This window comes from Calypte anna, chromosome 7, assembly GCF_003957555.1.
Source record: "Calypte anna isolate BGI_N300 chromosome 7, bCalAnn1_v1.p, whole genome shotgun sequence".
Lineage (NCBI taxonomy): Eukaryota > Metazoa > Chordata > Aves > Apodiformes > Trochilidae > Calypte > Calypte anna.
Window position 1 is genome coordinate 18569589 of NC_044253.1, and position 109994 is coordinate 18679582.

The following is a 109994-nucleotide window of genomic DNA, read 5'->3' on the forward strand; positions in this document are numbered from 1 at the left end:
ACAGTATGTTTTAGGACGTGTGCCTTAACATTTTCCTGAACCCACTGAAGGAGTCCTCACGCACGCACAAGCCAAAATTTAAACTCCAGAGAAATATTTTTCTGACATAGAAGTAATACAGTTTTCATTTTCAGCTGAGTCATGGATGATTTTGCAGGACATTTTATTTTCAATGAAACGAAGGAGTTCTTGTCTCTCATTCTCTGATATGCTAAGAGCAGAATTGCAAGTCCAAGTTCATTAACAATTTTTTGTATTATACAGAAACTGGCAAACATACCTGGAATTTTACAGTGTCAGATGAATGACTGGATTTGCTCATTGTTTGGGAACAGTCATCTTCTTACACAACTGCACAGACTAGGCCATTGTTTTTTTTCAAAATTGATTCACTGTATAAAAAAATGTGATATGTTAAACCTCACATCAAAATAATAGAAGGAAGGACAACTGCTCAAGGTAGAAAACTTCCGTCAGCAAGAGAGAAGAACCTTCAAGTGGCAATTTTAAGCTGATACCACTTATTTTAAAAGTTCAGCCAGGAAAAGAATGTTTTGACTTTTCACTCAGTCTGTGCAACCTGTTCCGTAGTTACAACCTTACATACATTGTACGTTTTTTTGTCTTTGGCTTAGTCATGTAATTGTTTTAAAATGGCAGGCAAATAAGAAACATTATCAGAAGGAACATTAGCAAATAAATACGTGTTTCAGAATAACTTTGCTAGGATTCTAATGAATCATGACAGCAAAAAATACCACTTTAGAAAAGATCTATTATAATTTCACTTGAATATAGTAATTTGAGAAACAAATTGACTGCGGATGACCTAAACCATTCATTCTGCGATTAATTTTTTTTTTCTACTTCTCATAGTCTGTTCAGATGCTTACTACTTTCAGTGCTTTCTGTGGGAATGGGACTGGATGAGAAAATAGTCACTGGAAAACCAATGCACATGATTGTTCCAGAGTAGCATTGAAAAGGTTGCATACATGAGAATGTGAAACTAAAAGTTTTCTTGACTTACTGTCTCTACTTGCAAACCACTTTAAGGATAAAAATCACTGCCTGAATAACTGGCTAAAGATATATGAAAGCCTTTGATTCTGTTCAAGTATAACTTTTTTTAACTCTGGACAAGTACAAACACAGTAACCTCTGGACAATATCTGATATTAAAGGCTAGCAGATTTCTCCTAAGTCCTGACACCAAAATATTTATTGAGCTGTGTGACTTGCCTTCCTTTTTATCAGGAGTATATGCAAGCTGCTATTGCAATGCTTCTGCAGCACAGCAGGCCTTGTTCCAAGATACTAGTTTCCTTAGAACTAGATTTCCAGGCAGTCTTTAATCCTGAATCCAGTAGTTTTGTTTTCTCTTTTAATTTAATCTTTGTTAGCCCTAAAATCAGGTCCAGATATTTATCAAGTAAAATTAAAAATATATATTAGAGAGAAAACCTAATGGATTCAAGCTATTAAGTATGCACCTCACTTGCAGAAAATCAAGCTCTCCAGTTCTCAAAAGCCTGTGCACCATTTAGAACCACAGCACTTGATTAATGTCACAAAATTATGCCTTTAATTAGAGTAAACTTTCAAAGTTATTACTGACAAAGTAAGGCTTAAAAAATCCAAACTGTCTGTGATTATCTCTGAAAACTGTATAGTTCTTTCAGTTTTATTTTTGTATTTCACCCTTCCATGCATTCCTCCCTGCTCCTATTAAGATATTTTCAGTGTGGTTTTATATGTATAATGGCTTCACCATAAAAAGCTTCACTCTAATTTCTTAAAGATGGTTACACTAAGAGAACTATAATCATACCTTTACACCATCTTCTGTCATCGCTGCAGTAGCAGGGAAGAGAATTAACTCTACTGAAGTACTAGATTGAGGCCATAAGAGTAGGTAATTTTTCCATTGCAAAGCTATAAGTAGGTCTAAGTCTTGTCTCCTAGTACCATGTTTTCTCTACGAGCACCCCAATCTACATCCAATGTAATGATACAGAGAATCACCTTAAGAAAAAGAAATAAATTGTCTAGTAAAAAAGGCATGCCCCAAGATATGACTGAATTTGTGATTTGTGTGCATTTATTATCTCAATGTAATACGTTGAACATATATTGCGAACCTGATACAACAAGCCCTGCATTCTTGCTCATCCTTCAGTATTTCAAAAGCTCTTATTTAACTTGAAAAACTGGCCTGTCTGTTTGGGCAGTATTTCATGAGAGCCAAATTTATCCAACAAGCACAAGTAAAGATATCATTTGCAAACTTCTTGGCAGTAATACATAACTCTTTGAAAATTATCTGTGGTTGCATGTTTTGTGAGGAGTCTTGCTACTATTATACCCCACACTGAATCTTTGGTTTTGAATTACTGTTAAAATGTGTATCTTTTACTGCAGATAACAAGAAGGTTCCAAGGATTAAATGAGTATTGCCAGCCACAGTCACTTCCAGAAGCTGCTTTTCAACTTCATCTGAAACTTCCTCTGTGAGCACTTACACAATCCACAGCATGGTAATACTCTGGTATTTCCCCTGCCTTGATTTTCTTTTGCTGCTCTTACTGTCAAGTAGTAGATTTGCAGTATGCTTTCTGTTGTTGGTTGGGTTGAGCTTTGGATTTTTTACATATTGAAAAGCATGAATAGTTTAGCATACTTTACAAGAAAATTGTGTGGAAAGATGGATTTAATTCCTAGCTTTGACTGTTTGCTATTTCAATAGCAAGTCCTGTGATTCTCTGTGACAGCTTTGTCCTTAGCCTGGAACATCCCCCTGCTGCAATTTTGTCTTGAACTGTAACGCAAGACAGAATTAAATTTTGTGCAGAATTTTGAGAGTAAGAATGATACCCTTTAACTCCATCAAATCAAATGAAATCAAGAGCTTATGATTTCTGAAAGGTAGCTAACAACAAATAATTAGGTTCAGCGTCAAGTTGACTGGGTAGCAGGTAGGGCCTGTGAGATGCAGGTCAGCCAACATGACATTGGCTTCTGCTCCCTCTCACAAAAGCTGCATGAAATCAGTAATTCAGCAGCATCTATAATAAACTATATATTAGGTGATGTGATGTGCACTGGCCAACCTTGAACTTCTATAAGGCATGAAGTTCCTCCTTACAGAGAAGTGTCATAGTCCAGGGTGAATATTACATATGTATGGATCACAGTGGTTAGGTCTTCATCTAATGGGTCTAAATCTACTGGACTAGATGTAATCTGGGTAGTTATGGGTGACTGAACTGCATAATATACTGCTGCTGTTATTTGTGTGAGTGAATTGACAAGTCTCAGGGAACTGATTTAGCAGTGCCAAAGATGTGTAATGGTAGTATTGTAATTGAAGAAACATATTTTCTTTTAATACATTTCTATGTTCTTATTAATACCTTGTAATTATTCGTGATAATTAATGCTTTATTAGTTCCTCTAAAATAACTACTGTGAAGAGTGGACAACTTTAAATATAAGTAAGAAAATATTTAGAGAAATTAAACAGGCAATGCTTCACAACAGCGAAGTATTGCTGATACTTTTTACAACCCTTTTTCCAGACCCTCACCTTACACAAAGAACAAACTTCTGACCTTTTATATACCTTCAGAACACTGCACACAACTATGCAATTATTATGGAGGGAAGGCTGCAGCTGCCTATGCAGGTGACTATCTGGTACTCCTTGTGTTTACCCAGCATATGGAAGTTCAGTTTGTGTAATGTTGGGAAATCCAATTCAAAACCCTTTAACACTGGTCATTTTGTAGAGTCGGAAACAAAATACAAACATTTTTAAAAAGTGACAAACCAGCAACAAATATATAGTTAAAATACCTTTCTACAAACAACCACAGCACTTGAAAGTCTCGGCCATTTCTGAGCTGCTGCAAAAGGACACTGAAGCAATAGTACCAGATGAAGCACAGTCAGAGCCTCCAGGCATATGCAAAGAGGAAGGGAGATGTGAAGTTATTTAGGGAAAAAGAAACAACCTACCTGGTCAGACTCAAGATAGGCAGCATTCCACTTTTCCTATCAGTCCAAGATTGATAAATGAAATTTAAAGACAAATTTAATTCTGCATTTTGAGAAATTTGTGTATTTAGATTTTTTTTTTGCCTAAATGCAGGCATCTAATACCAACTTATATATCTATTCTACCATACCCTAAGAAGGCATGGGTTTTCTGCCACTTGTAGCAGCCTATTATGGATGTTTCAGATATCTTTGGACATTAAATATGGCATCAGACACTTGTATTTAGATGCCTGAGTTTCACTTGTAATATTTCTTTTCTACTTCTGTAACATGCAACTCACAATGACTATCCATGACTTCAAGAAACAAAATTAAAGTCTGGTAATTTCAGAAATATTGCACTGTGAAAATGGGTTTTGGAAGCTTTCATTAGACCTAAGGAGATTTTTCTCTAATTCTGGCAGTATTAAGAAATCTAAATTGTAGAATATCTAAATCTAAAATATCTGCATACATGTGAGGGAGAAAGGAATTTTTCTTTTACAAAATCACTAGACTAACGTGGCCCAGATTTCCATCCCCAAATTTGCACCAGCCCTGAGCAAGCATAGTATTTTCCAGGTCGGTCTACCTGTGCATGTGGTATTTAGAATGCCTTGAAAATGGGCTCTGACATGGAAGGGGCTGCTGAACCTTAATGATGGAGTGATTACATTTCTTCCAAAGGACAGAAAGTGAAAAAAAACATGCAAATGCTTATCTGGCCAGCTGGAATTCCTATGGTAGTGCCACTCTATGATAATACATCTGTCACCATTTTTGTATATCACCTGGTAAGACATCTAGTCTGCTTCAGAATTAATTAAACCTACAGGGTTTACACAGAGAAGAGGCATTTGCTCTTTCTCAAGAGTTTCTCCAAGAAATCTATATTCAAGGAATGAGGTATCCAGTAAACCTTTGAAAAACAAACCTACCACTCATGTTTTAAAAGCATCGTGCTGACTACTTTGAAGTTATTATATTAAAAGGTTATTAATGCAAATGCCTGCAATTCAGGAACCCTATCTAACAATGACAATCTCAGCACTTATTAAGAGCCTAATTATCACAACATCACTGCACCTAACATTTTGATGTATTTATTCCTTTCCTACGGATGAGTAAATCTTTGCATGTTAATGTGCCTGAACATGTTTAAAAATTAACCCTACTTGGGTGTGCAGAGTACCCGACTTAAGACACTGTATCATGTTAGGCATTTAACACAGAGGCAATGAATTTCCATGGAGAGAAACAGAAGTGTCCACAGGTCAACTAAAACATACTTAGGGAGTTTTGCACTGACAGCCATCCCAGAGTAACTTTTTGTTTCCTCTGACTACATGGGAAACCTAGGAAGAACTGTCTTCTGACTTAAGCATCTTGGTTAGCTGTTGAAAATTAGTTGATCCTATTTATTTGCTGAGTAATTTTCTCAAGATCTAGTGAAATCTGAGGCTGAGAAAGGAATGCAAACTCTAAGTTCAAAATTAGTACTCTAACAATCAGGCCATCCTTCTTCATAGCTATAATGAAGGTTTCTTGTTTCTAAAAATAAAAAGGTAAAATGTATTAATGCTTCAGCACTCTTGACAGTAAGTCAACTTCAAATCCAGTCCAAAAGGTGATTTTTCTTTGAGCTGGAGAAGAAAAGAACCTTCTCCTTTGATTTCATGTTTACAGAAGCTGTACTCTAGAGTTGTTTAGCAGCTACTACATTTTAAAAGTAGTTTTTTTCCAGTAGTCCTAATTTTGCCATGACAAATTAAGCAATTTTATAACACTGAACATAAGCAATTTTTTGGTTGACTTTTGTGTATTTACAAAGGAGACATTACAAAATACACAAATACAAACACACGAAAGCATTCCAAACAATTGTGCACACAGTGTAAATTGTACTTAAAAGTCAAAAAGTCTTACAAAACTTTCCCTTGAGTTAGGAGGGGAAATGAGAAAAATTATGGCTACTAAACAAGTTCATAATTTGCACCTGACTTCAAAGAAACTGAACATCTTGCATATTTGTAGCATTTGGAAGGAGGAGAACAAACTGAGATCCTATCTAAGTCTAGGAAAATTGTTACAGCTACTGAGTTTTTAAATTCACCTTTTAGCATTCACCCATTGAAAACCTCTGAACAAACTTGAACTAAGAAGTTGAGTTTGAGGATTCTCCTTCATGTGACAAATATTGAAGACCTGAAGCCCATTTTATTATGTTGCCAAACCGTGTCCTCAGAGACAATGCAATGGCTCTGATCAAGAAATCATATTCACACCAGGGTGTTACTGAAGGTGATACATGAAATCTCCTAACTGATAAGTTGTACTTCATGCAAGTGTTAGATGGTGCCTCTACTAAATTCCAGTTTAAGTTCTGTGAGCCTGCATGGTTTCAGTTGGAAAAGTTAATTTTCAGTGCAGCTGGAGGTAGCCCATTGAATAGTGCATTCAGTCCAAATATAATTGACATTTATCTATGGATGAAGAGAGTTAATTGTTGCACAGGCTAAGCTTTATTTCAGTTGGATCCAGGTGAAAATGGATGTACAGTTTTAATAATGTTTTGAATTTCTGTGGGGAATGAGAGGCCACCAAGGTTTCCAAATATTCTACTTTCTAAGTGGCTTCAAAAGAAAGATATATTCCAATCTATTTTATTAGCACAGTCCCTTCAGAACATTCCTCTTATTGTTTATTTGAAGGAAAATCTACCATTAAGTGATTTGCTAAGACATTAAAAACCCAATCTATTTTCTACAGATAGTTTGGCTGGCTTTCAAGCAAGAACGTAGGCTTCTATTGTAACATATTGGGAGCTTTTAGAACCAAAGCAATTCATAATAAATTTATTCAAATTGACACATTTCTGGTTACAATGTCTTCATTATTTCTTCAGAGTTATGAAACATGAATTATATCACTGTAACCACAACACTAGTCAAGGAAATCTAATTTGCCATGAAGTCTGTTTGTACAGTCATCACGTAGCTCAAGGCATACATTCAATTATTTTCTTGTACTGTTTCTTATATTGGTGTTATTCCAAAGGCTACAGTGGTATTGCAACCTCATTACATCTAATTTTAAAAAACATTCCTACATGTCAGGCTCTAAAAATATATAGCTACATAACAAATTAGAAATAATTACACCACTAAAATCTATTAGGCATACACTGAAGAGAAGTGTATTTCAGATTATATATTTCAAATACTTTCCGTTTAACCAGTACATGCATTTTATCATCATAGCCAGCAAGCTAGTCAGTGTTTTATTCGATTTATATTAAAGCTGAATTAAATTAACAAAGCATAGAATTCCTGAATCATGAGAATAGAATCATTTAAATAATCAACATAGACCGAAACCTGACTTTTTAAAGCAAAATTAAAGGGTTCTCCATAAGTATCTTTTCTCTCTTGATATGTTAAATTCTTCCAAGAAAGAAGTGAATTATAATTAAAAAAAAGAAGCTGATAGCCTCTTTTACAGCTGCTTAAGATGGAAAGATTTTTTTCTCTCTCACTTTACTGTCAGAAATGAAAGCCTGAGCTGCAATTATTAAAGGTCTGAATTTGCATTTTTCAGCAATCCAGAGAAATGAGAGCAGCTATTGTTATGATCATTATCATTATAAAGTTCTTCGTCTGTAGATCTTCTAACAAAGTTGTTGGTCAGCTGTTTGTTAGATGCCTTCCCAGTTATCAAATAATCTCCTAGTAAATCAGAAAGAACAGCAAATTAAAATGATAGCTTTGTATACTTACAGATGGTAAAGCCTCTATAAATTAAAGCAACTGGATGCAGTAACTAGTGCTAGAAGCCAACACAGGAAATTTGCAGAGCTAAAAATGTAGTGATGGATTTGTTTGTAAATAGCTGATAGGATTCTGTCTCCAAACCTGGGTCCCTTTCCCCCATTCCTTCTTGTTGAGACAGCTAGACTAGAAAGTCTCTAAGAACTAAAAACTCAACTAAGCCAAGACCTCTTGAGCTTACTGTATTTTAAACAGCTATTTGAAGAAGAATGTTAAAGACAAAAATACTCTTGATAAGACCTTGTTGGCCTGAACTACCAGGGAGGAGGTCCAACTTGAGAGAATAGAGAGTGTAAGATCCCTTCTGGAGTAGTGGAAAAGGGTATTTTCTCCTCTAAAAGTCAAACCTAAGTTCAGATATCTGTTTAGGTAACCGAGCTGATTGAATAAAATACACAACCCCAGTCTTATTCCATTAATGAATCTCTAGAGACCTGCCTTGGAACATGTCCAAAGCCAGCTCAAACTGACACCCACTGAAACAGTGTGTTGGGTACTTATCTGCTACAAGTACCTGATAGAAAAAAGTAAAAGCCAAAAGTTCCTAGGGAGGTTTGAAGTATGCATATTTTATTTCCAGTTTTTCCTTACAAACTGTATTTGCTTGTACTATTTCTCACTGTGATCAGATATCTATATGCATATCCCTAGTCTTTGTGTGAGGCCAGTCTGTAAAGATGCCCTTTGGTATTTCTCTGCCCCGTTTCACACATTCTTTTGCTGCAGCAGTTACTGTGGAAGACTTCATTGGAGGGCTATGGCTACAGCTACGGGCAGCACTCTTGCCACTGGCAGCACGATAACTCTTCAAGAGCTCTTGATCCACTTTGCTGTGCTATATATGCACTGCAAGTGAGTCATGGATGTGCTAGGAAGACTTGCCAAACACATGAAAGGCAGCGTGGCACCAAAATGAGGCTGGCATTGTGGAGAACTCAGAGCCTGGTGCATAGGTGTGAGGAAGGTAGTCTGACTTGAAAAGCTCTGAACTCCTTGGCAGCAGTCATAGAGAGCAGCTGAGGTATTTCCACTCTGTTTACAGAGTTCTGGGAATTAATGCATTTCCAGTGTCTGGCTGCTGCATAACTAAGGGAACAGAAATAATTTAACAGGTACTTCAAATTTTTTTATACCAGGATTCCATTTTTCAGGGAGTAATAGTGAGAATATATCAAATTGTTGACCCTTTGCAAACAGGCTTCAACATAAATTAATTGCTTTGTAAAAAACTGAATTTAATGTTTACAGTGCAATTTATCACTGAAGTGGAGGCTCAATTAGAATTTCAGTGATTTACTAAAGACATTTTAAGCATAATGTCCAAACAATGCTATATAAATTAAACATGATGTAATTGAGTGTAACACTAAGTGGCTCATCACTGTTGATTCATGTGGAAATCACAGAAATTTTACTGATCATTATGCATTCATTCAGTATTAATGTAGATACCATACGTACTTCCATAGGGATTCTACTGTTACTCAGCATTCATTAAGTTTTAATGTACCATTAAAAAGGCATCAAAAGATTAATCTAAAAATACTGCTAAAAAGGTAGTTCATTTAAAGAGTGTTAAAAAACGTGTTTCACTTTAACATGGCAATTGAAAGTAAGTTAATAATCAATCAGCAGAAATAGTTGAGGAGAAACAGTAACCTTCAGCATAGTGAATGACTGTAGAGAAAATATGGTTTTTAAAAAGGGGAAGAGGGAATATGAATTCTGGGAATATTGCCTACTGCATTCAGTTTGGTAGATGGGGATAGAAGTGGGATAGAAAAACCACAGGAAAATTAGTAACCTGCCTACTGCTTCCTGATTTTCCTGCTAGGCCTGGTGTGCATCCTCTTACAAAATGTTTTTCTAGGAGTGAACTCTAGGACTTCAAGTATTGCATTGCTGTAGTTTCTTCCACTCAGAGGCATACTTTCCATCAGAGCCAGGTACCAGGGCTCCCTTTACTTGTGGGTTCCATTATGCTCTAAAGCTGGGACAGAGTAAGGCTTGAAGATGCAATGATTAATCACTTGCCCTGGTGTAGCAACTTTTTTGTGTTGAAACATGGCTATGTCACCAATCAGTCTTCCATTTTTTTTACACCAAAGCAATCTCATTCCTTTAATCTTTCTTGGCATGTTTTCTAAAGGTCTTATAACTCTTATTTTATTCCCTCTCTTGTCTAAATTGCCTTCCTCCTTTAGATTATAAATTTAAAGAGTCAGAATTCTATCTGAAGTATCTGCTGCTTTTAACTGCTTTTGTTTTAACTTTATGAGATAAAATGGTTCCTGTAGGTTGCAGCTTGATTTCAGCTATGTTGCTTTCCCCACTAACAATCAGGTGACTTCCCATTTCACATTCTCACCAAATTATATTTTAAATGCAATAGTTACACAAGAAAAGACTTACCTTCTTTTTTTTCCTGACAATATGGTCCAGCAGACCCCCTTCCTTGCCTCTCTTATGAGCCTTTTATCTTTAGTGGACACCAAAGAATATGCCTTATACATCAATGTAATTCTTAAACACACCTGACAGCCTAGAATATTTCATTATATTTTTCATTTTGAAAATTCTAATTAAAAAAAAAAAAAGCAAAAAAGCATTAATTGCAGACACAGTTTGAATAATTTAAAAAAAAAAAAAATCTGCTATTTCCAGTTAGAGCCTTGAAGCCCACTTCTCCAAACGTCCTTCTCTCAGGGTCCCTTATCCTGATGGGCCAGCCCTGGGTGAACTCAGAGAATACCGCTCATTCCTCTGTCTCCTGACAGCTTCTGGTCGAGCTCTCTTACACAGCTGTGTGTGAGTTTTCATTCAATTATCAGCAGCTACACCAACTCTAATGCTCTCCCCTCCCCACTCCTCAGACATCTCGATAAAGGGAGACCCAGGTGAATAGTGTTTCTATAGGAGACCTTACTGATTTCAGCACTCTGGAGATGGCTCAAACATGGCAGTCTGAGAGCTGGGGCCACCAGCAACTTGACTGCTTGTTGACTGTCTCTCAGCAGGCCTGCTGACCATTCAAGAATTAACCCTAGTTGTACCTCAGCTTTTAGTGACTTAACAGTATGCTAATCCTTGTAAGTGAGGCACCTATCTGTGCAGCTGCCTGAGTCTCCATCTTTCTCCCAGTCCTCTATAATTTCAAACTGAATTAATCTGCAATACACTTTTTCAGCCCTCATCTCTTTATATCACTTAGGTTTAGAATTGCAGCATCTTGGCATACACACCACAAGGATTTGCTTAGTACATGCACTTTGTAGCCGTAGGTGTCCCCTAATGTGATCCACACTTGCATGGCCAAATACACTTCAGTATACAGAATGGAAGTTTTTAATTAGCATTTGAAGAAACGGAATAGTGTCTGGTGATGGAACCAATCATGCTGTTTAACCAATGTGATCAACCACAGCTCTCTCCACATTCTTTCCCCTGTCTCCCTGTTTAATCAAGTGTTTCATCTAGAAAATTGCAATCAGCTTAACTATTTGAAAGATGATTTTCACTGTATTTTAGATAAATACTTAAGCAACTGTGAAATAAATTAGTCTCTGCTTTACCACTTGAGATTAAGTGCTAATGTAGTCATCATGTCTGAGACTTCAGCATCACAGAGGGGAAGAGACCAGACACCCGTATAGCTGGGAGGAAAGTATGAAACTGAGTCAAAAAATAGTTTTTTTATTATTTTTTCAACTATAAATATATTAACCATTAGTAGGTAAACACTAGTGGTTAATGAACAGCAGCACTAGTACACTAAGTACACTTGTTAATAGCCACTACTGGCTGTTGCAGCTTCAAGTTCTGTGGATTTATTTGTCCCCCTGCGCTGAGCTGACGGAATGCTTCAGCTCCTTTATTCCTCTGGATGTTCACTGCCATGTATGCAAGCCGACTCTATAATATTTCTATTCTTTTAACTATTCTGTCACTTTGAAAATTTTCCTTTATGTACTGAACTCTAGCATGTTCTTGTTGCTCTGTCTATGATGTTATAAAATACCAAAGGGTAAGCAAGGTCAGTGCTGCTTAGTACTCAGAGGAAAGACTAAACAACTCACTGTGTGAGCATTAATTGAGGCTGGTTGGTTTGCCTTTTGACTTACTGCATTGCAGATTGTTAAACAGTATTAGAAAACTCTGCTGCATTTAAAATTTGCCTATTTACAAAAAATGGGATGCAAAAGGACTAAAAGCTCTGCTCAGTTACTAGACATGACGAAGTTCTGTAGAGCTCTCCAGTTCTAAGTAACTACATTCTCTGTACCTAAATTTGCTTTGACATTTGCAAAAGACTGTTCTACAGCACTCTAATGCTACTCTGCACTTGACTGATAAATACAAAACAATTATAGAAAAATTTCAGTTGCAGCATTTCAAATTATTCCAATCCCTGTTTGAACAAAAAACTGCCACCTGGCTTTGAAGTACTCACATAACCTTAGGTTTTGTCTTCTCAGTTAAACCTCACTATTTATAATACATTACTATATTTTATGTTGTCCCCTCATTGCTTTGGCATCAGCTTACTTCAAAATAAACATTTTCTGATATGAATTTTGATGGAGTACACTCTTCTTCGAATATTACCTGTAGTAATTCAGGTATGTGATACTCATATGAAAATATGGTACCACTGTGATCACCTAAACCTGTGCAGTCGTAATACTACATAAGCCTCATGCAGTAATTTCTGCATCAAGATTATAGTTTGTGATCCCTTAAATCTCAGTTCATATACAGAATGGGAGTATATAGAGTGTATTCTTTAGAAATACCTAGTCATCCACTCTGATCAACTGAGTTTTCTTGATCCTCTTCGTCTCTTTTACAAATACTCTGAGGAGTGTTCTAATGATTAAAGAAAAAAACCTTAGAATTAGTTTCCTACCTTACCTGCAAACTGATCTAAGCATTGTTTGGGACTGCCCAACTAAAGGAATCATTCTTCAGAAACTGCCAAGCAAATTTGTAGTGAAATGAGGCAATCAGGTGTTGCTAATTACAAGGCCTTTTATTGGTCGCCCAATCCTGCTCATGTGCAGCTGGGGCAGCCCTAATTGGGCACAGGTGGGTTTAACACAAGCTCATGCCTCCCACCTTGTAATTAGCAGCACCTGATCGCCTCATTTCACTACACAGATTGTTTGTTGATACAGAAGACAGTTGTTCTTCATATGCAGCAGCTGATATAAAAACAAACAAACCTACAAAAATATACAGTTATACAATCCCCAAACTGATACCTAGTAAATGTCACTGGCATTTGTGAATAATCACATTGTCTGTAGTATGTTACTGGCACAAGACCATTCTCAAAGTTTGAAAAGTTCACAGAGGAAATAGCAACTTACATTGAAATCCAGCTTTTAGAGTCTTCTTGGCACTGGAGTTGTATCTACTTCTACTGGAATGGAAATAGCCCTTGTTATGTCCAGGCCCTAAGTTACACATGCGTAGCCTCTCTGAAATGACAAAGAAGTTCTAGGGTCCTTCTCATAATGATATCTCCCTTTCCCAATGCTAGGAGTTTTTATTTCATTACTACATTAGAAAATATGGAATAATGCCTGTCCTGCACAGGACTGCATTTTCAATACAGCATTTATAGAACCCTGAAGCCTAAACAGAAAACAAAAAATATGAAAGATGGGGGCAGGAGCAGCACTTCCTATTGTAAGGCCCTGCTGAAGAATACTAAACGCATTCAACATCTTCCACTGAGGAGCAGATGAAATCATTCCTGAAGTGATAATTTGCCTGTAGAAGATTACTATTTTGTGCATTAAATGGGCAAGGAACAGAAATATCCTTCTGCCAGTCCTCACAGAAATGGGGATGCTCCAGATCAAGGTGAGCAGAACTACTCTTTTAGCTGCCTCTTCCCTTTGTCCTTCCTCCTCCTGTTAGTTTTATTCTCTTAAGTGTTTTGAATAATTTAGAAATAACTAAGACACTCTAATGGTCTTTCCAGGGTGATGGAGGGAGGAGGAAGAAAAGTGTTCATCTACTCCTCTTTCACTTAAACACCAGCTGTTTTATTGTTATGTGCCTGTGAGGTTTAATACAGCTAAAGGAGAAAACTACATCTCTTCCAAATCTGCTCCTTGAATACATATATACACCAGAAATATTAAGGTGTTAAGTGCTTTTGCTAAAGAGCAGGAATAGCTGACAAAAAATAATACAACTTTATGTACAATAATTATGATAGACTCTTTACAAATAGCTTCTGTGGTAGCTACCATGTCATACAGTTCTTGAAAGGAAGACAAAGCAAAATTAAGTGTTTTTTAAAAGTGTACCTGTTACTTGCATATTTTATGTCATTTTAACAAGGACACTTTCCCTCTCACAAAGGAACCCAATAAGAAATTGCAAAGACAAAAAAAAATCCATCTTACCTGTAGTTTTCAATTGTATTGTATAAAATAATATACATAGAAAACACAATTTTCAGTTAAGAGCTGTGAACCATTTCCACTGGTATTGCTAGAGCTCTGCTTAATCATGGAAACAAACTTTGCAAGACATTTGCATACAAGTGATGTTTCAGATTCATCTGTCCAGTCAGCAGCTAAACTGAACAGAACATTGCAGCTTCAGAAACTCAGACCATTCACAGTACCCAGAAGCAGGTGAGCCTCTGAAGATGACAACCCTGATCAAAACACACTATTTTAACTTCAGCCTCACACTCTGTTAGCATAGACACGAACAATTAAATTAAGGCATATTTTCCCTTCTGCAAAGAGCTCTCTTTATTTGGCTTCTGACCCATCAACTTAGTAATCTACAGTTACTGTTCAGTCTAGTTGTAATTATCCAACAGATGATAGATGCATTCTGGCCAAGTGTTAGATACACGGCTGTACACCCCACTGCTCAACAGCATCTTGTCTGTTTCTGTTTAACATAATTCTTTTGACCTCTTCTGCAGCTCTTAAAAGGTTTGCTTTGGCTGAAAACAGGTGCCTGTACAAACTTAAAATTAAAAGCATTAGTTGCTCCCGTGTCATATTCTCATCCTTTACCTAGTATGTGTGATCCTGTGCCTCTTGATCCATATCCATGTCCTTTTAATGTCTTCCTTGTGCTCATAGATGTTCATGTTGCATGCTACAATAATGCTAGGGCACAAATCAGAGTAGCTGGAAAAAATAGGGCACTGAGTACTAGATATACTTCCCCAAAATGTAGACATCCAATGGTTTAACATCTTTCAGCTGCAAATATGAGAGCTCTTGATTTGGCCTCCAAATCTCTAGTCACAACAATATTTCCAAATACTCTCTGGTGATGCTCTCCCAGCAAAAGTGCTCCATTCTTCAAGTATATCTGAAGTCTTAATTATAAGACTGTGGAAGAATCCACAGAAGAAATAAAAATAATATCATCCATAATAACCAAAGAGATCATTCCTACAATCTCTCCTTTTCCTAGCCCTTTTTTACTTAAAAAGTCCTGGAGTCTGAGACAGACCTATATTCCACCAGGCTACATGTGCTACTTCTTTAAAGAAGATCATAGCTCACTTTTACTCGGGTCTGCTATTTTCTCTGCACACTTGCACTGGCATTCATTTCCTGCAATATCAGGACTAAAACATATTGACTGCCATGCAAGAGCAGCAATGGGATTATAAGTAGTATGACATAAAGTATCTGCTTTCTGTTGGAAGACATCTCTAATACAGGTTGCCCAAACTGTACATATTCTTGTCCTGAAAACAGTCTGTTTTCCCTCATGTAAGGGAAATTTACTGCTGTCTAACTCAGGCATGCAGCTGCAAGAAGCACTCATTACTTGAGTAGAAATGTTTTCTTGTTTGAACAATGAATAAACATGTTAGGTTCATTAACAAGCATCCTTCTGTTGTATTTAATACAAGAGTATAAGAAAAACATAGCATCTAGATATACAATATCAAGATTTTAAATTGTCATATATATACACCAGAAGAAGGGGGAAAGAAAGTTTTGCTAAACAGTATTGCTAGCTAGTAACAGAAAATCACACTAGGAGAGTTTCAAAGTACTATTGTGTGCAGACATTGCAATTAATTATCAAGCAAGTTCAGATGCAAAGACAAGAAATGCCAAAATTCAAGCCAGGTGGTTTTAGTTTTAATTTCTTTTACATAAGAGGTTCTTTGCCTTCAGGAGTTCATATAAAAGGGCAATGTACTTTCAACATGTGGGACTAAGGAACGTGCAACCAGAGTTGTTCTGTTGTCAAAATCAAAGACAACAAGAACAAAGCAAGGTTATTTGATCTTCTCCCCTAATCAGAATAATTGGTCTCCACCGATTTGGTTGAAATAGTGCAATGTCAAGCAGATCTTTATTACCACAGGTGGAGATTAAATTAGTCCTATAAAATAATTTTAGTCACCTTGGCAGAGACTAAAAAGGTTTGAGGAAAAACAAGTAACCCCCTAGCACCCAAAGTACAAACAAGGAGATTCCTCTTGCAGTGCAGCTTCTTTGTGGCAGTTATTGATCCTCATGTTGTATAGGAATGCTTAAAACATGCTCAAATATTGCAATGGACACAGACACTGGAGTCCTGGGAGAGTTACAATTTTCAAGTCTGTCCCTCAAGACACAGTCAAATCTAGAATGTAAGCTCCAGTTAGAAACTAGAAAAAAATCCTATCTCTTCTATCTCACTATTTTTAAGTGAATGATGAAGTGTTATTTTGCAGTAAGACTCTGAAACAGATATTGTGAACCCCATGTGGGTTCCCCCCACTCTTGGATTTAGCTCGTGCTGGGAGGCAAGAACAGAATGGAGTTGGAAGTGGTTATGTACGTTGGCAGGGGACTAAGATACAAGAGAGAAAACATTAGAGAACGGCAGTGAACAAATGTTCATCAGTTCTCTTTATGAATTTTTATTTACCAAAACATTCCTTGAAGGGTTTCAGCATTAAGTTAACACTGTTATTTGTAATCAATAATTGACTCTGTTCTAGAAAAGTAATGAAACCTCTGAGATTATTGCACAAAAACCTGGCAGCAAACCATTAATAACCCCTTGAAATGCTCATATAGATCAGTTTCTGAAACTGAATTACAGAATGTCTCTAAAGTACAAAATAAATATATTGTTAAAGAATAGAAACTAAATACAATTATTTGATTTCAATCAAGTCCAGCAAGAAAATATTTTAATATGGCAAATAACCCAGCAATTATTGCATGCATCCATTATTTAGCTATTCCATCATGAGTGTGGTCATATTTCTACCCCTCTCCCCAGAATGTATAACCTTGATAAGAATTATAGAAAATAGATAAAATATAAAATGAATTTTTTTTAATATATATATATTCCCATCTTGGTATTTAATGCATTGGTATTTAATGCTTAATCTATAAATAGACACAAGAATGTTGTGTAAATGTGTTATTGTGCTATTTTGAGATTAAAATATTTTACATTAATTGGTCCAAAGCAGTTCATTCTTTACTCATACTTCCAGTGAAAAGAGATTTCTTCTGTTTCATTAAGTATCAAAACTGGAATTTGCGTATTATCAGTAAGTGACTATATGCTGATGACTACTTTAAAATATATCTAGTTCACAAAAAGTATTGCTTATTCAAGTGCTAGGTAAATACTATATACATGTAGTCAAAGAATAGATGAGAAACATCATGTAGTGCTACAGTTAAGAAATAAGCTTTTAAGTAGTACAAAAATTTCCAATAATTTATGTCCTGGGTTCTTGGGGTTTTTGTGTGCTACCAGGAAAAAATTAAAGGAGATTAAAAAATTGAAAATATCTATCCCAACTACTCTCAGCTGAAGAAAAAAAACCATCCAATTTTTAAAGAGAAACAAAGCATTACATATCGTTAAGATCTTCTACTAATAACAAATTTAATTTAACAAAGTAATATCGAGGCAGCATGTGATAGATTTCAGTTCAGATCCATTAATGTAATACAGAACTGGAAATTAATGATCAAAAATTCTTAGATTGCTTTAAATCTGTAATTTCAGCATAGTGCTACATACATATTTTTCACTCTTGAAGGCTAAAATTAAGAATATTTGAATCTCCTTCTAACATAAGCAAAGCTCATCTGCACCTCCTCTTAAATCTTTTTAGCAGCATAGTCAGCTTTATAAAGAGAAAAAGGCAAAATATTACTATAATTTACACATTCTAATAATATTTCCAAGGCATCAAAAGACCCAGCTTGAAATTCCTAAAACAATTGTCAACAATATATTAACATATACTTGCATTTACACATTCAAAAAACCTGTAGTTAGTATTAAGTCGGCCTATGAAGCAGTAGTAAAGTGCGAAATATTTAGTATAATATCTAGTGATTAGTTTTTGCTTCTGTGGAATACAAAGGACTAAGCCTGGCTCTTCCATTGACAGATATGGTGTTTGATGGAGGACCGACCTGCAGGTAGGGGGGGAAGAAAAAAGGAGAAAAAAAAAGATAGAATATTAACCTAACTTTAAATACTCTTGTCTCTGTAGTTTGTTACACAGTATTACTTCAAAGCAACAGAAAAACTGTTACTCCAGTTAGCATTTTTCTCATCACAATGAAAGACCTCCTCTGTGATTTCTGAACAAAACACATACACTGCAGAAGCAGAAATGTAAGATACCACTGAAAAATGTATTTTATCCTATCTAAAAATTCCGTGTATAACTATTGAAGACATGCATAATTTTTAGTCCTTCTCTAGACCTGCTTGCAAAGAAATGCTTGAAAGCACATAACTAAACCAAACAGTTTTTATTAAACAAAGCTGATTTCTAGCAAAATCTTCTGACACTCCTTTATACCATAGATACATTTCTTTTATCAGGAGCAAGTTACAGCTTCTTGGATAGATAGCAGAGACGGGATTTTCAGGGGAACTGCATAAACCAACTACTCCAGCTGGAGTTAATAGGAGCTGTGGATGCTCCACAGCCATGCAAACCACATACCACAGCTTACAGTTTTCTGAACACAACAAGAACATTCTGAAGAGAAAAATTATTCAAAAGAAACTTCACTTGACCCATTTTAGGTTACTAATTACTGAGGTCCCTATTGAATAGAAAAGACCAGCAACACAAAAGTCCACAGATCTCAACACTGCATACTCACAACATATTGAGTAAACCAGGGTGGGGGTGGGGGGAGATAAAGAATTTGGCTAGTGGTCCCAGCATTTTTTTGTTAATGATTCCCTCACAGAACCAAAACAAGGGAAATTATGGTGAGAGGTAAAAAGAGAAGCAAGCACCTGACAAACCTCATTGACAATTTAAATATATCAGGTTATTTCACCTTTTACTGAGTTCAGCTAATAACCTATTGCTGCAAAATGCCTAATTTCTATGGGTTTTTTTACTACTGCCAGTTCTCCATCTTAAACATAAAATTACATAATTGTATGTGTGTTTTAGGGGGTTTTTAAAGCCTGTTTCATATTTCTATGTTGCAGAATGGTTTTCTTTGTGTTTACAGTATCTTCATTATTAGAACTTCTCTTTAAAAGTATAACCCTGCCCTCACGAACAACCATGCCTATTCATATTTCCCATAGTATCATGAAACAAAGTTCACACACTATGCAAAATAATTAAAGTTCAGTATTAGTCAGAAGGTACTTAGGCATTGAAGGAAATTTGAGGAATTGGAGGAAAAATAAACCCTTAATGAAAATAGATGCAAGCAAAATCCAAACAATATTTGTGGTAGAAAGACAGATTTGACGTCCAAGTGACGTTGAACACTACAGCGTTTACTTAATCTTAACCTGTTTTTAAAATGGCTGTGGCTAGAAGTAATACTGCAGTGCCTTACATACTACTTTTACTGACTAGAGGTCAAAACCTACTTGAGCATGGTTGTAACCTTCCCAAGAAACTGAAAGTATAGAAAAGTTGGGAGAACTACAAGTTGAAGAGAGGCCATTACAGTGCTACACTGAAACAAAACCCTAAGTATAAAATGTATTGTTCTAATATCTAACCATCCGCTGAGTATGAAAGATTTCCATAAAACAAAACAAAAAACCCAAAAAACTACCTCACATTCACCTACCACACATAATTCATTTCTTTCAAGTTAGAAAGGGAAGAGAAAGAGAAACTACTTAATTTCTTTAACATTTTGCAATGATACATTATTCTTCTATACTGAATACAAAATACTAATGATGGGTGAAGAAAGCTTTGGGTGAGAAATTGTCTGGTTACAAATTTAAAACTATACAGATTTTTAAAGTGTGCAGTGGAGAGAAATATAGGTGAATTTTAGGAGAAAGAAAGGAAAGACTAATCCATAGTTCTAACCTGCAGGGGAGGTAAAAGATGGTCCTACCAAGCCTGTTGACAAAACATTAAGAATTACCTTACTACTGATACAAAAGAGCAGCAGGAGGCTTGAGGTACATTTAAGAAGAATTAAGGGGCTGATAAGAATCTTGTAAATAGAAAAATTTACTCTTCAGAACTTCTGTGTGTTATCTGCCTGCAAAAGATTGCATCTCCTTTGGGTCTAGGGTGAAGCTGCTTGTCAAGTGTCTAAAACCATACCGCTTCAAACCATATAAATGCAATCAAATAATTGAATATCATAGAATCATAGAATAGTTTGGGTTGAAAGGGACTTTTAAAAGTCACCTAATCCAACCCCCCTGCAATACATAGGGACTTCTTCAACTGGATAAGACTGCCCAGAGCCCCATCCAACCTGACCTTGAATATTTCTTCCAGGAATCAGGCAACTGCCTGTTACAGTGTTTCATCACCCTCATTGTAAACATTTGTTCTTTATATCTAGTCTGAATCTATCCTGTTTTTGTTTAAAAACATTGTCCCTTGTCCTATTGCTACAGGCCTTGCTAAAAAACTTGCCCCCTATTTTTTATAGGCCTTCTTTAAGTATTGTATGGCCACAAAAAGGGCACCCTGAAGCCTTCTCTTCTCCAGGCTGATGTTCCCCAACTCTCTCAAGTCTTTCTTTATAGGAGAGGTGTTCCAACCATCTGATCATTTTTGTGGCCTTTCTCTGGACCTCCTGCAACAGATCCATGTTTTTCCTGTGGTATGTTCCTGATTTTATTAAAGAGATACTTAAATGACAAGTTTGAGATTTACAATTAATTTCAGAAAGATTTTTGGTTGGATTTGTACTGTTTGAAAATACGGATGTGAAGCTTTGTATCTGCATTCACCAGCTTATTCTGCAAAACTGAACTAACTCTCTTCCTCTCCTTCCTTCCCACTGTTAAGGGAGCTCCTGGCAGCACTTTTTCCTTGTAGTGTCAGGCATCAGCATGGTAATTTTGAAGGAACTACCAGGAATTCATTGTTATGGATGCAATGATGAAAACTCACCCTTTTCAATTTGGCAGCAGCTTCTCCAGAGCGGATTGCAGCCATCAAGCTCTGATGGATCTGTTCTGGGTCAGAGTGCTGAAACGTCATTGCAGTTGGTCTTTTAGTGATAGACGGTGGGTGGTCACTGGAAGCACCTGATTGCACCTGACTCTTTTGCTCACTATTCACATTCCTGGCTTCCTGGAAGGGAAAAAGTGGGAGGAAAACCAAAACAAAAATCTTTAATCTGAATTAGTCATAAATGGAAAACTAAGTCAACCTGGCACAAGGTTGCATATCCAACTGCCACCATTCTAGTGTTTACTTCATTAGAGATTTCAGAGATCAGACACATTTCCACTACAGCACATAATTCTCCCTTAGATAACTATGCCATCAAAATTCTATAGCCCTGTCCAAGTATGTTTGTGTCGTGATCACTTGAAGACAAATTGATCACACTACTCAGAATTAAATTTAAGAAATCAGCACGCAGAGCCATAAAGAAGAAATTATACATATTCCAAACATAAAAATAGGTATCAAAAGTGTGAATTATTCTATTTAATTTACTGTTCTCCAAAGGAGGGGTGACTAACTATGGCAAGAAATAATAATTTCCAGTAATCTGAATGCAGTAGTTCTCACTTCAACATTCCCAGTACTTCACTACGATGTGGTGCTACTGTTGGACACCACAAAGGGTTTACAATGTATGAATACAAATCGGGACAGTTCAGAGACCAGCCTCTACACTAGTCACACAAGATGACAGCGGATCAACAGCAAACCAATATTAGAAATACAATTTACCTTATCCATTAGACTATTTTGTGCCCCTCCTGTTACAGTTTGTAAGGAAGGGCTTTTCACTTGAGGCATGGAGGTAGCCAAGGAAGATTCAGCTGCTGAAGTGGCAGAGGAGAGTTCAACAGGAGATTCCTCTCTCCGTGCTGGGCTAGTGATTGCACGGGTCTTACTGAATGACTGTGACCTTTTGACTGCAGATGAGACAGCAAGAGCAAAAGGGGATGGTCTTGAACTGGAGTACGGCTTTGGAACTGCAAAAGTTCTTAAAGTTTTTAGGTTCACCAGTGCTGGTGGACAGGAGGGGACACTTGAAGGTTTATTGCTTTTAACAGGTGAAATGGGGGATTCAAATTTTTTTTCATCATCAACTTCTCCTTCATCTGCTGGAGGAAAAGAAGCACTTGCTTTATGTAGAGACAAAGAGGTTGAATCAGGTGATGAGACTCTTTTTCCCATCTCTGTATTTTTAACTTCATTTTGAATGGAATTAGGAGCAGCAACAGTACTTCGGGCAACTGCAGATGTCACATAATGACCTGAAGCTCTTCGTTGCATCTGCAGATAAAAAGAACTAGGCTTTGATGTAGGACTTAGTACATTTGACTTGTCCTGAGCCTCAGAAGATGCATTTGTATTATCCAAGCTTAGTGGTGCGACACGCTGTTTGGAAGACACTATTTCCAACCGGTTGCTGTCAGAAGTAATCTCAGCTCCAGACACCAAAATATGTTCAGAAAGGCTGTTCACTCTGTGCAGCAGATTATTTGCTGCTGCAGGTTCATTTGATGAATCAGTCTGTAAATGACCCACACTTTTTGGAAGATGAGAAACTTCAGCTTGCACTGCGAGTCCTTTAGGATCTTCATGCTTCAGAGAGTTTTCCAAGGGAGATACCTCTTGATCCTTATAATCTGATGGACTTTCTGATTCCCAGCTCTTCATTATTTCTAAGGATTTTGGAGGCACTATCTTGTAAGTAGTCATTCCAATTTTTGGTATGTAATCTCTTGTAATTTCATTAGCGGGCTTGGGTTTAGGTTTGGCATCATGTCTATAAAAAGGGTGTCCTCTTACAGGAGAGCCGTCTGGAGTCTTTGCAGTTGTGTCTGGTGGAGCAAAATTACTTCCATTCATACAAAGGTGACTCTGATCTTTTATGGGAATTACTTTTTCATAGGTTGCTTCTTGTATCTCAAGATTTTGTTCTGTTGAAGTATCTTTATCCTCTTGTACTCCATGCCTCACCTGAAGTGGGCTGTTTGTATCTGTGCTGTATTGAGTGGTCAGTCCTCTGAATGTGGGTGATTCATAACCTTGAGGAATGATAATTTCTTTCTGTTTAGTCCTTCCCAAATTGCTATCTGATGGACCTGTCTGAATTGCAACATCCTGAGTTTTCACTATGTCCAAGCTGTTTTGCTTTTCTGGAACCAGTTGAGGATAATTCGGAGGACTTACAGATACGTCATTTTTACATGCTTGGCAGTTTGATAGTCTGTCAACTTCAAGCTTGTTATTTTCTCTAAAATCTACTGTTTTAATTTCAGCTGTCTGAAGTTCTTTCCCTTCTTCTGTTGTTGGAAGGAGTTTTGTATCACCGTGATCTTTAAGTTAAAGAGATATTCCAAATTTAATAAAAATGCCAAAAAGATTCAGCCTTCCCCCTCACATCACAAAGCCCCACATCCACTGTATTTAACTATAGGGACTGGCTCCTCACCCATAGAAAAATTTTCCTTGGAAAGGCAATTTAAAGATATACTTGTCTGTGAATAACATTGCCAAATAATAGCATTCTTACTCAGGTATTCTTCCTTAATTAACATACTACTGGTGCCATGCATCAACTTAATAGAAAAAGCTATTCTAGAGTAATTTAAGAAGTGCTTATGCTTTTCCATTGATTATATAGGCTCAAGAACTTAAGGACTATTCAGTATTAAGCTAGATGGAATTTTGATGTAGTTCCATACTTTTGTTGCTTCTATTCTTTAGTTTTCACATTACAAATGTTGTCCACTATACCTTATGTATTTGTAAAAGGGAGCAATAGGAAAACATGTACAAAAGGAATTTTTCAAATTGTTCAGTTTAGCAAGTCTGATAATTCAGTTTTCTACCCATGGACTAAACACACATAGTCCTCTCCAAAACACAGGAATACTTGGGTCAATTTTTAAAAAATACAATATTAGGAAAATTTAAACTATTTAAGAATAACCATTTAGGGTGGTATTTTGCAAGAAAAAGTCTATCCTCATATGTTATAAAATGACAGTTAAAACTTATGCCACATCTAAACAGGACAGTATGTTGTTTGATTTATAAAAGAAGTGTACTGAATGCAAAAGACTATGGAAGGCCTAATACATAAAACTGAAAATCTGTGTCTCAAAAAGGTTAAAAAATAGTATCAAGTCGGTTCACTTAATCTACAGCAAAAAAATGTGATCCTTTAGATGCACAGGATGTCATAATATCGTAATTTCTTTTCAAATCATCATGTTAGTCTGTTCTATTTGTGTTTAAAAATATTTTCATTTTCATTCAGAAAACTCATGCTAACTTCCTAAGCAAGGAACAATCATTGGCCTCTCCTTCCCCACTGTGTTCTGGTGCCCAAGTCACAGCATGTGGCTGGATAGTCTCAGTGCTCAGCCTCCCCCTTCTCAGCACCGCTCCACCCATACTGTCCTACAACAGCACAATGCAACTTTCACTACTGCTGTAGAAAGTAATCTTAAAAAATTAAAAAACCCCATGAAACTGCAGTCAATTCTTGTCACCTCATCTCAAAAAGGATACACCAGAGCTAGAGAAAGCACAAAGAAAACATGATGGTAGAAATTCAAGACCTGTATTGTAATTTTTTTCAAAGGAGTAGAGTAGTTCTCTTCAGCACTGTTTTGAAGTATTAAAAAGAGTGGGAAGTACTCACCATTGCTTCTATGTTGATCCAAAATTCTAAGCTTCCTGTCTATTTCAAATGCATCTTGCTCACTGCTTAGCTTAGTCTGTAGTCCTCTGCAAAGCACACAATACATAATATATGCTGGTATCGTTCATTTCAGTAAAACACAAGAAACGATGCAAGAGAACTGGCAATACTTTCCAAACACAGATGGACAAAATAGAATCACTCTGCCAAACACTGGAGTACTCAACAGGATAGATTATATTCTATCAAAAAAAAAAAAAAAAAAGAAAAAAAAAGAAAAAACCACAAAAAGACCAACAAAAGAAAAAACCCAAACCAAAAAACCAAACCAAACCAACCAAACAAAAAAAAACCCAAGAGAAAATGAGGAAATGATGCTATGATATTTTACCAAAATGACATGCAGCTTCGTTCTCTTCTGAGTAATCAGATGATCAGCTTCCCTTCCCTTCCCTTCCCTCTTCTCCTTTTTACTCTTTCAGTTTGAACAAGCCCCTTTCCAGTAAAAACTCAGTTTCAATTAAGCCACAAAGGTGATAGTTTATCATTCGTATAAGTGTTCTTAGTGAGAAGGCTTCTGACATCCCCAACATGTAAAACATATCCTTGATTTTGTCCCTAATATGACATGCATGAAGCTGTAGGAAACACTGAGTGCATATGAACACAGGAACTCTTCACTATGGACTTTTCAAAATACTAACAAAAAATGCTCTGCCCCTTTCAAGAAATACTTTGAGAACAAGAGAGATAAGCACCAAATATGTGGCTTGTTGCATATGCATATAATTTCTATCTTCAGACCATGGTGGACAAAGAAATGCTGCAAAAACTCCTCTTTTCGATGGGAATATTAAGTATTTGACTTTAAATGTACATAAAAAGGCTCAAAAATCTTGAAATTTATCTTTAAAAATTATTAAACTTCAGACTTATATCCCTGTTTAAGACACTTACTGGCTATAGTTACAAATTATGAACATTCCAAGTAATTTGTCATATCAAAGATACTAGTTGTCAGGAACCAGTGCCTTAAACTGAAACATCTACTTGGAATTATTTGAAATCATAAATTTCCCCATAACCTTCCATCCTAATGTTTCTTGTACAGTCCAAAATATACTGCAAATGTTCAACAAGGACGTTTTGGGAGCATATGCTCTCAAAATTACAGTTGGAAAAAACTTAAAACTCAGTTCTGCACTGCCTCGTCTTGCATATCTCCATTCTGTACATATCTTGAGCACAGCTGAGGGACTCAACTACAAGTATTCACAACAAGCTGAACTGTTTAAAGAAAAGCAAAACCCTAGAGTCACAGAACAGCACAGAGTATCGTTACAGAAATCAGTGGTTTTGACTGGAATATTACACATATCCCTGGTTTGATTAAAAAGGAGCTCTTCAAAGTAGCTAGATCTTTTATAAAAGATCAGAATTATTAAAAGGTTCCAGAAATATAATGTCAGAGAAACTTTAGTCCCCCTTCTGAAATCCCTCTGGTAACTCTGGAAAGAAGGGATTGCCAAAGAGTGTAGTGCATCCTAGATGATACTCACCAGAATTATAGGCCCTGAAACCTATTGCAAGTTAGTGGAGCAAAAAAAGAAACAACCCCAGGATAATTGGCTATACTGGTCCAATAGCACAGGTCTGATAATTCACAAGTGCAAGACGATGTAGAAATAGCATTTGTCTGGTTCTCCTCCTCCTCATAGATCCCCATAGAGCAGAAACACCCACACACCTGGCACAGTATTTCTCAAGACTGAGCACTAAAGATTTTTCTGAAACCTCACTTGGCCCTAGACTGACAAAACACCCTTGATATGCAAGTCAAAGCTCTCTGTGATGCCTTGAAAGTTTTTGGCTACTGGAGCATTCACACATTTTGGCTTCCGTACAATAACTGAAATAGTTCTTTCCATTTAAATTGGGAACAGTAGCCAGTTTAGTTGCCCCAGGGAACAGAGAAACAGTGAATTACATTAACACAATGGGACTTCTCTGAACAATGCAACATTTATTTCATGCAGGCACAACTCATGTTGGAAACCTGCTGAGTCAGGTAGTTTAACAAACATGCTGAAGGGCAGAGGTACATCATCACCAGAAGGAAAAAAAGGGCAGTTAAGAAATCTCAAGTGTTTATTCTTCAAAAAAGAAGAATTAACTTGCTTTCCTGACAGCAGATGGACCCAGACAGGTCAAGACAACTGGCTGACATATAAGGAAAAGACAAAAGAAAAATTAAAGCCAAAACAAATGTGCAAGCAATAGATAACTGTGGAAGAACAGAAATGGCCAATCTATTTGGTTTTCCCCAATTCTAGAAATGAATTTTTAAATTCTTATTTGACTAATCAATCAACTTTTTTTTTTCAGCACACTGCCCTATTAAATATACTGATTATTTGAAATTTTTCTGGGGTCCAGCTGTTTGAGTAGTAAGGAAAGGAAGGCTTAAACAGAACAGCCTGCAGAACACTTCTGTCATTTCGTTGAAAAGCTACATGAATTACTGGGCACAGAAGAATGTTACAATGAAAGTTAAGCATATTAAGCTCGTTCCTCTTTGACAGTTCACTATTCTGTGCTCCACTATGAAACAGCACTCTACGTTTTATTTGCCTCCCCCATTCCTTCCCCAATTCTCCTTTCTTTGTCACAAAACGTACTTACTTGCCATCTGTGCTCATATTTTCTTGTTTTTCTTCCTTGAAGCTTTGTGAGCTGTCTACAGAAACACTGCTGGGAACTGAAGCTGATGAAGCAGGATCATTTTTTTCCATTTCCAGTGGTACCTCAGCAGAGCTGAAGGCTGCAGTAATCTCTCCTGTCCCAAGAGAGTTATTTGTGCTTTCACTGTCCTCTCTCTGTTGCACACTCATCTCTTCCCTTTCATCAATTTCTCCCAGGCTGTATTCTGAGCTCTTTACACCTACCCTCACAGAAAGAAAACAAACAGATGAACAACCAACCCATACAAAACAACAAAACAAAAAAATTAAACAACCCACAACTCTCAGTGCAGGGTGTAGATACAAAGGTTCTGCTGAAATCAGCCTAAGGAGTTTGAAGAAGGAAAATGGACATTTACCTTCATACTTCAGGTTAAAAAAAACCAAACAAAAAACCAAACCCCACCTCATTCGTATTTTTAACTTCACACTATTTAGTTTCTAGTTCTAATTATCTCATTTTACACACGAGAATATACTCATTACCATGCTACTGTCCATCTGCTTCTGTATATGAAATTGCCATGTAATATTTTCCTTTTTTAACCCAAGTACCCGATTAGGATAGGTCAAAATATATTTAACAATATCACAATACCAGTTTTCATGAAGGTAAACTGTTTATTTTACCCAGACTTCTTAATATGTCTATTAGCTCTCCAATGAGGTTTAAAATAGACAGTTTCTTTATATTAGAGTAGGTATGTTACAGAACTAAAAAGCAACCCAAATCTCAGTTTTGCTCATAGTTTGAGCCAGTATGCTCACCACTATCAAAATTTTTACAGAACTACCCTAAATGTATGAAAACATAAAAGTGTCTTGTGAAGTGCCCTCTGTTACAGTAGAAATACACAAAAATAATGTTCACAGAAAAATGTTAATCCATAAAAAATTATGTTTTCAGATAGAGCATAGTTACACTGAAATGCTTAATTACTGGATTAGGACACACATGAGTCAATCTACCTGTAATTAAACTATTAAATCCACCTATTTTGATTTCCAGAGGAACTAAAGATCTCAAGTTTCACTTTCCTGAAAGCCATCTTCCAAAAAAAAGTTGATGACTCACATCTTTAAAATATTAGCAAATAGACCATACAATTAACCTCTTGGCTTTGCAACTTGCAATCTATAACATAAACCAAATAACAATTCCATCTCTATAGTGGTAGCATGGAAGGCTGCTGGCCACAAGGGAGCCTTGCAAGCAGTGTCTATCCCTGACCTCACCAGGGTATTTCCATCAGTTCTTCCAGCACCAATACCTTCTAGATACAGGTCTTGCACCTGGACAGTTAGATTTCAGACTTTTCTAAGTTGTATCAGCAAATTTCCAAGTGCATACCAAGCCTAACAATTGTGACAAAATACTGGCTTAAAGCAAGTAATGCCAGAAAACAGCAGATCTCTGAGTGTGAAAAATTGACTTTTTCTGTACAGACATTGTTATCCTACAGTGCTTCCAGTACTTCTCTAAGAATACATTGTTATGTATGTGTAGAGAGCTATCTATATTGGAGAAAGTCTCAGTACACAAATTTTGATTTTTCCAGTAGAGTCATTAGTTAAGAGGTCAGTAGTACCAAAGTTACCCATTCACAGTTACAGAGCAACTATAAAAGCCAAATAGTTTACTATTTAATTTTTTTGGGGGGTGGAGAGGGTGGGTATTGCACTCTTGCAATAATACTTTGTAGTTACACATCAAGCAATGTGATCAATGTGTCATGCCCGTGAATGCAGAGGTGGTTTAGATCCCCAGAGAGAGGAGCAAAATGGCAAAGTGGTACAGGTGAGATCCTTCCATACCAATATGCCAAACTAGTATTAAAGTGACTCTTTAAGAATTTACTATTCGTCAGAGCCTTATCTTCCTTTCTCTCCCTGCCAAAGCCTTTCATTTCCATCCAGAGAAAAGACATAACTGCAGCCTAATACTGTGGGGGATGATCTTAGTGACAGAAGTATAAATTTAGGTGTGCAGAGATAAATACTTACGGCACAAGGCACCAACAAAACATAAAAGAATTTGGGCAAACATCAAACATGCTGAGACTATTCCATAGCCCATAACGAGCCCTCAAGAACACTGTCTCCTTCACTGATTAGAACTATTATACCAGGGGCCTGAGCTATCAACAGCCACAGGAACAAAGACTAAGACCTTCAGTCTAGATGATCCGTGGAAACCTAAATTATAAACCAAAGCACAGCCAGGACTTCTGATAAGACAAATGGAAGCATTCTGGAGTTGCTATGGCTTCATGCCCAGCCACTGCTGTCATCTCTTGCTTTTCCTCTGGAGAGAAGTATAACAAAGGCTGAGTTGTATCTATCTTGATGAGATGGCAATTTAACATGGGTTGGTAGGAGAAATTGCTGACATTCCTGCTATGTGGAAGTCTAGGAACACTTTCAAGCTTTGGAGTGGAATAACCTGACCTAGAAATGTGTAATACCAAATAAAAACAACCCTCACTTTTTCCAAAGCTCTCTACCTAATTTGTCAGCGTAACTTCAGCCTCGCTTGGAGTTAATTTCAACTTGTGGCTTTCTGTCTGTTACTGGATCTCATCCCAGACCTTGGCCACCACTGCTGTGGCAGAATAAAGTCTGAATGCAATTGATACATAAACTATACTTAACAGCCATCCTTCACATGCATCATGTAGTTACCTCCCCAGAGGAACAGTTCAGATTTTATTACTTGTTTTCAAACGTTCAGTTTAGAGTTTTTATATGCAATATATTGCTAGAATGTAATTATGGCAATACTGGCTAAATACTGTTGTCTTATTGCTTATCTACTCTAATGTAGGTATATACATAAATTGCATTTTTGTCTGTGTATAATTTCTTCTCTATGAACATTAGTCACTGAGTTTTAATTAGTCCTCAGAGAATATTGTTAAAATCTACAGGATGACATAGTGTAGACATACTTGATAAGATGACTGACATACTAACTGCAAGTCTCCCTTGAGCCAGTCAGAACCTTCTGCACAATAGCAAACAGTGCTTGTAAGCACCAAAGCTGGAAAGCCTGACTACATCATGAAAATCAGCCAGTGTTTTTGCTCTTCACAATACAGTTCTTAAAATGGTTCTTAGGAGATACTGTAACCAAGATTATATCAAGGGACTTGTCTGATGAGAAGTCTTTGGGAAGGGGAATGAAAATCGTAATATGGAAAAAAAAAATGTTTATTATCCCAGACGTTCAAATTAATTCTCTCAATATTTATTCTAGTAGATGTATCCTTTTAAAATACTTCTTATGAAGGTCTAGTCTGTTTTTACACTATGAGAAAACTGTACTTTCACAATAGAAATGTTGCCTATTTGAAATTATATAGCATACTCCCACTACTTAAGCACTACTTAAGACACCAAATAACATTTACTGAATATTTGCAATGGTTCATTACAGGGAAAGAGGAATCACTGTATTGGCTAGCATAGCAGAACTCCCTGGGGAATGCCAGTCACAGCTCAACAAAAGCTTGACCAGTAAAGCAGTATTAAATGGAAGGAGCTACTACTGAGTTTATGTAAAGTTAAAATCACGTCCAATTCAACAATTAAGAGATATTGAACCATTTCATCTATTTTAAACAATAGCCAAATGTGCATAATTTGCAGACTAGGAACAGGACCCCATGTACTGTAACTCATTTTGCTGCATGTGAATATTGATTCTCATAGTATGATGGGTTTTGCTAAAAGGACCTTTTATAAACAGGCCTTGGGACAGTTTCAGAGATGCCACCAGAGAGCAGCAGTATCTCATGAGAAAAAAAAAAAAAAAAGGGGGGGGGAAAAAAAAGGGAATAAAGGAAGGAAAGAAGAAAGGGGGGGGGAAAGGGGGGGAAAGGGGGGGGAAAAGGGGGGGAAAAGGGGGGGGAAAAGGGGGGAAAAGGGGGGGAAAAGGGGGGGAAAAGGGGGGGGAAAGGGGGGGGGGAAAGGGGGGGGAAAGGGGGGGGAAAGGGGGGAAAGGGGGGGAAAAGGGGGGGAAAAGGGGGGGGAAAAGGGGGGGGAAAGGGGGGGAAAAGGGGGGGGAAAAGGGGGGGGGAAAAGGGGGGGGGAAAAGGGGGGGGGGAAAAGGGGGGGGGAAAAGGGGGGGGGGAAAAGGGGGGGAAAAGGGGGGGGAAAAGGGGGGAAAAGGAGAAAAGGAAAAAAAAGGAAAAAAAGGCAATGAAACTGTGCTACCTGATTTGACTTTATGTTTATAAAAAAGTATTGCATTAAGTCTTCAACAGAGATCAGCAGCAGAAGAAAGAAGCCTCTCGCAAGCTGCAGAGGTAAATCTCAGAGCTCAACACAGACTGTTTTAAGCCCAGGGAAAACAATGACATTTTTCTATTTCATTCCATTACATCTTAAATTAAAATAGTTAATTAAAAACCTCAGAGATTCCTAAATCTATGGAAAAGCAAGCAAACCATTTCTATGAAGTTCACAGCAGCTAATTTATGCATTACTTGGACTTGACAGCAATGAGAAATGCAGACATTCTAGCATGGATTGACAATCCTAAAATAGAAATAAGACCCAAGAAACAAAAAATATAAAACAAAACCATTCACTATGGTATGGCAATTTTGATCATCATCTTAGAGCTATCACATGTAGCTAAACAGAGCTTTCTACACAGAAAATTAAGTATTAATAAAGATAATTAAGAGCCAGTCACTTAGAAGTGACTATCCTCCTTCATCTGCTACAACTCAGAAAAAGAAAGGTTAGAGCTTCATTACGTCTTTAGCCTCAGACTGCAGTGTAGGTTCAAACATCCCACTTATTAAGTTAGGTTATTTCTATTAAAGTTAGTTATTTCTATTAAAGGTCTTCTCTCACATAAATTGCTCTAGACACACACCAAGCCCAAATTTACTGATGACTGTTTTTATTATTTCCCACAGTTTGCAAGAGACATAGAGAGGCAGATGCCTTTTTCAACCCTTGTGGTACATTTGTGCTTTACTGCTCAAACCAATTTGCTTTACTTCCTGTAAAATAGCAGAGAAACTGAGGGCTTAGCCTTACATAATGCCAGGGACACTCCACATGCTTAGTGTTTATATATTTCATTCTTAGTCAAACACATAGAAAAGTGATTTGTACCAGACTGTACTGATTATTCTAAAAAGCTTTTCCACATTTTAGAAGGCTTCTAGATGCTCTGTCTTGTATCTGAACCCTACAATCTGATGCTTACAAACAACAGTACTTAACAGGACAAACTGAATTAATTAAAGTGTATTAAGTTCAGCAACTAAAGAGTTGTATTGTAAACAGCTATACTTGTGTATCATATTTTTTCCCTAGTACCCCAAATGGTTTACTGCACAACTATTTATGTATGTAGTTTATATTTGCTACTTGTGTTTTCAAAGACTGTTCAGATACAAACCAAGAGCAGGCACAGGTTTGCTCCTACCCCTATGTTAGGCAGATCAAGGGCAGTACAAGGCAGAGCTCTGAAAACAAGATTGGGCTTTAGCTTTTGAAAGGCTTGTTTTGAGGTATACAAAAATCAAGAAAGTTTTGGCATGTCTGCAACTTGTGGGTGAGGAGGGAAAACAGGGATAATGTTTTGTTTATTAAACATAAAGTACTAAGACTAGAACAAAATATATTCTATGTGCTTCTGTAGACAGTAAACTTTACATCTTTATTTTAGAAAGCCATATTTGTACTTCAAAGGAAAAGTTAATTGATCTGAAGCATTAAAATGAATTCTATGTTTAGAACACATGTATACAGTAGTAATTTACTAATATGAATTTTCATACCTGGCTATGAAGTTGATTTTATCAATGCATTAAGGAAAAGAACCAACCTGTTTCAGACTGCATTTCAGTGGATCCTTCTTCCACTTTAGGAGGAGCTGATTCTGTTGGCACTGTTACTACAAAAAAATCAAGTTACAAATTCATTGGGTCTCAATTTCTGTGCCAACAAAAGTTCTAGATAAAATGTTAAATTGTGTCCATCAAGAAATGTACCTTGCCTAAAGTAACCAGTGCTCAATGTCACATTTCCCAGATATTTTAATCTCAACTCTCAGGTGTTTTTGAACCAGAGAACTGAATTTTTGTTCTAACAGCATAATTACATAAGAACAATACAAAACTTTCACTCAACTTCTTCTTGGTCTATTTCCTATTAAATCTTCTCTCCATAGAAGCTAATCTTTTCTCCCTACCCAGTCTGTCTATCTGATTAACACAAACACAATTGCTATAGTTAACTATAATTAGTTTGGCACGTGCTTTTTTTTTTTTTCCAATCTGCATGCTCTAAAACCTGCCTGCTTTCTCACACTACATGAGCCAATCTCCTGAAGTAGTATTATTGCTCCTTACATGAAGATGTTTGGCACTCATATTTTTACTTGAAGTTCTTACAAGGAGGTATTTCTTTTATATTTAGCCAAATTGCCATACTTTTTGTTGACTCCCAATTAAACAGCATAAAACAATTACCAGTCTGATTGCTGCTTTCACTTTGATGTTCTGGTGCTCTAGAGGGTGGTGAGGGTGCTTTGCGCTTCATCCTCCGTAGAGAGGAGTTGACAGAAGCGGTGTCACTGAGCGGCAGGGAACCTTTCCGTACTAATCCTGGAGGGGCCTATGAAAGGAGATAGGGGAGGAAGATTATTAGGATGATAAGCAGCAAAATGGCTCTAATAATTATTCTCCAAAAGTACCTATATCATATATTTGGAAAAGAGAGCGTATGCACCTATTTGCAAACTTATTATGTTGCTCCTCTTAATACCTCCAAGAAGTAGTTAAAAACCAAACAAACAAAACAAACCAACCAAAAAAACTGAGTAATGTATTCACAGAGGTACAAGATACAGCAGTAGAAAAAAAAATTAAAAATCAGTTGTTACATATAATATAAAAGAAACTTGAATTATTTTATGCTCAAAGGCTATGCTTCAAACTACAAATAATTCTTTTCTAAAAGCAACTAAAAATCATTGTGCAAAAAAGCTTCAAGTATATCCCACTGCAATAACGTGAGACGCTGTCTTCTCCATTTCTTCAACACTAATTGGGATGCACGCATTATTATTAGGATTTTGTTTCTCTACTTGGAGTCCTTGAACTTTTATAGAAACTTTTTGAATGTCAGCTTTCAAAACTTACCTTGTAAAGTACAACTGTCTCATAATGATAGTATTTACTGCAGTTAAATTGTAATAAATTGTAATAACAATTATAGTATCTACTGATGTTAAATTGTAATAGTCTTCACTATTGTAATCAAAAATAAACAAAAAAACCCAAAAAATCTTAGCTCATAAATAATCAAAACCAATTTTAAAAATGGGCAAAGTCTACCTACTGAAGATTTTGTATTATGATATAGCAGTCCAATTGCAATTCAGATGTGTTTTAAAATATATCCTGTGTCTCAAAAAGAGAGTACCTATAAATTTGCCTGTCACTCTTAACTGCAGTTTGCCTTATGCTATAGAAACCTTTTATTTCCACATCTATTAGAATGATAACAATCAGGATCTCAGCAATAAAGGAGTGCATTCTGGCATTAGACACAGCTGTCTATTTCTGTAGTAATTGTGATCCCTATTATTTGTCTGCTCAACAATGTAATAAAATCCAGCAGTGACATTCATTTCTGGCTTGCAGGATCCACACAGCAACTAATGTTGCCCACTTGACAAAGCAGAATAGTAGGGAAGATAGATGACATAAATACACATACAAATTCTTGTTTCACTGACAATCCTTTCAAAAATATCACTCACAAGCGAATTGTTGACTGTGTCAATATCCATGCAATAAGATGTTTATCATGTAGAAAGCTACCACTGAACAAATACACATCTAGTAAAGACCACAAGCTAGAATTTCTGGTAGCACACAACCAAAACTATAGACAATTACAATCAAGATAAAAGGTACTGGCAGAAGATGTCCATGAGTGTCATGAGTGTTAGATCTCAACTGAATATATGAATTTATGAATTGGGGTAGCAAAAACCATCCCCTGAGATGCCCTGGGCATACTCAGGCATCCACTTTGATGTCAAGTATGACGTCAGACCCCTTAGATACTTTACTGCACTGTAAGGTTTAATGCCAAAGCAAGCAAGCTGACAGTTCTACAGCAAAGAAGTACTCAGGGTTTTAAGAAGAAAAAACAAAGCACAAGGTGAAATGTTCTTTTAAGAACAGCAGAGGATTTGAACATAGTACTCCACTCCTATAAAAATATTTGCATGTTTGAATAGTTTTTAAACAACTCAGTTTCTAGATTGAAATGTCATACAACAGTTCCCACATATTTCTTTAAAAACATGTAAATAGTAATTAGCATCTGAATTTATGCAGGAGGGGATGTCAAATATAATATTATTTCCTTAAATGAGGCTTTTTAAAAATTAATTCATTTTCATCCTTGAGCTTAGGCAGTTCTATTTTTCCTCTCCTTGGTAGCTGCTCTCCAGGCTGCAGCCCCTCTCCCCTCTGTTCTGCACACAAACAGTTTCTCTGTTCAGAGGTCTGCACCCTCATCTGCTTTGCATGGGCTCCTTCAGCTGACTCGGTTGGCACGGAGTTCTGTGCATACTCACTCAACTAAACAGATGTCACCAGAGTTCCCTATGTGTATAGGGGGGAAATAATGTTCTCGCCTAAGAACACAAATGCTACTAGAAGATTTTTATAAGCCTTTCTACTGCCCTTTGCATCCAAAGAAACAAATGATTTGCAAAGAGAGATTTTGAGAAAGTACTAAATGTTCCAGTTAAGGTTCAAGTGTTGAACATATTTTCTCAGGAATTATTCAACATATGAATATTAAGAGCTTTCAAATCCTAACAAAGGCTATAATGTGAAAATAGTACTTTAAACAGATGGAAAAAAAATAATACTATTAAGATATATCTGACAAAGTTTGGAATATACATCTGTGCGTTCATGTGTCACGTCAACTGCTAATAATAACCACTGCTTTAGTTACGCTTAAATTAAAAATCATGTTAGAATCACTAAACTGAGCTTGAGCAGAAACACCAGTGAACTCTGACATAACTTCCACAGCATATGCAGGAATTTCACTTTTAAAACAGTACACTCTCTTCATCCTGGAACGAGCAAGGGTAGGTATGAAGCTTCTTAAGCTCAGATGTGTACAGAGAAACAAGGCACCAGATCTTACATCACCCCAAGCAGACAGCTGTAGAGGACAGTGCTTCCCAGGTTCCAGCTTCTGTAAGCAGTGGCAGACCTGCTGCCTGGCCCTTCTTATTTCAGAAAGCTAAGGAAAGCTAATTATGCCACAGCTGCTTTACAGCTGTATTAGAAGGGGGGAAAAACATTACTTGGCAAAGAATGTAGTGATAGTGGAGTGTTTCAGTATGCTGGAAAGCATACCTCACAGCACAGCTCACTACACACACATTTTTATGCCGCTAAGACCTACTTCTTTTGCTCCCTATATAACTGCATTTAACAGAAGATATACAGGTGACTGGGATATCAAAACACATTGCTAGCCATATTCCTAGTGTTTCTTTCTTGACTTTGGAAAAGTATGCCATCAAACTTATGTCCAAGGAGCAACAGGGAAAAAATGCATTTGCTCCTACAAAAATTAATGCACTCAGTTTCTTTTAAATGACTTAATCTTTCCAAAAGACTTAAGCATACCCAAAGTACTACAAAGTAATGTACTTCTGACCTATCAGAAAGAAAGGTCAGACAGACTTAATTTGGAGAAACTCAGCTGGAAAAACAAACACCCAATAGTACTATTTTTTCCTATGATTTATCTACATAATTGCTGATGTAGAGTTAAATACGAGAAGGGGACAAGTTTATGCACTTGGTATACACTAAAAAGCAGATGCCTGCAGTTTTCACCACCAATTCTTAATAATGTCAGAGTAATATCAAAATTATCTTCCTGCAAACTTCAGCAAGAGCAAACAGGTAGCCTTGAGCATTGCCTTCTCCCAGGAAGCAATGGTTCTATACCAGACCTCCTTGATGTTCTTAGTGCTTTCTGCATCATTGCCCAACTTCTCTGCTAAAGGGCTGACCACCAAGCTTCAGGCAATTGAGCCTTTGATGTAACTTAAACATGGAGATTATCCCTCCTAGAAACCTTAACTAAGCTGTTTCATGACAGCTACTAATATTTTCATAAATGCTTCTCCCATTCACCCATTTTCTCTTTCCTTTCTAAGGACTAGACTGGAAGTATATATTTCTTTAGGAGTTTCGGTTGTGTAAATAAAAGCAAGTTATATTGCTACAGCTGAGAAGATCTATCCATCATTTAAGACTGTAAATGTTTTGACTAAAAATCTCCTACATAATTGTTTCTGCACAGAGTTTATGTATGATCCTTTACAATGACTGAAAACAGTGTAAGGACACAAACATTCATGGGATAAAATAAAAATACCAAAGTCTACCTTTTAAAAACAAAGCAGTAAGAGAAAAAAAATCAACATGGCATTTTGGGCATAATAAAATGCTTTCCTTTGAGAACAAATTTTCTTTTAAAGATATGTTATAATAGGAAATTACATCCACTTTTATGAAAACTGTGAAGATATACATACTGCATTATAAAACAGCACTTTGAAAAAACCTTGAGAGCCCCTCCCTACTTGCTAATGTATTTAAACTTCCTAGTTCTAAACATACTTCTGCTGAGAGCCATCTTGACCAAAAAAACAATTGCTCATTTCCAATATGATTTAACACAGAAATTTGCTAGGCAAACATTAACTATTTAAGCCATACTAGTCATCTTCTAAGTCTTGTAATGAATTAGCACACCAAGTTAATAATAACTAGTAAAAGCTACCCTTACATCAGTTGTGCTAATGTCTCCCCTAAAAATAGGACCATATCTCCAAAACTTAGCTCTCTTATTACTCTAAAATTGAGGCAGAAAAAATTCCAACCCCCATACCAGAATATAACTGCTCATATAAAAAGAAAGCAGTTTCTTTTTTATGGAGTAAGAAATAGAGAAGCTGTAGGAGGTAAACATGAAAACCCTTTTTCATACTGTGAGAAATTGGACTACAATACACTGTGAATTTGAAGAAAGACAACACTGAGAATACTGTTCCCTTAAAGTTGGCTCATTTCACTGTTGTCTGATGTTACTCCTTTGGCATGTTTTTATCAAAACCAGGCAAACAGTTTATCCAGGCAAACCTGACATTTCACTTTGTCTTCCTTTTGGATGTTACAAGACAGATTTGTCCATAATAAGGTGCATGCAGAAGGTCATCCTGGTCCACAGAAGAAATACAGTATGCATCTAGCCTGCTAAATCAACAGAAAAGCACGCTTCAAAACCCAGACATTCTTCAAAGCAGTAAGATTTGCAAGAAAATGTTTCTTATGAAGAAAAACAGATACGAAGTACCCCTTAAGGAAGAAAAAAAAAGAAAAAAAAAAAAAAAAGCCCTAGTTTTGTAAATTAATTTAATGGGACACTGCAATAACAGTGAAACTCCCAGACATACTAAACAATGCAGCAAATGTACCAATCAGCCTGGCAAGCAACCCAGAAAAGACCTGAAATCCCAGCAGGATGCCCATTTTCAACAGTAGGGAATATGAGAGACCAAATTCTTATATTGCTACAATGAAATGATTGTGGACTAGTATGACTATTGTACTTGTTTCAATAGTGAAAGCTGACATGGATTAGAGTATAAAGTGGTCACTTGGGGTTGAGAAAACATTAATGCACATGATACAGAAGAAGAAGTGCTGTGCAAACATCAAAACTGACTTTATTCTGCAATGCTTATACATTTCATTTCAAATTCCATATTTAGGATGTCAGTCCTTGAAATAAAGACTAATTCTTGCTATTTATTTAAGTAGTATCCAATCTCACTTATGAAGCTTCAAATCTTGTAAATAACATTTTTATCTCAACAACATTATTTTACATTGTCCCTCACCTAATACCTTATGTTTTAAGGGCAATGTTTTTTATTTTATATTTAAGTGAAACCATAAATCTCAAGAGCTAGAGATATTTTTTTTGTTGTTTATTTTAGAGACTTCAGTGGAAGCTCTGTGAAACAAGATTTGAAATCTCCCCCTTGCCAGCATTACATAAGTAGCGCTTGATCTCACAACAAATATTTGTTGGCTTTTCTTAGTGATGGAGCTCTATTACATTTTTTCTGTTCTCCTACTGATGTGCATACAGCTTTGAAAATCACGAGTCTGATACAAAAGTTGAAGTTGGAAGGGCCCTTTAGAAACCATTTGGTTCAACACAAGGTCTTAGCTTACTGCAGGAGCCTGTCAAGTCGCATCTCGAATGTTTCTGGTGAGGGAGCTTCTACCACTTCTAGAGTCACCTATTCCAGTGTTTTCAAAATTATTAGTTTTCTTTTTGATTCCAAATGCAATTTCTCCTGAAGCAACTGCTGCCCACTGGTTCTCATCGTATCACTATGCACCCCTGTGAAGAATATATCTCTGCTTTCCCTGCAACAACTTCTAGCTATCAGAAGGATGCAATTAGATCCTATCTGAGCCTGCTTTTCACTAGAATACTTATGTTCTCCAGCCTTTAAATATCCTTTAAAACCTCCATTGGATGCAACCTTGCCTGTTATTAATCTCTATGTTAAATTGCAGAAACCAAAACTGGACATTGTAGCACAGATATGGCCTAAAAATCATTGAATACACTGGAATCAAGCTGAACCACATAGTCAGACCCCAGCCTGTACTAATTCTTGGGACTACTCCATTTCAGACAGAGAATTTCACGTGCTTCTTTTAAACTCATGCAGTTCCAGGCTTTGACTCCCTGGATAGTAGCCCTTCTGGTGTACCTGCACGTCCTGCCATTTTCGTGTCAAAGTTTGCTGAGGGTGCATTCAATTCCACCATCTAGGATGCTTATAAAGATATTGAACAGTATTGGCCATACTACCAGCTCCTTAGGAACTCCATCTAACAACCAGTCTGACTTTGAGCCACTAACCACCACCCTTTGAGCTGTTTAGCCAGGGTTTGCCCTAATTTGTGGTTCATCTCTATAGTCCATTCTTTGCTGTTTTCTCAAAAGAAAAGGATGCAGTAGACTGTGACAAATACCTTGCTCAGGTAAAGGTAAGTAACCTCACCCTTCATCCTTGGACTTCCACTTACCATTAACTTAGAAAATCCTTTCTTGTTACTCCTGACATGTCCTCCCACTTCAATCCAGACTTTGCTTTGCATTTCTAAATGCATCTCTACATGCCCAAAAAGTATCTCTGTATTTCTTTTTAGGAATTGCTGTCCCCTTTCCATTCCTCACATACCTATTTTTGCACTTGAGCTCTCTCAGTTGCACATTTAAACTGCAATGTTTATTTTTATGCCTACTCCTTTTCTAGCTTAGAGGTATGGACCACTCTTGTGCTGCAAGAAGGCTGTCTCTGAAAATATCTCAGTACTCTTCCAATGAACATCTTTAACCTCCAAGGAAGCCTCTCATAGAATCCTTCCTAAGAGTTCCCTGATCAAGCTGAGCAATGTGGACTGTGCTGTCCAGATCCATTCATTAGATTATATTTATAGGAAAGCAGATATTAAAACGACAAAACATTTTACAGGAATGAATAAAATTCAAAGCACAGTGCAAATACTTGCCCACATTTAAGTCCAAAGCTCTTTATTATCTGATAAATCACTGAGCAATTGAATCAGAATGACACACAAGTCATCCTAAAAAACACATGCCAAAGGCTTCTAGGTTCTAAGGGAAAATACACAGAGAAATATAACTTAATCTGGACTTCTGTTCTTTCTTTGAGAGCTATTCAACCGCAGTCAGATCACTTCAGATGAATAAGAGAAGTCAGTACAAAATAATAAATTTAAGAAATTTTGTTGAGTGACAGATCATAGCCCAGCAGTCATACATTACTGTAAGACATAATAGGATATTAACCATGTTGACATTATTAAATTTAAAAAAAAAAAAAAAAAAAAAAAAGAATCCAATTAAAAGACAAACATGAGGTAAAAAAATGATTCTCCTCCCAAAGTTCCTTTTATTAAAAAAGAGAAAGAAACCTTTGTCTTCTTCAAATGATAAAGCTTTTCCGCAGGACACAATACACAAATTCAGAACTTCTGTTAAACAGTGCTCTCTTGTGGTTTTGTGTATCAATGAAAGAGTAAATCATTGTATAAAGATAGTCACAGTCTGAAATTTCTTGTCTCCAAATCTAAAACAAAAGTAATCCCTCAGTCTTGTATTTCATTTAGTGCTGATTTTATTTTTCTAGCCTGCAATAACTTTTATAAATGAACACCGCATTTAGATAGTGCATTCAAAGCAAAGAATGAAAAAAAAAAAAACACCAAAAAACCCCAAAAAACCCACCAGACCACTTTAACTTACTAGGAGCACAAGAATGTTAAGATTGCTTCCCATGATCTCCACCTTTTATAAGTAATGTAAAGAACAAACTACGCTTTGTCACACATAATTAAATCATTAATATATCCAACATAAATTATTAGATATGATAAAGTGAGACAATGTTCTCACATTTAAATATATAAATTACTAACTGAAAAGAAAAAAGTGTTCACAACAGCAACTTAAAATGAGACAGGGTTTTTTGCCCTTTCAAGATACAGCAGCTACCTTGGAAGGAGTATAGAAAGTTTAAAAGGAACATTTCTTTCAATTTCTGTAGCTATTTTCAAACTGAAATTCTTAAAAGAGAGTACTACATTTTTATTTCCCTTTCATTTCAAGCCTCAGTGGAAATTAACAGTATCATCAAGGTTATTCCGTCTAAATTTCTTCAGTTAGGAGAAGAGGAGCCAACATAACTAACCTGTTCATTCCTGTCAAGGCTGTTAGATTTCACAGTTTCAGATGCTGGTCTGACCTGGGCTTGTGCAAGTTCCTGGGGAGCACTCTGAGAATGCGGCATAGGCGGTAAGGGAGCTCTGCGTTTCTTTGGCATTTCAGATGGCAAAGTGTTTGAATCATACTGCTTGCTGATGGTGTTAGATCTCATGATAAATGTTGGCCTTGGTTTGCTCATCAACGGAGTTGCTGGGGCACTGGCAGCCTTGGGGTACACAAGGGAGAGGAAAAAAAAAAAGAATTACTTACAATTTATGGAAAACAATCAACAGTATTGTTTGCTCCGTATGAGTGTGTTTCTAGAAGTTTTTTTTAATACAAAATTACATCTTACTTGTTCTCTTTTCTTCTTGCTTCGTTGAAAAAAGCTGAAAAATCCTTTGTTTTCTTTCTCCTTCAGCACATCTAGATTTTCAGATTGGTAGGAGTCTAAGATAGAAAACAGTTGTTCTAGATGTTATTTATTTCACACATAGAATGCAAGAAAAATGTCATTCTTACTATTTCACTGTCTGTCATAAGCCTCCTAGAAAGACATACACACTACAGGTTACCTATATGAATACTTTTTCTAAACACTGAAAACCAAATAGGTTTCCAACTATCCATATTCTTCCAGCCTTTTTCAGAACTCAGAATAGGTAAGTTTCAGACGCTATCAATACCCCCAGCAATTAACCCAGTCCATCCCACTTGTCACATGTTATGGTTCATATTACAAAATCTATAAAAGGGAAAAAGAGCACCAGCCTCCCCAGCTCTCAGTTCCTAACTTTAAGTTCATGGTAAGTGTGAAGTGGGACAAGTGAGGCACAAATCTGCAAGGTTTGCAGATCCTACGGAGAAGGATCACTGAAAAACCTGGTAGGTGATGCACATGTAACTGCATGGCTGTCATTGTAAAGACAGCCTATCTTGCAGAATTTATCCTCCTTACATTTTCTTATTCATAGAGATGATTTGTAAATCTAAAAGTTTTTAATTTTTACTTTCAAGATTGACTTTCTTAAAATTCCTTTGAGTGCAAAAGTAAGAAACAACAGCAATACACAAGTCCACTATGAGCTCCTGGTACAAGTACTGGTACATGTAAAAATGAGTATAAATTTAATCAGTCTAGGGTAAAAAAAAATAGATAAATGCTTTATATATATAGCTGGCTATATCCACTTCTATATTATCTTTTTTAAAATGTATTTATGATAGGATAGAGATAATTACTCATGCAACAGTTCAGCAGATGGTATCATTGAAGTGCATGGTAATGCCTCTAAATGCCTCTACAGTTTCACCACCTATTTCAGTAAATCATACCTTGCAAAGACGGTAAATTTAAATCAACTGGTGATGTGGCTACAGAAAGACAAAAAGAAAGACAGAAAATGTGAATCTGAATCAAGGATGAAGTTATAAGCTACAAAGACAGAAAGCCAAGCTGAATCTTCAGTATTGGGAAAAAAGAAACTACATACTTCCCTGAAGGAAAAGGATGTGTATCTTTACTATGTAATGCCATATATTATTTAAAATCCTCAGCCTATAGACATGCAACATAGACTGAAATCTTGTAGAAAAGGAGAGAAGGTCCACAAATATTTCTGAAGGAATGAGGAAAAATAGTATATATAGAACAGTTTGTTCTGTAAGTTATGCATTGTCAGGCAGTCCAAACTTGGAAAATAAAGAGGAATGCATAATTAAAATATAATCTGAATAAAATAAGGTTTGAATTTAAATTCTACTAAGTAAAGGTACACCTCACAATTTATGCAGAAGGATGAAAATTCAGAGCTTTGGAGTTCTCTGCAAAACCGAAATGCTGACTACTACTTTGTGTCAAGAGAAATGAAGTATATCTCAATTTCCTTACAGGGCGTTGCTTTGAACAAAGTGTGTGTGCCCTTGTATTCTCTTCTAAGGATTTTTGGCTGTTGATTCAGAGGAAGTACATGTCCTACTATGGAAAAGGCAGCTCTGCCAGACAGCAGATGAAAGCAGTAGCCAGACAACAAAAAACAGTGCAAATAGTCAAATAGCATGGTTAGGCAAGTATAAGTAAGTTGTTTTCAAGTGAAGAAGAGAAAGATACTAAATATTTGTTTCCTCCATGGGAAAAGGACCTATTTTCCAAATCTTTCATATCCTCAAGATAACTGGACTTTGAGAAGTAATTGAGAGAACTCTTGAAACTGTAACAAATGTAAATGTAAATGTTTTGTAAAAACAAAACAACACCCATGTAAAAAAATGTGACAAAAAATACTTAGAGGAGGAGAAAAGAAACAAACAAACAAAAAAAACCAAAAGTCCAACAAAACTCCCCAGGTTTTAGAGCAGAAAGAAACACAAGGAAATAGAACAGTGGTCAAGACAAGGAGTGGACCATTATTACCGCATTCTATATTGGTGTAAAATTTACTGTGAGAAATGTCTGAAACAGAACAAAGTACAGTGCATAGAATTTTTAATTCATAAAAAAGACAGGCTTACAGCTAGAGCTAAACCAGGCACAGGAATGGCTGTACGAATACAAGGAAGTTAGTTCAGAGTGCCACTGTTGGACCACAATTGAAAACAGATCTGTTATTCCTTTACAATCTACAAAATCAACAAACAGGACTCAGAAAGATACATAAACACCGTCATTATCTAACACTGTTTAAATTTCAAATAAGTTTAAAACTAAACAATTTTTATAATTCTTATGTTCTTTTCAGATTATCTTTGTTCTATGTCTTTTCTATGAGCTGTGGGAAATAGTGTTGTTGAGCATTTTGGGGAACGGATGGGGAATGGGTTACCCTAAGGGATGGTTTCTACTTACTCACCTTTGTTGGTATCTAACACTTTCTTAGAAAACAAAATGTTTATATAGCACTTCTCAAAGTAGGTACAGGCAAACGTGTCCTACTTTCAGTTTTATAGACTAATGAAATATATACTGACCTGCTAGAAATTAATGTCTTTGTAAGTAAATACAAAATACCAAAGCAAAGCAACAAAGGAAATGCATAACTGAATTACTAAGTAATTTTCTTTTCTGCAACTGCAATTTACAAAAGTTATCTTACCTCGACTGATATCCATGGCATATAATTCTCTTAGACCAAGGTCATTAAGAGATTTTGTCACATCGAGGGGTTCTTGAGATTGGTAATTCTTCAACAGCAGGGTGTGTGAAGGATCAAACTCACATTTACTACAGATGGTTGGTATGAGTTCTTGAAGGGGTGAATGAGGACTTACTCTTACTACTGTCTTCTGTGTCTTCTTGTAGTTTATCACTACCCTTACTGTTTGCTAAAGAGAAGAAAATTCCAATAAATTACATCACAATTCTGAAACAAGCAGCATTTTTATAATAGCCTTATAGTAATGACAAGAATTCTCCTTAAAGGCAACTCCACCAATGTTATAGATTCAGAAACATTACAAGAGAAACTAAGAATTTTTTTGTGATTCCCTTCTTCTCAAGAAAAGGACACATGAAACAGTCTGCTTCTCCTCCAGCATCTGTCATTTCCGTGTCCAGCAGGGTACATGCCTGGAGCAAGATGCCCCTCTAGGTTACATGAGGTGGATGCAGAAGTCAGCCAGTGAGCCATGAGCACGCGTGTGTGTGGGATGAAGGTAAAAGGGCAGCAGAAGAGCTTCTCTGGCTCTGCGTAAGTGCTTTATATAACTTTAGAAACAGTGTTCTTCTAAACAGCAGAAGGACAGATGTAGAAGGAAAGACTTAGGCAACACACAAAAGTTGCTTTATTCTAAAAGTTCATAACATCTTAAGGTTATATAAAAAAAGCTGAGTAACAAAAAAGTAGTACGGTATGTATTAAAGGAAAAAGAACATACAATCAGAAGGGCATATATATCACAGCATAACAGATGGTACAAGTTGTTGATTTTCAGTTTGTGGAAGGCTGTATTCAGCCACACTTCATCTGCAGAATTTATCAAAAGGACAGTAAAGCGTGGGATTTCAAATAATAGGGCAACGTTTCCTTCTTCCGTCAGTAAAGATGTTTGATGCAACAGAGATATATTTTACCTAAGTGGATGTTATCAAGAACTGGGAGACAATCATTTCACAGAGATTCATGGTAAGAGGAGGAGAGACAAAAGAAAAAGCTATGAGGCTGAGCTCTAGCTAGACTTGCTTAATACAATAGTGATTCTAATTTCTCAGTACACTTTATTTTTAGTTCTTACCTCTGGTATAACAGGAGCAGGTTTCTTCTTATCCATTTGTTTTGGCTTTACAATCACCTTTTCCACTTCAAGCATTCCCACTGGTGTGTTGGGCTTAAATTTTATCTGGCTATTTTCTGCTGATACCAACTCTATAGTATAACTTGATGGATTTAAATGATACTGTGCACAGAGAAAGATCAGTAAGTCCATCATGGGTTTCCTGTAAAAGACAAATGAACTGTTACAACAGATGACAGTTTTATAATAAAACATGCTGCTAAACATCTAGCCCAAGTCATTCTTTCCCTTTCATGTTTAAAAAATTACTGCCAAGCACCTACTTTAACAATTTTAAACATAAAAAAAAAAAACCAAAACAGCCAAAAATCACTACTAAAAAGAAAATTAAACCAGCTTGCACAAAAGTATGCCAGTTTCTTAAGTGCTTGAGCAAAGGGGAAAATATTTTGCTTTTGAGTGATGTCTTTGCTGAGGCCAGCAGGAAGCTGTGGATTAGTCACTTCGTTTGACATTTGATGTAAACTGCAGCAGTGGTGATAAATGTCCTGCCATTCATTAACAGAAGTGTCCTTCTGGAATCTGAAATTTTTATATCCATTCTAAGGTTGTGAGGCACTTGATTTTCAGAAATCCTGGGCATGAGCCATTTGGAGGAAGAAGAAGAAATGAAGTTTGAGGAAGTCACCTTTTAAGTACATCTTCCATTAGGGATTCCAAAATGAGAGCCAGGTGTTCAATACAGAGAGAGAAAAAGAAGCTAAATGTCAATATAGTACTTGAATGCCATTTCTTGAGAAGCTCTGTGTGAACCAAGAAATTTCCTTTTCACAATAAAGTATCTCAAACTGAATTTTTCACATGTAGTCACTAAGTGCAACCCTTGTTCTCTCAGCGCTCAGTGAAGAACATGCAGAGCAGCGTATTAAGATAAGCTGAACATTCCCAGTTCTTACTGGAATAAATATATTAAAGATGTACTCTAAACAGAAGTGTCACAGGAATTTAAACAGACGAAGGGTAAGGAGAGTAGCCTCACTTTCCATGTTCCCGCAACTGACTGAGGTTATAGTACTACAGACTCACTGGAACTGGTCATTCCTAGATCATTTTTAGAGCTGGGTCATCTTCTGTAAGAAGCATTTTATTTTGACACCTTCTGCATCTCTCAGTTACAGATTCGAGCAAGGAGATTATCACCTGCTCTGTCTCATGAGGATATTATAAAGACAATTTAAAAGACTGTGACACAGTAACATGCTGTGTTGAAAAAAACACAAGCATCTCAGAGAAAATCAGTCGAGTTTGGCTGGTGTAGCTTTGTCAGAAATCTTAAATTGCAATCTTGTAACAGATGCAGGTATTCTGGCAGCATAGCTAAATGTGAGGATAGCTTCTACAAAGAACCATCAAAAGTAGAATTCTAGATAATATAAATAATTCTAGATAATATAAAGATGGTGAATACATTTATTCCATAAGAAGTTAATACACACTTTTTATATGATAGAATTCTGTAAAAAGAACTAAGACCAACTCAGTGTTAGAAACTACTGTGAACACTCTTGTCTCCCCCTCCTTTAATTAACCTTAGAATATAAATCCTGTTTTCATTTGGTCTGAAAAAAACGAATGTTCCTTAAGCAAGCTGTTCTCTGATTTCTAAAAGCAGAGCCAGACTCTGGTGCACATGCAGCACTTTCATAAGATGGAAACAATCTGAAAGCTGACAGATACTGCTACTGCAGACCCATTGGTTTTTTTATTTTCCTCAGAGGAAAGTTTCTGCCTGTTAACTGGCAGGAGAATACTTGTCTCAAGAGACAAAAGCAAGAGGAACAATAAAAGAAAAAAACACCAAGAAATGATGCTCCAAGGTGTAAAAAAACCAACCATCTGACGAGGTCTAGAAGAATACAATATACTCCATACCTTTATTTAAATGATCTCTATCAGCCTGTTGAATACCATGACAAATGCACTGAGCACTGCAGAAAAATAACCATTCCCACCTGTCCACATAGTAGAGGGAGTTTATTTCAATCCTCCTCTCACATATATCACAACCTGTTCTGATTAGAAGAAGGAATTACTCTATTTCTTGTACTTTTAAACCATTCTAGGGAAAGTACAACCATCTCACCCTAATAAGAAAGGAGGCGAAAGTACAAATCAAGTGATTTCCTAATTTCACTGCAGGAAGGGGAAGGGGGAGCCAGAGGAGACAGCAGGTACTGCTTCTGTACTGACCTTTCTAGTTATCAGCATAACCAGTAAGTTACCCATTAATTTTTTGTTCTGGTGCATTTTTATACACTTCCTGGCTTTAAAAGTTGGCTGTCATCTGCCATTCTGTTGGGGAAACAGTTCAGAAATATACAGGTTGTGAGCAATCCTGACTTAACTTCAACTTAGGCTACATTGGGTTAATACTTATTGAGGCCTAGTTAGAGGCTTTCTGAGAATAAGCTAATGGGAAAGAGATAACTAATTGGCAACAGGAGAGGAAAATAATTATGTGAGAAGAAGGTTCCGTGAGAATGGTATGTGTGGTTGGAGTACAAGGCCACCTGCATGATAAGATGGTGTAAACAAGGCTTCTCTATATAAAGTGAGTGCAAGTTGCGAATAAACGATTTTCCTGCCATCATATTGATGCGTACATGGAATCCTTAAGCCTCCGCAGACTGTTTTCCCACACCATTCTGTTACTGGAGACTGTTAAGAACATCAAAGATGACCAGAACAAGAATTCACAGGGAAAGATTGTTGAAAACCAAGTCCTCACAGTGATCAGTCACATGAAGTGACAGAATGATAAGTGAGAAACATAGCTCCTCACAAACAACAGACAGGTACATTTAAATCACTACATAAAAACTGACTTGGTGCAAATTTGCTTTCTACTGGTACTTCCAGAAATAACCTCCTTAACTGGAGTAAGCTAGACTTTAAGTCTCGCCCTTCGACAGGAAGCAAAGACACCTTCAACTACTGTTTTAGACAGATATTCCTACACTGATGAAAAAAGCCACATTTTTTTCTAATCACATCCACCAGACATTGTAAAGCTATATTTTGATATAGCCTTCAAGAACTGCAGTCAGAAGACTGCATATATCAGAGTTAATTTAACATTTTCCATAAAAAATATTCAGTAAAACTTCAAGAAGTGGCCATCAGTTGCCTCAGAGGAAATTATTTTGATTTGTCCTTTTTGATTGTAACTTTATTTTAACTTCTTTACCTTCATTACATTATTTGGTTTTCTGGAAATCTCTGACCATAAATTTATTTAGGTACAACTGCACCTCCTCATTGTTCATCTACTTTCCTCTCGATATTCCTACCTGACTAAATACAACTAAACATAGCTAATAGCAGCCTGTCCTTACATCACATAATTGAAGTTAAAGGATAACCTTCAACTAGAATCTAACAAACCATGTTATATATAAACAGTGAAATGTGTCAGGTCAAATATGGGATCAAGTGTTTAAAGAAAAAAATGCAATATCTGCCCAAAACTCCTCTACAAAAATGAGGGCTAATAAAACTTGCTAATAAAACTGTTGAGGTTCTTACATTATCAGACTTCAGGAACAAGGTCTTCCCCTCATGAGACTTAGAGTAACCACCACTGAACAAACAAAATTCTGTCAGTAAGCACTAAAAGTATTCCTAGGTAGAGATGGAATTTTAAAAAGGAGGGAGGAGGAGATAGGAAAGGGTGATAGGGGAAAAGGAAAGGAGGTGGGGGGCCAAAAGGGAAAAAGGGAGGGGAGGAGAGGGAAGAAGGGAGGGGAGGATAACTTACATGCAGTCACACTTTGGCTTTCTATAAGTCTCTGATTACTTTAACCTATGGCTCCACAGCATTCCTTGCAAAAATATTTACTATTGTTATTCTCTAAACAAAAATAGACATCTGTTTTCATGAACAGAAAAAAACCAAACACCCAGCGTTTGTTACTAACCAATATAAGTACAGCAAGTTTTAAAAAGTAGGGCAACACCACAAAGCTTGTTATTCACTAGCTAGCTATAAAGAGTGAAACAGCAATTTATTAAGAATACCCTAATGAGTGAAAATACTCAAGAAGGGGTCAAACTGAAACTCACAAAGGACTCTTAGGAAAGTCAGCAAAGGTAAGGTCTCTCTGAAAGGCATCAGATTGAAGCCTTAAGTATGCTACTACGACACCATTTCCAAATAAAGCCCACGTCACTATCATATCAGCCCTTGAAGCCTCTACGTTAGTTTATCAATGCATGTAACTGAATCTAATTATTCAGTTTCAAAAAAATTTTCTCACACTCTGCATTTCTTCTTTGTGGGAAAACAAACATACAAAACCTATAAAATTATTATGCTGCTAAATAAACAAGCTCTTCAAGATTCTGGCTTTTTTCCCTTGGCTACAGAAAACTCCTCAGTCCTATGCTGTATTTAGAATGAAAGGAGAAGATTCAGAAACTCCACTCTGAAAAATATTCCAATTAAAAAAAATTAAATAAAATAAATGCCAGCAAAGTGAAAAGCTCCACACATACCTTCCTCCAAACATTGCACCTTCAAGTGGACCTTGACTGCCATCAGTACGAGGAATGATCTATTTCAGTTCTTCGTTTTCTAAGTCACGCTTTTAAGCTTATACACAACTTCAGGATCAAAAATTATTCTCACTTGTAATCTTTTCCTCTGAAAGCTCTCAGATTTCATTCTATTCCCCTTCTGTCTACTTCTCCTCTCTTAGGATATCTTAGGATATCCAATGCAACATCTTGCATTGTTTTACATAGCTCTTGTTATCCACTGTGTTATCCAAAGCAGGGAGAAACCAATCCAACTTCATCTCAGAACAGTAGAGAAGTTCCTTTGAGGGAACAATGACATTTGAGCACATATTGTACACAGTTTTGCTCTTCTTTTATGAGATTTTAAAAGGTATTCTCTCCTCGGAAGCTGTGCAACTGCTCATCTCTGTTTATCAACAGAAGAGAGACAAATCAGCAATTTATCTGTTAGTGTTACTTCTAGAGGATCTTGCCTATTTGTCCACAAAATATGACTATCAAGACAGAGCAAAACTAAAACAAAAGATAGATTGCAGTATGCTCCACAGTACTTTGCAGGTTCTGCACAGCATCCTCCCTCATTCTGAGTGAGCCTAGGAGTCTCAATATAGCTTCTTTTTTGCAACAGAGACATTTATGAAATCAATCACATTCCATATCTTGATTGAAAGAAATGCAATAAGATAATGAAACAGATGAGGAAATGTGTACATTTCCTGATAAGCCTGTGAGACCTGTCTTGAACACTGAGTAATGATACACAATGTCATTTGTCTGACTAAAAGTTTTGAACATTCCTTTCTTTCTTCTGAGCAAAGCAATACAGAGGGGCACACAGTATTCATAAGTGTGAAAAGAAGTCTCAGCTATAAGAAATTTTAAAAACAGAGTAAGATGTTGTATTTACAGACAGCAATATCCCTTGCTATAAACACACTAGCAAGAACACCATAGTGCATCATGGCACCCAACAATTATTTCAGGAAATTTCTTCTGAGTAATATAACCCCAGATTTAAGTTACCTACATGGAGTCTAGGGAGGAGGAAGAAAAAGATAATAAAGAACTGAAATCACAGAAGTTCATCTATTGCAGCTCTGGTGAACAAGTTAGTATTTGATGCTTAGGCAGCAACCTTAAGAATTCTAGCAAATGATAAAGTGTGCAAACAGACTAGAGTCACAAAAGTCTTTGTCTCTCATAGAAGTAAAGTAGATGTAACTACATATTTATATTGTCTGGTTTAAATCAGTGTGGTTGCTTTCAGTAGCAAAGACACAATACACAAATAAGTTTATTTCAGCATAGGAAAGTAACAAACTGGCATTCAAATAGTTCTGATCCATACTTGGCTTTGCATATGACTCTTTTTAGTAGACCTGCTATGATAATTAATGTAACATTTTAAGCCCCAGGATGTGTGATTTCAACTTAACAGTCAATGTCCAGGCCTTTCTCAGCTAAAGGTGACTTGAGAGTTACACGGATCATCGATACTACCAATTAGCAGACTGAAATATGTGTTTTGGATTAAAACCAGCTTAAACAAAATATATTTGATTCCCAAAAAGATTTTCCATAGCTGTAACTACAAACTATTTCTTTGAAGCATTATAGATTTTGTCTGAAGCGATGACACACTTTTAGGACAGCTAGTAGTGTATACGTTGCAGTGCTGTGCAGGTGTTGAGCACATGACTTTGTATGCAAATAGGATGCAGGAACTCATCTTTGGGTCTAACAAGAAAAACTTTTGTGAGAAAATTCAGTGACTCATAGAAACCAGTATTTTTCTAGAGATTTGCAAAGACCAGAAAGAACAGGAATGGCTATGCATCCTGATACAGAATTTCTGAATGTCAAAAAATTGTTTTACCAAAAGGTAAGTAAATGTTTAAAGTACATGTTTCTTTCCACATCTATCCCAAAACATTCAGGCTTATATAGCTTTTCTTTTACTGAGTGATTAAAGCCTGCATGAAGGCCGCAGTAAACTGGAGTGAGGAAAAAAATAAACAAAAATCTTATTTTTCTCACCTCCCATTTACTGTAGTATACTTGATCACGTCTCCTGGCAGAACTACTGATAGTTCAATATCTTTATCAATTACATTCTCTTTCTGTTCCATGACGGGGTTGGCTGATTCTGTGTCATCAAATGTAGAAACAGCAATGAATTTTGTTTCAGATGGAGGAGGTGGTGCTTTAGATTTTTTTCTGAAATACATGGAAAAAAAAATGAAAAGTTAGTTATCAGTGTATGATTCCATAGAGCCAAACTAACTTGGAACAGAAATGAAGCACACTTAATTCTGTCCACTCACACTGTGCAACGTTGATTCTTTGATACGTACAAGGAAAGCATAAGGGAATATTTTAACATGAGTGGTGACAGAAGATACAACAGACTAAGGTATCAATTATATTTACAAACAAACAAAACAAGAAAAACCCCACAACACACAATAAGTATCAAGCCCAAAACAAAAACTTTTTTTTTAATATACATTAAAAGTAGTAAATTGATTTTTTTTTCTTTCCCTCAGGTTATGCAAGAACCCTATTTTTTGTGTTCTCCAAACGGATTTACTGGATTAGTATAATAAACAGGAATATTGTGCTAGGCAGTATGAAGGCAAATTACACTGACAGTATGTTTAACACATAAGATAGATAGGCAATGGAATATTCATATTTTTTCTTCCCAAATTTTTCTTTTGATTATCAAAATCATTCAAACAAATCCTACCAGACCTAGTTTATTTGCTTCTATACACTAATAAAAAATCAGTCCTACTGTGTTGCAATATTTCTTGACATTTCAATATGCTTCCATATTTCCCCCTCGCCTATGATGATTTCCCATTTTAATTTTCTTGCCATCCTTTCCCATCTTTGTGAGACCCAGTGTACTCTTATATGCAAAGAGTATTCATTAAATAAGTTTCACTTATTTCACTTAAAAAATATATATACATAAAAGGGTACAAAAGAAAAACTCTCTATATCTCTTGATGTATTTATGACACAGTAAATTCTGAGGGCAGGACTCAGGTGTCCTACAACATTTAATGTAGAATCCCCTTTTATTCAAGTAACTTTCCACAATTCAACAACACTGTCACAACTAAAAAACAGTATTATTAAGAATTTCACCACAGAAACAAACCAGAACACATAGCGGAGACTCATTGCCCCATAAGAACTTGTTTAATTTCCTCCAAACATTCTTTTACAAAATCTTGAATGGAGACATATTCACAGAAAGATAAAACACATTGGAAACATAATACACGAAGGATTTAAAAATCCGCTTGCAATGGAGATTCTGAAGCTGTACCAAAGTTTGTTTACTTTCAACATAAACAAAAAAATTAACTTCTGTAATTGTCCAACAGAAATAAAGCAAAGGATTTCATGCTCAGCAATTACAAACACACACCTTTCTTGAAAAAGCAAAGTTTAGAGTCACTCACAACAAGAAGCAAACAAGGTCCAGAGCAGTGTTGCAAAAGACGAATGTGTAATGAGACTTCACATGACCAATCTGTTCTGAAAGTGCTTAGAGTTTTGAACTTCAGAACTTCATGCTGAATAATTAACTATTCAGAGCCCTTGTAGCTAATCAGGAGTACATACAGACTTCCAAACATGCTCAACGAGGATTTGCCATCAAAATTTATACTTCCTCTCTGTTAATGTTTTAGATTAGTTTTAGTGCACTCCACATTCAATTTGAGCAAATTTAACTTCAGCATCTACAGCAGTTTGGCTGGGCTGTTTCTGGCTTATGTGAACATCACAAAATAAATGAATCTACAATTTTTTTTTTACTCTTCCCTCATTTGTTGGTTTTTGCTGGTTTTTTTGGCATGACAGTTAGCTTTAATATAACCTCTCAAAACGAAATTATTAGCCAATACAGAACATCAATACAATTGTTTAATAATAAAAAAACAACACAACAAAAACATCACCCTATGATGTTATTAATACAAAAGAAAATCCAAAGCCAAAGTCAAGCAGTACTGCTTTTCCCCGTCTATACTCAATCTTAGATCTTTAAGTGACTTTGACCCTTAAATGATATTTATCACAACTGAACTCAGAATTTAATCCTTGGAGACTACACGCCACAGAAAGATTTGTTTAGAAGTACAGATGAGCTCTCTTTTCCATTAAGCAGATGAATGTTATTTCATTGCTGGAACTCTGCTATCACAGTGCTTAATCACACACAGCAATAAATGCATGATTCACATCAGTAAAATGTGGTGGTATTTATACAGTATCCTACACAGCAGAGCGCCAGAACTGCTAAAATACTCTTGTCAAACCTTGTGTGCAAAGGCTACAGAAATGAAGCTCCACGGCACAAGCACACACACTCAAGGGGGTCAGGCAGCCTAACAGAGCCAGCTGATTCTCCACTTGCATCACTGCCTTACCAATGTTCAGCACATCTTCACTTACTGTATGGTGAGCTATGCTTACATTTGCCACCCCACAGAAAGGCAGAAAAATCTCCAAGTGTACTGTCTCAGAATTATGCTGAGCTTTTGGCAACTTCTTATTAAACAGTTAAGGATACTCATACTTGCATTTTATGTTTCAAGATGCTATGTCTCTTTTGTCTTTTTTTCTTCCTTTTTCATCAAGTTTCTCATCCTTAGCTCAAAGTATTTGCATTTGGTCTTACAATTTTTCTTTTCTTGAGTTTCTCTCTTGCCTCTTTACCTCCACCAGTCATTTAGCAAACTGGTAGAGCTGCTGTTTTTTAATGAATTTGATAAAGCACAGAGAGCATTTTAGGTAGTTTCTTCTGAAAAGAAAAACCTCCTGATTTTTAGGAAAAAAAAATACAACCACAATGAAGAGGATAAATTCTAAAATATAAACCAAACATCTTAGGTCAGAAAACAGGTGTTCAGTAAATGGTCTAACTCACAGTGCCTTTCATGTTCAGATAGCTTCCAGATATGCTTGGAGCTAAGGCTACTATAGAACTAAATGGAAGCTGTGGGAAGAATCAAAGCACAGCTTATTAGCTATGGCATGGAGCTGAGAAAGAAATTTTAACCAAATAAGGTCACAACTCATAATAAAAACTCCTCTGCAAATTGTGCTGCACAAGGTAGGTCCTCACTCCTTCCTTATCTCAGTAGGTCCGTAGGATCCACTGACTTCCCTACACCAGACCTGAAAACTGCCATTCATAACTCACCTCAAGGGATGTGTTCCCTACTGTCTATCACTGGATAAACAATTTCAGCTACCCATTATGCTGCAACAAGTTGAATGTCATCTTCTGGTTTATCAATTAACTAATTAATTTCTCAATTAAGACAAAGTAGAAAAATAATAATAATCTGTCTTTGACAATTCTTCTTAGTCCTGGAAAAGGCAGGCAGAGGGACACCCACAGCACCCTCACAAGGTCCTACAAACAGTCTCATGCAGCCTGGGCAGAGTTTGTATTTCTCTTGTTACCAGTGCACTTGGAGCTCACAGATTTTCCCAAGTCTTTTCGCTAGGCCTTGTGTTGTGAGATTATATTGTTCCAAAGAGAATTTGTTTGTATCTCTTTTAGCAATTCAAATTTCTGAAGCCTCATCTCCAATTCCCACCAGACTTTGTGACAGAATACAACTCCTGTAAAAACAGTAAAGAATTCCTTCCACCAAATGCAGACAGAAGATTTCACAACTTTGTTAGGAAAAACAACCCATTTGTTAAAATCAAGTGCAAGGCCATGAAGTCAAGGTTTTATGTGTTTCAGATCCCTCTTCCACAAAATGAAGTCTCATTACTGTACTTCAATGTATTTTCTTTTTGCTAAATAAACTAAGTGTCAATGATCTGAATGTGCAGAAGCCCTTCAAAAGTAAAGAAAATAAATAAATCATCTAATTATTAGATGTTAACCTTTTTAAAAAACAACAAGTTTTCAGTTCCTATTAGAAAGGTATAAGCACTATATTTTTAACTCTGAGTAACTAGAGAATAGCACTCAAAACGATTAGAAATACTTGAACTTACAGTGACCTAGGTCACTATATCACCTGTTATCACCAGCATTTCCTCTCAATAAGGATCACTTCCCTCAAAAAAAGTGGGGATACCTATCTGTTATATGTGTGCATCACCACAGGCTGCAGTATAAACAATCCACTTCTTCAAATCTTGATATCAAGGAATATTAATGTTTATACCACTTCTTGTCTTGAACACAATTACACGATTCACTATACAAAGACAGCTTGACAGCCAGAAATCACTCAAATTATTCTGGATCTAACCTCCAACATCAGAACCATTTCTCAAGTTTTCTATAGCTATGCCTTAAGACAGGAAAGGTCACAAGGGACCTCACCTGCACTTCAGGCACTGAAAAGGTTCATTAAATATAGCATGATAAAAAAATTCTACTGCACAACAGATAGGATTAAGTTTGTTAATTTTCACTTACGGCACCATGAAGAACACTGCTTTACATGAAAACCAACTACATGCTTTTTTATATCAAACCTAAAAAAAATTACAAGCAGCCCTTCATTTTATTCTCAAAGTCAGAAAAGGATCTTACACTATTAAGATCATATGAATAGAGGAAAAAGGCCATTACAATAAAGTTTCTTCTAGAGCTTTCTTTTCTGAGCTCTCACTCCAAGCAATTATTATAATCCCCTCAATTATTAAAATAACATTGCTCCAGTAGTACACCATACTAGCAGGCAGCTGAAACCTTGCACATCATCTGCTCAGTCAAGGAACATTTGAGCAGGAGTTCAGGCCTACATTAAGAATATTAATTTGTTTTGTTTAGAATGATACAGCAGCTTTGGCCAACAGGTATACTAAAATATTTAAGGCCCTAATACTGGCTACAAGCATTCCCAGCCCAATACTCATCTTTAACACATCCAGAACAAATTTGTTTCCTACACTAGGCAAAGATCATGAAAGTACCAACTTTCCTCCTGTTTATTCAGCTTCCACTTTGGCCATTATGGTTTCATGACATTACCACTGCACATCTTCAACATCAAACAATGCTTGTTAGGAAGAAGCTTGGAGACAACTGCAGCATTACTATCTGATCAGCTCATCATACTCCAGACTGCAAGTATCAAAGCAAGTCACTCAAAAAATCCACTGTGTTTTAGGGTCCGGAGGGGAAGCATTTCATAAGACATAAGTTTTAAGTTAATTTGCAAGTAAGAGTTCCCATACTGAGACTTGATAATTACATAATCAAACACATGAGATGTGGAATATTTTACAATAGTGTCTATTGTTTACAGGCCAGTCAAAGGCTGGTTTCATTTGCAGTATAATTATGGATAATATTTTTGTTTGCTTTTCTTTAATGAAATACAGCTTGATTTTCATTTTTGTTGTTCTTCATAGGAATACTATCAATGGCACTGATGTATCTATTCCACATGGAGTACTTTTCTTTTAGCCTGAGAACTGAAATACACCACTTTTCTTGTTGTAGTAGCTACGAAGATTTGTAAAGCCACTCTGCGGAATAAAATAAAAATACTCAAGAAATAGGACCATTACTCTTCCCACCCCTACCCTGCCCACCAGCACAGCAAAATAGTCTATATATGAGCACAGGATTTATGTTCTGCTCATGTGAAGGTTTTTTTTTCCTGTCAGAGGTAGGATGTTTTACATCTAGTCTCTTAAAGAAAAAAAAGCATCTTTAGGAGGTAATGAAAACACGGAATTAACAATGAATAATGTGTAATAAGGTATATATTTTCATTACTGTTCATCTATTAAAAAAAAAAACTTACTTCACAGCTAACATCCTATGATATGAGTTTCTATTTTTCTGTGTGTTATTAACAGAGGGCAGGAAATTTCCCAAGTCCCTAGATTATCTGTTCATCATTACACAAAAACATTGCACGAAATTCAAGTTAACAGTGAGGCATTACATATATCCACAACAGAAAAGGCTGTTTTGTTCATAAACTTCTAGAGATTCTTCCCCTTGATGACCATTACATGAAGAAAATGGAAGTGAGAACTATTTACACTGCCTCTAACCCACCTTTCAGTGCTGCTTGCTGCATCCTACCTGACCCCTACAGACACATTTCTAACAAACTGCTTGAAAGAAATTCTAGGATTTTTCCAAACACTTAAATTTGTAGATGAAGTCAAAAGTTACTCTGCAGTTGTATCAAAACACACTCTGTGCAGCTGTATTGTTCTTGTGATTTAGCAACTGAATTTAATATTAACTTGTACCAGCAAAAATCTACAAATCTTCATGTTTGGCAAGGACATGGAATTTATAAAATACTCCATCCAGAGAAAGTACAGTTGCTTCTATATAACACATTTTCAGGTATGGCACAGTCAATAGCACCCATGGCACACAAATTACAATTCACTGCTTAGATTTACTGGATCAGGGCTTAGAATGAGAAGGAACTAACTTTAGAGTTGCATTTTCCCAGTTTTAGCTCTAATACTCCTCCAAATAAGACTGTAAGCCATCAGTCAAATTTAACAGAGAACAGTGATTGCAGAAGAGTATGCTTTTAGGAGTATCTCCAGATAAAAGAAAACCTTTGAGATTAAAACTAGAAAAGAAAGCATTCAGAAACTAATATAACACCTCAGCTCCTCCTTCTATTTTCTTCAGAGTCACTCTGCCAGTTTCAGATGTTCAGTTTGCCATAACTTCAAGAGAAGTTATGCCATAATTTCAACAGAATCTACCTCTACTGAAGGTTTTTAAAATTTAGTGAGCCTACTGATTTTTACACCGGTTCAAAAGATCAAAATTTAGATGGAATTTATTGCCCTATGGCTCCTGAAAATAACCAGGTTTTTAATATCAGAGCTAATTCAATGTATGACAAGGTAACCTTTAAAGTCATGCTCAAAGAACAGCTTGCTGTTACTTATGAACAGCACCTCTCTTTTTGGTGGAACTTGAAACAATAATTTTTAACTGGACTTTAGCTATCCTATTCATCTTGACCAAGCTATTAACAGGCACACAGGTTTCTGCACAGAATCTGGGTTGCCATAAATGCTGAAAAAAGTTACTTTTAAGTCAGCTTTAACATACTATTGTGTTCCATTATTTTTCGTTAACATTAGGCATTATTAAATATTTGCTGTACCAGCCTCACAGCATCCCTATTACATGTCTATCAGTCTTGATACCAGGCTTTAATCTCTAGATCAATATCACTCTTTGGTACACAGTCTCTCTCTTTATTTCTGCTTTAAAAGCGCCAGATGGTTGTTAAGATTAAGGTATGAATCAATAAGAGTCAGGCACTGTCCATTCTTAGGTTATCCCTTCAAGCCAGGTTTATGATATATGTAGGACAAAACAAAGGAAAAATATTTGCTGTACCTGCTCCATACAGAAATATGAGCTTTCAGTTTCTAAACTCATCTGACTGGTTATTTTGGGAATATTCTGAAGTTATATTGTATGGATATTGTGTCTAGAAGATAGCTCAATAGGTACTAAACCCCCTAAAGTTCAGAAATATGTTTTAAATTCAGTTTCAACAAACGTGAATAATGTGTGTAAATCTTCTGTGACAAAAGGGTATTTCACACTGCACTTGTCTATACAGTTTCCCAAGGCTGAAAGGCAAGTAATATTGCAAATGATATTTAAAAAGGATTACATAAGGACGATACTAGAAATGAGGCACTGAGTAAATAGCTCTCCCAACACAAAAACATATTGTGAAACTGATCCACCAGCTGACATGCCAGTAGTAATACTATGGGTGAGGAGATTATCAATACACTGATCTTTGAAGATTACCCCTATGGGTTTACTCACTGAGGTTCCATCAAGTAACAAATCATCTGCAGATGTTCTCTTCGTATTCAGATGACTGCTACAATGAAAGCAAAAAATGTGAGACACCTATGTTTCTATTCTATTTCCATAAATAAATTGGATCAAGAAAATGAGGTATGCCTAGAATTAAGACATGTTTTCAAAGCTTTTGCTAGAGAAAGTTTTCCCTAGTCAATGGGATGTGTGAAATATCCCCCTACCTAGTCTTATAGTACTGAGGAAAATATATTAAAAGGAAAAAAAAAAAAAAGACTTATTCTAGAGAGAAATAAATCACAGGACTAGGATGGTAACCATGACAGTAAGGTGAAAGCTTAATAGAATCTTCAGCCATCTGATTCATACTAAAAGCAAGAAAGCAGCAAATGAATCCTTCAGTTCCCTCCAGACCATTTGGAACAGACACTTGCCTGTCTGATCGTCAGTCCCCATGGCAGTAGCAGTCTTGAAAACAGAAGAGACTGTATTTGAGCCATAATTCATGCAATGTTTTCTCTTATTACAAGAAGAAAGGGGCGATTCAGAGACAACGTAATGAAAAATCTCTATGGTACGGGCACTTTTTAAATTGTGCCTCTCTTAGCATTATAAGGCCACCAAATCCAGTGTAAACTTATGTAACATAATTAAGCCAAGAATTGATTTAAAACTTTTCCGTAAAAAATATTTATTCCTTGCCCTACAAAGCAGAATTGTAACTATTATTATGACAGCCTTTTCAAGGTACCTTTAGGGACATGAAAGATGATCAGCTCCTCAGCACAGATAGCCAGTGACCTTGTGTTTTCCTACACCACCCAGCACAACATAGTTTGCTTCTCTCTAGGCCTAAGAATCGTCTCGCTGTTCAGATGGAATCCAAGAGCTCCGAATCCTAGCAGGCAACACTGGATAAAAATACTTTAAGCTATAATTAGCATAAAGTATATTATTGTTACTAAGGAATTACAGAAATATGTTCCAATACAAAAGTTCCTTTGCAGCACATTCTGTTGTGCTAGAAGTAGCATTTCTTTTTCTTCTAAAAAAACCCTCAACAAATAAAGAAAAAACAGGTGTAGTGGAAAATTAGTTCCACAGACAGTACACCTAAAGAAGTTAAATACTTAGACTTCTGAAGTAAGTAGGGCTAGGACAAAATACAAATACAAAAGTGACATCTTGATGTGCAACATACCACTGTAGTAAGCAGATACTTATATCTATTTTCAAACTTTTCACAAGGTATTAAATACAAAAAATAACTTGGATTTACTACCAGAAGAAAGTACAAAAAACTTGAATGACATTCAAATATATTAGAACTTCATACAACTCACATAGTACTTATTATAGTTACGAAAATGGCCTGACAGAAAGTAGGGAGAGCAGGGAAGAGAAAGCAGTAAATCTGTAACAGTAATTGGGTAATACATAACTGGCTGAATAAACAGGAAAAGAAAACAAAGAGCAGCTTGAACTGAAAGGGGGAGCTTAACCTTTGATACACTAATAAACCTAACAAATGCTTAAAACTCAAGCGAAAGTATGTTACATCCACTAGGAAAAAACCCTCAAAACCTTTTTTTCCCAAGAAGTGCTATAAAAGGATGCTCATACAGTGTTTTTCTCCCATGACCAAAGTTCAATTAAGGGCTTTCAAATAGAGCAAAACCTGATTCTGCCCTTTTGGCCATTATTTCTTAGACATGAAAGCAGATATAACATCAGTCTTTTCAAAGCCTGCAGATGAAACAACTGGCTCTGCTCATGGCTTTTTCAGCCACTATTATGAACATCAATAGAGGTAAGAACTGTCAGTTTATCTGAGCTTTTCTGCTGCTACTTTTCTCTCCTGTTCAAAATCACGCCTTGAAACTAACACTGCAGGCAGGCAGTAGATGTGTTTAGAGATTGGGAAAGGTAAGGAAAAGAAAAGCATCACCACACAGTATCACAGTAGCCAGTAAAGAGGCTAATACAGACCTTTCCCTTTTTCGTCACATACACACATGCCCCCAACATAGGTACAGGGGTGTAGGTGTGCAATGAATAAAACCATGCAGGACTGCAGCTAGGAGGCTCTGCAGTAACAACAGAGAAGACAAGCTTTACTCCCTTTTCCTTTTAGCCGCTATAGAAGGTTGGATTTAACTTTGACAGTCCCATTTCCCAGTTCAGATGAAGGAAGAATAATTGAGCCAAGTCCAACAATGCAACCTTGGAAAGCACTGCAGCTGATTTGTGGGTTTTATGCAGGTGTTCAGAACAGAACAAGCTTTCTCCCTTGCAGAAATCTCTTCAGCCACCAGAAGCCTTCTCTTAACAGTTATGTCCTTTAGCTAAATAAATCTGGTAAAACTTAAAAATGTTTTGTACATTTGCATAACCAAGAAATAAGAGGGTTTAGTAAACTGAAGAACTGACATGACCAAGCATTGGAAGAGAAGGGGAAGCAGGGGAAGCCTCCTATCCTGAGTAAGAAGCTTTAAAAAAAAGCCAACCACACACATCCTAGTTTGTTACAGGAAAGAAAACTAAAAGGGAAAAAAAAAAGTTTATCTCAGGCTTAAGAAACTTGAGTATCAAATTGAGTGTTTTCTTTACTAGATTACAAAAGAGGCATCTTGGCAATTAATATCCTGAAAACTAGGATGTAATAAGGAGGTTTCCCCCGAAGTATGAACAAGGGACTATCTCTGGCTAACAGTCCTTGCAAAACTAAGCAGAAATGCTTTGAATACCTACCTGCCACCAGATTCTTCTGCTCATCTTTCACAGCCTTTTCTTCAAGGCTCACTTCCCTCCCCGTGTCCTCCTCAGAAAGCAAAGTGGGAAACAGGACAAATGTCAGTGCGGCTGCTGAAGCCCAAGCCTGATCTCCTATGCACAATGTGTGAGGAGATGATTGGTATAAAGCCCAGCCAGAAGCCCTGTCACAGGTCTCTTCATAGCATGAGGCTGAGTAGCAGTTTTCACAGCCACCTTTGCTTCTGCTGACAGCAGAAGCTCCCTCCCCTTTGCCCTATTTAAACTAAAATTCCCTCATTGGTTGGCAATTCAGAGCCCCAGAAGAATGCTGTTATTTTCTCCCCCCAAACTCATCCCCATCTACCACAAGAGCTGTCATAAGGCCCCCTTCCCATCTTTCTTCTGCACCTTCAGAATCCCATGGATCTATTTCTTACTGGATTCTTGCAACAGGCAAGGAAGGAAGAAGATATTTCTTCAAAGAAATCTGGTGATGGTGGTAACACCAAAGCTGGTTTGGATGACATTACTTCTCTTAGAAAGCCTCTTCTCTTTCTGAAAAAGGGTACAGGGCTTCAACATCAACTATAAAGTAGGAAAAAACTCTTTAGGAAAGGGAGAAGCGTACTTCTTAGTAACTTTAATAATGTTTTTAACCAGCAGCAGCAACCTGCTCTGCGCATTGCAGACAAACTTTCCTGTCCAACTACTCTGATGAATATTTTTCTGTAACTGAGCTTAACTCCTGTATTTACCCCCTCACCCTTTGTAACTTTCACTAACACAGGTTCACTGTGTTTATCTCTGCTGAGTTTTTAACTTATTAATATATGATTCAGTGCCAGAAGCATCCCAATTTTTACAAGAAGTTCAACTGAACAAGATTTCTTAAATTTTTTCTTTGTTGCTGTAAGTAAAGTGCATCTTGGCATTGTGAAGTTATTTAGATACTTAGCCTATTTAGGTATTACAATATTGCTTCAATGCTTCCCATAAAAAAGTTACATACATACAATAATCAAAGAGAATACGCAGCAAGGACTCTACTGTATTCAATATTAAGAACATTGACTTTTACAAGTTAGAACAAACAACAAGTGTGCTTCTTCAAAAAAAAAATTAGAATCATATGAAAGACAAAGTCAGAGAAGTCTTACAGTCTGCATAAAATAACAACATCCCTCATTTAAAATAATCTCAATAATGGCACTTGAACTTCTAAGGCCCCACTCATAAAATTAAAATAACATATTTAACAGCTTCCATACCAAGAAATGCATTACTTAAATTTCACCAGTCCATCCAAATGGACAAATTTACAGGCCTCACATTTGAGCCAGAAGCAGGATTATAAAAAAAGGCTTTGGTAACTTGGACTAGAAGAATAACACACCTTCTCTGAAAACAAGGCAATTTATATACTTCCCTACACCTAGATTCTACTTTCTCTCAAAGAGAATGACTTGAAAAGCTTCTGCAGATATGCAATTACTGGTAAATATTTTTCTTCACAGCAGGTGTTAGGACAAGTTCAACCAAACAAGCAAGGAAATAGTGTCTAAATATGAACATCCGCATCTTTAGTCTGGCAAAATATGTGTCCTTAACATCAAACATTTCCAGAACTCCCAGTTACCAACCAGAACATTTTGTGAGTCAAAGTTTTAGCCATGTATAGCAAACAAAATTGTCAGTATGACATTCCCCAGTATGATAACTGAAGTCATTCTGCTTATCAGCTAAACAAGGAGAGGGAGGCTAAAATTGAAAGTTATTTTTCTGCTTACCTCTAAAATAACACAGCATTTTCTTCTCCATTAATATCAAGTGAATTTCTTTCAATTGCATATGTAGGTAGAAGGGACAGAGTGTGTGTGTGCATGACAAGCTGTTGTTCCTGGGACAACTGTAAGCCTACCTATTTATAATCCCACCACCTGACCAAGAAGCCTGCAGAGTACATCTGGAGATTTGTATAGCCATTAATCCTGGCATATCTACTTCAGCCCGTTCAAAAGAGAGTATTAAGTAGCTTTATGATGTCTTCTGTGGCTTTATACCATAATAAGAATCCGGTCCTGTTTTCTGAACCCCTTTTATTTTTTGCAAGACAAGTTTAGTAGGAAGTTTTAGACTTAGGACTCTCTTTCATTCATGCTGCCTAGCCTTCCCTATTTCCCTATCTGTAAGACAACAGACTAAAAAGTTCAGGTGAGGAAATTTTAGTGATCAGTGGAATACTTAGGCAGCAGAGGCAAATATGCATTCACATCCAGTTAATCACTGCTACCTACAAAATTATCAAACCTTAGGATATTAACGAATCAGTTTCACAAAAGTACAATATTAACGCTATCAGGAAACAGTGTTTGTAGTAGAATGATTTACAGAAGTTTGACCTCATCAGTTAAAACCAGAAGTTGCTTAAAAGCAATTCTCCATTCAGTTACCTCTTCCCTATGTCAAACCTAATGCATACAACCACATGAGAGCTGCTTACAGTACAGTCTGCCAGGAAAGGAATGAGGTCACCAAACCCTTTTGGGCAAGGCTATCATCAACAGCAACATCCTGCAAGTTCCTTTCATTGACAAATGTTGTTTCTAGATCTGTATCAGACCACAGAGTGTTTCAAAGTGGCTTATGTGCCACTTCACTGGAAGGGTAACAACTGTGGGAGTGAAAGTGTATGAGTGAACAACATTACTGAGAATTCCTTATCCAGCCTCTCTTATCTGAGAAGTCCCGTAACCATCATCCACCTCCCATTATATCACTCAAAACATAAAACTAACTTAGTTTTACCTATTGCATGTAAGGATGCATGAAAGTTAGATGAATCGCTGGTTGTGTTCCGTATCAACTGCACTCTGCAACCAAACTTCAGGAAACAACAATATAAAGAATAGAAATCCCTGAAGCAATGTTAATTGCTTCAAAAGCTGGGGACAGCAATACTGCAGACAACAGCCAAACCTGACCTACAGTAGTAAAAAGTTTCAGTGTAAACAACGTATAAATGTTGCCTAAAATACCAACACATTACCTATGGCCAGTGTGTCCTACACAGCACAAAACATTTGGGAATTCCCCTTAAAAGCCTTAATTACTATCCAGGCCTAAGAGTTGTTGCTAGAAATATTCAAATACTATTCATAATATTAAAATATCTACTGGTATCTTGTGCTATTAAATTCTGCATGCTGTTTATTTAGCTATTCCCTTCTGACGGCTTTCACATATCAAGCACTAAATTTATCACTGCTGAAAAGTCATGGTTTTCCTCCAGAGAGTCACCAACAGAATTTAGTCCCATTGACCATGACAAGCAGGTGCCCAACATTTCAGATAACCTGCAAGAGAAGAAATGAAAGCTTTTTCATTTCTATAAGTATGCGTCTGGGTACTTCCCCTGCATCTCAGAGAGGTTACTTGTACTTTTTCCCCACCAATATCACCCAACATAGGCTACTAGCATTGTGGGGTTTTTTTCTAAGTTCCAATAACACTTGTTGAGAATTTTAAAAGATGGAGTAAGAGGAGAGCTTAAATGGGGATTTAGAAAAAAAAAAAAACACCAACATCTAAAAAAATGGAATTAAATGTTCTAGTATCAGCAATAAAAGGGAAAACATGTGAATGGATGATAAACATGGAATGTCTTTTCTTTCTTCTATGTATGATTTAAAATAAGTAAGCAATCTCATTTTGCTAAATACAATGATACTATAGTGCTTAATACAAAACACTTTCTAAAGAGGTCGCCACATAGGTAATTTTTTGTACAGATGTGCAGATCATTTAATTCACATAATTGTTTCCAGAACAAAAAGAATAGGAAGACTTGCATAGACTAGTGAGGGCAGTAAAACAAAAACTTACCAATACTCATTTTTAGATGTTTAACACTTTCAGATTCACTTTTCTGTCATTACCCAGAACACTGAGAATTTCTGCATTGAGAAAAACAAATGAAAAAACTCCAACAGCCCAATGGACTGTTAGAACTCAATGCATGGGTATCATCAATCATCTTGCATATGAAAAGCTAGTCAGAACTATCTGTTTTTTTAAAAATCCCCAGCAGTAACATATTTGTGAAGCTGGCAGCTCCTTCAACCTATTGTCTCTATTGTTATAAACAAAAGACTGTTTTCTAAAACTATCTGATACTTCTATCTAACCCTGAAATAATAAGGATTATTTTTTTTAAATAATATCCATGAGAAACTGGAGTCTGAAAGCATTAAGAATTGCAGGAAACCTGGATTACTAGGCTAAGAATAGGCATTCTTCCAGATTAAATTCCTGCTTTATTAAGTACTCTATTTCTTTAGTTGCTTTGTACCTACTGAGATGGCATTTCATTTGTGATGGATCAACACAGCCAAGTCTCCAGGGAAAGGCAAATAGTTTTGTTCTGTCAGAAAGAACTAGAGAAGAGAGCACAGACAAGTAGCTTCCAAATGGCCTGGAAACAGACCAAGAACTTGTTTTCTTATGCAAGTCACACATCAACTAAGTTGATTATAGATTGTAAAACAACTCAGCATTAGAGGGGACTTAATTATTTTTCCATTATTAACATTTGGTTTAAGGATCTTACACAGCATCATTAGACATTTGCATTGCATGTTCTCTTTGCACTTATTTGGAACAGTTAGAATGCAACAAATTGGTACATGTACAAATAGTAAACATAATAACATGTGAGCTGAGGCCATGGCACTGTGACCCTTATATGAAAGCCTTATCATGATTCTGGACATCCCTGTAAGTCCTCACTGAACCCTATCCTATGGAGATGAGACCAGAACTGTGCACTGTGTTGTCATAGATTTATACAGTGGCAAAATCATTTTTTCTCTTCTCTATTCATTTACGCATGGCAAACTGATTTGTATTACATTTATCTAAAGTGAATGTAATCTCATTTTATTATCTTTTTTTTCCCTGTAAAATCCTTCTGCAAGTCTTCAGTTATGTCTCCTCTCATTACTATGAATAATAATTTTAACTGTCACCAAACTGCCACCTCACTATTCAGACATTTCTCTACATTGTTAACAACATTTTAAACTGTGAGTTCTAGCACAGATGCCTCTGGAATTCCAAGGTGGCCTCCCTTTCTCTTCATAGTAGACCATTTCTTATACCTTTGTTCTTACTTTTGAGCAATTTATTTATACATGCAGGGTCTACTGTCTTATGCCACGTTTGTTTAGTTTTCCTAACAGGTTTTAGGTTAGAGACCAGGAAAAGTCTTTTGAAGGACCGAAAAGACTGCATCAGCTGCCTTTTTCTCATCCACTTGCTCAACCCAGCATATAGAGACTTTTTATCTTTTTCAAGCATTAAAACATTAAAATTGTAAATATACTGCTACATTGAAGAGTTACTAATTTTATTCTAATTATGGTTGTTGCATTGTAGTCTGCAGAGAAATAGATTTTGCTTGTATGTTTAGGCATTAAATTTGCAGTTGGTCTTGAATACTAAGGCAGTATTTAAGAGCCCTCACCACAGCTGTGCTGGTTGCTGTGTAAATTCAGCAGAAAAAGAGAGTGCCTACTCAGAAAACTTTGGGGGACGAAAGGACAAGCCCATATTTTGGGCTGCCTGTCCTCAGCATAACCTCCCTTAAACTGCTGCATGACCATTCCACCTCTCTATCTCAATTACAACCTTTTTTCCTCATTTTTGCATCATAGATCACTCCCCTCCTCGGAACAAAAGGTAATATACAAATGTTAGCACATTTTATGGCCTTAATGATTCATGTTTCATCTCACCTGCTAAGGATCTGCCTCACTACTCCACAGTTGTTTTAGTGTTTTCTTCTTTGCCAATTATCTTCCCAAAAGCAATTTTTAAAATTTTTCCCATGGGACCACCACCTTCTTGCTTAACGTTCTACCTCAAATACACCTATAAACACCTGACAATTAAGAATTCATTCTTGGTAAGTGTCTAGTAATACATTACAATCTCCCTCCTTTTTAAGGTCAGAGGGAACCACAAAACAAGCGACTTGGGAAATTTTCTATGGATCAAGCTCTATAGAGAAGAAATAGTGAAGAAAAAGAACCCATCAAAAAAAGAGTATAGAAGGGCTAGCATAGAAGAAGTAGCAAAAATCTCACCATCTGCTGAGAGCAAGATGTTTCAATTCATATTCAGTAGTGAGAGAAAGAATACTGATAAATGTTATTGAGAATTGTTCACTTACTTAAAACCAAAAAGAAACATAAATTGCAATACAATCCAAGCTTCTGGGTTTGGTAATTCAGACATGCTTAACATAACACTGAAACCGAGGCATCGTTAACTGCCCAGAAATTACCATTTCAGAAAGTGCACACCTCTAGCTCCCCAAATATTCAAGTTATAATATAGAAATTGTAAACTAAGCAAAATACATCATTTAAGGCATGTGACACATTACAACAGTAATGGCAGTGTCATGGCACCAGTGATTGCCACAAATAAACGATGAGAAATAAGACACAAGTAGGCATGTAAATCAGGGGGATGTTTTCTCTAATATTTTTCACATCAGCTTGATATGGCTAGGTAACAGATGGTATATTATGTTTTTCCTACACTGACACAATTTAAAAACAAGCTACAGATGGCTATAATGAAATTCTCATTAACACACTTAGATTTTCACAGTTTAGTACAGCAATAATGAAACTTTCAGGTCTGGAATTTCCTGTTGGTTAATTAGTGGTTAGGTTAACAGCCTGAGGAAGTGCACAACCCAGAAGGCTTACTTATTGTTTAATCATATAATTACTATATTCATATTTCTGGAAAAGCTCTCAAGACAGATTTAATGTCACAGTAAAGCCACCTTTATAACTCTCCCTCTGTTTGTGAAACAACTATTTTATGCAGCACAGTGTGTAGGCAGGAAAGTCAGGAGCATGCCTAATTCAGCTTCCTCTGGGAAATTTCAGCTTGCTGTTTTAGAGATACCAACTTACACTTACCAAATTCTTCAAATACACATTACACCAAAAACTACATAAAAGCTAGGATCAAGAAGTCTTGGTCCAATGCTACAATGTTACCATAAGATAATTAATTAATACTTAAATACTTCCTTTTTAAATCCCAGTTTATAACCCACAAAAGCTTGAAATAAAACATATGCTTAGAAGAACATTAAGATATCACTAAAAAGAATCACTGCAATCTTGCACTCAGGTTATTTCCACAAATTAAGATTCTGCTGTAAGACAAACAGACATAACACTAACTGCAAGTTAAATAATATGATGAAAATAGTAGTGAAGGATATGGTACTCACAGCTAAAAGCCCTTTGGGGTTAGTAATCCACACATCAGTCAATAATGACACTGAACATTTCTTGCTGTGCTGTTTATGCTATAAGATTAAAGCTGCTCTGAGTAGCCGTACCCACGCCCCAGCCATGCCTTCACTGGGTGGTACAGGCCCATCCCCAGATAACCAATCCTTGCCCTGGTACTATGGCACAAGAACACAGGTAACCTGGCAGAACCAGCTCCCAAAATATTACTGAATGTGGGTGTTGGGATTTTTTCTGCCTGCCATCAAAAAAAATATATATTGAGAAAAGTGCAGCACTCTTGTACAAGCAGTAACATAGTGAGTTACCAGGCAAAGACCAATGGAAACAACAGTACCACTTTTTGAAGTGCCTGAGGTTTATAAGAGGATAGCATCATGAAAAAACAATGTGGAAAACTTCACTTGTGACTACGTCATTAAAAACAGACAGTATCCAACTATTTAAAAGTTGCAATGCTAAAAATCTCTTTTAAACCCCCAAACTCACTTATGACAGAAAACCACAGGGAAAGAGAATTTGGATTTTCTAACAAACGCTTTATTTAACAAACACATTCTTATTTTGACTATTCTGCAAGACTCTGGAGCCCTCCCATTTCTTCACAATTTATTTAGACAACATTAAGGAGAACTGAAACAGTAGCTGTTTATGTTTATCTTATTTAAACAGCATGAGCAGGAGCCCCACACAACAAAGACTCTCTAGAACACTAAATTGTGAATATAGGATTCAACTATCAAATGTACCACAAACCAAACAAATAAAAAAAATGCACCATGTTGGGGTTTTTTTTTGAGATCTGAGGATTACAGCTCCAGAGTTACTGCGCTTCCTTAAGTCACTTCATGAGGGGCAGGGGGGACAGACTGATGGAAGGTGGGAGGGGGGGGGAGCGTGCAGTGGGGAGGCATCAAAAGTTAATCAAAAAAATGACAGACATAACAAAGCTCCCACAGGGGTTTTCTTCTGGAAGATCTCATGTTTTAATGCACAAGCTTTCAGATTCAGTTTCATATACAAGTTTTCATAATCATATCCATTCCTTGATGAAATAGTCAGCACTTCCATAGATGTTTTTGTGGCACTGTTGTTGTCAAGAATTTAGATGTAGCTTTAAAAAGAAGTTGAACAGGTTTCTTGTTCTGAAAGTTTATATATAGTATATAATGCTGTTTTTAAAAACCTGTACTTCTGGTCAAGCTTAGTAATACTCATTCCTCTCTTTCCAAAACAAAAAGTTAAAAATAATTGCAAATGTTTCAATGCTAAACAGCTTGTGAAGCAAGAATACTTGTGTTTACTTCATTTCTTCAGAACTGGTTGTCTAATGCTGTTGTCTTAATCTTTTGAGTTCCTATGCTTATCAGATGATAAATTGGAAAGAAAATTAAAAGAAAAAAAAAAACCCAAACATTATACTAAGGTTAGAAACTTTGTCATGCAAGTTTCAAGTACTTCCTCAAGGTGGAGTAAACATGAGACAATGGAAAAATTATACAGGTAATATCACTGGGATCAATACTAAAATCTTTCACAAAAGGCTGCCCTTTTTTAATGGTGATAAAATAATTCAAACAGGAGGGGTTTTTTAGCAGCAGCTGAAACTGATTTACAGGAGGGCCTTCATTCCACAGGGTTAAGAAACCTCGTGGGGAGCAAAAGACCACGGTTGCAAAGATGGCATGTGAGATGGAACATGTCCCAGGCTCCCTGATACCTGTAAGACATGAATGAGGAAGAAAATACAATGTTTTTTCTTATTTAATATGTGCACACACAAGCTCCTTAATTCAGATAAGCAAGTATCTCTGGAATCAGCAGCATGGACAACTAAACTGGGAGCGTACCACACTTAGGGTACAACTGTCTGGAAGGGACAACTAGCCATGCTTGGCAATTCTCTCCAGCATTTAAAAGAAGAAAGCTCAGATAAACAAAGCTGGGGGAAAAAAAAAAAAAAAAAAAGCAAAGCTATGCCTTGCAAAATACAAGGCTTATTCTAGATATATCAGAAATGGTATGGTGCCACTAACAAAAGAGTTTAAAATATCTCCAAGAAGATCAAACATAACAGATTAGTATGCTGAAAGTGCTATTTGCATCATTAAGACTTAAATTTTTAAAAAATGTTTATATTTGGCTTTTTTTTTCTATGAACCAAAATTTCAGAGTTTTAATATTTTGCTGGAAAGCCCACCAAAATGTAGAAAGCTTCCTTGCACTACCTTAGCAGCTCAAAGGCTCCTTGCAATTGCTACTAGATAAACCAGATATTCTAGAAACTAGGAGCAACACCCTGCACAGCATGGGTGTACAGCTCACTACCCAGTGTGAAACCACTGGTACAAACTGTCTTCTCTTCAATAGTAAAGACCAGATGCTTAGCAAAATTTTGTATGTTACAACATTCCTATTTCTTATAAAATCTTCATAGAGCAGACCTGCCAACTTGATTTTCTACCTAGTCAGAAAAGATTTTTTTTAAAAAAAGAGGTGGTACAAGTATTCAAAGACTTCTTTTTGTATGGAATACAAATACTGAAATCCTATCAAATAGAAAAACTGACAAAGAACACCATCAAAGAAAGTGGAAGGAAAGAAGAAAAGGAAACAATACAGTTAGATGAATCTGAGTTCTGATGGAAATAAAACAAAGAAAAAACCACACCACCAAAAAACCCACAAAACCCAGAAAAAATAAAACCACTCCTCCTCTATAAGGCCTCCTAAATAATGTTCATAAATGTTTTGCTGCTGAAAGAAAATATACTGTAGGATGATATATCAGCCACAGGTTGGTTTACCTGGTTTATCTGCACTTAAACTTAGATCAACAACACATCAAGTTTTTATAAGTGTTCTACTCTATTAATGTAAACTTAGCAAGCCTTCAAAGGAAAGGTAAATAATTATGGTAGGTGGCTATTTTTGGCAACTTTTTTTCTATCAAACAGCCCAGGCTTGACACAGTGTATCACAGAACTGAAGGAACAGCAAGTACAAATACTGGTTTGTTGTGGTGTTGGCTTTTTCCTTGTGGACTGCTTCCAAAAACTAAAAAGCTTTTTTTTTTTTTTTCATAAAGGTTCATAAAGACAGAAAGTCTTATAGCTCAGCTCACGCTATAATTTTTTATATGTTTAAGTTAAAAGCTATTTTTTAAAAGTACCTGTTAAAAAGATAGAAAAGGGCATACATGGGTGCCACTTTCACAACAGCTTGCACAGAATGTATTTTATTATGAAATAAAATTCCTTCACAGACACTAACAGGCTTTTACTCATAATGCTGAGTTATTACTATCACAGTTTGAATCATATGGTATACAAGTTTTTTAATGTATTTTCTTTAAATTAAAACTGTAATCTTTTTGTGATCTAAGGCATAAAGTAGGACATTTTGCTAAAATTTTTGATATGGAAAGTACTCAAGCCAGGACCTGTGATGCACAAGAATGTACATGCATGGGTACATTTCAATATCCTGTTTTAAGATAGCACAATCAGTATTGTCCATGACTTAGATTTGAGTCATTTGAAAATAATCTGCTGAACAAAAGCAAGATGAAAGCACAATGAAATTGTTCCTAACATTGTGATTTAAGGTAGTTATTGCAGAATCTCTTCAGGCTGCTATAAATGGCAGACTCTCTAGTTTACACATCCACAATACTGTCAAAGACCAATAGGTGTTAGACATAGCAAACAAGCTTCCTAAATAAAGACAAGTAATCAAAACCTTCTTCATTGTTACTATGTAGAAATTCAGGCTTCCAAAAGGATGTATTTAATTGCAGGTATGAAATTATTCAAAACAGTTTTATGAAAAAAGTACATTTGAAGTCTCTCTTTTTAAGCTTTCTGATCATTATTATGCTTAGCTACACAATGCACTTAAACAGTTTTTTTAAAAATGCTACAATTATTGTCAAAGAATGGAAATCTTTCAATACTGGAAAAAGAATTTAAGCATGTTCTTAGTTCTCACTATTTACAGCTTTCCAACTCTCTATTACCAACAGTACAACCTACAGGCACAGACTGTAGTATCAGATATTTCTACTGCTGGCTTTAAGATGCTTTAAGAACTTTGACCCCACATTCACAGGTCTCTACTTATGAGTTTACATGCAAGACGTGAGTTCAGAAAAAGAAACATTTGCTTTCTAGGAATGGCCAAGTACAATTTCTATAATTAGGATGAATGTGATAAGCACCTGCTTATCAGAGAAAGCCTGCACACATTATTCAGCCTGATACCACTCTCTCACATTTTACTTTTGAATTACAGAAAAATACAAAGGCCTCAATGAAGATACCAAAGCTGAGAGGTGTCTGAATAACACATGCAGAGGCTAACACATTGCTAGCCCAAACTCTATTTATCCCTTCAGTCAAACATCCTGCCTCCACGCAGTGCCAGGAGATCTGGGGCATGCAGCAAGTGCTCCATGAAAGCAAGGAAACTGAAGCAGCAAGATCAGCCCAACAGCAGAGGAAGGCAAGTATGGAAAGTTCATTTCCTTCAAATATATAATTACTTTTGTAGAAAAAAAATACTGAAAGTACATACAAAGCATTACAATAAAACCTCTTGCAACCCTAGAAGTACCAACTGGAAAATGTAGCCAAATGCTTGCCTTGGACTGGAGAGTGGCAGGTCACCTTGTGGTATACTGGAGTCAGGTGGTAGGCAGTGATGGTAAACTCAGGGGACTACTGCTGACTCCCTTCCATTGGGCAATGATGTTAGCAGTGCCACACAGGCAAAAGGGGCAAGAGAATCTGTTGTGTTCCCACTAGAATGGCAGGGGAAAAAAACACTGATAAAATCCTGCTTTTCATGCTAAGATGTTAGTAAGACTAAGCTGCCTATGAGGAAGAAAATAGGTTCTTCTCTTCGTGGCAGGCCAGGTAGGTGTGTCCTGGTTTGGGCAGAAAAATGCAGAAAAGTTCCTTCCTATATACTTGTTTGGGGTGAAATATCCTCTATGTTGTATTTCTTCCTATACACGAAAACCACAGTGTGAAACCTGCTGGTAGCTACTGCACTAAGATTTAAGCAACTCTTTAAAGCAGTGCAAAGCAAAGCAGAACATATCCCTCAAAGCATAAAACTGCTCTTAAGAAAAAAGTTTGATATCCTGCAATAAAGTCAGGAAGATGTGGATTTCTTGAATGCAAAATAGTCCCAGCCACTTCCATAAGAAATCTTGTGCCTACCTAGACAATCCAGTTTTAACATAAAACCGTATTCCTTGAAAACTGACTACCTGGAAATAAAGTATCTGGATATGCAGCATCACTGGAACAGGTGAGACTAATTAATGCGCTCCTTCAAACTACTGCTATGAATTAAGACATTTTTTGCTTTCCAGATCCAATACTTTCCTTTTCAGTGACAAAACCAGCCAACACTTAGTTAGTTGATGCGGTAGGTAAATGAACTGGTATTGTTTAGAAATGGTCTTTCTGGTTCTACATCTAAGCATGTTTCAGCAGAGTCGAATAATGCTCAGAAATCACTGAAATAAGGCAAGGAAATGTGCTGTACTATCCCAGTAAGGTAAGGTCTGCAGCTAGGACCTAGCAGAGATCCTGCTCTGGCCAGGGGGTCGATGATCTTTTGAGGTCCCTTCAAACCCTTAACATTCTGTGAGTCTGTGTGAGATTCTGAGAATACAGACATTTTAGAAATTCACAAGTAAACCAGCTGGGAACGAGGGAACAAAACTGCTTAGCTTAAGAGAAGCCATGAAAAAAAAAGCCACAGGGTGGCACTGCAAGTAGGCTGTATTTTGAAACTACTCAGCTTCTTTTTCAGGGAAATCAGAGCATAGCTAATCCCATCTGTACAGAACAGGAGACTGGTTTTCCTTCAAGCATGGTTTTGTCCAGCAACAAATATGTCCAGACTATGAATTGCACTTAAAAAGAGGTACTCTACTGCAGATGTTTTCTAAATTCATTAGACGATATTTAAGAGCATAACACAAGAATGCTATTGCAAAGATACTCCAAGAATTTATATCTCTTTTGGGTTTGTCTGTTCATTTTTAATAATATAAGAAAAAAATCTCCATAGAGCATGTGTATGTTCATTAGAAAGCTAAAGGTTTTTCTTTGTACCTCTACTTTTTATAAATACTGAGACAGCAAAATCTTTAAACAAGTCCTCTGAAAGGAAAGTATTAACTTCTGAGGTGAATTAGTTTGTGAAAAAATCTTAGTAATGTGTTCAACACCACCATATCCTTTTTACAAAAAAAAAAAAAAATAAAAAAATAAAAAAATTCCTCATCATTTTATTCGAAGTAGAAGATTTAGTATAGCAATATTTCAAAGCTAGACTTAAGAGTCTATTTAATCTGCTTTGTTGGCTTCTTCTCCCCTATATTTCAAATACCTGGCATTTGAGTTAAAAGCCAAAACATTTGCAAGAAAAGCTATTCCTGTTCATTTAATGAAAAAAAAATTATTTTAAAAAGAGATTTGGAGGTCATCCAGGACTGCAATAGTTATTTTCCACTCTATAAAACAAAAGGCTTCTTCAAGGTATAAACCTGATATTTCAGTAAATTCTAAACTAACTAACAGATGCTTCACGACCATTTTAGTCACCTGAAGTCCTATATAATTTAAATTATTCAGTTTAAAAGTATGATCAGCAACAATCTTTCTTGTCAATGTTTCCACTAAGAAATGAAAAGTAGCAAAAAGTTGTATTTTAGTTCAGCTGTATACATCATAAATTAGAACACGAAGTCATCTGCTGTCATTTTCCTTACCGTAGAGAGAAAGAATTAAAAAAAAAAAAAATACTGTCATTCCTTCAGACAGAAGTTCAAGGGTGGATTGGTATTTGTTTCAACTGCCAAATAACTATAAATCATTCTTTCTGCTACAATATTGCGCCTTGAATTTCTTAAACTGTTTGTACATGGAGATTATTTTGCTCTCTGATAGAATGGCATTAGTATATTGGCTAAGAAAAATGCCAATACAGCAGTGACTTTAACATTTGGAAAGGCAGATAATTATTTAACAGTATTGAATTCCAAAGCTACACAAATATACCTGTTTTGTTGACCCTTTACTAAAGCACTCTACAGTCTAATAAATAGTTTCAGAACAAATGCCCAACAAATACTAAATTAACAAGATAGTAACCTAGTAAAATAATATAATTTTGGTACAAAAACTCTGGGCCTGGAATCAGTATTTCTTAAAAAAAAAAAATCATACGTTTAATAGAAAAGTCTTTAAGACCCTAAAAGAACCTCTACCAACCAACAACAAAACAGATAGGAAAATTCTTCTTATTAAAAATGTTTAGCTATTATTATTTCCTCTGCTTGGGTTTGGAGAGCAAGGATTTCTGATGAAGTGTTTGCCTGTAAGCACTGAGTAACTATGCTTACACCATTTCATATAAAAATTTCCCAGTTCATCAATAACAAACTATAATATTGTTTATATGTAACACAGCAAGGTCACATGCTGTTGCAACTAATAGAAGCGAGCTTCATTAATTCTAAATAAAATACATCATTTAAGTTAGAAATAGCCATCCCAGATGCTAATAGTGCCTCAAAAAGGTTTTTGTCCAACCATATTGCCACCTATACCATTAATAGAAAGCTGAAATTGAGGAAGTAGATACTTTCCTCTGAGAAAGCTGTCTATAATAAGATATATGGCAGAAGTAACTAGCATGTCTTCGATTGAAGTTCCATTTTCTTCTGCTTTTTAACTTCCTTACTTAAAACAGAAAAGTTTTTGTAGTTGATTTGCACATATTTTGCATAGGTTTCAAATAAAGCCTCAGGATGACTCTAGGAACCCTGTGCAATTAAACTGCTAATTTTGCTAACCATATATGAATAGTCAAATTGCTAATCAAAATTTCATAACTAGCCAGTGCATTAAGGTGACGTAGTTGGTCATTAATAACTTGTATAGCACTTGGTGCTATATGCCATTACAGAACTTTTCAATTCTAGGCAAGATCTTACATACACATCCACCCTCCCAAGAAAAAAAATAAAAATCAAGCACTAAATACCAAAGAAAGGATTCTGTGAATCCTACTTCTGTCTCTCCCACAACAGAAAAAGAAAAAAAAAAAAAAGTAAAATAAAAGAAAAAAGAAAAAAACAAAGAAAAAATGCTTTCACACCTCAGGTATCCGAGAGCTTATCTATTTATTTATGTAAATGGAAAAATACTTCTCTGTTTTTCAAATCTCCTAGAACTTGAGTTTTTGTTCAAGAATGTAAAGAAGAGCTTTTTTCACTGCAATGTAAATGAGTTATGTCCAGTTTTTAACAACTGCAATGTCACACAATTTTACACTCATCCTTAAAAGTGCAATCAATACGTGGCCCAGATTTCTATCCAAAACAGATTTATTTTTTTTTAAATTTGATTTCTTATGTCAAAATAACCTTCCCCACAACTACTTCTGTCAGCACTGCAGTCACATTCTTACATTCCCATAGAAAGCTTGCAGTACAAGGAGCATGGCCACATGCTCCCTTGAGGCCATGCACAACTGAAATATTGGACAAAGAACAGTTTCTGGTCCCCACCAGTTGCACATACACATAGATCATGAGAACTCTTTTTCTTAGGTCACTTGGCTGCACAGCTGTGTGTTCGTCATTTGTTTTTAGAATGGCTTCCTTCAAATGAACAGCCAATTACTGCAAGATAAAAATATCCAAAAAGACAAAAATATCTGTATTGCTAGCATGGTATGCTTGACAGCACAAGACAAAAACATATGCAAAGCTCCTATCTCACTGAACTGAAGTAGAAGATTATATAACAAGTAAAAGTTCTGCCAAATCCAAAACATAAATGTTTAGACATGGACTACTACCAGCAGATCACCTCCAGGAATCCAAAAACTACATTGCAGAAGCCTCATCACACTATAAGATTCTGGTCCCCCATCTCTTGCTTACATATAACTAATAGTTATGCTTTTTTCTGTGGGAAATAAATTTATTATCTACTTAAAAATAGATTAATAACAGGTATGATGATTTTCTTATGGATCAAAATGGTATTTCCACTCCTGGATTTCTACTCAGTTTTAAAATGAAGCCTACATATATGAAGACATCTTCAACTGTTTTAGTAGAACTGGGGACTCAACTTGCATGGAAAATGGAGGTAATCATGTAGCTATAGCTACCATAATACATAAGTGGTTTTGTGTCAAAAGAGTTCAGACAGCCACAAATCAAGTTTGTTAGACAAAGTTATTCTAGTATTGACTCGGACATACAAATAGGGATCAAAAAATAGGCTACATCTTTATTTATCACTTCAAATACGTGCAGCGGACCAAACAAGCATGTACTTACTGCTACAATATACTAGAATTCACTTGTGAAATTAGGGATTACAGTAGGTAAAGACAGAGGAAACTGGCACCATGATTCTGGATGACTTCATGCTGAGCACAGTATCCAGTACTAGACCACACCTTCTAACTACTGACCAACAGCCTGGCTGAATCCATTTTCTAAAACAAAAGGAAAATTAACATGCTAAACAGCATATTATTTTTTCTGGTATGTGCAGTCACATGGTTTCTCAACATCACCATCATTTATAGCCAAGACAGAGTAGAACTTTGCCTACAGCTTGGAAAAGATATTTAGAAGCTTATTCGCCGAAGGATCCAGTTACAGCCCTTGGTATGCCATCCTGTTTTATCATGTAGCTTTTTCTGAATATTATATATATATATATATATATATATATATATAATACTTAATAATAATATTTTATACCTGAATATTTTATAGCCAAATTTAAATCTGAAACTTTCACTTATGGAAGCTTAAGGGATATAAATCACCTTCTTCCTTTCTTGGCATCCTCTGCCTTCAAGTGTGACATTTACGTTCAAATCAGACCAAATTAGCAAGTCTAGATAATTAAAGTGACATTAAGCAGTGACACTGCAACCATTTCAGTTCCTTGATATGCCAGTGTCATGTTTCACTGGTCTTCTTTATTTCCAACACAATTATCATCATGTAATACAAAATAAAGAAACAAAGGGAGCAGATCTCAGAACTATCACTGGTACTTCACTGAATTTGCTGGATGTGATTAAGCTGAAAAGCAAGTTGAGTGATCTCTTATATTTACTACTTGTTCAGTAATGCACTAATTGCAGCAGGAGTTCTTATACAAGTAGACCAATTTTAAATAGAAGCTGGGGTATATTGGCTGGGATTATAAATTACCATAGTATAATGCAGATATTTTATTTAAAAGACAATTAGTCAAAACAGATCAGATAAATAAAAATTGGCTGAGGCAAGGCTAGAGTACAAATGTGCCTGAACTTTTTCTGATGGCAAATCCAACATTTAACAATGTTGGAACCAGTAGTAACTCTGCATGTTGTAGTTTAAAGCCTCCCATGAAGCAACAGAGACTCTGAGAAAAATATGCTCCTTATGGGGTTTCTAAATGTTTCTATTTGTTTTTATTATTGAGGATATTTGCATGTTAAAACAGAAACTTTATTAGTAAAAGAATTCACCAGAACTTATCAGCTGCTTGTATTTAATTTCTTCTTGATTTAATTCCCAGGATATCAGTTATTTTTGTTTTGTTAATTGTAAGGTCAAAGAGGACCCCATGGAAGCAATAAGCAGCAGGAACGAAATAAACAGAAGACCGGATCTTTAATGCAAATGTGTTTCCTGGAGGAAAGGAGTAAATCAGTGTAGATAATGTAGTACAGAAGCAGGAAAAAAAAAAAGTTTAAAAGAAAAATAAAAATCACATGTTCTAAAACAATCTGTTCAAAAGATTTCTCACTGGAACATAAGTAGCTCTTCAAAAACTGGTGCCCTGCTGAGGAATTCACATACTTGCCAAGGTTTAATCAAAATCAACAACTATTTCCATTGTGGATGAAAAGTTGTGATACTTGCTAAAAATTTATTAAAAACAGAGACAAAAAAAAAAAAAAATTACTACCTGCCCAGTAAAAATGGGTCTTTGTGGGTACATGGCTGAGCCAGGAAGTTCAGAATACATCCCACTTCATTATAAGTTTTAGGAAAATACTGGCAGTATAATTAAGAGTCCTTCAGAGTATTGAACCGGTTCAAATAATGCTTAATGCTTTTCTAATCCACCAGTTACAAGGTCACATTGAGGTAATTCCACAGCATGTCTCCTGATAAGCACACTTCTAGCCAGTTAAAGAACACTATATGAAGTTCAAAAATTATCTTTAATACTGATAGGGCACTACTAGATAAAAGTTACATGCATTCCAATATTACTGGTCTGCCCTAAATCATTACCTACTTTTATTTGATGAACCACTGCTACAGCAAGATGAACCACTGCTACCAAGACATCTGATAACTGACAAATACGTTTTCAAATTAATTTCTGGCCTCAGAAAAGGTTGTTCCACCATAGAAAGTAAATATCTCTACATGTAACAAGGTATTCCTCCAAGTACATCCATTATAACTCAATCTGTCCTACAGAAAGAAGTGGATTAGTGAGGCCTTACTTTATCAGAAATACATCCATTAATTGCTATTGGCATAGTTATATCTCAGCTTTAAAGCTGAAGTTATTTTATGAGTATTTATGTGAAAAAAAAATAGCAGTGCTCCAATAGGTATCCTCAGACTAGCTTTTTAGTGTACACAAATGCCATGGCAACTGAAGTGAGATTCAGAAAACAGCTCAAACACCAAGAGTGTACCTTCTTTAACCTAACACAACCCATTCTCTCAGCTGCAAAAATTTGTAAGAGAAAGTATAATGCTTCAAAAGAACAGCATTTTTTAGTCCTTTAAAGGACTTGCTGTTTTAATAGTTCTACCATCTCACCAAGACTGAAATATCTTTTGGAACACTGTATTAGATGTATTTTTTCTTTAGTATTGTGTTCACCTAAGCCTAAAACAGGTCCTGCAACATCATTCTCTCACTGAACTTCAGTGATGGGAAATAATAGAAAAGACATTCTGCATATCAAACTTCATGAAAACTAGAAATTTGAAAGATTAATTTATAATTCAGTGTAAAGTAAAATGAATATTAAAACAATATTAAGTTTATGCTGTAAAGACTTCAAGAGTGAAGATTCTTTCAAGAGTGAAGCATACCTGCTTTGTCTTAAAGTTCTGTATAACTGAGTCACCATTGCCTTCTTCTCACTTCCTTACCAGACTCATTGTTCCTCTACTGGGCAGTCATCAGGATGAGTTTCAGATCTCAGTCAGTCTTATTGCAGGGAGGCTAACTCAGCACTTCAGTACAAGTATTAAGAGCCTCCACTAATGAGTGTAAACTGCTATGCTAAAAACCAGAGTACCAAAGCAGTTCTGATTCTAAGGACTTAGCATAAAAATTTTCTATAAAAACACATGTGATATTACAGGAACATCAATTTAACCTTTATCCATATACTTACTGTTGTCCCAGTTTCAGCTACTTTTACTCAAGAGAAACTTGTATTTTTTAAATAACAATCTAGGCTATCTTAAGGCATATTACAGCTCTTCTGCAGGGGTTGGACTAGATGATCTTCAGAGGTCCTTTCCAACTCAAACAATTCTATTATTTCCCTGAAGAGAAAAATAAACTGTTGGAAACCAAAAGCAGAAAAGTACTTTGACATACTTCCTTCCTACAGGGAGAAAGTGTACTTGGATATAGTGTTCAGAAGCACGAAAATTATTAAATTAACTTAAAAAAAAATGAAAGGCAACACCATTCTAGTCAGCACTGAAGAAGAGTAGAACAGTACACTGAGAGGAATAGAGGCAAAAAAAAGACCTTACGAGAATAAACAAAAAAACAGCTTAGGCTACCAAACAAAAAATTCAAGGTGCTACAAGTGAAAATGCATTTAGGAGAAGGAAAGGTCAGACAAGCATGGGGAGAAAGCCACCTGGCCATTTCCAGCTGAAACTACTAAGTGGACATAATTTAAACTGGCAGAGTTTAACAGGCAATGGGGAAGCAATTCACATTGCCCTCAGAAATAACTTTTGGCTTGAATATAGGACAGGGGTTTTCTATTTGTATTATCTAAGGAACCATAAAGAGATAAAAATAACCACATTCTGTTTCTCCCATTGAATAGGGAATTAAAATAAATGGCAACATTTTTTTTTTAAGTCATGAACTAGAGGTGGATTCACTAGGTCACAACTGGAAAAGGAGAACTGCCAGTCCTTGATAAGCATGGCAATTACCATTCTTTTATACACAACTACTCTAAGGGAGTACAGCTTCCTTACACAGCAATAACAGCATATCCTTTGATTTATACAGCAGTCCTCCAGCAATACAACCAACATCCTGTTTTCATCTTAAAGTACAGCTGGGCAGTTTGTCTATGGGCTTTATTTATCAAAGTTTCTATAAATGAGTTCCCTCCCATAATGGGAAGCAGCACCCTCCAATTTAGCAGCATTTCATCTTCCTAGTTCTTTGCTTCTGAAAATTCTAATATGGTACCTACCTGAACCACAAAGTATATAGATCTATAAGTGCTTTGAAACATTGTGATTTAAATTTATAAATATTAATTAAAGAAGTAATACACTTCTTCCACCAGGAAGTCATGTAAAAACACATAAGAAAAACTGAAGTAAAAGGATTTTCTTACTTTATGGCTTTCAGAGGAAAGGACAGAAATAATGCTTGAATGACCTAAGCTGGAAGATCTCATAAAGCCCTTAAATTACACACAAATTCCTGAGATGTGAAACTGTCTGCAAGTTCTTCCTGGATTTAGAAGTTTTCCCTGAATATAACAGGATCTCTGTAAAACACCTAAAAGAATATATGTATAAAAATATTAATTACACACCTCTTAGATTTTAAATATTTAACAATTCTGTATCTTGTATTATCCCAACAGTCAGAATCCTATCAGAAATCCAGTATTTTCCACATTTCTACCCGTGAAAATAACCAGCCAAATAGCATTTTGAATGATTTACATGCTCACACTCTGTAACCATGCAGTAACTCATGAACATGCCATTCACATATTGTCATGCTTTAGAAATAGAGACCAAAAATGGTTAACTGCTAACTACCACGCTTATTCAAAACAGCTTTAGAGGAAATTTTTTCTTGTTGAATACATTAAATCACTAAAACCTTATGAGGAACATATTGCTAGTTCTATCTACAAGACACACACATTTTTTGCCAATTTGTCTTCAAGCAAGTGGTAGGCAGCATGTCAGCAGAATGTCAGTGGCAACAAAAAGGCAATTACTAATACCAACACAAGGCAAACTTTTAATTAAAATTAATGACCCTGATTCAAGAGCACTAGAGAACCTTGATTTTGTCTGCATTGGCCTAAAAAGGCCTGGAAAGGGGTAGGCTGTGGGAGTGAAGGGAGGATAGGCAAAACTACCACCAAGGCAGCTGTAGTTATAGTAACTTCAGTAACAAGGTGTGTAGATCTGAACACCTAGACCAGAGCTTCTACTCTTATGCTTAGTGGCTGGAACTATGTCAGGCACAAGCTACAGATAGTTCGTTTGCTAAAAACCCTCCAAAATTTGCCTCAACTCCCCAAACTTAATTGCAGCAGATCAGTACTTACCACCACTGTTATTAAACTAATGTTAACATACTGAAAAACAGAGCAATTAAGTAATTGGAAAAAAAGGTTCATGTGCAGCTATCTACACAGATGACAGAAGCAGGAAGAGACACAAATAAGAGAGTGCTAAAATTTAGTATTCGAACTGTTAAATTGAAATTACACTTGACTAAGTAAAAGTCAAGTGCCAGTAACAAAACTGCCATCAGTCTCTCTTAAGTGCACTGTGTCTCTCCCAATAAGTAAGGCTGGGTTTTGAACACTGCCCAAAGGAGAAATCCATGGAAAGAACTCTGGCTTCACATCGGAAAAGAGAATCAAGTTGTGGCTACAGGCCATCCAGCTGTTCCTTTGACACACATAAAACAATGACCAGAATTTTGTGAATTTTATTACATGGATATGAAGCCTCTACTATAGTGCTGCCAGCTTACAGCAGAAAGACTCTCTTTGGATCCAGAAATTCAAAGCTGACCCTTCAATAACATCTTCAAACAGAAAGTATTGCCCTAAGATTAATACAGGCAAGGGAACAAGGCCTAAAGTACCAAAAGTCTTGCCTAACCTTAGCAAGTGAAAAAGAAGTGAACTACCTCAGACTTTGGTGATTACAAACAGCTCATCACCAACTTCTTCAGGACAGAAAGAAGCTTCAACACTTACTCTACCAGCTTAACAACAGCAAGAAGCCTACGCAGTTCAGAAGTCACTGAAACTGCCTTCCACCTAGACTGTCCCTAAGTGAGGGAGACAGGTATGCAACCTCTTAGTTATTTGACTATTATAAAAAAAGAAATATAACAACCAAATAAACAAAACAAACAAAAAACAACCAACCAAACACAAAACCCCTAGAGAAATATTAAGCCCCATATCACCAAATGAATTGGATTTTCTCATGAAGAGGCATCAAACCGCTTCTTTCTCACTGCTATTTAAGTAGTAAACTGCAAATCTTTGTTAAAGCCAATGATAAACACAACAGCACATAATACTGGTAAAGCTACATCAGTTTGAGGATGTGATTCACATTTTCTGACAGATCTTATTTTAGTGTCAGAAGCCAAAAGTTTTTTGTTAGATTGAGCTTAATGACTGAATTTTACAATTTCAACAGAAGCTATGCCACATTTAACTATCCCTTCCTACCTTTGTTAAGTACCACATACTCTTTTACAAATAGACTGAAAATCTTTCTACCATGTGGAGCATTTATTTATATGACACCACAAACTGACTGAAGCAAACACTCAGTGTACAACACATTTGAAATGTGATGTGACAAGGTTTGGAAGATGCCAATAACTGTAGATAGAGCTTTCCAGATCACAATGTGCTTTTACTTTGTTTTTAAAATAAAAGTGAAAATCTGAAAAAATTTCTACTTCTAATGGTGAATGTTTTGGTTACAAGCAACAGAAAAAAAATTTACATACTCGATTATTTTCCTTTCTGATAGTATGCTGTTAGCAAATAAACTGCTCACTTTTAATTAGTCAGGATAGAAATTTGCCAGGGTACTTCTACCTTAAGTTGCTAAAGTTCTTCCAAGTGGCTCTGAAAAAACACTTGTTTACAAAATAACAATTTAGTGGGCACTCAGTTTCCTACTACAGATCTCTGAACCACAAATAGGAAGAGGCAGCATAAGCTTCTCCAAGTATTGATTTCATTCAGGACAAGTGAAGGCAAATCCAGAAATCCTTCTCTAATGGAAAGAGCATGAAGGCATCTGCCTCTTTTGCAGAGGGTTGGAGCTTTGACTGACACCATACATATCTTTCCACAAGACCACTCAGTCAGGGTCCCAAGCAATATTAAAATCTATATCTATGATCAACACTTATAAAACACTCCTTGGTATTGTATAGGAGGAAATTCCAGTGTTTATGTTATGGGTCATTATTTCCAAGCATTTTCAGTTCTACCATAAAAACTTATTCTGGATTAAATGCTGGCAAACAGTCTTTGAAAAAAAAAAAGAAATTTCATAAACCCATTAGCTGGCAAGCCTTATGTACTGAAGCTACAGAATCCAGGAAAATTTTTTCATATGTAAAAGCAAGAAGAAAAAAAAAATAAACAAGACTGAAGCCTGTATTTCAAAGAATACCAAAGATTTTTTTATTTTTTGAAGAGAAAATAAGAACCAATTGATTTGTTTGAATATTTCTGAAACCATCATCACAGCAAGCCATGCCCCCCTTTTTTTCCCCAAATAAATAATTGCATATGTTTAGGGTATCATTTACCATTTAAATTAATTGCATTTCCCTCCTTCTCCTTTATTCATTTGAGATTTACAGATAAAGAGACACTACAGCAAGATATTTTGGGAGGAAAATTGGAAGGTTTGTAAGACTGTTTGAGCTGTGGAAGTACGAGAACAGTCGAAGAAAGATGCTTAGAAATAAGACAGATTGCAACAGTTCAGACAGTGATGTCAGATCATTATTACTCCTCCAAAATAGGCTGCTTCAGATTCTCTATCACCCTCATTACTGGCAGTCAGCTCTAAAGAAGCACTTGCAAAATGCTTTGGTTTTCCATACCTTCTAGAATTTCACCTTGCTTTTCTAGAAAAGTGAACAAGCATTGCCTACCGTGTTGAGACCATCTCAATAATACCTACAGGGGCAAAGAGATGTATGTGGGGGGGTTCAGTTACATGCCCTACACTGAAGAAGAACAATCAAAACAAAGCCCAGAATTCATCTAGATTTCAAAATCCTCTGAACTTACTTTGGAAGAAAAATTCCTCACTCCACAACAAACCCAACCAACAAAAAATAGAAGCATTAGGGAGCTGAGACATTAGTGACACATCTGACCCAGATCCATCAGTTCATTTCTACGTGTATCATCTTGATAACCTCCCATGGAGACATACTTAATTCTGAAGAAAGAAAGCATGCAATACTTTTAGAAAATTACTGCTACTGTCCCAGCAAAGCCATAAACAAACTTTGACTTAGCTGAAAGGAAAAGAATAATAAAATAAATCCTATTTCATGTTTCTAGCTATCAGTGCTCCCTTAAGATCTCAGCTCCAAGTTCTGTGATGTCTAGGGCATTACTCTGCTGTAGATAACTGAGCAGACAAAAACAGCAACTGCACAGACAGCTAATGACGCCTCTCTAAAGTGCCATACTCAAGGGTCTAGGAAGCCCTTCTTCCCTTCAACACTGTAGCAAAAAACCAAACAAACAAGCAAAAAAAAACCCCAAGAACCTTACATGCCTATGTAAGTATAAGAGAATAAGATACATTAACCTAGGTAAAATATGACACATTTAAACACAAAGCCACGCTTAGAAAAAGAAAAATCTACAGCTTCAGGACAAAGTCAGGGGGAAAAGATGAGGTAGAAGCAGAATAGGACACAGGAAAAAAGAATAAGATCAAGTTGAAGGGTCTGATTGTTTTTAAATCTCAAAATTTTAATGGGACACAAAAAAACAGATTCCAAAAAGCTAAAAGCAGATAGAGTCTATGAAAGGGTTTAAAAACAGGGTCATATATTGCAAAACAGTTTAAGATAACAGGAGGAAGGAATCTCCCCTCCTAATAAAAGAAGAAAAGCAAAACAAAACAAAACAAAAAACAACAAAAAAACCCAAAAAACAAACAAAAAGCCCAAACAACCAAAACCCAACTGTTGTCTTCAAGAGCATCTGCCACCAATAAAGGGAGATGGGGAAAACCACTTTAAGTTTCAAATGTTAAATTACAATTCTTCAAAGTTCCTTCCAAAAACCTTTCTTGAGAAAGGTTTTTAGAAAAGAAGCAGTAGTACACAGAGGTTAAAGATTTGGCAAAACAGGACTGTCTCCAAGACTGAGTATTTTAAAAAGTGAATTAGGTAAAAATAGCTGAAGAGGGATGCCAAGGATGAAATTAGGGAGGCTGCCTTGCAGTGTGGGCGGAAGGAGAGGATCAAAACTGCAGGCAAGGGGAAGTGAGAAACCATGAATCAGAGACCAGTAGGGGATAAACTTTCCTGTGCATTTGAAGACTTCAGAGAGTAGATGGACACAGCAGTAACTCTCAAGAAATGAAACTCTGAGAACCTATAGACAACTTTCAACACATAGCATTACCCAGTTTTTGAGGAAATAAAAGTTTCAAAATGAAAAAATAAAATAAAAAATGGTCAAAGCACAGATTTCTGTCATGGCTTGAATTTCTGATTTTACACCAACTCCAGAAAATCATCATGAATTCCACCTCTGAAAATTCCACCAACTTCACAGTCATCATCAACTAACATTTTGTTTATCCTACAAACAAAAGACCTAAAAAAAAAAAAAAAAAAAAAAAAAAAAAAAAAAAAAAAAAATCCACCCATGCAAACAGCTCCTAAGATCTCTCAGCCAGAATCATTTCATATTTAATTCTGCACAGCATGCATTTTTAACGAAAAGAACAAAAGGTTTAAGTCCACAGCTAGTTCCGAAGAAAGATGTACTTCATTCTTGCCTGAAGGAGCTAAAACCCAGCATGACGAGTTGTAAACATTTGTTTTCTCAGCTTTGTTGCTAACAGACATTTTGGGCCCTCTATTTTCCTTACTAAATCCAGAGACAAAACATTGTTCCTTTCAAGTTAAAAATGCTTTCAACATTGCTGTGACATGGACAGTCAAAAACTAGCTCAGTAAATTATAATCTACCTGCAGTGTTAAATCCAGTGGCTTTGTCCATGTAGTTTGACATTGAGGAAGACAGTACAAGGTTTTACAAAGGTCAAGAGCAACACAATGATACTTAAACACATGGTAAAGTAGGAATGACAAAAGCCCTAGTGGATACACTGCATTCTTTTCTACAGACTAATTACCTTAATATCTACATATCTACATAAAAAGTATCTGGGTAATAGTAATATAGTAACACAAAGTTTCCATTACTATGCTACTTTTGGTCCCATATTGTGGAACATTCTTATTTAATCCACTTTATTTAGCAAAGCTCCCAGCACTTCAAACCGGGGCAAGGGAGAAGAAGTCAAACTGGATGAAACATATTGTATATTAAAAAAAAAAAAAAAAAAAAATTTACAAAAAGAATAGAAAAAAACATTCCCTCCAGAAAATTTTGTTTTCTCCACAATACAAACATATTGTAGACAAAGTTATGTTTATGTCTTTCCTGTAGCAAAACTTTTAAAAGTTACTTGATAAAAATCTGTGTACAGAGCTTTAGTCTTTGGAAGACAATGCATCTGAAGGTCTGACATGAAAGTCATATGTGGTAAAATACCAAAAGGGAAAATTATTTCCCAAAAGGAAACCAAGGTTAATGAACAAGATTAACAAATTAATATTCAGTCATATTGAACTGAAAAGAGATTTTGTTCTAAAGGGTTTCTCATAGTTCTATTTTGAGATAAGTGGTATCTGGTTTGTTTTGTATTTCGGGTTTTGGTGTTTTGTTTTTTTTTTTAATTAAGACAATATCACCCTGTAAAAGAGATGTAGGGTAAAGAACAAAAATTGTGCCACTGTTGGCAACTAAGAAAAATTCAAGCTCAAAATATTTGTTTAGCATAGAGCAATTGTTTGTATTGTTTGGGGAGAAGGAGAGGTTTATTTGTTTGTCTGTTTTTAAATAAGATTGATCTGTATTTTCCAAATCAAACAGCTATCTTTTCAGAACAGAAATGAAATTCAAATACATATGCAGAAAGGATTTTTATATAAAACTATAAAAAACAGCTTGGAAGCTAATTCTTCAATAAAAACCTGTGTAGAACTAAAGCTTCCAATGAGGCAAATGCTTTCTCACAGAAGAAACTTACCTCTGGATAAAAATATTCATTCTGTTTTCTTTAACCAAAAATAGCAATTCTGACAACCATGGTCTTTCAGCTCAGCTGACAAATATGTAAGCTCCCCAAAAAGCCATTTCATAGATGGATTAGGGATCCATAATTTAGCCACCTACAGCATTTTGATCATTTACAACCAGCAAAAGATATATATAAATGTATGTTCCCTTTCTAAACTACATAACTTCCTAGCAAATAAACAAATCCAGGAACACTCAATTCTCTAAAGATTCCCACGGCATTCCTTTCTGATGCATAAAAAAAATGTTGCCTAAACTATGAAAAAAATGCACTTTTATCCACTAGTTCATTCCCATGCAGACTTTAAGTCACAACATATCTATTGGAACTCCAGTTAGCAAATGTTTAAGTTTACTTTCACACAATGAGCTGCATTTTTAATCGTGGGACCTTAACTTAGGAGAGAATTCAGGTGAAAGCAAGTTTTTAATTGCTTGTTACAGCTGAAAACAGCAGGTGGTGGTTTTCCCCTTGAACTCTCCATTGTTGCATGTTGCACAGTCAGAGTTTCCTCTTCATTGTGCTAGTGCTGGGCATGGCTACAGAACTTTATAGGAGTCTAGAAGCCAACATCTCAGCTTCTTGTCATCCTCTAATGCCCTGACATCAACTGCCTGAGTTTTTGAGCAATGCATGGTGACAGCAAATACAGTAAAGAACAACTCTCTCTAACAGCAGGCATACAAGTGAACTTAAGTCAGGATAGCAGGTCAGCCATTGGGGAAGCAAGTGAGAGCCAGGTGAAAAGGAAAGAAAGCACACAATCAGATCTGTTTTAACTTGCAAGCAGCCATAAAAGTGAACACTCAGCATTCCTTGTATCCACGCCATTAACAGAGCAACTCATGGTATTGACTTGTTAGCTTCCAGGGGGGGGAAAAAGTTTATGTGAGCAGACCTTAACATTTTTACAAGTCCCATGGCTGTCTGGATAATTTGGCATCTGCTGCTCCTCAGCATGAATAAAACTACAACAGTGACAGCTAGAAACAACAGCCAGGCTAGAAGTTAAACACTTAGAAACCCTCCAAGCTACAGTCAAAAGAGTCAGTATTACTGGACTCAATATAGATGTTTCCAGATTACAGGAGAAAATATTTATTAGTGACTTAAAATATTCCTAGTGAGTCAATTTATCTGAAGGTAACAGGAATCCTGTAAAGATCTCCTGTTTCCTCTGGAACCTAAGCATTTTGTTCCTTACCATGAGCTCTTTTCTTCTTCCACACAACACAGATGTGCCTATTCAACATAAACTGTATTCAGGTTTACATAAACACTGTAATCTCTTTCACCAGAAGAGTTTACCAGAAAAGTCCAGTAACAATAGAAAGAAAGGAACATATCCTAAGATAACATCAAAACCCACCTTTGAGTCTCAAGGACTTGCTCCCCTCACATGCTTTCAATGGCTCACTAACGACTAGCTCTCACTTTTCCTTTTCACAGGATACCCTCACATTTGAACAAAGCTTTGAAATAACTGCTGATTTCTCTATTTGTGTATTACCCTCCCACACATTTTTTCACCCTTGTATCCACATTCCTCAACCCACTAATATTTCCTTGATCTCATTCCCACAACAACACACTCTGACATTACCATTGACTACTTGATAAGCACACAGCTATGACATCAGACTTGACAAAAGTTTTTAAATTCAACGTTCCCTTCGTGGCACCACTGTGTCATGCAACTATCTGATGTTGCCTTGGTTAAGGCAGATACATTAAAAAGAAAAACATAATCACCTCAAGAAGTACTATGTATATGTTCAGAACTCAGCTTGCAAATTACTCCCAGAAATGACCAGCATTCAAGTGGCTCCTGATGGGGATACACACACACAAAGTAGCAAACTCCCAGTTTCAAACATCCAGCAAACCCTGTGGCCACAGATTCTCAAAGTTCTTTCCATTTTGCTATTGCTGAATTAGTTGACCTTCATCAGGGTCACAGGGGTGAGGAAGAAAATGAACTATGTATCTTGAACTCTTCAGCCTAAGAGATAAAGCACATCTAAGACTGGGCTGCTGGTTAGACCCAGGACAGCTTAACTTCTGATCCTAAATAGTGCTACCATTTAGTATCACAAGCACAAAAGGTCTTGCATTTATTCATTATTCATTTATTTATATACTTACGTAGCATACAGAGCAATAGCAGCAGCTAATTCATTGCAAGATAAATAAGTAGCATCAGCCTTGGCCTAAATTTGACCAAACTGAGAAAATTTAGACACACATACCCTCTAACATACTGCTGTGGCTTGGCAATAGAATGCTTGGTTTGCAGCTGCTGCTATACTTTTTCTCCCATGCCACACTCTACCACAGGGAGGACTTGCATTTCTACTTGAACAAACCTGTGGCTATGTTGTGAACTGACTCAACTGGAAACGTTAAACAGAGGAGTTCCAATCAGTATTCTAAGCTTAATGCTGGACACTTCTCAACACTAAGCCACAGCCAATGTCCCCAGAGATCTGTAATCTGATTGATAAGATTTTGATAAAACAGACACACAAGAGAAAAGCTGAATTTCTTGTTCTTTCTGAAAACATCTCTCACTGCCCCAGACAGCACCTAGTCATGTAGAAAAGACTTCTCTCCTGTTCCTATTAAACCTTTCAAATATACTCACTAGGCCAAGCAGTCAGGGAATGGGAGCATGAAGACACACATGAGGAATGTTTCTGGCAGCCAGCTAACCAAGGCTCAGGCAGGCTCTGTCGCTGCCCCTGTACAACCATCACTACCTTCAGCCTCTGGAGAGCGGGTCTATCTCCCAAGCATGTTTTCATTAGACACACAAAAAGAAAATGACAGACTAAAGAGGATTTGCTTAGGTAAAGCAGGTCAGAATGTGGTATTTTGAAAGCAAGAATAAAGCTTTTAATATGTTTTAAAACAAATGAAATAATGTAAAATTCTCAGAAATTGATTAGAACTGAATGAAAGGTGGATCTCAATGTGCATTCTAACATTTCAAGAGAAAAAAAATCTTCCATTTACTGAAATCCAAGTTTCCTCCAGTATTTTAACAACATACATTTCTTAATGCTAAAAGCCTATGTCAACTAGTGAAATCTGCTTGGCAATGGCAATGTAAAAATTCATGTACTCCAGGGTACAGGATTACTACCCAGCAAGAACAGGAAAAATGTGTTCAAGAAGTGGGATAACAAACATAGCTTTTTTTTTAAACAAAAACAGTTTTTAAAAGAGAGTATTAAAACATACGGTTTTTTTTATAATCCCATAATATAGCCATAAAACCAATTCAGCTCTGTGATGATCAGGAGCAGACAGTGTCAACTAGCCTGGCAGGAGTGCACTGTCACGGGTGCTGCTCAGACTTAAGGCAAGATGGATGAGTTATAAAATGCCTTAAAAATAGGTCAAGCCAAGTTTCTTCTGCTACCAGAAAAAACTATGTGTCATGTCCAGCTAGTTACTGGGCACACCTCCTATTCACCATATTAAAAAAAAAATTCCAGTCAGTTACTGGACACACCTTCTATTCACTATATTAAAAGAAAAAAAGTTTTAAAAAAACCAAACAAAAAAACCAGCAGAGACTGACTTTCAAAATCTTTCCTGGTTTAGTTTCATTGTACAGTAACTATCACTGGCATACCCTCCTGCATTTTTTCCCCAAAGTTAAGCAAACATGTTTATTCACTATCAGTTTTATTAAACAAATTTTCAATAACAAACAGTAATCCTGCATTCATCTTGTCTTTCAGGATATAATTACAGGGTCCTTTCCCAAAGCTTGTCCCCACAGAACAGCTAACAAAATTCCATAGTGAAGGACGACTGATTATTAAGCTATATGAAGTTCTCAGGCAAAAACCCATCAAAACTCACAAAACGGCTTTAACACCTCTAAGCTTCTTGGCATAAACAGACTTTCTTAACTATGAAGAATTATCAGTAATTACACCATATAATTTCAAACAGTGATTTAAGAAGACATTTACTGGTAAATAGTTTTCAGATGTAGATTAACATTCTCTACCTAGCTAGACAGGTTAAGATATAAAGACATAAGTATCCCATCTTTTGGTAATTCATTTTAACAAAATTGGTATTTCAACTGAAATTCTTCACAGATTGCACAATTTTTCCTATCATCTCAGAGAGAGAACCACAGTACTGCTTACTATTCAAAAAGTATCTGTGGATTGTTTTCAGTAAACTGGGAGTTGTCATTTTTTTCTGGTATATCTAGATTTTTCTCCTTAAATACAGCATTTGGATGAGCAGATGAGACCAGCTTCAGGAAATAACTAAGACTGCCAATAGAGAACTCTTGTTGTAACAAAGAAAGGAATGGTAAATTGATTTCCTAAGTACCAGTTTATATGGGAACAGCTGATAAAAGGCCTAAAAACATATCTGCAGGGCTAACACAAATAAGCACCGCTGTTAGCTATATGCTTATCAAAACTGAGACATGAATGCTGACAGATGCTTTAAATCACATTAAGGGAACACATTACTTTTCCTCACTTGAAGTCAAGCAGCAGCCAAAATTCAGTATAGCCAACAGTTTTATGACAGGCCCAGAGAAGCTTTCAGAACAACCAAAGTTTTACCTGTCCCTTTTTGTTTATTTTTATGGTCCCGTCCACAAGTAAAACTGAGAGCCTTCAAGACACTTTTTTAGTCACTTCCATGCCCTGTTATCAATACACTCAGTCCTTTCAACTGGTGTTTATATACCAGAAGTCTTCAAAATGCAGTAATTATACTTTCTACATTGATTAACAATACAAACTTAAGTTCCCAAATACCATATATAAATGTGGAATTGCCACAAGGTCCAAAATAACAGTGTCCCCCCTCTGCAAGTGTTCCCTGTCCTTTACAGCCATGACTTCAAACTCAGCTGCAAATAATCATCAGCTACACCTGTTGATCTTGGAAGCACTTGGTCAGAAATCATGTTAATTCATTTTTAAATAAACTATGGAAGCTTCAAGGAAATCTTGGTTTTAAAAATATATGATTATCATGTATTTTGTCACTTCTATCTATGGATAACTCCAACAGTGTTGTCAGTATTTCGAGTCCCTAAAATTCTTACCTGAAGTTATTGATTTAATATTCTTCATATGTATCTGACTACATCACAAGAAATCCTCCTCCTGATACAATAACTGGGAAAGATCTATAATCTTTCACTTAAGATTTGAAGTTACATTATTTAAAGTTACATTTTCTGACAGATAATAAGCGATTCATCTGAGGACCCAAACATTTAAACACAAACAAACCGTTTCACTTCTCCCAACAGATAACTATTTGTGTAGTTCTTTATTCTCGTCCAGCGCGCGGTTACCAAAGCCCTGCGAAGCGCCCAGCTCTCTCACACCGCAACCACCACTTCCACACTGAGAACTGAACGCTGACACACGCACACCTTTCAGATGGTAAATCTTGCCCCTCAGAGGAGCCGATCTCGATCCTCCCAGGTATCGCACTGGCAATACTGCAGCCCGGCAAAGGCACCCGGGCGGCGACGCCGGCAGGCAGGTTGCGACTCGTCCCTGCGGAAATGCCCCTGGCGAGGGCTGGCGGCACAGCCCGCACACACACGCCGCTGCTCAGCCAGGCACCACCGAGGAGGGCGCCGGAGACCCAAGAGCCAGGCGGGCTTGTCCCGCAGCCCGGTCCCACCCGAGAGCCCGATCTCAGCCGGGGATCAACCGAGGTGCCGTCGAGGCCCCGCGGAGAGCGCGATGCCCGCCTGCTCCCGCCGCGCGGCAGCCGTTTAACGGTCGTGCTGCTCCATCTGCCTCCTGCTCCCTGCTCCCCGCTCGGCCGAGGCGCTCCAGTACCCCGCAGAGCTTCCGCATCGCTCCCTCAGCCGCAGGAGCCGGGGAAGGGGCACACACACTCTCAGCTCGGCACCGGGGAGCCTCTCTCTAACGCCTCACCACACAGCGGGACGCGCACAGCACCGGCACCTCCACCCCGAGCTGCCCCCTGGCACATCACCTCACCCGGCCCGGCATGACCTTGTCTCCCGCCAGCTACCCCTTTGGAGCCGGAGGGTGCCTGGGCCTCCCACCCCTGCGGAGAGCCGTGCTTACCCTGAGGGCGGCGGGGCGGCCGTCTGCTGAGCGCGGCCGTCCATGCCGAGGGCTGGGTGAGCTCAGGTCGCCTCTCGGGGGCAGGGCGGGAGCAGTCGCTGGGATCCGCCCGCAGACCGCCTCGGCTCCCCGCCTCACCTGCTCGGGTCAGGCTGAAGAAGACAGCCCCCCTCTGCCGCCCCCAGCGCCGCCTTGCCCCCGAGCCCGGGCATTCCCCGCTGTTTACAACGCAGCCATGGAGCCCCTTCTCGGGGCGGCGGCCACAGCCACGCACACGGCTCCGCCGGGCTGCCTGCGCCTGGGCGGCCGCTCGCTGAACCACACCTTGGGCGGAGGAAAAAAAGCACAAACAAACAAAAAACCCCACAAAAAACTTGGTGTAAAACTTCGCGGTGAGAAACTTGAAACGCGGAACCTTCCCAGCTCCGGCACCCGTGGAGAAACAGAGGTTCCCTGTTCCCGTCCCAGCTCCTCCCTCCCTCTCTCTCTCTCTCTCTCGCTGCCTGCCCGCCTCCACACACCCGTCTCTCCCTCCACTGGCGGCCCGACGCCCGCCCGATATGGGGACACTGCTCGGCCTCGGTCCCGGCCGCGGGCTGTCAGCGGCCCGCGGGGGCAGGGCCGCTTCTCTCGGCTGGAATTTTCCTCTCCCCGAGCAAAGCGTCCCGGCGGCTGCCTCAGGCTCCGCACTTCCCCATTCCAGCCACCAGGGCGCGGGGCGAAATCCCTACAGGTGGGGAGAGCCAAGCGGGGAAAGCAGGACTGGGCGGGGTAGTCCGGGGCTGGGACTTCGGTCAGAACTCGTGGTGGGGTCCAGCGCTTCCAGGAGAACCGCTCCGTTCAGCGACCACAGCCAGCTAGCCCCGAGACTGTTACCGAGATCGCTCGTCACTTGTCCCGGCTGTGCAGGTTGAAGTTTCTTTGCAGTTTTCCCCCGCACTGTTAGGGTCGGCCCAACACCTTATCCGGGCTTCAAACCCGGGGGGCATAGGGATTCGGGTGCCTGGAGTTGGCTGCAGCAGCCGAAGCACACCGTGACCTATGTCACGGGTAACTAACTACCGGCGTTAAGAGCGGTTTCAGCTAGACCTGCAGTTTGTTCTTTGAGCATGACGGCACTTCAGTCTTTCTGTGATAAACTCCTTTGCAATATCTAGTGAACATATCTGGCAGTATGTGGTACTTACCCACGTCCTTCCCTGCTGTGCCCTGTGATCAGATTATATCGCAAAGTAAATTCAGCTGTGTTGAATATATGCAGGTAGTATTTTGGCCAGTGCTTAAAAGAAGTTGAAAAATAGCCAATGACAAAGCATTTGTACCTTTTTATTTCTACAGGGAAAAAGTGGAACACTTTGTTCTAGTTTGTCTTCTATCTGGCTACTGAAACTACGTATCTAGAAAAAAAGAAAAACAAAGCAAAACAATTTTACATTAATATTATTAATTATATAGACATTGTCTAGTATAACATCGTCTACAGTATAATACAGATCTTGTACTTTAATATTTTGCTTCTCTCTGCATGGCCTTATTTGTACTGTGTTCCTTCAATATTTTCTACTGCTTTTTTTTTTTCTGCTTCTTCAATAGAGATTAAATAACCCTGAAGCTGCCTGTTTTGACAGACCCTAGCAGTTGTTCACACCCTGAATAACCACATGCCATTATCAGGCACGCCCCATTAATCTGTGTGGGCTTCTTAAACCAAAAAATAATCACCAATGAGTCAGATGGATTTTTCATGGCCCAGTTTTCCAAAAGATGGTGTCCACCAAACTGATCATTAAGAAGAATCTCAAGAACAATCCCACTGGAGAATTTATGTAAGTGAGCCCTTTTCTTTTATGACAGTCTACTTCCTTTTTCTCATGCTTCTCTAATTTGGTCACTGCCTAGGCTAGGATGAAGGTTGACAAATAATTGCTTTGTATTTTGACTGTTCTTGACACAAGGGCATTGTGTCAGTTTAGGTTTGTATCTAAACTTCATGTGTCCAGCCATCTACTTGGGTAAAAAACTGTAAGAAAAAAACGTCTGAATGGTACTGAAACTCACATTGCAAAGGTGCAAGATGATTCACCACTATAATGTCACTTCAAATGAACTGAAGACAGTTGCAGCTGATTGTATACTAGTTACAACAATTACACAAGTTGGTGTGAATTTGCTATCTCTTCTAATAAACTTCACAACACATAAGGTTCCGTTCTCTTAAATATCTCATCTGAAAAATGCTTTATGCTGTAGACCAATTCTTTTGGCAAGCACTAATGCCATGAAGCAATCTATTGAACAGCTCACATGAGCTAGTAGTAGCAGAAACTCAGCAATGCCCTGCAGAAAAATAACAGGAAAATAATCTTAAAAAATTGTTAGTGGTGGTAATTTCCAATGGATATGGGGGAATTGTCTGAAAAAGTAGGTCAGTGACTAATGCCAATCTCATTTAAGAAGAAAGAGGTTATGCTTTTTTTTTCTTATATTACTACTTTTCTTACTCAAATTGTGATTGTTAACTAAGCACATATGGCATGCCTCTCACCTATAGGCTCTAAACTTGAATACCTGCAGGCCGTGCTCTGCAGTGACAGTTTCATGATGACTAGACTTAAAATAATTTTATGAGGTACTGGAGATCCCTACTTGCCCTAGGGACCTCAGTTTTAAAAAAACAGATTTCTGGGCTCCTCTGGAACTTTGTTTTTTTAAAAATAGAAAATCAGTTCTGTGTTTGGGTTGAAAAAATGTTGACAAACACTCTTTATTCTATTTCTATGATGTTGCCAATTTTGTCCTGAATTGAAAGGTTTGCTCATATAAAGCAAATGTAACTCTCATTGACAATAGAGGGCTATAACAAAGAATACCAAATCAGTGGGCTATTAACACACTACTCATGTCTCTCCTATTGAACAGTTTTAATAAAGAACATTTAAAGAAAAGTTCCTTAGCTTTTTTTCAAACTGATCTGTGAAGATATCATTGTAGCAGTTAACAACGTGACAGGTTATTAATTGCACACTTGTGAAAATGTCATCCTTTGTCTACGTGTGACAAGTCACCACCCACTATACTTAATGCATGTACTTGGTACTATTGTATATTCAGTATAAATGTTTGCAGATTAATAGCCAGTTCTGATTACTGTTAGCATAACCTTCAAGGTATGCTTGTTAATTCCAACTGCTTTTTGAAGGAGAATCTCTAACTTAAGTAGAGATGTGGAGTTCCAGGCAGCTTACTAAGTATGGGTTTTTCATGCAAGTTAAATAACTAAAAACAAAGTCCAGCCTGTTCTGAAGAAGCAGTAATATCCCATGGCAGTTTTCACAGCAGTCAGGAGTTGTCCTACATGGCTTTGGGAAAATCTCCAGGCCTCCACCCATGTGGTAGGACAGTGCTGGTAGTTGCATGCTTCAGTTCAAGAGGGTGCCAGAAGTGTGGAATACAAATATTTTGGGATGAAAGATGATGTAGAAATGTAATAGACCTTGTGATTTTTTTAAAACAGGTATGCTCATGACTGCCTGTGGTGAAAGCAATTTGAAATGTTAAATAGACCAAAGGAGCCTTAAAATATTTTTCACTGTTGTGTAAAGGTCTGTTTACAAGTTCTTTCTTATTAAATGTATTCACATGTAACTGCATATTAGTGGAATTTTTTGAATTAAAGATGTAATCTGAATGTTCTCTTAATGTAATTTTGTGCATAGATCACAGTAGTTGTTTTGAATAATATTGTGCAAGGTAGTTGTAAAGTGGAATATGGAATAGAAGGGCGTTTTCCTTGTTAAATTATTTTTATGATGGATAATTAAACTATATTAGAAAACAGCTGAGTTAGTTTATTCTGCTAGTACAGCAGGCATGCTAAAAATCAGGTTTTTACCCTTAGAACATAAACATAAACCAAGGAATTACTATATGACTCTTCGGTTTGTGTAAATGAAAACTAAATATACATCTATTTTTTTTCCTGCTGATAGCAGGCAATCAGGTTACTTCACAACACATTGAACAGTTGCATTTTCTGTGCTTGCATTCCAGCAGGCAGGGGAGGTTTTGAGAAGCATGCACACACATGTATACAGGCACTGAAAGTACTGCTGCAGGCACAGGTACAGGTTTTTTTCCCATCTATACTCTGTGCTTAATTGAAGAACACCGTAAACACTTTTGCTACAAATACACAAGAGGAATAGAATGTTTTTTGTTAATATTTTTTTTGTAAGGAGCTCACGGAGCATTTCTAAATAGCAAAATGTTAATACCATAAAGAAGTTAAAATTATTCTTTCTATTTCTCATGTTAAATAACATAAGTGCCTGGAGATCATACCACTCCTTAAAATCACAGCTTGTTGACTGCACAACTCAGGTTGCATTTCTTTATATCACAAAAAGTTGTACTCCTTACTCTCATGATCAGACGATCTTAAATCCAATTAAATGACAATAATAAAAGCCATAATCTTGAGAGGATTAAGCACATGGAAAATTATAAACCTGATTTTTAAATGAATAGGCTAAAATTTTGCATCAGAGATTTTACCATGTAAGGCACTGATACATGGATTTGGGTAAACATCTGAGCACAAAGATATCCTATGCAATATGTTGCCAGATTTATACTCATTTTATGGTAGGGCTACTGATTTTTATTTAGAACAGGATAGGATAGGATAGGATAGGATAGGATAGGACAGGATAGGACAGGACAGGACAGGACAGGATTGGATTGCTGCAACAGTCCAACTGCCTGACCACTTAGACCAGATGGTAGTTGAGGAGCAACAGAATATATAAAAGAATGATTTCTCTGTCTTTACACAACAAAAAGCACAAAATAATGCAAGATAGAATGTCCAATCTCTGTGATCCAAAGTAGTAATAACATTACCCTACAGCTGGGTTTGTACAGGTGAACTGCTTTGCAAAGGAATCGGGCTACAGTGATTACTGTCACAGACTGCTACCCTAAATGGGATTAGACTGACAGTACAATTTAGTCTTTGTGTTTAATGTTATATTTTAATAATTTTCATGTAAGCCATAATCTATGCTGGCCATCTACACAATCAGGTTTTGCCCTAAGGAGGAGATGGATCATGTTATTCTAAATTGTAAGCCATACAGTTTCCTGTTGAATGCTTTGGCCTAACAGATGAACTTCAAGTAAAACTGAAAAAAGGCACGCTTTATACTGTCAGATATAGGATTAATTTTTTTTTTCCTTTACAGAGGGCTTTTCCAATAGTTGCAACTAATAGTAAATTCATAGGTAGATTTTAAAAAGAATAAAAAATTCTTTAGTATTGTTCCAAATAGATTTTGTTCCTAATCTGTGCCTTACAAGCATTTACTTTCTTAGCGATGCACTGTCCTTTTGGGTCATAGTTGAGATTAGCACGATACTATGATGCATTCTAATTGCTATCTTTATGTATTTACTATGCTAGTGGGGTGGGTATTTTTGCCTTTGGATCATCAAGGTGAATGTTTTACCATATTTCATGTCATGATTTCTAAGTTATTTTGCTCGTTGAACAGTCTTTTGGTGAATGAATTAAATAACAATTAGTGAGGTATTCATGTGGAATATCTTTGAACTTGAGTAATATTAGAAAGCTGCAGATAAAGTGGAGTGGTGACTGATTTAAGATAGAGAGTAATATATGCCCTGAAGTATCTTGTTGTAATATTAATTTTTGTTTAAAACAGCTTTGTCTAAGGCTTTCAAATAATGTTTGCCACAATAGCAGCAACGAAGAGTAGATAAGACTGAATGTTAATCTTACCTAGGGTTTGGAAGAAACTAAAAGTTCATAAAATTTACAAATTATGAATATTCATATATAGCTAGGAAAGTGTCCTGTGCAAAAATCCTCAACACTGAAGTCCACAAAATGTAAACACTAAAAACTACTGGTGAAGAAAAGCACCTTTGAAAAAACAACACATCAGTATTTGTTCAAGTGATTATTAATGCCCTGGTTTATGTCTTATTATGTTATAAAACAATACAAGAAACCATCTCTTCTTTCTGTTAGAAAAATACACTTACATCCAAAGGAGATCTGGGAATTTCTTCAACAGAGATAAAGAAAAGGTAGCAATAGCTAACCTATCAGCAGAGGAGTTATCTTAGGTTCTGAACGCTGTATTGCTATGGTTATACTGTATTATGACAATAAGATGATACTAAGTTACCCTGGGAGGAGTTTTATGCTGCACAAATTTGTATTTCTTGGTGCTTTAGCTAGCTGGCTCAGAACTACTCTGGGTAACTTTACAGGGCTTTCTGGACAACCTCTGAGACACTACATACATTTAGGCAGAATCTAATGCCATAAATTAAGATGCTTTTGAAGCTTTGAGAGGGAGTTAAATATTTAAGTCAGATGTTATGAAATGCATGCTCTGATTAGACAACAGAATAAACTGGGAAAGGGGAGGAGATGCTCCTCCTCTGGAACGCTAACAAGAGAGGGGAAGTTGCTCTATTTGTTAAACCTTCAAATGGTGGCAGTTTCCAGAATATCACAGTGTGTTCTATTTAAGTCACACTGTAGTCACATAGATCGCTTCATAGATCCAGAAACTGTGAGTGCTCTAGCCTTTCAGAAAGCTGTAAAGGGTTTTTTTGCCAATAAAAGTTTGAATAAAAGCCACTAAAAGATACTTACATAATGGTTTTGGTCAGAGTACCTGGCTGAGTTTACCAACAGTGATAATTCCCAAAACATTTTGAAACACCTTTTCTGAGTATGTCACATCATTATGATTCTAAGAATCAAGAATGAACATGAACAGGAGACTTTGGCTTTATGTCTACCATTTACCTTATCAGGGGGCTATGAAACATCAGTTGCAGAAATTCCTGGAGGTCTTTAGCTAAAAACCATTACTGATCTAAGTTTGAGAGTTCGCATAAATAATTTCAATTAATCTCAAAGCCCAGGTTTGATTCGGTTTCTTTTTTTCTATTTGCCAATGTCTCCTTAAAGTATTACCTCGTTAGCGAGCATCTGTGTGTAATGAACACAGCTTGTGCTGACATGTGGAAGTCAGTTTGAAACTAGCAGCTGTATGAAGTTCAGCGTGGGCTAACAACTCATTTTCAAAGCCAGGTTTCCTGGAAAATGTAGGAGCTAAATTCTTTATCTCTTGTTATACTTAGCAGCAGCACACACGACAGGATAGCTCAAGGGTAGCACAAGTATATTCTCTGGTATGTATGTATATACTAATATACATATCACTGCATCTGCCCTGTAAACAAAAATATAAATTAGGCAGCAAAGTAGTCTCACATATAACTATAAGCACATGACAACACTGAGAAAGTTGTCTAGCCTTTGTGTGTGTTTCATAAAAACACAACTTGTATCCATACTTATTTATTATTGATCAAACAAACCACAGCATATATCTTCAGCATCTTGGAATGCTTCTAATTTGAGCAGTCAAGTTTTACTTAAGTTTAATTTTACTTAGAAAACGTATGAAGCATTTTCTAGCACTAGGTTCCCCAGTTTGTTAATTGAGGGACTGTATCCATACACCATAGGAAGAACTCTTCATGGAATCAGAGCTGCTTTTATTTCATTTTTCTTCTCTTCCAACTGCTGTACTAAAGTCATTGTTTACTATGCACTAAGTACAGCCTGAAAAGTTTCATTTGTAATCTTGGTACAGCCAGGAGGAAAAAAAGGCTTAACATTCTAGTTTCGTTTTGTTCAGTTTATTATGGCTTAAAAATAATTATAGTGATGCTTAGAATTCTCACATGCTAATTACTATGTATACATGCAGCAGCTTATAATAGTTTTTACTGTATATTACCATGTATTATTTCACTCTAGTTAAATACTGTGTACTAATCAGAGACAAAAGTTGCATGTAATTGTTCAGATATTTTCATTAAAAAGAATGTAAAAAAACAAGCAAGAGCTTTAAAAGCTCCATATGGAAACAGCAAACAGAAGTGCCCTTAGCTCAACCAATGTGACTTGGGCATTAGACCAGATTTAGAAGACTGTGTAATGTTTTATGCCTAGTGGTACAATTACATAATTAAAAGATCTGAAGACTTAACTTTTAACTAGCTCATTAAAAGTATTTTTAACCTTTCCCTTTGAGAAGAAAACCCCAATATAGACCATATATATAAACTTAATATAGAAAAAAGATTTTGAATATATCAGTCAGTCCCACTTCATGACCAATGCATAGATCCGGTGTCACACATTTTTGCCAGGAGGTGAGAAATTGCTATCTACTCTACACTGGAGCCACAGGCCCCTCAGCTGCTCTAACAACAGTATAGCCATTTCTGACTTTGTGGAATGCAGCCAATGTTTTTCACACAAGTGAAAGTTAGAAAACAAAAAGAGCATCGGTTTTATCTTCCCCATCTCTTCCTGGAGAAGACTGGGCAGGTTAATGGAAAAGAAATCTATCCAGAGTTATTAAATATGAAGCACCTTCTCTGGCTCAGGAAGTGCCCGAACTACAGATTGCTTGTTGATAAAAATATCTGTAGAAGTGTATATGCTTTCCCTTCATTTACAGTGTTCCCCCAACATCCATCTTTGGACATTGTCTGAGATAGGATACCAGGTTAGGTAAGACATCTGTCTGTCATAGAGAGGCTATTCTTATGTTCTGAAGTTCTTTAGATATATTTGGAGGTCTGACTTCAAAACAGAAAGGCCTCATTTTTTAATAAAGGTAAAGGGGTGCTATAAATGTTTGTGGTTTCTTTGAACCTACTTTAATTCGCCTTTGGTGCTATTTTTTACATTGTAATGCGCCACACCTTCCAAGCATTAGGAATTCAAAGAGCTAGTAAATGCAATTTGGTGGTGTTAGAAGGTAAATCACAGCACTGCTGAATGACTTGCTTGGCCGATGCTGAATGGCCTTATTAACAACTCTGAGGCCAGTGTGTGTGAAAGTGACAGCACTGGGACAAGGAGATGTTTTATTTCTCCCTAGCAGTGTATGAAATGCTTATTGACCTGGATGAACCTCAAAAATAAGCCTATTATAGTCAGATACAAGTTTTTTTGGGCTTCAGTCCAGGCTAAGATTCACACAGATAAACATTTATATGCTAATTAAGTGCATCAGACTCTATTTAGGCCAAATACTTAGAGCAAGAAGATTGAAACATGGTTGAGCTGCCCAGATGCAGAAGCAGGAGAAAATAAGGGGAAATAAAGAGTAACCCTATGAGGTCTGTAATTGTTTTATTTTACTACTTGTAAAACTGCATTTGAAAAACAAGCAACTGTAGAATTTAAGTCAACATACATACCAATTTGGGTTGAGTCACACAACAATTTTGCAAGTGAACTACCTTGATTTTACAGGCAGAACAGTGTGGTGTAACCCTTTTTTAAGAAATTCAAGATGCATCTTAGAAAATCCTTGGCCTAAGGGCATAAAATTTTTGAAACTTTTAAAGTGGATGAAAAAGAACAGTGAGATAAAAGCTGCATGGTGGCTCAGGAGATAGATTTCTGCAAAGGCAGGATTTTGAAAACACAGATACTGTGTATCAATCTTAAAAGGAAACATGACATTTTCCAGCATAAAATGTGAAAACTGAGATGAGAGGAAGAGAACCAAGAAAGAAGAGTGTCTGACAAGGGTAGGCTATATGGTGAAGGAACGTGAAGAAACAAATTCATGGTACATACGAAAATCATGCTCTTGAGCTGGACAGATGATTAACCTTGCATTCAAGCATAGGTGTTTTCAAGGTTTTATTTCTTCCTACTATTTAGGCGAGGAAGTCTAATTCTTTCAAAGTTCACAGATACTTTAAGTCCCTGTTTCTCTTTGAATTAGTTCACAAAAGCAGGTAAAAGTCACAACTTGGGGAATAATGAGGAAGAGGAATTATCTTAAACTATTTAAAATGTACATGGAAGATTTTTCATTTTTTTCTTTCTTTTTTGTCCTAATAATTTCTATTATTGAGGACATGAACCTTCCTTTATACATGACATGTACCATTTTGCATACTTTTATTTAAAGACTGCTTGTCTTGATGCTACTTGCAGCAGTTTTTTCATGCATAGTTCATGACTGAGACTTAAATCAGAAGCCTGTTCACCTGCTCAAAGACAGTTCCAAACTGATCTCTTAACTTCTGAGTGAATTCGTACCAGAATTTCCATCTGTGTTATATATACGTGCCTGGAAAGGTACCAATAACAATTAGTGATCATTCGCAAGATCACCCTGAACTGATGGCTCTTTCAGTCTCATTTTTTAACACATTTCACATTTTTCTCTAAGTTCAGAGAAAGATCTGAACTACAGTGCTGAAGGAGAAAAACATCCAGGAGGCAGATTTCTGAGCAACAATTTTGTAATAAATTGCAGTTCTATCCTTACATATGTCGATTTTTCCAGTTTTAACTGAGTCTCTCTCTCTAACCTCCAAATTAAATCATGAGATACATTCTGAAAGTTACTTCAGTGAAAGAATCCCAGACATCTGGGGCCTATGATAACAAAGAAAGCACTTTGCAATTTTTGGCAAAATAGAAAATGGGATATAGTGAGGTCAGTGTTCAGAATTCATTATCACAACCACTGTGAAAATAATCTTCTCAAGAGCTGTTGCAATTATGTGTAGCTAACTGTTACAAACAGTTGTAACAAGTATAAGTTGTATACAGTTCCTTAAAAAAAGACTAAAATCTGGAAGCTTTCTCTGACTGTGCAAGACAAATATTACCCAGGTAAAAAACAAGAGTACAGGAGAGAAAAGGTATCCAAGTTCCATATGATATGATGGAAAACACCAGGAATCTGTAATGTGTTTAAGTCATGACAACTTTAACCTGGTGCCAGAAAGAAGAAAGTGGAATAATATTTCTTAAATCCTTCCATGCAAGACAACTCATTCCTCTGTTGATTCCGTAAACGTGCCTTTCCAGAGATCTCTCCAGGTTGCACCAGATACCAGCAAGTATCACACATTGCAAAATGCCACAGTAGACAGAAATCTGATTAGAACTGTAGCATTTCATTTCCAAACAGTCTACTTCAGTTACAGATTAACAGAAAGAATTTAATTTATTGAAGGAGAAAAGGCATGCTGGAAATCACAGGAAAAGCTCAGGACCTGATTGTAATATATGCTTTAGCTTTTGCATGCAGTTTATCATTTTTTATGTGAGAAGTCTCATTAAGATCAAATATACTCCCCAGTATTGCTAATGGTTTCACCTTGTCCAATGAAAAAACAGCAGTTTTACTGATTTGTAAAAGCTCTAGAAATCAAGCCTCAAACTGATATAACAGGCATGACAAAAATGAGTTCTATTTGGCATAGTTGCTTTATTATCTAGTTGGATTATTTTATCTAGTAAACTTTTTATGATTGCCATGAAGGAAATGGTGGCAATGGAATGGGGTGGCATTTTCCCACTTCTACTAGGAATCTCACCCCTTATCTGCTTCAGGATCTACTTTGTCAGCAGATCCTGCTTGAATCTCATGTTTAATGTGCTGTAAATGAAACAGAAAACAGGAATTATAAGACAGATAGGATCCCCTGCCAAACTTACTACAAACAACAAGTTCCAGCAGCTCCTCCCATCCTCCTTTTTCACTATGTAGAGATACACAAAAGTCAGGTAAATATTGCAATTAAATCTCTTTAGCAACATCTGACCCAGATAATACCCAATACTAAGAGTATTTTTTGTATTCCCTTACCTACATACATGCACTAGGCACCACAAGCCTAACTGACTGGAATATCATAGCACCCACTGTAAGGACTCAGGGATTCTACAGAAAGAGATCTCTGTGTCAGCCAGCGAAAGTTTCCCTGAATTTTTTCCACCTGGCAATCACTGTAACCCCAGTCACTTTTCAAACTGTTAAGGCTCATAAACTACTTTACTGGAAGTGTGAATAAGCTGAAAGGCATCTATATTAAAAATATGATTGAGAGCATGAAGTCTTAGCACACCATCTGCAGTGATGGCATGCAAATATTTATTATGTATGTTCCACTAA

General features: G+C 36.7%; 1 protein-coding gene across 5 annotated transcripts; it reads right to left on the reverse strand.

The window, feature by feature from the left end:
* Positions 1-17733: 17733 nt before the first annotated feature.
* Positions 17734-98091, reverse strand: COBLL1 (cordon-bleu WH2 repeat protein like 1). Of its 5 annotated transcripts, XM_030454577.1 has the most exons (15): positions 97945-97966; positions 64013-64082; positions 53464-53643; positions 46849-47050; positions 45711-45939; positions 43954-43992; positions 42974-43068; positions 42605-42844; positions 34218-34362; positions 33572-33640; positions 27665-27923; positions 24983-25068; positions 22048-23648; positions 21253-21435; positions 17734-18307 (listed from the first exon to the last, which is right to left on the reverse strand). In XM_030454577.1, the coding sequence occupies exons 3-15, from the start codon at positions 53553-53555 to the stop codon at positions 18221-18223; spliced, it is 3327 nt and encodes a 1108-aa protein (XP_030310437.1). In that variant the 5' UTR covers positions 53556-53643; positions 64013-64082; positions 97945-97966; the 3' UTR covers positions 17734-18220. The 5 variants fall into 5 exon arrangements, with proteins under 5 accessions (XP_030310437.1, XP_030310435.1, XP_030310436.1 ...); XM_030454575.1 differs by lacking the exon at positions 64013-64082 and having other exon boundaries at positions 42659-42844; positions 97945-98091; XM_030454576.1 differs by lacking the exon at positions 64013-64082 and having other exon boundaries at positions 27665-27818; positions 97945-98091.
* Between the last annotated feature and the right edge of the window lie 11903 nt (positions 98092-109994).

What these genes read in the sequence shown, in the direction of transcription:
- COBLL1 (XM_030454573.1), bottom strand. Translation starts at nt 97,988, where the DNA reads ATGGACGGCCGCGCTCAGCAGACGGCCGCCCCGCCGCCCTCAGG. An exon ending in GCAAGAAGAAAAGAGAACAA is followed by an intron (nt 42,845 to 42,973) that starts GTAAGATGTAAT and finishes GTGTACCCCAAG; the next exon opens with GCTGCCAGTGCCCCAGCAAC. An exon ending in GGATCAACATAGAAGCAATG is followed by an intron (nt 23,649 to 24,982) that starts GTGAGTACTTCC and finishes TTTAACTTAAAG; the next exon opens with ATCACGGTGATACAAAACTC.